Source organism: Peromyscus maniculatus, chromosome 21 (assembly GCF_049852395.1).
Source record: "Peromyscus maniculatus bairdii isolate BWxNUB_F1_BW_parent chromosome 21, HU_Pman_BW_mat_3.1, whole genome shotgun sequence".
NCBI lineage: Eukaryota > Metazoa > Chordata > Mammalia > Rodentia > Cricetidae > Peromyscus > Peromyscus maniculatus.
Window position 1 is genome coordinate 41141923 of NC_134872.1, and position 144179 is coordinate 41286101.

The window sequence follows — 144179 nt, forward strand, 5'->3', positions numbered from 1 at the left end:
TCACTGGTCAGCTGACTGTCCTAATGCACCTAGCAGCATAGGAATGCCAGATGAAGACCACCCTCCAGCTGACTGTCTAGGCTTTGATTTCAGTGATGAATGACGCTGCCTGGGTCTCCCCCCCCCCCCCAGCCATTCCCATCTCACGCAGGGTAGCAATAATAATATCTGGGCATGGCATCTCCTTCCTTCTGGACACCAGAGCTACCTATTCTGTCCTGAGACAGTTTGGGGGCCCTACTTCTCCTCGTTTACCTATTGTCTAGGTTAGGGGACAGCCTTATCTACCTCACCAGACCCCACCACTTAGTTGTATTTTCAGGGGCATCCCTCTCACACACACATTCTTAGTGGTGCCAAACCTGCCCTGTGCCTCTAATGGGAAGGGATTTTCTAGCTAAGGTAGGAGTGTCCATTCATTTGCTCCACACATTCGCCTCACCCCAGACTTGCCAGCAGCTCCTCTTCTTCTCCTAGCCACCCACTGTACTAACTCTATCAGTTCCTTTCCCTTGCCAGCCTCTCAGGTGTACCCAAAAGTCTGGGACACCCAGAACCCTTCTATCGCTAAGCACCATCAGCCTATTACTATCCAGTTATAGGACCCTATTAGGTATATTACCCAAGCTCAGTACCCTCTCTCACTCCAGAGCCTAAGAGGACTTAAGCCTGACCTTCTCGGGGAAAAAGCTGCTCCACCCAACCTCTTTGCCTTTTAATATCCCCATACTTGCAGTTAAAATGTCTAATGGAACCTATTGCCTAGTTCAAGACCTCCGGCTCATCAATTCTGCAGTGGTCCCTCTCCATCCAGTAGTGCCTAACCCTTATACTCTCCTGTCCACTGTCCCTTCAGGAACCTATCACTTCTCAGTTCTAGATCTCAAGGATGCCTTCTTTTCTATTCCTCTCAGCCCTCAGTCTCAAAATATCTTTGCTTTCACCTGGACTGACCCCGACACTCATCAGTCCACACAGTTGACCTGGAGACTGTTCTGCCACAAGGATTCAGAGACAGTCCACACCTATTTGGTCAAGCTCTGGCCTCTGACCTGCTTTCTCTGTCTCCCCCTGGCTCTAAACTAATATAGTATGTAGATGATATTTTACTCTGTAGCCCGTCCTTACAGGTTAGCCAAACTAATACCTCTGCTCTCCTAAATTTATCCAGCCGAGGTTACAGGGTATCCCCTTCTAAAGCTCAGCTGTCAACTCACCAGGTCACCTATTTGGGTCTAACCATTACTCCAACCCACAAGGCTAATATTGTAGATAGAAAGCACCTAATAAAGTCTCTTTCAGTCCCCTCTACTAAACAGGAGATTCTGTCTTTCCTAAGAATAGCTGGGGGCTGGAGAGATGGCTCAGCGGTTAAGAGCACTGGCCTGAGTTCAATTCCCAGCAACCACATGGTGGCTCCCAACCATCTGTAATGAGATCTGGCGCCCTCTTCTGGCCTGGAGGCAGATGACTGTATACAAAATAAATCTTTAAAATAAAAAAGAATAGCTGGCTTCCTACAGTCTTGGGTTCCGTCTTTCTCTCTCCTTGCTCACCCCTTATATGAGGCAGCTCAGGGTTCCCCACACGAGCCCCTCCTTTACCCTGTTACTAAACCTTTCCAGAAGCTCCAACAGGCTCTTCTCCAGGCCCCAGGGCTTCACCTCCCAGACCTAAGCTGTCCCTTCTCCCTCTATATAGCAAAGGAGGGAGAATTTGCCCTGGGAACCCTAGGGCATCAGCTATGACCCTACTTTGCACCTGTAGCATACCTGTCAAAGAAGCTAGACCTTACCTTATTCAGGAATCAAAGAAGCTAAACTTTGGATCACCTCTTACTGTCTTCTCTCACCATAACCTGTCCCATCTCTTAACTTATAAAGGCTTACAAACTTTACCTCCTTCCTGGGTTCATTCTCTCCAGGTGGCATTACTGAAAGATGCCACACTTAATTTCCAGACCTGTCCACCCCTTAATATTTCAAGCCTCCTCCCTCAACCTAATGCTGATTATTCTCCTTCTCATTCCTGCTCTGAAACCTTAGAGGAATTGTTACTCACCCTTCACACATATAGGAGGGCACATTGCCTCAGGCTACTTATACCTGGTACACAGATGGCAGCTCCTTTTCACATGTGGGAACCCATAAAGCAGGCTATGCAATAGTGTCCGATACTGAGGTAAATAGAAGCACAGACATTGCCTGCACACATCATTAATCAACAGGCTGAGTTGATAACTCTCACCTATGCCTTTTAATTGACACAAGGACAATCCCTAAATGTTTATACACACTCCAAATATGCTTTTCATGTCCTCCTGTCCCACGCTGCTATTTGGAGAGAGCATGGCCTCCTTACAGCAAAAGGGGGATCCATATCTAACTCAGGCCAAATAATGGCCATGCTAAAGGCTTCCCACTTCCCCAAGGCTATAGGAATTGTCCACCACCGGTCTCATCAGATCAATAGCTCCAACATTTCTAAGGGAAACAACTGGGCTGACTAGGCAGCCAGAACAGCAGCCCTCCAGGGCCATTTCCCATCCCACCCACAGGGAATCCATACAGTGCAGCTCACACCCTCACAGGGAACCCCTGACACTAGACAAATTCTGTTCTATCTACACCAGCTCTTTCATCCTAATAGTCTTGCTCTGTCTCAATTTGTAAAAGCCCACCTCTGAGGACTTACAGTTCTTAAGAACTATTACTGCCTCTTGTGAGATTTGCCAAAAAAAACAGATCCCAATACCAAGTACAGGAGTCAGCCTTTTCCCATCCACCAGACTAGAGGGACTGACTGGCAGCTCAATTTTACCCATATCCCAACCACCGTCAGGAAAATTAAATATCTCCTTGTGATGGTGGGCTTATTTTCAAATTGGGTGGAGGCATACCCTGTTCCTAATAAGTGGGCTCAGACAGTTGCAGATCTCCTTCTCTAAGAAATTATTCCTTGGTTTGGGATTCCTGCTTCTCTTCAGTCTGACAATGGTCCGGAGTTCACCTCTCAGGTTTCCCAAACACTAGCTAAGCCTCTTAACATTCCTTGGCATTTTTATATCCCATACCATCCTCAGTCCTCAGGAAAGGTGAAGCGTACCAACCGGTCTTTAAAAATCTATTCTTACTAAGATGTCACAGGAACTTCACCTCAACTGGGTAAGATTGTTGCCTCTAGTTCTTTTCAGGCTCAGGGTTCTTCCTAAAAAGCCTCCTTCAATTTCTCCGTTTGAACTAATGTATGGAAGGACGGTTCTAACACCAGGTCTTCTATCCAACCCTTCAACTATTCCAGACAGCCTATTAACCCCCCTGCTATGTCACCTAAGGTCTATCCTGTGGAACTTCACAGAACATTCTTTACCTCAACCATGTGATAGTCCTTGCCCACCCCCAATCCATATTGGGGACCAGGTTCTTCTTTCCTCTCCAGGCCAGCACCCTTCACCCCTCCCCCCTAAGTGGCAGGGACCCTTCAATATAATTCTTGTAACCCCCACAGCTGCTAAACTTGAGGGCTTCCCTCACTGGGTCCATCTGTCTTATCTGAAACCTTTTATCTCACCTCCATCCCAGAAAAATCTCCCTTCGTATACAGCAACACAGACAGGGCCCTGTTCTCTCAAGCTCCAGATGACATTACGATCCTTGGCCTTGTCACCGAATCCAGAGGAACGAGGTATCACCCCATAAGCTCTTCCTTTCCTAATTAGGGCCACCACAGAGCCAGAGGCAAAAGTACCATCAGACATATCCAGGCAGTAAGGAAAAAACAAACAAAAAACAGTAATAATCAAAAGGTATTTACACCCCCAGAGCCAAAAGTGTCTGGGCTCTGCAAAAACAGACACTAATGTAACAGTGTATCGCTGTTGAATTCTCTCAACAATTGACCACCTGTATCTCCTGATTGCTAAACTAATAAAAGAAACAGGTGCCTTGAATAAACTACCTCTAATAAAGCTTATCTCAGGTAAAAACTAAGCAGAGTAATAGACACTACAATGTTCACTAATTTTCTTATGGCTGCTTCTTAACATGTTCAATTTTTTTCCCCAAGCTCCAGAAACCAGTTTAAATCCATCTGGACAGGCTGGATCTACTTCAGATAAGTGCCAACTCCCCTGGTCTGGGAACACTCCAAAGAAAATAAAAATAATAATGATTCTTTTTTCCTAAGCCTTTTCTGTCTCACCAGTATCCTGTCAGCCAAAGAGTTCTGAACCAGAAAGGATGGACAACTCCAGGGCAGCGGACAACAGACAGCCCACCATCCTAGGACTTCAGACGCTCCCTTCCCTATCCCTCCCAAGGGCCAACCTAGAACTGGAGGTACAGATAGTTGTAAACCTCATCTTGGTGCTGGGAATTGAATCTGAGCCCTCTAGAAGAGCAGCCAGTGAGCCATCTCTTCAGCCCTGAGGCTTAGTTTTAAATGCCAACTTGTCACAACCTAGAATCATCTGAGGGCCTCAGTTGAGGACTCTTCTAGAGGGCTCAGATGTATCCAACCCAGTTCTAGGGGATTTGATGCCTCCCTTGCCTTTGTGCATGCACATGGTTCACAGACATACATGCAGACCAAACACACAAAAATCTCAAAAAAACAGTATAAAGCCATCACACTATAAAATTCATCTTTACTTCTTTATACAAACAGTAATGCTGGTTTTTCCCCGCCAGTCTTCATCAGAACTTATGTTTGTAGTATGTACCGAAGGAGAACATATGTGCTACAGGAGCCCTAACACCCATCTCTTCCCTCCTGCCACCATACACCCTATCCACCCTCTGCACAGGGATGCAAAAACAGACACAGATTTCTTCTTGAAGCCACTGTGGTAGTACACATCTCTAATCCTAGCCCTTGGGACCTGAGGCAGAAAGACTGAGTTTTAGGCCAGGTTAATGAAGTCTATGTCAAAAATGTGAATTAATTCTCAAGCAATCTAAATGTTCCAACAGATGAAAAACAATGTCAAACCAATTTCCATACCTTAAATAAAACCTTGCAATGATTTCAGTATTCCAGAGTCAACAGATTCTTTTTTCTTTTGGGCATTTTTATTTGCCTAGGAGACTCTGACTAAGATCCAAAGCTCAGAACAACATGGAAAGCCAAGGCCTGCAACAAGTCTTTAGAAACTCTTAAGTGAAGGGCATCAGCTTCTAAACCATTGCAGATTGTCAACCTGTCCACAGTACCCTCAATCTAATCTTTTATCTGCTTCTTAGCTTCTTGTAACTTGAAATTCCATTTGAAGGAAAATGTGAAAAACTCAAGTCATTTCAATACTTTGTTCTAATAAATGTAGCCATTTTAGCTTTTTTTTTTTTTTTTTTTTTTTTTTTTTTTTTTTTTTTTTTTTGGTTTAATTGGTTTGTTTTATTTTGTTTTGTTTTGAGACAGGGTCTCTATGTAACCCTGGCTGTCCTGGAACTCTATATAGACTAGGCTGCTCTGAAACTTACAGAGATCTGTCTACCTCTGCCTCCCAAGCACTGAGATTAAAGGCCTGCACCACTACACCTGGTGTAAATGTAGCTATTTTCAATTATTAGCTGAGTAATCAAAGCATTGAGTTGTTAGGGGTGCATCCAGTGAAGGCACTTGCTGCCAAGGCTGGCAACTAGAGTTCACAACCCAGATCTTAGACTCACACACATACAAAATAAATAATCTTTAGGGAAATGATTCAGACGGTAAATAATTTGCCATGCAAAGGATGAGGGGTTGAGTTTGGATTCGCCATCCCTACCCCTGTGCTGGAAACAGGGATGCAGTTGGGTACCTGGAGTTGGCTCATTGGTTAACCCATCTAGCCTAATTGGTAAGCCTAAATTCAGGCTCTAGGTACCCTGCCTCAAGATATAAGACAGAGAGTTATTAAAAAAGACACCCATCACCTTCTGGCCTACACACACACACACACACACACACACACACACACACAAAATGAATAAATGCACAAAAAATGGAGATTTCTAAACTATATATAAGAGAAGTTAGCTCATGTGGGGGAGGGCATGCAGCATTAATCCCCCCACCCCCAATGCACATCATCCACTCCTTACTTAGAAGAGACTCAACTAAGCATACTTGTAGGTTGGACATGTGTTGACATGACCAACTGCCCCCCCTCCCTCACTGGCACTGGTGGAGATGAACCCAGGGTTGTGAACAAGATAGGTAATGCACACCTCCCTCCTACTTGTGCTTCTGCCAAATTTGCCTTTCACACCGTTGCTTTTCATACTACAGAGAGCTTAAAGGCCAAAGCCCTGCTCCTGGCTGAGGAAGTCATCGAACATGACAGCTACTACTGGGCGCTCACACCCAGACAGGATACAATTCCTAGAGAGAGTTTTGAGGGTGGGAGATGTTTTAAAATACAGATATAAAGTGAAAATGATGTGAAATATTTTTTTTATTTCTAACAGTACTTCTGTGAATGAATTTTTCTTCAGTGGTGGTGTTTTAGTGAGTGACACAAAAGACAGAGAAGTGTCTTCCTGATACTCCAGCAGACTGGATGTTTTTTAAATTTTACTTTTTGGTGTGTGTGTGTGTGTGTGTGTGTGTGTGTGTGTGTGTGTTGGCACATGAGCATGGGTATCTATGGAGAACAGAGAGTTCCATCAAATCTCAAGCTGGAATTACAGGCAATTAATTACGAGCCATTAGATGTCGGTGCTTGGAATCAACCTTATGACCTCTGGAAAAACGGAAGGTGCTCTTAACCTTCTCTCATTTATAAAAATTCCTACAACTGCAGCAATTCTAGACATGTTCACAAAAACTTAAGAGCTAAGGATTAAGGGTACAATCAATGTCCATACCAGCCAGCTGACACATTGTCCTGTTAACCTCAGACTATTAGTTGAACAAAACATAACACCAGACAGAGTTTTTCAAAATATAATTTAAAATTATTTTGTACCAGTACAATATATTAATTTTACAAATGTAAAGTTTTTATCGGCTGTTAAAGCATTTGCAAAAACCACACATTCTACTTCAGCTTTATTGCACAATATCTATAAGAAAATATTAATTTTTAAATTAGAAAACATAAAAATGCTTTCAATATAGAAGAGATCATCTGATTTTAAAGACAATACTCTATAAGAATGTCTACCAAGGAAATACCAAACTTTCACAGGATATCAAGCTGGACAGATGCTTCAGCAAAATCTGGTTTTAAAACAGTCTGAGATACTTAATGCAATCTGTATCATCATTCTTCATTAAAAGTCTAACACTACTCAGAGTGTTCCTTGCAATTCAAAAAGTTGAGGCATCCTCAGAGTGGCCTTCAATGAACACTCTGAACATATAGATTACCTTCCATGTCAGAAACAGCACTCAGTAGCATTTGCCAGGGTGTTTTCCTTCAAGAACACTACCTCTGCAAGCTGTTTTTAATGACTATTAGTAACCCATTATAATTTATGCTGATAGAAAACATACATTAAATACATTTTTTAAAACCTCAGCCTTTACAAAAAAATCAGTTTATAAATTTGCATCATAAGAATTAGTGTCGAGACCATTGAGATGGCCTTCATTTAATGTGGTTGTATATTAGTTGGTTTTTCCCAGAGTTGGGGTGGTAGGTGTCCCACTTTTCTATGTAGTGTGATCAGGGAATAAATCCAAGCACTAAACTTGAGCCCCCAGACAGATTGGTTAATAAGATTGCTTAGTGGACAGACGTCAGTGGGATATAACTGTGGACCAATGACCAACGCAGATGTTAAAATACTGGCATAAACTTTGGTGAGAATTCAGTTCACCTCAGACAAACATATCTGGAAGTGCAAATGGGAAATATTCACACAGACATTGCTGATGGGGTTAAATGTACCAGAAAATACAAAGAACCCTTACCTATTTGGAGCAAGACTCTCCGGCATTCATAAGAATTTAGGCTATGTGTCTTAACATTGACAAAACCTCCAATGTTTTCAAGTTGACACCTTTGTGGCCTAGGAAAGGATCTTTTAGAACTTAGAACCTGCACAAGCAAAGGCAAATATGAGATGGGTACATACCTGCCAAGAATTATTAAATAGTGCTTGTGCACTCCCAAGTCTGTGATAGGTAGACAGAATGATCAAAGTCCCGGGTACTTATAGAAAGTCCCGTCCTTAGGAGTCAAAGCAGCTGCTGTTGCGGAAGCTGCATTTTTCAGAACTGCTCAAAGCACCTCATCTAGATGAGTGTTTTAAAAATATATATTTGTAAAAGGTCTACAATGAGACTTGAAACATCACAAGGTTCACCTTGACAAGCGTATCATGGACCCTTTTCTTAAAGTCCTTCAGAATAAAATAAACTCTCATGTTACATTAGAAAAAAATGGAGACATTCATGGTCAAAATTTTCTCTAGATTCCCCTAAATCTCGGTACTGTGTGCAATTTCCTCACATACAGGTTTTGAGGAAGCCCCTGATCATCTACCATGCAATAGTTAGCTACTGGACATGCCAGAGAAAATTTACATGATAGATATGTAAATAGAGTAAAATCTATTCCACAAAATAAAAAAAATTTTCTATGATTTTCATTTAAATACGTCTCTGAAAAGCTAAAAAGAGGTTTTGCTTGTTTTTCAAAAGTGCTAATTATTACAAGTCTCTTCAACCCATGATGTACAATTCTTAAAAATAAACAACAACAACAAAAGCCCAAACCTAAACCACCTGCTTTAGGCACACTGCTGATGAGTGTCGAAGGAAAAGAAATCACTTGTCAATCAACCCTGCTTCCTTAATTTTACTGAAGAAGAACTTCTCCAGGATGCTGGCACATTTGTAGTACTCGCTCTCAGGAGGATTGTACTCTTTGCAGTTGGTGAACACTCGCTGCAAGTCCGCCATGAATAATTTCTTAGACACATAGTACCTGTTTCTGAGGCGTTCACTCATGGTTTTCAGATCTGCACAGGAAACAACAACATTAGCAACTGTTGACTCCTCCTACAACAGCTGACAAGGGTGAGGTGGAAAGAAATCTATGCTGTTGATTTGCTTACATTTTTCTTATTCCAATGCTGTGCTTAAAAGAAATTCTTGGGATTAAGCCAAATAATTCTCAAGTCTGTTCTTCTGAAAAGGACTGGTATGTAAACTGCAGCCACACTAACATTAAAAGGACGCCTTTAATCCCAGCACTCGGGAGGCAGAGGCAGGCGGATCTCTGAGTTCGAGGCCAGCCTGGACTACCAAGTGAGTCCCAGGAAAGGTGCAAAGCTACACAGAGAAACCTTGTCTCAAAAAAAAAAAAAAAAAAAAAGACCACTAAGTAGTTGTCCTCCCATCTCTTTTTGGACCCATGGATACTGAGTGAGGCAGGCAGAACACTGGTACAGAATCTTTGATTGCTAAAAATTATCAGGCTGAGCTCATTTTACTAAACTCACAGTTATACTGGTGAGCTACAAAGAAAGAAACTAGCATCATTTCTCCAAATACATCAGTGACCTGCACATAAAATGCTAAAAGCAAAACAAATGAATTCTGTTCCAGGCTCCATTAAGAAAGTCAACCTTTAACTTTTGATTTTCAACTTTACCTATTTATTTGTTGTTATTCTAATTGTATAGATATTTTATTTCCATGTATGTCTGTGTGCCATGTGCATGCCTGGTACTCTTTGAGGTCAGAAAAGGGCACAGAATCCTCTAGAACTAGAATTACAGAGGGTTGTAAGTGGCCATATGGGTGCTGGGAATCATACCAAGATCCTCTGAAAGAGCAGTCAGCAGTCTTAAGTGCTGAACCATTGCTCTAGCCTAAAATAATCGACACACTCATACATACAAACACACTAAAGTTAATAGCACATGTTGTTCTTACAGAGGACCTGAGTTCAATTCCCAGTAGCTCTATGGGGCAGTTCTCACTAAGGAAGGAGGAGAAAAGAAGCTGGGCCTTTGAGGAAAGGCTGGACAGTTCTGCTTAACACCTACCACTTCAGATATGCTGCCAATACAGTGTTTATCATGCTTCAGAAAAAATAATCACGCAGGGGATAATCAAACCAAAAAATAAAGTACCCATGTGCCGTGGTACTCATACACCCAACACACACACTGACAAACTGATTTAATTTGGGGATTCTCAATTAATTGTTCCTGTTACCATAGTATAGATGAAGCACAAATTCAATAATTCTGTACTTCTGAAGCCTATTTTGTAGTTTTTTGATATGGAAAAAATTAGGTTAGAAATATACAGAAGCTGGTCAGATGGTTCACCAGATAAAGGTGCTTGCAGCACAAACCTGACGACTCCACAAAGTTGCCATCCCTCCTTCACTTGTGTGTTGTTACACTTCTGCTCACACACACATATCATGCACACACAGAAATAGAGTTAAGAAAAAAGTTGTAGTTTTCTTAAAGAAATATACATAGTGACATTCACAGTATAGGAAAAATCATTTACTAGAGTTTTTCCTTCTCAAAGTACAGCCATAAAGGAGCTCAATCTACCCTCTTATGTTACCTTGAAAGATTCTTTACAAAAAAACAAAAAACAAAAACAAAAAAAAAAAAAAACAACAAAAAACGTGCCCAAGCATGATAGCACACACCCTTAATCCTGGCATTGGGAAGCTGAGCCAGGTGGCTCTCTGTGTAAGTTTGAGGCCTGCCTGGTCTACATAGTGAGCTCCAGGTCAGCCAGAGCTACATCGAGAGATCCTGACTTAAGGAAGGAATGAAAGAAGCAAGACAAAAAATTTATGTATATGGTATGGTGGTTTGACTAAGAATGGCTTTTCAAAGGCTCGTATATTTGAGTGCTTAGTCACTGGTAGTGGTGCTATTTGAAAGGATCAGAAAGATTAGGAGGGATGGCTTGGTCAGAAGAAGTGTGTCACTAGGGGGTGGGCGTTCAGGTTCCAAAAGCCATTGCCAGGCCCAGTCTCCCCATCTGCCTAAGGATCAGGATGTAGCTCTCAGCTACTGCTCTAATGTCTGCCTGTGTGTCATCATGTTCTCCACTGTGATGATAATGGACTAACCCTCTGAAACTGTAAGCAAGCCCCCAATTAAACGCTTTCTTTCATAAGAGTTGCCCTGGTCATGGTATCTTTTCACAGTAATAGAACAGTGACTAAGACACATGGGTATTCTGTCTGCATGTATGTCTGCATACTACATGCATGCAATGCTTAAGGAAATCAGATCCCCTGAGACTGGAGTTACAAACAGTTGTGAACCACCATGTGGGTGCTGGGAATTGAACCCAATCCTCTGCAAGAGCAGCCAGTGCTATTAACTACTCAGCCATCTCTCCAACCCTCTATCTTGAACAATTCTTAAAAAAAAGAACCACCCAGCACTCGGGAGGCAGAGACAGGTGAATCTCTGTGAGTTCGAGGCCAGGCTGGTCTACAAAGTGAGTTCCAGGAAAGGCACAAAGCTACACAGACAAAACCCTGTCTCGAAAAACCAAAAAAGAAGGAAAAAAAAGAAGGGGGAAAACAAAGAACCACTTTTGGCAGACTTAACCCATAGAAAAAAGATAAAACCTAGTATCTTTTTATCTGTAACCCAGCAGGCAGCTACATTCAATTAGCCACTTTGCAACCCAGAACTGTGTACAGGGTTCCTACCTGCACTTCACAACTGGTGTATTGAAAATGCACAGAATGTCCCTGACTGTCGTCCACTTCCCCCTCTATTCTGACATCACTCTCGCAGTGATCCTACTCATCACACACTCATTACCACAGAGGGCAGTAAGTCCACCTTAGGCAGCGTTTGTTTTATATCTATACTGAGAAAATTGCAGTAGCATTACCCATGGGGAACCTTATAACTTCATAATATCCTGGAGCTTCTGTTCTCTTCACAGGTTCCATGAAAGGCCAAGCACTTTGATGGCTCTTGAATAAAAGAAATAAAATAAGGTATCTCATATGGAAATGCCATGTGGGAAATCATTTCAGAGAAGGGCATGAGATGAAGAAGCACACCCACCTTCACCTGCTGCAGGATGTTCTTAAGGGTGCTGTGCAGCTGCTCGGGGTCTTTGGGCTCTTTACTTGAAAGAATAGAGAGTAAAGAGGGAGGATTAGTGTTCGTGCTCCAGGCCTCATCACCACTCAGCTCAGCCTCACAGGTCCCAGCCTAGGAACTGAAGCCCACCAACTGCTATTTACCAATTACATCACTTGGCCCTTTTCCTAGAAAGTGCTGGAAGGGACAAAATCACTTCCATTAATATCCTCTAGCCCGGCTTGCTTACCTTTTCTCTTTTCCACTTGGTTTCCAGCCTGTCTCTCCTATATGTCAACAAAATTAAACACTAAATGAGAACTGCTTTGGGTCAAGAGAATAACATACTTACTACTTATTAAAAGCACCACACATGACAGCCATGTCTCAATAAATGTCTATTTGGGGAAACACACTGAAATTAATGGCATTTATTTTCTTTCTCACACAGCTTACAACATAAAATGCTTTCCCAGACTGCCAGCTATATTAATATATTTTGTTCTCTTAACTGATTTATTAATTTCTTTTGTAGTGCTGGGGATTGAAGCCAACACCTCACACCACTACTGAGGCAAGTGCTCTCTCCCTGAGCTATCTTCTCAGCTTGTTAGTGTCTGCTAAGGCAGGAAGTTCAACTCTTCAAAAGAAGGAAGAAAACAGGGAAAAGAAACCAGGACATTTTAAACTGCAAGTCAGAAATCTTCAAATATCACACAACAAAGTGCTGCTGTTATTTTAGCTCAGGACAGGGCTCTGTGCTTGTTCTGCTCGGCCAAGCCCTGCTTGCAATGTAGATGGTTTAGAGAGACCTGGTGTCTGAGCAATCTGGATCTGATTCTTCTGTTCTCCTTTAAAAAGTCACTTTACTCTGGGCAGTGGTGGCGCATGCCTTTAATCTCAGCACTCGGGAGGCAGAGGCAGGCAGATCTCTGTGAGTTCGAGGCCAGCCTGGGCTACAGAGTGAATTCCAAGACAGGCACAAAGCTACACAGAGAAACCCTGCCTCGAACACACACACCCCGCCCCCCCACCAAAAGTCACTTTACCTCTCTCTCAGTTTACCCACCTACAAAATGCAACTATAGAAACTAGGTGGTATTAGCCCTTATGACATTAGTTGATGTTTAAAAAAAAAATAGTCCAAATAGCTAAACATTTGATGAACAAGAAAAAAGTAATGAATTGGGAACAAATGAAAACATAAGAATACCTGGCAGCATTAGGCATTGAACAATGTGGCAACTATTTGACTATTAACAGTAACAACACAGGGAAGTGAGATCCAGGGTTCAGCACCAAGAGTACTGGGACAGGGCAGATGCAATGAAACATCATCTTGTCTCTTTCCTGGAGAATTTTAGTTGTGTGCCTGTGTGCTGGGGTGGAGTGTGTGTGTGTGTGTGTGTGTGTGTGTGTGTGTGTGTGTGTGTGTGTGTGTGTTGGTGGTGGAGGGGGGGTAATTATAAGAACTTAGGTTCACACCAAATAAGATTGCCCAATGATAATTAATAGCTTCCAATCTACAAATCCCAATCATTTTGTATGGTTTTACCCAGTACAGTTCATTTTTAGCATATTAAAAAGAATTCTTAAGAAAGCTACTGTAAAATAAAATTGGAGAGGAGGGAAGAAGAGAAGTTAGGCAACAGGTTCATGCAGGTGACAGTGGTGTCAAGGTGGGTTATCCACAGAAGGCCATTTGGAGAGCAGAGTGGGTTGCTTCTTGTTCTAAACTTCTGCATGCTAATTTACACAACCATTTGAAGACCAGTTCCTCCATTTGTAAATATGAAAGTCCAAACTTTCCATGCCGTTTAATACAGACTCCTGTTGCCAAGCATTGTGTATAGTGCTAGGCCTTAATAAATTATGTATATTAATAACTCTTTTAAAGGTACTCTGGGTTGAGTTAGGAAGAAAAAGACATTAGAAAGTCTTTATTACTGCCCTCCCCATCCCCACTCAGTGTCTCACTCTAGCCTCGGTTGGCCTCAAATTCTACATCTTCCTGCCTTAGTCTCTCAATGGTGGGATCACAGGCAAGCACCCCACACTAGCTTGCTGCCCACTTCCAAGACCAGAAGTGCCACACATGGAAAGGAAACAGGTGAAAGCTTTTCAAATGACTGCACTCTGGAAATCATTTCAAACATATCTTACAGGATCAACAGAAGATTTTTCTTTTTAAAAGTGTCTATACATACTGATTCCAGGAATGCTTTCTATAGGGATCTGCCGAACTCCATCTTTGAAACATGAAAGTCCAGGGTAGACTTTTCGAATCTGGGCTTGTTTTCTTTCTATCAGCTTTTTAATGATCTGAAAAGCATGAGAGAAAGTGTGTTTAATTCAAAGAAGCCACACCACGATTCAGGGCAAGTCAGATAAACTAAGGAGACGATGTTCTTGATGCTTTACACATGTTCATGAGATGAAAAGGAAGGGAAGGCTAAATACAGATTAGCACGTAAAAGGCAGAACCATTTTGGGGCCCATGACACAGCTTAGTGGGTAAAGGCACCTGCCATCAAGCCCAAAGACCTGACTTCAGTCACTGGGATTCCACATGGTGAAAGGAGAGAGTCAACCCTTCAGGCCTTCACACATGTCATAGAGTGTGTCTGTGTGCACCTCACATAAATATAATATAAAATTTCTAAATATAACTTTAAAAAATATATTCTTTCATACCACACTCAACTAGTGACATTTATACAAACCCTTGCCACTAAGGAAAGGACCAACAGTGAGAAGGAAAGAAAGGGGCTGGTTAGAGAGGTTATCAGGGGCCCTGTAGGTCCAGCCTCTTGTAGTCTCACATGTGAACTGAGATAGAAGAATCACCCTCATACCAACCTACACATATGCACACACAGGCGGCTTCATAGCTCCCTGCCTATCACCTTTTCTCTTGCTGAAGTAATGTCTTTCTTTCTCATAGAACAAATGCTCCTACCTGTTCTTGTGCCCATCATCTTATACACTGGAAGTGACTTGACCTTTGTTCAAGCCCCCAATTCATGCAGGTATTCGATGAAGCCATTTCACCTGTGGGCTAGTAGAGTGTTCTTTCTCCACCTTCAGCTGATTCTGATGGAGTATGCATTCAGGGACTAAAAAAAGTTCTCAATTTATGTAGCTTATTCACTGCTTTTATTATTCAAGGAGCTTTCAAAAAGTAGTGTCTGGCATTTTTGAATATTTCAGAGTTTGGATTTTCTCATTAAAGATGCTCAATCTTAAGTCAATGAAAATATTGGAGAAGAAACAGACTCGTGGGTCAAGAGCATTTTGGATAAGAGATACTTAGCCTGTCTCTACAAGAAAATAATTATTTTATTATGGTATGATTGCACTCTCTTTAAAAATCTTTTTAAATATAAATTTAAAACACTGAGAACAAGGCTCTGAAGGTAAAGACACAGATGGAACATTTCTATCAACACATCCCTCCCCAAAGGCTCAGAGAACATCATGGAAGAAAGGGGCAGAAAGAATGTTAAGAGGCAGCAGATGGAGGAATGCTGTGAAAGGATGGCCTCTGGACACCATTCAACTGGTGCATACATACATGAGTCGTTACCTGCACAAGAGTTAAAAATTACATCATGAAGGGGGTAAGAACTCCAAATGCCCCACCCTTAGATGAGAAGCTAAAGGCAACTGATGGCTTCTGAGGGATGGGTAGAGCCTTTCTTTGTGGGTGTGGTCATTGATAGGTTGTTGATATCTCAGTGGATGACCCTAGCTCATGTGCAAATGGGCAGCATTGAAAGGACTTGGTGATTTGGGGGGGCTGAGTTTTTTTAAGTTATAAAGTTGGGTGTCAGAAATGGAAGACATATTGGGGTAATGGTGGAGGGAGGGAGTAGATAGTGGATAAGACCAAGATACATTGTATATGGGTATGAAAAAAACTATGTTTACATTCTAAACACTCCCATTTAATGGTATGTGTGAGGAAAGACTAAAGACAAAGAGGGATGGGTAAAGGAGAAAAGAGGAAAGGAGGGAGCCAAGAGGGAACAGAAAAGAGGAGATAGACATTGTCTTTTAAAAGGGGAACCATTTTTTTTTTTTTTAGCAATCTGAAATAACTCTGTGCTTCTTGCTTTCCCCTAGTTTTTAAGAGCTAATACATCATTGCCTGTGGGAATCTGCAGACTTCCAAGGGACTCTGATATTAGAGGATGAACTCTTATGGCTGGAGGAGTATTACAGAACAAGCAGCTGACAGTATAGTGTCAACTGGCCAGCAACCACCAATGCACCAAAGAACTGCCAAGTCCAGACCTGCTTGTTAGGCTTTAGAGAACAGTGAGGGAAGACAACTCTTCAAAAAGGCAGGCCAGAGGCACCTGCTGCCTTTAGTAATCCTTCTACAGCCCTATTTTGAATTCCCTATTAGGCAGATATCTTTTTTGGGGGGAGGGGGGAGTTGAGACAGGGTTTCTCTGTGTAGCTTTGCACCTTTCCTGGAACTCACTCTGTAGCCCAGGCTGGCCTCGAACTCACAGAGATCCACCTGTCTCTGCCTCCCGAGTGCTGGGATTAAAGGCGTGTGCCATCACTGCCCCTGGGCAGATATCTTTGACTGTGCAACAAAGATGTTTTGATTTTCTAACTTAAAATGCCTTTTTGCTCACTTCTGTAGCACCACATGCCTGACCCAACTTTAAATAAAATACTCAGTGAGTGACTGCTGTCACTAAGCATAGTACAAGCTTTCTGGATGTTATTTGGGTCACATGGAGTAAGCAAAAGAGCTGGGAGTAAGGATTTAGTAGAAAGCTGACAGGTTTAAGGCAAATGTGTTTTTTCAGTAACTTGTCAGGGAAAAACAGCAGATTAAGTAACAGTAGTTACTTAATTTGGAACTGATGTCATTCACATATATAAATGGTCCTTGTGGACTTTCATCTATGCCATTCTGCCTTTTTTAAAGTGTTAAAATGAAGTGTCTTAACAATAAGATATTGATGGTGAAAACTGAAAGATCATAGAAGCAGAGCACCCAGCCACCAGAGACTTACCTCTATGAAATCTCAGGCCAAATAGGGCATCCTGTCTCTACAAATCTTCAGAATGAATGAATCTGTCTTCACCAGCCTTATATTCCTATCTCTACCTCCCTAGTGCTGGAATTAAAGTCAAGAACCTCCCAACTACTGGGATCAAAGGTATGAGATCCCAAGTTCTGGGATCAACAATGTGAGCTACCACCTGTTTTTCTTTTAGACCAGTTCAATCTTGTGTATCCCAGGGTGGCCTTGAACTTTATTTTCCTGCTTCCTCCTCCCAAATGCTGGGATTAAGGTGTGTGCCACCACTGCCTGGCCTCTGTAGTTAACTAGTGTCTCGCTCTGCCCTCTGATGTCCAGGCAAGCTTTATTTGTAAGAACACAAACAAAATATCACACAACATTAAATCACTGTATACCCGTATCTGGAGTCTTCTCTGTTACTACTATTTCTTTGTTAGCAGAAAGGAAGCCATACCAATACAAATAACAAATTAGCTATTATCTGGAAGGAAAGACTTCAGAGCTTGCAGTGTAAAGGGGGAAATTAACAGACACTAGAAGAAATGCCTCTGTATGGTAAATAATAACCAAGTGGGTGGGTCAGACTAATGCTGCAGAAGTTCAAAGGCAGCCTGGAACAGAACCTGAAAGAATGTCACTTGCCTGAGTGGAAGGAAATAGGGTAATGTGAGATAGAAAGCTAAAGCATCAACAATGGTCTTGGAGGATCCTTTAGGGGATGAAAGCAAAGAGATAAGACTGTGAGGCAGGGCGGTGACAGTGCACATCTTTAATCCCAGCACTTGGTAGGCAGAGCCCGGTGGATCTTTGTGAGTTCGAGGCCAGCCTGGTCTACATAGCAAGATCCAGGACAGGCACCAAAACAACACAGAGAAACCCTGTCTCGAAAAAAACAAGAGAGAGAGGGAGGGGGAGGGAGAGGAAGAGGGAGAGAGATAAGACTGCAAAGGGGCCAGAATGCAAAAGGCACCAATGAAGTTAAGATGTCATCATTCTGTATACATACTGTATTTCACACAATTTAATGTGTGTGTGTGCTATTTCACACACACACACACACACACACACACACACACACACACACACACTGATATGGAACACAGTGAAATGCAGCCTACCCTGAGGCTGGCCTGGACAGAACAGGAGTCAGTAGCTCACCTCCTTCTGCTTTTTAATGATGATAGAAAACTCTGTATATGGAATCTGAGGATTCAGCTCACATCCCATCAAAGTGGCTCCTTCATAATCCTTGATGTACCCAACATATTTGGTTTTAGGTATTTTTATTTCTTTGGAGAAACCCTACAAGGCAAATCAGTTCACTTATCAGGATGATGTATAGTAACACTGTCCAACTGCCTGCTAAGGGCTGGCTCTGGGCCAAGCCTGGTGCCAAGGATTAAGGTGAGCACTCTTTCCAACATCATTGCACTGCTCTGAGCAGCAGCCACACAGAGTAGACCATGACAAACAGAATCATCAAAAATCAAACAGTGCCAACAGGAAACAAATTTAAATTAACTAAAGTGTCTGGAGGTAGCAGTGTGTACACCACTAATCCCAGCAAGAGGATTGTAAATTCAAGAGTGGAATGACGTCCAAGTTCCTAGGACTGTAATTCTCTGCAGACATTGTCAGAAATGAACATTTTCCAGATATTGAATCAATTTGTCTTTAATTTTTAATTTTTTTAAACAATTTATTTATCTTTATTTTATGTGCAATGGTGTATGCATGTATATCTGTGTGAGGGTGTCAGATCTTAGAGTTACAGACAGTTGTTAGCTGCCATGTGGGTGCTGGGAATTGAACCCGGGTCCTCTGGTAGAGCAGTTGGTGCTCTGAACCACTGAGCCATCACTCCAGCCCTAATTTTTGATTTTTAAAAGAGATTCAGATTCAGTGAAAGATTCTGTCTCAAAGCAATAAGGCAAAAAGCAATAGAGGAAGACATCCAGTGTCTTGCTTTGGCTGCCATGTGTGCACAATTAGGTGTGTGCACCTGGACACACACATGCATGCACACATGCATGCAAATAGGCTGAGGCAGCAAAGCTTCACTGGGAACTGACCTGCTTCTTGAAGTAGCCAATGGCATACTCATCTGCATATGTGAGGAAGTTCAGGATGTCATGCTTTATGTGGTATTCTTTGAGATGGTTCATCAGGTGTGTTCCATAGCCCTGGTGAAAGTAGAGATAGTTAAGAAAAGAAATTCCTAAAAACATGACAGAAAATGAAAGCATATCGTAGTTTTAAATATTTTACCAACCAGGGTTTTTCTAGAAGGAGTTATTATATTAACAAACCTTTCTTCCATGTCTAAATTTTGAAAAGGAATCACAAAGTAAGACATTCAAAATCTGTTGTTCAAGACAAAAACCATCACTGGCAAATACTACTTCCTGGTTCTTTGAAAATAACACATTGAGACTCTAAGCTCAGTCCTACAATCCTTTGCTGAATGCTGATGGTAAGTTTAATCTTGAACTTTTTTGAGAAGCTGAGATGAAAGAACGTAGGTAGATGAATGGTATTGATCTCATTAGCATATCTGAGGTATGTAAATGAGCCATGCAAATCTTCATTGGAGTGTGTACTGATATAAGCATTTACCTGTTCCAGGTACCAACCACCCTTCTAGCAACTGCATCACAGACACCGGATGTACAGCTTGGTTTATCAGACCAAGAAAAATCTAAGAAACCCACAATCTGAGTAAGCAAAAAACAAAGTGGAAGCAAAAGCTGTGGACAACATCGAATAAATGAATGCTTTAATATATGAAAACAGTATCAGTATTCTGATGTGCACCTGTGATGCTAGTACTCAAGATGCTGAGGTGTGGTGCTGGCATTCAGGATGCTGAAGTGTGATGTTCGCACTCAGGATCCTTAAGGTGTGGTGTTAGCACTCAGGATGCTGAGTGTGATGGCCCACAGAGGCTTCCTAGTGAGACCTTACTCAGGGTCAGAGAATCTGGGCTTGCTTTACCCAGCAGGGCTGCATAATAGGATGCAAATAGGCCACAGGCATGTTTACCAGGTGTTTGGAAGGGTCTACACTTGGCTGTATGGTAATCTTTGATCTTGCATGGGGGAGGTCTTTTGCCTCTCCCCTTGGCATATTATAAAAAGCCCTTTTGAATAAAGCTCTGGGCAGCTAAGTATTGACCCAGCGCCCTCCCAAAGCTATCCTGTGTCTCTGTGTTCTTTACCATCTCTTTTTATCTTTCTATCTATTATTTCCTTATTCCTCTCTCCTCCACCCAAGAACCCTTTGACAGGTGGTAACAGGTTGGAGCTGGACTCTGGCAGACCCCCACAGCTGAGGTGTGATGCTAGTACTCAGGATGCTGAGGTGTGATGCTGGCACTCAGGATGCTGAGGTGTGATGCTGGCACTCAGGATGCTGAGGTATGATGCTGGCACTCAGGATGCTGAGGTGTGATGCTGGCACTCAGGATGCTGAGGTGTGATGCTAGCACTCAGGAAGCTGAAGTGATAGGGTCTATATTTGGCATATAGCTCTTTCTCAAAAAATAAAAAATTAAAAAATAGGCCAGGCAGTGGTGGCACATGCCTTTAATCCCAGCACTTGAGAGGCAGAGGCAGGCAGATCTCAGTGAGTTCAAGGACAGCCTTATCTACAAAGTCAGTTCTATGACATCCAGGACTGTTACACAGAGAAACCTTGTCTCAAAAAACAACAACAACAACAAAAAGGTGGGGGGGATAAAGAAAGAAAAAAAATCAAAAAATTAATAAAGATGTGTTTTTAAAATAAAAATAAATTAAAAGAATGAAAACTGAGTGGTTTAAATGGAAAAAAAGCAAGTACAAAACTCAGGAAAGACTGGTGAATTTAGGATTGTTTCAGAACCTCATAAAAAGACAGGAATCGGAGCATCCAGAGGTCACTGTCCTCACACAAACACTTCATCCACACCCACAGACACCACCTCCACAGATTCACAGCACCGCATACAGGATCTGACCCTCACTTTTGTTCATTTCCACCTCCCAAGCCTCAAACCAACCAGTATCCAAGCCAGAGTCTCTCTTTGTATGACTGGGGGACTCCTCAACAACCTAAGCACCTTCTCAGGACTTTCTCCAATATGCATCGCTACAGCATGGCTTCCAGGACCAACTATCAGGTACAGTCCTCTGTCCAATAAAGGTCAGCAGGAGCATCTCCTGTTTTGGGAAATTGTTCTTCCAATGGTGTCACCAAAGGACATTTTCCTTAAAGCACCACAATACCAAGACACTGTGACACAAGGAAGAGAAACAACACAGAATTATAGTATGGACCTGCACAATTCAGCACAACAGCTTACTAGTGCCAATTGGACTGTGCTAGGAGCATAAAATAAAATGTCAACCAGCAAAAAATATGAATATACATTTTATACTTACTTCCATGTTGAGATGGCAATATTTTGGACATATTGGGTTAAATACAAACTTTAAATATTTCATTTGTTTCTTTCTACTTTGTAATATGACTACTAGAAATTTTTATTTTATTTATTCATTTATTTATTTGGTGTTTTGAGACAGGCTGGCCTGGAGGCTACTACACCTGACTTAGAAAAAGAATTATATATGAAACTTGTGTTTCTATTGTGTGGCGTGGATTCAGAACAATGTATTTGTAATGGGTAAAAGGAGAAGAATTAGAAATGATTAAGTGAGGCATTAAAAAGGGTTTGTCATATGGCTGGGGCTAAAGAGATGGCTCAGTAGTGAAGAGCACTGATTGCTCTTACACAGTACCTGTGTTCAATTCCCCGCACACATATAGAAGCAAATAACTCAAAATTGCTTCAGGAAGACTGGGGCTTAAGAAAGGATGGGCATACACACACATTGAGATCTGTGTGATGCAATAGAGAAACTACAACACCCCCTCCCCCAAATTCAGGATACCCCAGAAGCTCAGCATGTTTATTATACAAAGTTGTACACGGAGGCTGGATTGTTGCATACAACTGAACAAGGAAACTAATCTCAGTGGGGCAGCCTCTGTAGAGAAGAGGTCCTCAGGCTGTAAATATTAAGGCAGTGATTCTCAACCTTCCTAATGCTGTGACCCTTTTATATAGTTCCTCACATTGTGGTGACCCCCAACCATAAAACTACTTTCATTGCTACTTCATAACTGTAATTTTGCTACTGTTATGAATTATAATGTAAATATCTATGTTTTCTGGTTGTCTTAGGCTACCTGTGACAGGGTTGTTCGAACTGCCCCCACAGAGAACTGCCAACCAAGAGGTTGGAACCCACAGGTTGAGAACCACTGTATTAAAGAAGAACACTATGGTGAACATTTTCTGCACATACTATCAAAAGCTGTGCAAGAACCAGAGGAAGGCTTTGTCATCCTTCTGAGCCTTGTTCTGGGAGGAGGGGTGAGGCTTTGCCCTTTTCCCATGGGTGGAGGCTAGGGTCTTTGACATGGTGGGCTTGTGGCTACAACACACATTCACTCAGGACTTCCTTCATTCCCTCTGTGTGTGTGTGTGTGTGTGTGTGTGTGTGTGTGTGTGTGTGTGTGTGTACACAATAAAGACTATTGAAAGACTCAGACCAGTGGAACTTTTTGGAAAGGACACTCTTCAGCCTGTTGAGCTGCCTGCTGGCTGTGCAGTGTGCTCCAGGTTTCCAGGTTTTGAGGGCTGTTACACATGCTTCAGTAGGCCTTGGTGATGCAGCTATCTATGAATAACTTCTGCCCCTGTAAGTAACCCTTCACCCATATTCCTGCAATAACTGAATATTTTTCCCCTTGGTATTCCAACTGAGTCTGTAATGTTTGGCCACCTTGCTTCAAGTTTTTAGAAAATTTCATGGTCTGTGCTGTGGCAGGGGAGGGAAATGCCCTTCTGGAAGCCATTAAAAAGTTTCCCACCAGCGTTAAAGCATCTTCAGTTTTCCACTGGTATTCCTAAGAGTGCCTATGTCCACCTTAATCAATTCTTCCAAACTAAGTGCTTGGTATAACCATTTAAAAAAAAAAAAAAAACAAATTACCTCAATTTACAAGCTACTGGTGTGTTTTCCAAGGCAAGGTTTCTCTCTGTATATAGCCAAACAAAGTTTTTTTTTTTTTTTTTTTAAATTGAAGTCCTAAGTTCTGTACTTTGGGAGACATCTGGACACTTTTCACATTGGGGAATGGGTTGGTGATAAAGACAACAATAGCAGTGTCTAAAGGCATCTTGTCAGAATTTTTGAAAAAGCACTAAAGGGAACTTTATATCTAATTTGAGTCTTTGCCTTCCCCAGACAACCTGTGAGAGGCCTCCATCTGCAATTTGATGCTGAGTGTTAGGAGTCAAAGCTAAAAAGTTCACTTGTGCCAGGAGGCAGAAATAGGTGGACCTCTGTGAGTTCCAGGCCAGCCTGGTCAACATAAAGGTTCAATGGCAACTATAGCTATATAGTGAGACTCTGTCTAAAAGAAAAAAAGAAACAAAACAAAACCACAAAGAGCTAGATTTCAGGCCTATATTCCCATAACCCCTAGCACTCTAGAAATTGAAGCAAGAATACTGAGTTCAAGGCCAGCCTGAACTACATAGAGAATTTCAAGAGAGTATGAGTTACAGAGTGAAAACCCACTTCAATAAAAAGAGAGGAAAATGTAGAGTGAGCAGGATCAGGGGCTCAAGACCATCCTCAGTTTTAATCAAATACGAGACCAGCATCAGCTCCATGTCTGACCAGCATCATCTGTCTTTAACTGGAGTAGGGGGTGTTGAACCGTAAAAGAAAGCCCATGTCCAAAACTAACTACATTTTAAACAGAAAATGACTTCTTCCAGTGACTTATTTTTGGTTTCTGCAAATGGCAGTGATGCTTTGAAGCTGAAAGTACCAACAGGTCCTTAGCCCTATACTACCCAGTACAGAAGCCTCTTGTGCCCAGTGAATACTTGAATGTGGCCATTTCAAACTAAGACAAGCTGTGAGGGTAAACTACACACCAATTTCAAACACTTAGCACATACAGAGACTATAGATGCTGTTGATAATTCCTCGTGGTAATGAATTTTAGGTTAAATTAAATACATTTGAAAAATTAACCTCTTGCTTTCCACTTGTTTTTTTGAAATGGATCTTCTAGAAAGTTTGTACTCTGCACATACATGGCTTATGTGAGCAGCTTTCACATGATTATGTTGGACAACTTGCCTCAGACCTTCCAACAATTTTTTTGTAGTTACCATTGACTCCTGAACTGCTTACAGCTCCATCATCACAAAGTTTCTTCATACTCTTTTGTAGTGGTTCTCAACCTGTGGGTCTTGACCCCTTTGGGGTCAAATATCAGATATCCTACATATCAGATATTTATATTACGATTCATAACAGTAACAAAATTATAGTTATGAAGTACAACTAAATAATTTTATAGTTGGGAGTCACCACAACATGAGGAACTGTATTACAGTGTTAGGAAGATTAAGAACCACTGTTGTGAGATATCTTTCTATACACTGTGAATATGCTTTATTACCATTGGTTAATAAAGAAGCTGCTTTGGCCTATAGCAAGGCAGTATATAGCCAGGTGTGAAATCCAAACAGAGATACAGGGAAAAGAGGGTGGAGCTGGGGAGATGCCAGCAAGCTGCCCAAGAAGCAAGATGCGAAAGTATAGGTAAGCCACTGGCCACGTGGTGATATATAGATTAATTGAAATGGGTTATTTTAAGATGTAAGAACTAGCTAGTAATAAGCCTGAGCCATAAACCAAACAGTTTATAATTAATATTCAGTCTCTGACTTTGTTTTATTTTATAAGCTGCTACAGGACCAAGGGGGACAGAGAAAAGGCTCCAGCTACATTCCCTTCTTTCTGTCTCTCTTGTTTTCAGACAGGGTCTCCCTGGCTGTTCTCAACTTAATAGGTTGACCAGGTTTGCCTCAAACTCAGAGATCTGTCTGCCCCTTTTTCCTGAGTGCTGGGATTAAACATGGGAGCCACCACATCCAACTCTTCCTGGAATTTCTTTAATACTTATCTGACTTTATAGACAAGGTGTGAGATAACTAAATTGTGTCTGTCTGTCTGACTGTCTGTGTCTGTTACATAAAATGAACAATAAACACAGATTTACTTTCAAACCTCTATCTGCCATCCACTACCCTCGGGATACATCCTAGGGTGTGTGGTGCTCCTGTACTCTGCTGGAAGGTTGAACAAAGCCTCTGTGTATCCCTACTGAGAGGACACAGACTGAGGCTCTGTGCCCACATAGACACTCAGCATTGAGAAAACTTGTAGGGAAAGCCTGAACTTCACCTTGAACCATCTCCCATTCACCACAGCTTCAGCAAGATATCTGGCCTCTGCTTTTCTGCTAAGATCCAGGATTTCTCTTACCTTGACTTGTTCATTTGAGGTTACTGCACAGAAAACAATTTCTGTGAATCCCTGGGATGGAAACATCCGGAAACAGATACCACCAATGACACGACCATCTTTAATTAAAGCAAGGGTTTTGTGTTTCCTAAAAGAATAAGGTTAAATCAGAGCTGTATCTTTCTTGGTTATAGAAAACACTTTTGGAGATGCTCCTTTTTGACTAAGAAGGCTTGGAAGCGGGGGTGCAGGGAAGTTCTTTCATCTAGATACCAGCTCAGTAGGCAGCCATTTTCCTGTACTCTTTAGGGCAAACCTACTTCAGAACTGCCACACCAAAACAAATGAAGAATTCCCTAAGAAAAGCCTGACCTGAAAGTGTGTGCTTGGAGGGGCTTTGGAACTGACGATGGAAGCTGAAGGAAGAGCTCAGAGCTCAGAGCTCAAAGTTGTGGGCAAGGGTGGCACACATTTCTGAAGAGTTCACACAGCAAGAGTAATATTACAGCAAAGAACACAACATTTACATGTAGGAACTGTCAAGCCCTGTAGTGTGGAATCTCACCAGACTGTCTCACTCTGACTTGCACACATACATATCACATTTCACATAGGCTGTTTGGTTAACTAGGTTAAAGTACAGCCAAGTGGAGAAGTTTAATTCCTTGATGTTGGATTTTTTTTTTTATTTCATTTTTATTTTTGTAATGTTGTGGATTGAACCTAGGGCTTTGTTCATGCCAGGTTCATGCCTCCTATCAGTGAGCTACATCCTCATCCTTGGGTTTTTTTTTTTTTTTTTTTTTTTCTTTAAAGCATTGGATTTTCTAGGTTAACCTATCCTAAATCCCAATAATTTTTCCCAGTGTTTATAGAGCACATTGCATAAATGGGTTGTGCTATGCTCTGAACTTTGCCTGAAGATCCAGCAAAGCTTTGGTGCAACCCTACCTGTGAGTATTTGGGCTATAGTGGAACCTAAGTAATACAACAAAGCCAAGAATGCATTGACTTGTGAAGCAACGGCTAAAAAGAGTGTGGTACAGAAGAGTCCTCATCAGCTTATTATTTATTTCATTCATTTATTTGTTTGTGTGTGCAAGTGTGTGTGTACATTAGTGCATGCCACTCTCCTATCTGTCTGTCTGTCTACTAACTGTGTGTGCGTGTGTGTGTGTGTGTGTGTGTGTGTGTGTGTGTGTGTGTGTGTGCACAAATGCATGCCACTCATATAGAAATCAGAGAATATTTTATGGGAGTTGGTTCTCTCCTTCTATCATGTGGGTCCCAGGACAGAACTTAGGTCACCAGGCTTGGCAGCAAGAGAATTTACCCACTGAGCCATCCCACCAATCCCAGCAATTTAAACCATAACGGTTCAATCTATTAATAAGAACCTTTAAGATTTACTGACAAAATAATCTTAGTGATTTTTGACATGAAAATTAAGTCAGTGTGATTATGTATCCATATCAGGAGAGGAGGCAGCTGGATTCCAAGGGCTAAGTGTCACTAAACAGTTCCCTCCTTGCATTAAAGGAGGAAGTAAGAATGAGTTGAACTTACGGATCAAAGACGAGCCGAGTGATGTACTCTTTGGGCATCCGGGGGAGCTGGTGAGAAAACACATTCTGTAGGCCCACCAGCCACATCAGGATCTTCTTGTTTGGTTTCTGGTTCAGGGAATTGCCCACCACATGGAATTCAATGACACCCCTGCGCTCTTCCAGCCTTGCCGCCTCATCTCTGGCTGAATGTGCTGACAGAAAATTGGTCTGGGATCCAAGAGACAAGAAAAGATTACAAAAGGTTCTCTTTTGAAAATAGTGGACTGGAGCACATGAAAGCTTTCCCTGTTCTAATAAGACTCTGGTATGGATTTCAGGGTCATAATCATATGTGCATCCTCACCCCACAAGTTAAGAAAACAAAACAGAAAAGTGGATTAAGTGGTAGATGACTCAGTGGTTAAAAGAGTTTACTGTAAAATCAGGGAGACTGGAGTTCGGATTCCAGAGTCCATGTAACAAGCCAGGTGCATCCTTTGTACACTTGTAACCCAAGCTCCAAATAAGGCAGAAACAGATGTGCCTCAAAACACCTGACAAAAAATTATAGAAAAACATACCCTGGATACCCTCTTTTGGCCTTTATGTGTACACAGGCATGGGAAACCACACACACACACACACACACACACACACACACACACACACACACACACACAAATGAATAATAACTAGACAAAGAATTATAAAAAGATAACATTGCATGGATTAGACAATATATATATATATATATATATATATATATATATATATATATATATATATAGAGAGAGAGAGAGAGAGAGAGAGAGAGAGAGAGAGAGGTGGCAGGAGGTCCCACCGAGTATTGTATCTGGCTTAAATTCTGGAGTGTTAGCACCTAGACTTTGAACTGCCTTTGGTGTTGTTACATTGCTGTGGGATGTTCTGTATGGCAAATGTGTTGCTCTGATTGGTCAATAAATAAAATACTGATTGGCCAGTGGCTAGGCAGGAAGTATAGGCGGGACTAACAGAGAGGAGAAAAGAAAGAACAGGAAGGCAGAAGGAGTCACTGCCAGCCGCCGCCTTGACAAACAGCATGTGAAGATGACAGTAAGCCAGTAGCCATGTGGCAAGGTATAGATTTATGGAAATGGATTAATTTAAGCTATAAGAACAGTTAGCAAGAACCCTGCCATGGCCATACAGTTTGTAAGCAATATAAGTCTCTGTGTTTACTTGGATGGGTCTGAGCAGCTGTGGGACTGGCGGGTGACAAAGATTTGTCCTGACTGTGGGCAAGGCATGAAAACTCTAGCTACATTACATTGTGTTACTGATACTTTGTTTCAGGAGTCTAAATTTTATCTGAGTTCTCCCTGAAGGTTCAACGTGTCTGCAAAAATTAGTTATGAGAGAACTTAAAAAAACCAAGAGGTCTTGTGACTGAGAATTGCTATGGCATTTGATTCCTTCAAAGGACTTCAGATAAGAGGTTTTGGTATTCAGAAATTGACTTGCTAATATGTAAATTGTATAACAATTAAAAAGGCCTTTTTGCAAAGCAATGGTCAGTCAGTTCACCAGAAGCTGACACCCCTGCTGTTTGGCTAAACCTAAAATTCATGCTGGAATGAACCTTCTCCTCTACAGAACCACACAAAACAGAACATTGACAGGCAGGGATCTCTAGAGTCACTGAACTTATGGAATGAATCTCTCTCTCTCTCTCTCTCTCTCTCTCTCTCTCTCTCTCTCTCCTTCCCTCTCTCTGCATATATATGGAATTTATTGGAATGATTTACACGCTACAGTCCAACTAATCAAACAAAAACTATCTGTGAACAGAAAGTCCAAGAATCCAGTAGTTGTTCAGTCCCACAAGGCTAGACGCCTCAGCTGGTCGTCTGTATATGCTAGAATCCCAAAGATGTCGGCTCCAGTGGACTGGAAGTGCTACTAAACTGAGGGCAAGCAGGCAAAGCAAAGGTCAAAACCCTCCTTCTTTCATGTTGTTATACAGGATTCCAGCAGATTAAAGGCGTGTGCTGTGGGATAATGCTTTTGTACATTGGTTTAATAAAATGCTAATTGGCCTGTAGCCAGGCAGGAAATATAGGCAGGGTAAGCATATGAGAAGATTCTGGGAAGAGGAAGGGCTGAGTCAGAAGTCACCAGCCAGTCACAGAGGAAGGAAGATCTGACAAGACAGAACTGAGAAAAGATGTCATGCCATGTGGCTAAACATAGATAAGAATTATGGGTTGATTTAAGTGTAAGAGCTAGTCAGTAATAAGCCTGAGCTAATGGCCAAGCAGTTATAAATAATATTAAGGCTCTGAGTGATTATTTTATAAGTGGCTGTGGGTCCATGAGGGCCAGGCAAGACCCAAGAAACATTTGTCCTACAAATGGTACCCAGATGTGGTGGCAAGAATTTCTATCTAAAACCTGAGAGAGCTTAAGAAGAGATTAAAAATGTAGCTAAAAGCACCTTCCTAGTTCATGTTGCTCATAGCAGGCTGGGGTACAGTGATGTGTCCCCTGGCCATAGTGGGTTTGTGGCATGTGGACTTAAGCTATGGCATGGTAGAGTTTTTGCCAAGGTACACAGAGGTGTCTCCAAACTGCACAGCATGGTGCGTGGTGGATATAGCTTTCGCTAGTACAAAAGAAAGAAAGAAAGAAAGAAAGAAAGAAAGAAAGGAAGGAAGGAAGGAAGGAAGGAAGGAAGGAAGGAAGGAAGGAAGGAAGGAAGGAAGGAAGGAAGAAAAGAAAAGAAAAAAAAGAAGAGAAAAAGAAAAAAAAGAGGGAAACAAAAGGTTTCTGAGCTACAAGCTGCTGGATGGCTCCCAGAGCTGGCAGTGAATTATCCCCACCATGTTGGAAAGCTGAAATGAGTGGAGTCAGCAGCCAAGGCTGCTGCTTCTGTCCTAGCCACTCTGCAGTTTAAAGCAATAGACTCACAATAAGTCAGATTCAGATGAAATAAAACTTTAAATGGTTTACAGTATGTGTAAAAATGTACATAGGCTTGGAAGAGAGAAGAAAATGAATATAGACAGTTATATAAAGAAGTAGTTTTAAAAAATAAAGTCTTTAAAGAGACAGTAAAAGTAAAAAAAAAAAAAAAAACAAGCCGGGCGGTGGTGGCGCACGCCTTTAATCCCAGCACTCGGGAGGCAGAGGCAGGTGGATCTTTGTGAGTTCGAGGCCAGCCTGGGCTACCAAGTGAGTTCCAGGAAAGGCGCAAAGCTACACAGAGAAACCCTGTCTCGAAAAACCAAAAAAAAAAAAAAAAAACAAAAAGAGACAGTAAAAGTAATATAAAAATAAGCCACATAAAGATAGAAATCACACACAGAATCTGAATTATACTCTCTTTGGGATTTTTAACTGCAGAAAGACATTTGATTGTAAAGGCTGATAAGTTAAACCAATATGTATATTTTAAAGGTATCTTGACTTCAAAATTTGTGTCTAAGGATATATTGCTTTGGAAAAGAGGTTCTGCTTTTGTTTCCACAAAAGATGAGAACCTGTGCATCCAGGCTAACATGATTTGATCAGCCAAGAGCCCCTGAATGATCTCTGATGACACCATGGTCCAATATCCACACAGCTTCAAGGCAATTGGCTCAGACAATACAGCCCCACAGACTACTCCAATCAGGACTTGACCATAATTCTTAATTTTTTCAACATCCCCATTAGATTGCCAGTGCCCTCACCCAGCAGGAAGTAGTATGAGAAGCTATGCCCAAATTCCCAAAATATTGTTTATAAATGTTTATTTTTATTTAAAGGGGTTTGATAATAAATGCAATCTCTTTCTAAAAAGAAAAGGGAATAATATAGATATGATAGGATAAAAGATTATTGAATCTAGTTTTAAAGAGCAACAACTTATTTAAAAATGTTTTAAAATGCTATGGATTTTAGCTTATTGGTATAAATTTAAAGTTAATTTTGTTATACTGTATATTTCTGCTCTTGTTTAAGTTATTATGTTTGTACAACTCATTTAAAATTATAATATATAATTAAGAAATACAGATTAATAATGAGTCATCCATAATAATCAACCTTATAGTTATGTTAGTTAAGTTTTCTAGGTATACATAGATATATTTCAGTTAGGTAGGTAATCTTCAAACACTTCAAAGACCTACAGAATATGGTATTTAAAATGTTTTTACAACTTAGACTTTCTGGATAATGGGACACGTCTGCCCCTGGCAGCACCAATTTATTTTAAAGAGGAAGATGGATACTCCATATGGAGTTTATCTTCTTCTTGGCAAAAATAGCCATTTGGGTAAGAAACTGTTCTTGCATGGACTACTTGACAAAATGTATAGACTGGACATGCAGGACCCACAGGAAGGTAACCAATGAACTTTGCAAGGCAAGATGGTCCTTCATGTTCCTGCTTCACAGAGGAGACTGTCAGATATTCTACAGGACACAGAGAGAAGCAACTGAGAAACTCTAGACTGAGAGACTGAAGATGAATGCCCCAACATTGCAGAGGAAATTTGGATGACTGTCCAGGCACGCAGCTGTCTCTGTCATTTCCAGAATTTTGGAAGTTGCTTACAATGCATTTCTTGTTTACTTAAGTAATATTATATCCTTCTGGGGTCTTTTGTAGTTGATGAAGTTGAAGACTAGATAGTTAAATTTTTTTTGGTTATGATAAAAGATAAATTATATATGAAACTTTAGACTTACAAATATAGGATAGAATATTTTCTTTAATTTTGCCAAATACAAATAGAGTAGCTATTATAACTGTAATTCTTGCTTGGTAACTGTTTTGTTATATATAATTTTACAATGTTAAAGTTAAAACCTTCCTTTTTGATTAGAAAAGGGGAAGTGCTGTGGGATATCTTTCTGTATGCTGTGAATATGTGTTGCTCTTATTGGTTGATAAATAAAACTACATTGGCCTATGGCAGGGCAGGATGGAGCCAGGTGGGAAAGGTTAAGAAAGAGGGGAAGAAGAGAAAGAAGAGGCAGAGAGACACATTCCCACTGTCCAGGGAGTAGCATGTAATGGGATGCAGGTAAAGTCATGGAACATGTGGTGATACATAGATTAATAGTTATGGGTTGATTTAAGATATAAGAGCTAGCAAGCAAGAGGCCTGCCACAGACTATACAGTTTGTAAATAATATAAGCCTCTGTATGTTTATTTGGGACCAATCAGCTGCAGGATGCAGGTGGGAAAGATTCATCCTGACCACAGGGCCCAGGTAGGACTGGAGAAATCTTCCAACTACAGGCATGTCTTCTTGCCTCAAGATCTGGGTCAAAAGCTTGTTTTTCTATCTAAACCTCCAGATCAAGAGGCGTGTCTTCCTAGCTCAAAGGCCTGGACTAGAAGTGGATTTACCCACTTCAAACCAAGCAGACAATCCTTACAGGTGTGCCCTCCATTTCGGGGTTGTAGTTCATTCCAGATATAGTTAAGCTCTCAACAAAGAGTAGCCATCACAATCCACAATCCTTGTCAATTTGACACATCATGTCTCCTTATGTCATGATTGAGTTCCAAATGAAAACAATAAACAGGTCATAATAATGCCTAAACATAATATAAGTATCCTTTGTATAATCATAATGCATTTATAAATTTAGAATAGGTGACAATGTTCCTTGGGGAACATCCTTTTAGTATTCTATTATTTGATGTGACAACATATGATAAAGAAATTGAAAGAAAATATAAATATCTGTACAAATGTATTCTTAATAAAATTAAACAGAAGCACTCATGCCAATTATAATCTTCATTTCTATAACTAGTCACGTGACTTTAGCTGGTATTTATAGATACCTTCCTCTACTACCCATTCTTTATTTCCTCCACCCTCTGCAAACATTTCAGCAGGACTTGGCTCTTTTCCTGGCAGTGACCCATACCTTCATTCCTGATGGATCCTTTGTCATCCTGCTTGAATTAGGCTGTTGTAATTTCCCATTGGCTTTAATAACAGAGCACCATAGCACCAAGAGATACCCTAAAGAATTTCCCACACACCAAACATAATCTTTCTTAACCTCCATAATGGAGAATCAATCCAATTTTCCCATGGTAATCTGGCTCTATCACCCTTCCTAGCACTGTTATTCCTTTCTTAGCTTGTTGGTTTAAGGGCATTAGAAGCTAAAAAAGACCAGGGGGAAGACTGAGTTTCCAGTTCAATGGAATGTTTGTTGTGGCTCCTGGCAGGAGCACTCCCCACTCTGGAACCAAAACTGGTAGGCCAGCAGAACTTAGGGTCATGGAAACAGGAAGCAAACAGTTCCCTAGTAGGTCACTAGGGGTGACAGTGAGTGGAACTATTCCTTTTTCCACACCTTGATTCCTAGACTTGAGGATTCTGGCTATGGGAGAAAGCAGATGCTGATTCAGAGCATATACTGCCTTCAGGAGAACCCTGTTCTAGCCCTCCAGGCTGTGGCCACCTAATTGGCACTGCAACTGTGTCTTCAAAGGCCATTCCATCTATCAGGCCAGCTGCTTCAGGATGATGGGGAACAAGGTAAGATCGATCATTGGGCCCACTGTCCCTTCACTATCTTTGGCTGTGAAGTGAGTTTCTTGGTCAGAAGCAATACTGTGTAAAAGGTCATGATGAGATGGGTGGATAGGCATTCTGTAAGTCAATGGATAGTAGTTTTGGCAGAAACATTATGTGCAGGAAAGGCAAATCCATTACCAGAATAAGTATCTAATCCAATAAAGACAAAGAGTTATTCTTTCCATGAAAGAAGTGGTCCAATGTAATCAACCTACCCCCAGGTTGCTGGCTGGTCACCAAAGGAATAGCACTATACCTGGGGCTTGGTTTTGTCTGGTCTCTGCTACTGGCAGATCTGGCACTCAGCAGTAGCTCTAACCAAGTCAGCCTTGGTAAATGGAAGTCCTTGTTGTTGAGCACACACATGCCCCCATCTCTGCCACCATGGCCACTTTGTTCATGGACCCACTGGGCAATGACAGAAATGGCTGGGTAAAAAGGCCAACTATCCACATACTGGGATGGTGAGGCCTACTTGGTCCCAGCATGGTTGGACTAGTGAGGATCAGACTGACATGGGTAGGGGAAACGGCCTGAGCACAGGTGGGGCCAAAGGCAGATCCCAAGTGGCTATGAGTACATAGGGAGAAAAACCACCTGGGAGGCTGTGTCAGTGGACAATTTGTTTATTTGGAGGGGGCAAGGGACACATACCCTAGGAAGAGTGGCTGGTTGGATTCATGTGCTGGTATGTTATTGGTTGGGGCAAAAACACTGAAGGTGCTTCATTTGCATACTTAAAAGCAACGGGGGGGGGGGGGGGGGGACACCTTATAAGGTCATAGGGAGCATAGCCTGGAATGTTTCAGCGGTCAGCAGCAACCAGTCCCTGTAGCCTTGGAAATGTAAGAGCTTGCTATGTGCATCGGAGCATGTCTACACTAGGGGAAGCCTAACTGCTGGGGTCTGCTGCCCTCTGAGCAAGGCAGAGGATCAGCCAAACTCCTACCACTCTCAGGATGAGAAAATCCAGGGCTTTTAGGCATGCCTTGAACCCCTTCTTAGCTTCAGACCCCTTCTTAGCTTCAGGCCAGTCCCACATCCACAGAATAGGTCTTCCTATCTACTTGATTATTGAATGCCTCCTCAACTGAAGTGACCTTTTGATGGGCATTTACACAGGACACAAGTATCTTCACATCCTTCACCTATTTGAAGAGATCTGTCCACATACTTCTTCCCCAGATGGCTTTCTCACCAGTTTTGCAATCATGCTCCTTCCAAGTCCCTGATTGTCCAGCCAAGCCATTGGCTACAGCCCATGAATCAGTGAACAATCACACATCTGGCCATTTCTCCTTTGAAACAAACTGTAATACCATGTGTACTACCCAAAGTTTTGCCCACTGTAAATATTTCCCTTCAACAGTGTCTTTCAGGGTTGTCCCAGAAAGGGATTGTAATGGTGTAGCTGTCCACTTCTGGGTGGTGCCGGCTACTTTTGTAGAACCATCAATAAACCAGGCCCTAGTCCTCTCTTTATTAGTCAACTGTCCATAAGGAACACCCATGAGGCTATAGATGCAAATTTGGCAGCAGACAGCCTTGCAACAGGAATAGAAATCATACGCATTTGGGCAACTTCTTCATGTAGCTTGCTTGTGCCTTCAGAACCTGCTCGTGCCCAATCTCATATATACCACTTCCATTTGATAATGAATTGCAGCTGTGCATGTCCTACTTTATGACTTGGTTATACTTGGTCGGATAACACAGCTCAGGTTGCATAGTACTTGGTGGCACACTGTCAAATGTTCAGTTTCCACCAAGGCCCAGTAGCAGACCAAGAGCTTTCTTTCAAAGGGAGAATAGTTCCCACTGTAGAAAATTAGGTTTTACACAGAATATCCGGTCAATTTTATCACTAAGTTCTTTGTTGTTTTTCACCATATTCTGAAGTTGGTTAATTTTTATCTCAGAGTTCATTCCTCTCCTTTATCAGTTTATACAGAGATGCTAAAAGCAACCAACCAGCAGCATCATTTTCATTATTTTCCCCCAAACTGTCAAAAGTTTCACATACAGGGTCATCAAATCTATTGCCATTCACAATTGGTGAATCAAGATAATCAAATGCATTTATCTCTTTAAGTTTGTAATACAGTTCACACCATGAGCTTTCAGTACTCTCTGAGCTCCCAGGAAAGGGAGTGGCTTCAGTAACCAAAGGTGCTAGAGAATTGAAAAGCCTATCCCAGATACTTAAAAGATTTGTATACTTCTTCCTCATACTTCTCATACCAAAATCTGTATTTGTCAGGGTTTTCTAGAGTCACAGAACTTATGGATGAATCACTCTCTCTCTCTCTCTTTCTCTCTCTCTCTCTCTCTCTCTCTCTCTCTCTCTCTCTCTCTCTCTCTCTGTGTGTGTGTGTGTGTGTGTGTGTGTGTGTGTGTGTGTGTGCATACATATATATGGGAATTTATTGGAATGACTTACAATCTAACAATAGCTAGCTGTGAACAGAAAGTCAAAGAATCTAGTAGTTGCTCAGTCCCACAAGGTTGGATGTCTCAGCTGGTCTTCTGTATATGCTGGAATACCAAAAAAGTAAGTAGGCTCCATGCCAGTGAGGAAATGGATGTGCTAACAAGGTGAAGGCAAACACGCAAAGAACAAAACTTACCTTTTTCCATGTCCTTATATAGGCTTCCAACAGAAGGTGTGGCCCAGATTAAAGGTGTGCCTATCCACCTCAATATTAGTTCAAAGGCATGTTTCCATGCCTAAAGATCCAGAGCAGAGGGGTGTCTTCCTACCTGAAAGGTCTGGACTAGAAGTAGATTTATGCACTTCAAACCATGTAGAAAATCTTTCACAGTTGTGATCTCCATCCTGGGTTGTAGTTCATTCCAGATATAGTCAAGTTGACAACCAAGAATAGCCATCACATGAACCAAGACCCATCTGATGGAAGGAGAGAAACAATTCCTTCCTATGGCCCCTAACCTCCACACACATACCACGGCACACGTATTCCTACAAGTGCACAGACACACAAACACATTAAATAGAGAACCAGTAAGATGATTTATCACTGTATTAGCCTGATAACTTCAATCTGATGCCCAGAATCCAAAACTGAAGGAAAGAACTGACTCATGAAAGTTGTCCTCTGACCTCCATGCCTGTGGAGTGACTCTTTCACATAACATAATAATAGAGTAGCAATAATAATGAAAAATTACAGCCCATTAAGATAACAAGTCCCAAATCTTGAAATACACTATAAAGCAGCAGTCATATTTATAGTCTTAGCACTTCTTTTTGGAAGACAGTTTTCTTTATTGATCCTGACTTAACTCATAGCATGCTGCACGGCCTAGTGCCAGGACCTCATGCTTTAATCCACTCCATGTTGGGCAAGGAAATTTTTGACGGTTCTGCTGGGAAGAAAAGTCCTAACTGTAGCACTAGCTTTGAGGGCTCCAGCTGGTTGTCCAGGTGACCAGCTATCACTGTGGTACAAGCTACCAAGATATTTAACAACCAGCTTGCAAAGACATCTGAAATGTCCAGCTTTCTTGGGCATGCCAGTACACTACTAACTGTAGCAACAGATTGTGAGATGGGTGACTGCCTCCCCACTTTACATCTGAACAGACCAAGCTCTGCTCACGTGAAAAGTTACAAAAACCTTAAAGCACATACACAAAGGGAACTCAGCTTTAGGTCCCCACAGCCTGGATACTCCAGAAGGAAAGAAGAATTTTAAGAGATGGTTCTGTTGCAACACTCAGTTCTCTGAATTATGCTTGACATTGATAAAGAACCTCAGAAACAGAGCAGTGTAAAACTTATTGATTTAATCTAGCAGAGCCACACTGAAAAGACAGAAGTTGTTTATAAACTACCTCTCAGGCCATGTCTTCATTTCCTGGAAATGTCTTGAACCTCCCTGTTCCTGGATGTCTTGCCGTAAGATGCCAGCAGTACTTTCAACAAAAATGTTTTACCTGGGTTGACCTAAACTATTACACAGATCCAAACAGATACATTATGCAGAACTAGCCAACAAGCCTCCACAACAAAGGCAGCACTGCAAGAGAAGAGGAAGGGCCTGGAGAGCTGTTTGGGGTTAAAGCAGACTAAAGAGACTGGGATATGGCTCAGAGGTAAGGTGCTTGCCAGGTATGCAGGAAACCCTGGATTTGATCCCCAGCACCACATGAACCTAGCGTGGTGGTTCAAGGTCTTTCATCCTGGCTATATAGTGACTCCAAGATTAGCCTACTGAATGACGCCTGTCCAAAAAAAAAAAAAAAAAAGACACTAAAGAGATGAAAGAATGAAAACTAAATTCCATGCTCAGGTTCTAACTGAGCCTCCAACAACAACAATAATAATAATAATAAATGTCATGAATGGCATAAATTGGTAAGATGGTCATTAGATATAGATTGCATATTAGGCCACAGGTCAGCAAACTTTTCTGTGAAAAGTTAAGTGATGAACATTTTGCAAGACATACATTCCAAGCCTCAATTGTCAAATTTTTCTGCTATGTGCAATGGTGTACAGATAACACAGTCCATGAGAACTGTTAGCAGCGTAGCCTGCTGGGACACACCTTTATTCCTAGCTAGTTGGTAGGCCAAGGGAGAAAAATTACTTCAGCCCATAAGCTGAATAGCAGATCCGACTGATACACTACTATCTGCCAATCCTAAACTAGAGAAGCTTGTAACAAAGCTAAATTTACTGAGTGCTAACTCATGTGATTATACAAGAGAATTGCTTTCGTCTAAGACAGAGGAGATGCATTAGGTGTGAGGTATTTATTATATCTGTTTGGAATGCTGAACTGATTCTAAAAGGTCCACGAGAGAAAAAAGGAGGTAAACAAAGAGAAATGGCATGTGATCACCACTGAATCTCTAGGTAAAGTCCATGGATTTTTATCATAGACTTTTGCATTACTGATGGAGGTTTGAAACTCTTCAAGATGGAAAGGTTTCCAACTACTTGAAACTGTAGTTTGTGGCCCTGTAATTGATATTCATCAAGGGGGGAACCATATCTTAGTTAGCCATTCCTGTCCTCCCCACAGTAACCTCTAGTTACAGGTAACTAGCAGTGCATTCTCAGCACCCCACCCTCATCTCTGACAGCTGGTGTGGTAGGGAGACCAGAAGGGCTTTCCCAACTGCCTGCTTGGTTCACCCTGCTAACCTCTGGTCCAAGCATCACTGCAGGATCTGTGATGGTAGACATAACCTCATTGATCAATTCCACAGGAATATCCCCCATCACTCGGGATCTCTTGGCTTCCTCTGGAGCATGAGAGTGGTTCATTTTCCTCTTTTCTCCTGTGATGTTCCAAACAAAAGACAAAAAAAACAGATGGTTTGAAATGGAAAATATTACTGATGAATCTAACTTATTTTGGGAAGGAGATTTGGGGGTGAGACAGGCTCTTGCTATGTATCCCTGGCTGGTGTAATACTCACTATATATAGCTCAGGTGGGCTTCAAATTTGTGGCAATCCTGCTTCTACCGCCTGAATGCTGGGGTAATTAGGTGTATGCCATTACACTGGTCTCTCATCTAATTTTCTAATAGCACTGATGGCTGTCTGTAGCTTTCCAGGTGGAAGGAAAAGGAGATCACCACCATTGCCAATTTCAGATCTATTTTAAAGATTGCCTATTTTCTAAGATGTTTCCAACTTGGCATATGAGTTATTAAAGCATGTTTTTTTCTTTCAATTTATTTTTATTTCATGTGCAGTAGTGTTTTGCCTGCATGTATATCTGTGTGAGGGTTGTAACTGGAGTTACAGACAGTTGTGAGCTGCCATGTGGATGTTAAGAATTGAAACTGGGTCCTCTGGAAGAGCAGCCAGTGCTCTTAACCACTAAGTCATCTCCTCAACCCCCATGTTTCTTTTTGTAAAGATATTTTTATATGTATGAGTATTTGCCTGCATGTATGCATGTGTGTGTGTGTGTGTGTGTGTGTATGTGTATGTGTGTGTGTGTGTGTGTGTGTGTGTGTGTGTGTGTGTGTGTGTGTGTTGCCCACAGAGCATAAGCATCAGATCCCCTGGAACTGGAGTTACAGGCAATTGTGAGCTGTCTGATATGGATACTAGGAACCAAACATGGGTCCTCTGCAAGAGCAGCTAGTGCTCTTAAATGCTGAGTCATTTCGCCAGCCCCAAGCACGTGGTTCTTCATCTGCAGATATAGAGCTTGGCTTCATTATTCTTGGAGGATTAGGAGCTCAAAGTCATCCTTGGCTACATAGTGAGTTCAAAACTGTAATATATTCCTGTGATCATAAATGTCAAAGATGGTTAAAGACTGTTTTAATGGGCCCAAATTAGAATTTTTGTTGCTATTGTTTTGGGTTTCTTTTTGTTTTAAAATTTGCATGTCTTCATAGAAAGAATCTCTGTTTTCCAATGGTGTTGTAGAATTATCCCTGAGAACCCAGCAGACCAGAGCTGGAAGACAAATTTTTAGAATACCTAGATTCTCTTTTCTGTTTTTGTCTGCTTGGTCAAAGAATTACTTGAGTTTTTTCTCAAACCTTCAGTGCTGGTTGATCTGATTATTTCTCCTTATAATCCCACTTATCACCATTTACACACCACACAATATATATATATATATATATATATATATATATATATATATATATATATCCATGCATGTACATTATATTTAGGTATAATATATTTATATTCATATATATTTTAAAAATACTAATAAATTGTTTTATTTTTAATAAATAAAACAGGGCTGGAGAGATGGCTAAGGTAAAAGAACTTGCCTTGCAAATGTATAGATCAAAATTCGGATCATCAGAACCACAACAGATAGGCAGACATGGTGACCCACTTGTAATTACAAGAAGGAGCCCAGTGTCTCTACAGCAAGCTGGCTAGCTAGACTAACCTTCACCTGTGGGTTCTGGGTGCAGCTGAGAGACTCTGCCTCAAGGAATAAAGTGGAGAGTGATTAAAGGAGAATCTTTTTGTTTTGTTTGTTTTTGAGACAGGGTTTCTCTGTGTAGCCCTGGCTATTCTGGAACTCCCTCTCTACAACAGGCTGACCTTAAACTCAGAGATTCACCTGCCTCTGCCTCCCAAATGCTGAGATTAAAAGAGTTCACTGCCACCACTACCACCTGGTGAAGAAGATTCTTAACATCAACCTTGAAGATCCACACATTTGTGTACAACACACACTCACATGTATACCATACACATATGCACAAGGAAAATAATAAAAAGTTAAACAAATAACTTTAAAATGGTGAATTTTCTTTTCTCATTACAAAATAGTCCACTTTAACATTCACATGTTGTAAATTTTTGGAAGGATTGGGTTATTTTACCTTAAAAATGATACTTCACAAGGTAAGGAAGGCCACTGGCTGAGAAAAATATGCCAAGGCATAGAGAACTTTCTCCAAAGTTCCTCCTGAGAATGTGGAACATAGAAGCTTTTTCTTTTTCATTCTCTTTTAAAGTATGTAAACATATCTCATGTGACCCTGTCTGGAGGTTGACTTACTATGTAACCTAAATTAATCCTGAAATCCTAATCCTCCTGCCTCAGCCTCCCAAATGCTAGGATTATAGCATTTACTACCATACCCAGCTTGTCATGACCTTTTCTCCTTTCTATTCTCGTGCTTGGTTTTCCTGGCTTTTTTTTTTTTTTTTTTTTTTGTCTTTTACTTATATCCTGCACTTAATTTTTATAACTGGTGTGTGTGTGTGTGTGTGTGTGTGTGTGTGTGTGTGTGTGTGTGTGGTTGAGGATAGAACCCAGGGCTTTGTATGTGCCAGGCAGGCACTCTACCATTGAGCTGCATCACCAGTCCAATAACTAAATGAAAAGTAAGAACAGCAACTTGAAGTCAGCCATAGTAGTGCACTCCCATAATCTCAACCCTGCAAAGGCAGGCAGATCTCTGTGAGTTTGAGGCTAGCCTGGTCTACATAGCAAGTTCTAGGACAGCAGGGATACACAAAACTACCTGTTCAAAAAAAAAAGAAGATGGAGGAGGAGGAGTACTTTTTAATGTTCAAATGCAATTTGCTCCTTAAATATGAAGCCCAGTGAGCACACTTCCACACCATACTCTCACTAACTTTAAAAAGCAGAGTACTATAAAGCACATAGTCTATAGAAAAGGCTCCATAATGCTATGTACAATACACTACATGTCTTTGGTTCCAATTGTACCAACTCTATGAAAGTTGGTTTTGGAGATGAGTGAGGATTATCTTTAGATATTTGACCAACAAGTCACCATATTCCATGATTTGCACATGAATTTTGAAGAAATTTCCAATAGCATTTCTTCATTTCTCCCCCATTGTGATTCCACGTTCATCCATCTGATTTGTTGTTGATGCCAGAATGAGGCAGATTCTCCACCTCAAGACACTATTTCCTTTGTTTTCAGAAAGAAAACAGATTTTCTTAGTGCACTGTAAGGGCTGTAGGTTAGGCAGCAACAAGGGGTACCGCCTATAGATAACACACTGTATCTCAGACTGGCCTGTGGTGATGCCACTGTCATAAAAACATATTTTATGCAGTACAATGACCCCAGAGAAGGAAGATATACACATGGAAGAAAGCTGTTTCCCCTTAAGTGCTTTAGCCAAGCCACACCAAGAACAAAGTTGTGGGTAAGTCCAAACAAAACTGAGTGAGACGACCTGAAAGCTAATGACTACCAAAGGACATACCACATGGGTGCTGTAATAACAAGTTTTTTGTTTGTTTGTTTGTTTGTTTGTTCTTAGTTTTTTTTAAACAGGGTCTCTCTGTGCAGCCCTGGCTGTCCTGGGACTCATTCTGTAGACCAGGTTGGCCTTAAACTCAGAGAGATCCACCTGCCTCTGCCTTCATCCTGAGTGCTGAGATTAAAGGTGTGCACCATCATCACCCATTGCAAGGTTTTTACAGTTATAGTTCTGTACTGTGGGTTTGTTTATTACACAGCAATATGCCCCCAAAGTCTAACGACATCTAGCCATTAGAGTCATGGGGAAACATAATTGTTAGTGAGTCTGAATCTAGCTCTGGGGCTCTTCTGATGACTGAGTTCCCAGTGTGAGCTGCAGCACTCTTACTCACTTGAGAGCTTACCTGGGTTTGCTTCAAGCCCAGAAGGGCCTCTGCAGCCAGGACTTGTTCTCCCTCCATTGATCTGCTCATGGGAAGAGGAGTTTGAACTGAATGATGCTGGTCCAGTAACAGCAGGACTGATCACTGTCCCAAGAGAAAGAAAAGAGGGTGTTAGGTGGCTCCTTTCTTAGACAACAAGAAGCCAAGTACATGTGAGACCATGAGGCCATCCTATGACTGCCCTGCATCATAAAAGCCATGCTAAAGTAAAACCACAGAGCTTCAAGATAGTAGAGAGTCATGGATTATAACTAACTGAACAGAATTATAATGTATCCAAGCCCACACTGATAAAATAGTGAGTAAACATGAAGGTAAAGCTCTTTTCATACACACAGATGCCAAGAAGTAAATAAGGATGGATGTTTGTTCCTTTAAAAAAAATCTAATCAATCATTCAATAAACAAAGCCCCATTTGGCAGCCACTGTGATAAAACTAGTTAAAATAAGATTGAGTGTGGAGGCTGAACTTTGTGAGTAGAATTGACAGTGGTGGGGTATTGACAGAGCCTAAAGCTGTTCCCTGAAGTGAAGAAAGCCAGGGGACTCCAAATTAATAAGTAATCCAGCTCCATACCAATAGTAGTGGACAAGCCTTATCTCCAGCCTCCAGAGGTGACTGAAATTCTCAGTATGCTGTTTTACTGAGAAAAGAGGCAAAAATTAGAGGTAGCCTATTCACTAGTTAAGATTTCATCCAGATACACTTACTGGCTTTAACAACAACACCATTCCCATGGAAGAAAATGTCCTTTCCTCTGAGAGGAGTTCATAAGTGGAAATATTTGTAATTGTGAATTGATTTCTGAGAAAATACATCATACAGTAGGTATGGTATGGTAGTTTGAATGAGAAAATATATAATACGTATGTATGGTATGGTAGTTTAAATGAGAAATGTTCCCCATGGGTTCTTTTATCTTTCATCCAAGGCTGGTGGTGCTGTTTGGGGAGGTTATTTACTACTTAGATGCAACTTTGCTGAAGAAAGTACTTCACTGAAGGCAGTCTTTGAAGGTTTCCAGCCTCACCCCTCTCCCTTCTTGCCTTCTCTGCTTACCATGAGAATGAAATGTGACTGGACAGCTTCCTGCTCCAGCCACCACCTTCCCAGCAATTATGGACTCTTACCCTCCGGAACTGTAAGCCAAAATACACTCTTCCCTCTATAAGTTGTTTCTGGCCATGGTGTTACATCATAGCAACAGAAAAAAGGATACAGCAGGGATACCAGGAGGCGTGTGTGTGTGTGTGTGTGTGTGTGTGTGTGTGTGTGTGTGTGTGTGTGTGTGTGTTGAGGCAGAGAGCACACACGCATGCAAAGTCAATGGGAGGGGAGCAAATCTTATTTATTCTAAGTGTGTCAAATCCTAAGGCTGGAATGCCTTGTTTTAAGCTTGTAACTGCTCTGTACATCTGAGTTTTATTTCCAAAAAAAAAAAAAATCTGTTGGTGGTTCCTACTATACATCATATGTTGCTTTGCTGGGTGTGCCACTCAGTTGTAGCTGAGGAAGTGAGAGATGGTAGGTAGTGAACACTCCCAGTAACAATGTAGCACAGATACCCAAAAAGGTCATTTACTGAGGCTTCTTGGGCAGTAGTGGTTCACTCTGCAGATGTTCCCAGCAGCCCAGTCAGGGGGTAGAATAAGCAAGCCAGGTGACAATAAGCCACCAACCCCTGATAATTCTAACTGTAAGCAACTGAATTACAATAAAAATGGGGTACAGCAGCAGTCCCAGCTACTCAACAGAAAGTTGCTTCAGCCCAACAGTTAGTCTGGGCAACATGGAAAGATTCTGCCCGCCTCTACACCACTAAAAGAAGGCTCAGAAGGTGCTAACTAGCAAAGCTGGCACACAGGCTTCTAGCATACAGGCTCCTGGGTCTCAAAGTATAAAGAAGCAATGTGAACTCTGGATCCAGATGACACGGGGAGTAGCTAGCAGAACTTCAGACTCATTATTATGACAGCCATTTATCACTGTGGCATGGGTGTGCAGACATGGTGGCAATGTAGGTGATTACACTCTATTTTCCCAGCAAAGAACACATTGTAATTACACCAGAACAGGAGATGACAGCTCACTTCTGGCTGGCTTCACATAATACCAGAGTGTATGATCTAGCTTAAGGGTACAACATTAAACACAGAGGCAACCTCTGCCTTGTCTGTCTGGTGCTGTGGCAGGTAACCTTATCAGAAGTTAAGCAGAAGGGGAAGAGTTTAATCAGGCAAAGGCCAAAAAGGTTTTCACACACAGAGAGATATTTTTCAGAGATCTTTCACCAAGGAACTAAACAGCAATGGTTACCCAACTGTACATGTGTGTCAAAACTCCTAGTATATTATGAAGATGGACTTGGAACTGGCAAAGAGAGTAACAAGAACAATCTGGTCCCATTAAAAAGTGCTTTACATACTGAAACCAGGATCACCTTCTTTCATCCACCATCCCACCATTTTTCATAAAATAGGTATCACAGTTGAAAAAGCCAGACTGAGGCTTGACTCCTGGGCATAGCTTGCAAATGACTGCTATTGTGGTTTCAATGTGAAATGTTCCCTTTAGTCTCATGAAGTTGAACAACTGGTCCCCAGCAGGGAGTGCTGTTTTGGGAGGTCATAGAATCAATATGAAGTGGACATTTGATGGAAGAAGTACACTCACTGAAGGAAGACTTGGAGATCTGACCCCTGTTTTCTCTCTCTTGACTTTCTGTGTGATGATGGAATGTGATCAGCCAGCTTCTTGCATCTGCCACCATGCCTTGCCCTACATGTTGCATGGCTTCTCAGTCATGATAGACTGTTCCCAAATAAACCCTTTTTCCCCTAGAATGCTTTTTGTCAAAGTATTTTATTACAGCAACAGAAAAGAAAATGAATACAATTGCTAATAGAAGCATCTTCGAAAAACCAGCATTTCATGACAGAGCTCAGCTTCCTGGAATTTGATCCTCTACTAATTGGACTATGCAAACAAAGATCCTGTCTTTAACTTTTTGGTTTGTGCCTCCACTGCTCAACAACATAGACACAGTTCCATAATGTGAGTTAGTACCTACTTGCTCATCATTACTAGTGATGCAGATACAAGACTTATTGGCTCTGGTTATCCATTTCCTTATGAGAAACTCTAATAAATGCAAAGTGAACTACTACAACTAACACTCCGGCTTGATCTTCCTGGTTGCTCTCTGATTTACATAAAAGGAAATGTACCTGTTTGGATTCCTAGTGGGCTAGTTCTGGAAGAGGTTGAGAGAAAATCCTGATCCCAGATAGGAGAATTTTGACTATACACTTCTTCTTCCAACATAGACAGAAACCTAGACACAAAAATAAAAACAAGAGTGAACTTCTAAAAATTATAAGTATTCCCCAAGGCTCAGAGACCATCTTAGAAGAGGGAACAAAAAGACTGTAAGAGCCAGATGCCAGGAAGGACTGAGGCAATGCATTGTCCTCTGGACATGAAAATACAACTGCACTCAGTAACTCACAGCATTCATGGATGGCTGCACAAGACCTGCACAAGATCAAGCCAGTCCATATTCCAGGTGGAGAGAGGGCAAGGCTCATAAGCCCGCACCCCAGCTGAGGAGTTATTGTCAGGTGATGGCTTATGGGGAAGGGAAGTCAACCATGCTCCAGTGTATGGTCCCACAATGCAAAGTATAGGGGCAGCACAAATTGGACTTGATGGGTCATTTAAAAATAAATAAAAACACAAAGGGTATTAGAGAGGTGGGGTGGATCTGGGAGGAGTTAGTGGGGATGGATATGATTAAAGTACATGAAATTCTCAAAGAATTAATAACAATATTTTTAATAAAAATAGGGGCAGAAAAAAAATGGCTGAGTGGTCAAAAGCATTGGCAATTCTTCCAGAAGACCCAGGTTTAATTCCCAGCATCCACATGGTGGCTCACAAACATCTGTAACTTCAGTTCCAGTGGATCTGATGCCCTCTTCTGGCCTCTGTGGACACCATGCATGTACTCAGTGCATAGATATACATTCAGGCAAACCACCCAAACAAATAAAATAAAAAACGTTTTAAATAAATAAAAAATAAACCTTAAATTTATTACCAGAAGATAAAAGCCTCAGTCACTCATAGCAACCACCCTAGGACAGGGTTTTTACTTCAGCTATAAAATATATTAGAGTTATGACTGAAATGATGATTTCAGATGGGCATTCCTGTATATTCAAATACAGAAAGTGTTTCTATGAATATCTCCTTTTAATTCTGCCTAGCTTGGTGGGACACTGGCTACAGAATACTAATAAACTCTAACCAGATGTGTGCTTGATGGGGCTCCCAGCGGATGCCAGCTCTCCATGTAGCTGCCATTGGCATCGCCACCACCAATGTTGTAATGTACTGATTAGGCACCTGCACTGTTTCTGCAGCTTCTGGAACTTCATACTGAATCACCTCAGCACCTCTGTGAACTACAAATCTCCTTACCACACATCTGTACACAACTCTTACTACTTGACAGTACTGTGAGGGGTTGACACATTTAGTTGAACCTCATAAAGCTACTATGAAAGAATCCACTGCACCCATGGAAACATGTAAGGTTCACCCATGACTACTAAATGGCAGAGTGTGAATTGAGACCAATTGTGAGTCACTGTACTCACTCCCCAACCTACTATAAATCAACTACATCTCAAGTTTTGGAGGCCAAAATCAATAGATACCCCAATGACACCACAGATTATGTTTTTCCCCACTTCTGATTCAGGGAGGAGAAACAGAAATAAAGAAGAGAGAGAAAAAAGATGGAGTGAGAAATTTATAAATAGAGGTGGAGAAAGAGGGAAAGGAGGAGGAAGGATTCTTGTAACAACAGAGACGGAAAAGGTGCAAGTTGAAACCAGTACAAGAGACCAGGCCTAATGGCACCAGTCTATAATCTCAGCTACTCAGGAGGCAGAGGCAGAAAGATCACCATTTCAAGACCAGTCTGGGTAATTCAGCAAGGGACTAAATGAGTAACAGCTGGGTCACACCTTTCATCCCAGGACTTGTGAGGCAGAGGCAGACAGATCTCTGTGAGTTCAAGGCAGCCTAGTCTACATAGCAAGTTCCAGACCAACAAGAAATCAGGGCTACATAATGAGACTCTGTTTCAAGAAATAAATAATATGGGAGAGAGGGGAAACTGGGAGGAGCAGAGGGAGGGGAAATTGTGATTGGGATGTAATATATGAGAGAAAAATAAATTCAAAAAAAAAAAAAGAAATTAGTCAAGGCAGGCAGTGAAAGGAAAGGCAACATATGAAGATAGGAAGGGGGTGTGAAATTCAGGAGAGAACCAAAGAGCCCTCACTGTGTGCTGGGGAACCAGGTCCTAGATCTCCATCTGACACATACAGTCAGACTCAAAGAGCACCTCAGACTCCCAACATGTGGGTTCCACAGTCTCGAATGTTGTCACATGCTACGAAAGGGGATTTAAAAGAAGTAGGTGGTAGTTTTACCCTACCATTAGTAACGGAAGAAGGAAAGAGAGCAGCCTTGATTTCTCAGCTCAGCACACAGGCATGCCAGAACTGTGAGCTGAGGGAACACACTATAATTAGCAAATATCTACAAAGAGCAAAATAATTTTGCTATGGGGGAAAAAAACTGTCACTATACAAATTAAAAATTCTCCATTAGCACTATAAGAGGTGTTTGGCTCAGGGTCCCTCTGCATCCCTTGACAGAGATAGATAGCTACAGTCTGAAGGTAGAATTCTCCTTAACTGACAAATTAGAAAAATTAAGTGTGAAGTGGCTTTAACATGTAGAAAAGGAGCTTTAAAAGACTGAAAAGTGGCCTCTGTGATACTGTATTATCAGAATCACAGGTCTTCTATCTGAGGTAGCATGCAACCTGTACTTTCTCCTGGAATCCTATATATTTCATAACTAGAATTTTGTTCCCTGTTGCTTATGCCTCCATCTCATATATGGGTTTTCTTAGAAAAAGTTCATACTACAAATGTTGGGTGTTGAATTCCAGCCCTTCAACATTATCTATAACATTCCCTAAATCAGCCTTTAGATTTGGATCAAACAGTCAAGGAGAGTTCCATAATCTCTATCAGAAAACAATCTCTATTGTTGTGTGTGTTCATGTGTGAGCACACTGTGTGCGTGTATGCGTGTGTGTGTGTGTGTGTGTGTGTGTGTGTGTGTGTACATGCATACAAGTATGTAAGCACATGTAATGCTGGGGATAAAACCCCTAATAGATAAAAACTCTATTACCGAGGGACATCCCCAGTCCTGAACCTTTTTGTTGTAATATTTTGTTTGCTACATTTATTTATCTATTTATTTATTCATTTATTTCGAGACAGGGTTTCTCTGTGTAGCTTTGGAGCCTGTCCTAGATCTCACTCTGCAGACCACATTGGCCTTGAACACACAGAGATCTACCTAGCTCTGCCTTCCAAGTGCTGGGATTAAAGGCACGCAGCACTGCCGCCCGGCTACTTTTATTTTTTAAATTAGCTTACAAAATAACAGGTTTCCACATAGGGTTTTGATACATATTTCAATTTAGTTGATCCCTAACCCCCAACCCAAGACCCATCTTATTCTTAAAAATTAGAAAGTATGTTTAGAGACAGATTTGGTGATACACACCTGTAATCCCAGTACTAGGAAGGCTTAGGCAGAAAAAAAAACTGAGAGTTCAAAGCTAGCCTAGACTACAGAGTGAGACCTTGTATCAAAACATGAACTGTTAACATCTTTCCTGAAATACAAACTGGGTAATTCAATAACAATATCTTAATAATAAAAATTCAGTTTTTCTGTGGCTGGAGATATGGCTCAGCAGTTAAGATAATATATTGCTCTTGTAAGAAGGACCCAAATTAAATTCCCAGAACCCACATCAAGTGTGTTCACAACCGCCTGCAACTCCAGCTCCAGCAAAACCAAGCACCTCTGGCCTTCTCAACCATCAGTGGTTACATACACAAACCACACACAGACACATACACATAATTAAAAATCAAATAGATCCAAATATTAGTTTTTCCAAAAGCATAATTCAATAATCTTTGATCAAAGAATACAAAACTGCTTCTCCTAGTATGTTCCAAATGGATAGTTTTTAGTGGGACAGGGAAGAACTGCTTTGTCACTCCTGTTAGTTTTTGAATCTTTACTCTTTTTCACTATGCACCAATTCAGGCATAATTTTAAAAAAAAAAATCTCCACCCACCCCCAAAAACTCAACCATCTATCTCATTCATGTATTGCTGTCCTTGGTCAACAAGTCAGCCCCTCTCCAGCAGCCAACCTCTTAGCTTAAACTCGTGGTTCTAGCCTGGGGATATAGCTCACTGGCCGACTACATACCTAATGTGTGAAGCCCTAGGTTTGGCCCCAAGCACTGGGATGGAGAAACAAAATCCTTATAATCCCAAAGTCCAGAATATAGCACTTAAACTTCCTTTTGCTGTAACATATTTTCTGAAAGATTATATATGCAGCAAAGCAAGATCTAAGAGTCACAGAGAGTGTGCATTCTACGAGCAACAGTTCAGAGGTACAAAGCTGAACAGAAGGAAGCTTCCACCCCAGCTCTGGCAGGCTGCTTTTGAAAGGGCCAGGAGCGAAGAGGTGGGAACTTCACCAGGGTTCAGAGAGGATTAGCCAGTGGGTTCCTCTGCACCTCCTGAATGGACAGAAACTGTACCTACATGCTCTCCCTCATCCATCTTTAACATCCTGGTAGCTGAAATACATAGAGCAAAATAAGGGCTGTGCCTGCACAAGACTGGCCCTCTCACAGTCAGTCACAGCTCTGAGTTAGACACATACCTCACTGATAAGCTATTGGTATTGACAGACTCTGAGGGTGAAGAGACATTGCCTTCAGTTGTGTATCCACTGGTGGACCCACAAAATACAACAGATAGTTTCAATCCCATGGCCACATAGACAGTCTTGGTAGAACACAGAGGGACAAAACTAAATAAGAATATGTGAATGTGGAAAAGAAGTTAGTATGGGAGAGGAGGTAGGCAATAAAAGAAAGTAGAGGTCAGAGCAATCAGAATGCATTATATACATATATGAAATTGTCAAAGAACAATTTAACAAGTGCTGTCGGATGTTGTGGTGGTTCAAAAGAAAAATGAACCCCAAAAGGAGTGACACTATTAGGAAGCGTGGCTTTGTTGGAGTAGGTGTCGCCTTGTTGGAAGAAGTGTGTCACTGTGAGGGGCAGGTTTTGAGGTCTCCTGTGCTCAAGCTACACTCAGTGTGGCACACAGCTGCTTCCTGTTGCCTCTCCTTTTCCAGCACTGTGTCTGCCTGCATACTGCCATGCTTCTCACCATGATGATAATGGACTAAACCTCTGAACTTTAAGCCAGTCCCCATTAGATGTTTTCCTTATAAGGAAAATGGTTGTGGTGTCTCTTCACAGCCATAGAAGCCCTAACTAAAACAGAAGTGGTGGTATACACCTTTAACTCCAGAACTCAGGAGGCTGAGACAGGCAGATATCTGTATGTTTGAGGCCAGCCTAATCTACATAGTGAGTTCAAAGACAGCCAGGGTCTCAAAAAATATAAACAAATAAAAATAAAATAAGTACAGGTTTGCTGTATGGAATGCAGAGATATTTCCTGGGAACTGAGGGTTCTTCTTCTTCTCAGGATGCTTTCTCTAATGTTCATGATTTTGGTACTTAAGTTGGCTTTGGCTTGTTCTCCATAACCTCAGACCCTGGGATAAAGCAAAGCCCCACAAGCACACCCCCTTACTTTGGGAAATGTGTGAGGATTAGCGTGCGTTTCTCAAGAGGCAGTTTGTCTTTTTCCTGTCTAGCTTGCTCCAGGAGCTGTCGTCTCATGATGGTGAAAACCGAGCGAAGCAATGTTCTCCCAAACACCTTTGTGGTTTCGTACCGAGGTAGGCTGTCACAGAACTGCGGCACATTGCAGTAGCACAACCACCTGTAAGAAGAGGAGACAAGTGCCATTAGGGGGCTACCAAGTCCCAGTCATCCATAACACCCAATCACAGAGACCTTCTAAACAATGAAGCTTAGCTAAAGGAACTAGGCCTTTGATGACAGCCAATAAGATCACTACCAGGTAAGTGAGCCTGGGATGAGACAAGCTGGCCCTTATATACCCTCTGTGGCTGCATGTGGGCCTCTTCCTATTCTGTCATCATACAGGGAACCTGAAGTCCAATACTGCTTTGTCACTTGACCATCTTACATGGAAATATCACATTGTTCAGTGCCCACTTTCTTGTCTATAAGACAGGGACAAGTCACAGTGAATTCACCAGATTTTCTATGGACTGAGATAGCATGTTTAAGGTACAGAGTGTAATTTGATTTTGATTTAGATTGAGATTATAGTCCAGGAACTATAGCCTATAAACCCTGCACTTTGGATGCTAAGGTAGATGGGTACTGAAGATTGAGCCCAACATTCCTGCATGCCAACAGCGAAGCTTCTGAGGGCCAGGGAGGAGAATCTGTACCTAACTCACTGAACACCAAGGGAAGTATGGCTGCCTGGGTCACTGAATCTTGGGAAGTCAAAATGCAGCACAATCAGATGTATTGTGTGGTATAATCCTGTCACTGTTTGTGTAAAGTCAGATTGACAGATCACATCAATTAGAAAACCTATTCATCTGAAGCATCCTATTTTTAAAGATAGTAAGGATCTAAAAAAGCACATAATATCACATCTAAGTGGCCTAAATGACCATATCTAATTACAGAGAGTTGGGAAATGACTGTTTTCTATAAATTATTTGGTAGGTATAAGATATTTTAATAGTATAAGTACTTAAAATATTTTAAAAATTAAAGAAGGAAGTATGTATATAAAGTGAGGTTTGAGATGTAGCTCTGAGGTAGAATGCTTTCTTAACATAAGTAAGGTCCTGGGTTTGATCCCCAGGACTGACAAGAAAAAAAAATAAACTATGTAAGTGAGAAAGAAAAAGGAAAGCAACAGAGAAACTCCCTTTTGTAAGATCACCTAAGGGGGAAGCCATTTGCTTACAACCAAAGTTCCATCTCTGAGACCCAGATGGGAGGAGGAAAGAACCAATTCCCACAAGTTGTCCTTTACACACACACACACACACACACACACACACACACACACACACACACACACACACACACACTTTACCTTCTTATGATAAATGAATGAGTGAAGGAGTGAATGAAAAAAAATGAATGAATTGCCTAGGCAACACTCTTTTCACTGAAGCTGTGGAGAGAAGATAAAGAGTTTTAAGACTATTCAAAACCCAGTCAGGTACAGGAAGTAATAAGCTTTGACCATCTGTCGCTTAGGTACACTCTGTAAGCTCAAAGTCAAAAGTGCTTTCAGCACTGTAGGGTCGGAGAGGGACCAGGTTTGCTTGATCTGACCGCAAGTCTGCAGTGAACTGCCGGTAGGGGACATCTGATATAGAAGACTTCTTCCAACACTGATGCTGAAGAATGAAAACAATCAGAAACAGCAGACGCAGGCTCTGCATCTCCCAGGAACAGCTACAAGCATGGATCATGGGAGTCCCAGAATGCAGTTGTAACTAAGGAAAACTTGTGGGAATGTCATTTTGCAAACCATCCTCTTCCAAGTCAGTGCTGCTTTCCAAAACTCAAAGCTCATCCTCTCCTCACTGAGGACACCACCGGTAAGGTGAAGTGAGGATGCAAACAAACAGCATACCACTGTGCACATCTGTGGTCTTGTTTTTTGGGTCTTTTTTTCCATCTAATTCTGTACCTAACTCCCATACTACCCAATGAGTGGTGGCAATGGAGCAGGAGTGTTTCGCTTTGACCACACACGCCTATAAGTTCCCTTATCTGGAAGGCTAAGGCCAAAAGATAGCAGGCTCAACACCAGGCTGAGCTACACCAGGAAGTGGGAAGGGAGTGAGGGATGGAAAGACAGAAGATGGGTGAAAGAGAAGGAAGAGGCCTTTTGCTTGCTCCCTGTCCCACCTCCATATTTTGAGACAGTCATACTCTGTAGCCTATCTTGGTCTTGAACTCACAGCAATCCTGCTACCTCAGACTCCTGAGTATTGGGTTACAGGCATGAGTCACTCATTAGGAAGAAGCAGGTTAGTGTTACTGCATCTGCTTTGATTCACAATCTTTTCTTTTTTTTAATTTTATTTTATTTGTATGGCTGTTTTTCCTGCAAGTATGTATATGCACCATTTGTGTGCGTGCTGCTTGAGGAGGCCAGCAGAGGGTGTAAGATCCCTTGGAACTGGAGTTTCAGGTGGTTATGAACCACTTAATATGAGTGCAAGGAGCCAAACACAGATCCTCTGCAAAGGCAGTGTGCTCTAACCACCGAGCAATCTCCCTAGATTCACAATCTTAAAACCCCTGTGTATGTTACTTCTGTTTCTTCTCTCAAATTTCTCTCTTAATATTTCATGTGCAAGTACTATTCTGTAATAATTTTGAATTTTACTAATTTATTGAAAGTGACCTTTTTAGCAAAAAAGGCATTATTTATTCTATTATTCTAAAATTCATCTCTTTTGAAGCCAATATTATTGGATGTTAACTGTGCTTATCAGTGAAAGGGAAAGTGTGGTGGTTTGAATAGGAATGGCTGCCATAGACTCATGTTTGAATGCTTGGCCCAGAGTGAGTGGCCCTATTAGGAGGTGTGGTCTTGTTGGAGGGAGTGTGTCATTGTGAGGACAGGCTTTGACGCATAATGTAGTTTAGTCTCTTTCCTGCTGCCTGTGGATCAAAATATAGAACTCTAGCTCCTTTTCCAGCACCATATTGGCCTACACACTGTCGTGTTTCCCACCATGATGATAATGGACTAAACCTCTAAACTGTAAGTCAGCCCCAATTAAATGTTTTCCTTTATAAGAGTTGCAGTGGTCTAAGAAAGAGTATCTGGGGATGAGAGGAGGCCAGCCCAATAGATAATTATAAAATATAAATACATGAGCTACCTGGTCACAAATCTTAGTAATCAGAAGTCGAACTCCATGCAACTCTGATTATCGTGACACTATTTAAAATTTGACATTAAAATACAAGAAAACAGGGCTGGAGTTGTAACACAGTTGGTACAGGGCTTGCCTTACATGCAGGCCCAGGATTCAATCCTCAGCACAGCATAAACCAGGCTTGATAGCACACTTCATAATCCTAGCACACTTTTAATCACAGTATCGGGAATTTTCCACATTGACCCTATAGATAGATGGCAGTACTTTTTTGGTTTGTTTTGGTTGTTTGTTGAGACATAGTTTCTCTGTGTAACAGTCCTGGCTGTCCTGGAACTCATTTTGTAGACCAGGTTAGCCTTGAATTCAGAGACCTGCCTCTGCCTCTGGAGTTCTAGGATTAAAGGTATGTACCACCAGGCCTGGTATAAATCACCATACTTTTGATAAAGAGTAAAACTTATTTAAAGTTTCTATCTATTATCTCCACCCCTCTGTGAATCAGAGCCTCATGCAGGCTGGCCTTGAACTTAAAAGTCTCCTGCTCCAGTCTCCTCAGTGGGGGTTAAAAGTATGTGTCATCAGGGGTTCACATCTGTATCTGAGTGGTACGGACTTAGGTCTAAAGTACATTACAGGCAGCTGACAAGCTAAGAAACTGGCATTTCTGCTACAAAGATGATAGTTTATAAATATAATAAAAGCTTTTATTGTTTGTTTGTTTTCGGGATAGAGTCTTTCTTTGTAGCCCTTGGCTGGCCTGGAACTAGCTATATTGAATAGCGTGGCTTCAAACTCAAAGATCCACCTACCTCTACCTCCCGAGTATTGGGATTAAAGGAGTATGCCACCACAACTGGCTAAATTATAATTTAAAACTTGAAGCACTTTTTCTTTTATTCATAACAGTAAAAAGTAATACTGTTAAATCTGCTTCATTTAGTTTGAATTTTGAGGTAGGGCCTCCTGTAGCTCATTCAGGCCTTGAGCTCCTGACCCTCCTGACTTTACAGCCTGAGGACTAAGACTACAGGTGTGTGTTACCTCGGGTTTTTTTTTTTTTTTTTTTTACTGAATAAAGCTTTACAAATTAGATCTGGAACAATGACCATCATCTCTCTGAGTCCAATATTCACCACAGAAAATCCTACTTTGCCTCATTTTGATGCCAATAGTGTGCTCCATAAATATGAGGTTTCTTTGTTTTAACTCCCCCAACTTTGCTGGGTTCTTCTCCCTGCTTTCCTTTCTTCATCAAAAGGGTGTGATAGAAGAAACAGGGAGTTGAGTGCATCTACCTTCATTTCCTGATATTATGAACTAAGGCTCTTGATCTAGAAATGAACAAGTTCTAGTGCATATGGAGACTCATCCATTGACTCTCTGGGCAGGCTCTGCCTTTGGCTGTAGGCTGTGGATGCTGAGCACCAAAAGGCTCTTGTGCTGTTTCTATCAGAAGCCATCACATCAAAGGTCTCATTCAAATACTCACTGTAGACGGGTTTTTTCTTTGGGCCGCCAGCTCACCAAAAAATGACATGGAGACTTATTAATTACGAAAGCTCGGCCTACAGTTAAGGTTTGTCCCACTAGTACTTTTACCTTAAATTAACCCGTTTATACTAATCTACATTCTACCTCATGGCATTTTACCTCTCTTCCATCTTACACCTTCTGTTTCCTATCTGTGTCCTCTGGCATCTCTCCCATGCCTAGATTCATCTTCTCTCCTTTTCCTGTGCCTGAAAGTCCTGCCTAACCCCTTCCTGACTAGATATTGGCCATTCAGCTCTTTATCAAACCAATCAGAAGTTGCCTTGGCAAAGACACATCTTCATAATGTACAAAAAGATTATTCAACAACATCCCCCCACCTCCTTTTGTCTAAATAAAAGGAAAGGTTTTAGCTGGGCAGTGATGGTACACACTTTTAATCCCAGCATTGGGAGGCAGAGGCAGGTGAATCTCTGTGAGTTTGAGGCCAGCTGTTCTAAAAAGTGATTTCCAGGACAGTCAGAACTGTTATACAGAGAAACCCTGTCTTGAAAATAAATAAATAAACAAAAATAAATAAATAAATAAAATAAAAAGAGGAAAGGTTTTAACTCTAATATAATAAAACTATCAACAATAAAAACAATTATCAGGTAAGAATTACATTCACAATGTCCAGTTCATCTGTATTTGGCAAATTCACAGTAAATATTCCATTATCTGTCCTATCTTGGTGAGTCCAAAGTTTGTACCTTGAAGAATTTACTTTTTATCCTAGTTTGTATTAGCAATCCCAAACTATTTTATCTTGTTTTTTTAAACCTCAAAACATTTCCTTAGAAAAACAATTTGAGCTTTTGTGTCTCTCAACCTTATACACTTTATACCTCTTTTGTGAGTTTCCTTTTTGAATTTGATAACAAAGAAAAATGAACAACTATCTCATCTTCAACTCCATCAGAGACCCAAGAAGGATATATTACTTTAGCAAACAGGAAGTGAAGAGCAAGCAATTTCCATAACTATAGAAATGACAGAAATAGCTGGCTGCCTGGACAGTCACCCAAGTTTCCTCTGCAGTGTTGGGACATCTATCTTCAGCCTACAGGCCTACCATATCTGACAGACTTTTCTGTGAAGCAAGAATTTTGAAGGACTGTCCCACCTTGTCTTGGCAAAGTTTGACAGTCGTATTCCTTTGTGTCCTGCTTGTCCGGTTTGTACAGTATGCTGTCAGCAGTCAAGGTAAAGGCAGTTTCTTACCCAAATGGCTAGCTTTATCACAATAAGAGAAAACTCCATATGGAGGTTCATTGATGCCCATCATACCTTTATAGATTGGTGCTTCCAGGAGCAGACATGTCTCACTGTCATGAAACGCCTTAGGTTGTTAAAACATTTTAAACGTCATATTCTGTAGGTCTCTGAAGTGAATGAAGACCATCTATCTATCTATAATACACCAGTTTAACTGTGAAAACAAATCTAACATGACTATAAGTTTGATTGTCATAGATGACTAACTGTTAACCTGTCTTTTTTTTACTATTCTTAATAGCTTTCAAGGACTAGAACTTAACATGGCATTTTTAAATGAGCTGCATAGGTACAATATCTACAATTTCTACAAGAGTAGAAACCTATATACAGCATAACAAATATTTTAAACAAGAGTAAAAACATATATATAGTATAACAAAAATAACCCTAAATTTGTATCAATATTCAAAAATCCATATCAATGTAAAATAAGTAAGACTAGTAGTTTTTGTCTTAGAAAGTAGATTCAATAATATACCCTTTTATCCTATCATTTCTATATCCCACCCCCTTTTATTTTCAGAATGAAATCCCTGAATCTAATTTGCTGTGTTTAGTATCTTCCCTGACCATGACCAATAACAACTTGTGACCAACTCCCCCCAAAGGATGACAAACATCCATCAAATGACCAAAAACCAACCACTGCACCTCTTGGGAATGTGGGCATTGTGTTCTTAAAATTACTTTGTTGTCTTGGGGCAACGGCACCTATAGGGGACCCTGAGAAAATTGAAATAAAGATATGAAACGCTTCATGAATTTGTGCATCATTCTTGCTCAGCGGCCATACTAATCGTCTCTGTATCATTCCAATTGAAGTATATGTGCTGCCAAAGACAATCTTGTTCAATTATCCATTACTCTTGTCTATTATCCAGCTACACAACTCCACATTGGCAGACTGTGTTTTAGAAAGCACTGTGTGTGGGGTGAAAACAAACCAAAAATCTTCCCTGCACCTGTTTTGTACTATGCAGCAGTGAAAACTTCCCACAGAATACAACTTCACAGAAGAAGAAACTGAGCATCAAAGAAGAAACTCATCTACAGCTCACAGAGGTAGAGAAAGAAGAAAGCCCTGAACCCACTCAAAACCCACTTTCTGTTTTTTTCTATTCTTTAAGTATCTATTAATATGTGCTACCCATTTCTTGAAAGTTCCCAAGTGCCACCCTATATTATTACTTTATTTCCTTTTATTTCTTATTGTTTGCTTGTTTGCTTGTTTGTTTGTTGGAGACAGGGTTTCTTTGTGTATGAAGCCCTGGCGGTTCTGGAAATCACTCTGTAGACTAGGCTGGCCTTGAACTCAGAGATCTGCCTGCCTTTGCCTCCTGGGTGCTTTGATTAAATGTATATGCCACCACACCTGGCTTTATTTTGTTTTCTAAAATATGGCCATGTCTCTCATGTTGTTTATACATTTGATTCTCTCTCTTTTCCTTCCCTTCTACCCCAAACCCCCCTCTTAAAGACAAGGCTTCTATGTAGCCTATAGTCCAGGTTGGCCTGGGACTCACAGTCTTCCTGCTTCCTGAGAGCACAGAATCACAGGTATGCACACATATACCTTTTCTTTTAATTATTTGCTTTTTATTCTTGGTCCTATTTTTTTAATTTATGAAACAATAATTTTCTCCCGTAAGCTACAAAGACAGGTTTGGTAGTGTACAGCTGCAATCTCAGAATTCATGACATTAAGCAGAGGGTTAAAAAGCAAGCAGCCTGGGGCCGGGCAGTGGTGGCACATGCCTTTAATCCCAGCACTCGGGAGGCAGAGGCAGGTGATCTCTGTGAGTTCGAGGCCAGCCTGGGCTACAGAACAAGTTCTAGGAAAGGTGCAAAGATACACAGAGAAACCCTGTCTCCAAAAAAAAAAAACCACAAAACTAAACAGCCTGGGATATAGAGTGAGTTCAAGGCTACCTGGGCTACATGCTCCCTCTCTCAAACACACAGTAAGAATATCATGAAAAGAGATAAAATGGATAATTCTGGCCACTGCTATTTAAATGAAGATAAATATAGGTCTTAATACTTTGTATACTGAATGTGCCAAATTGTTTGTTTTCTAATTTATCCTTCATACCTAGTTTTTTATGTGATTTTGTATCCTCATTAAAATTAACATGAAAAGGCTAATTTTTTTTTTAAAATGCAAGCTATGTATTAGTTCTTGTATTTTTTTCCTTTGAGCTAGGGTCTAATTATATAGCTCTGGTTGACCTGGAACTCACTAATGTAGACCAGGCTGGTCTTGTCAGAGATCTGCCTGCTTCTGCCTACCAAGGGATTAAAGGCGTGAGCCACTGACTCACGTAGCTATTTTAAATTAGACAGTAGCCACATAGGAGAAATAAAACACACAAGTTGAATTAACTGTATTTAGTTTAATATTATCAGAGCCAGTGGGATGGCTCAGTGAGTGCCAGTGTATGCCACCAGCCTTGAGGGCTGGGTTACATCCCCTGTATCACACGGTGGAAGGAGAGAACGAATTCCTACAATTCATTCTCTGAACACCACACAAGTGACATGGGAGAGAATAAATACACAAACACATAAATACATACATACATACATACATACATAATTCCTGATTTTAAAAAAGCAAACTAAGAACTTGAAAGTTAAACTACATAGGCATGTCCTACGAGTTGGTGGAGTCACCGTAAGAAGGCAAACCCTTTCCTGTGAGGCAAATAGTAATTTCATGTTTGGAGCCAGGGTGCAGTACCTCAACTCAATTACCTTGTGTAGTTCTCCTTGTATCCAGTGATGTCATCATTGGGAGACCTTAGTCTCCGCTGTGATGGAGCTTCCAGGTGCCAGTAGTTGATTCGATTCAGAAACATCTTGGCCAGCTCAACTGTTGTCTGCCTCTCTTTTGATGGCAAATGACTAAATTTGTACTGCACAAAATTATTCACACCCTGAAAAGAATTGAAGGCAGCATGTTCATGTAGCTATATGACCACACTAACTCTGAATCCAACCAGTTATCTCTGGAGTTATTTGCAAAAGAACAGGCAATCTCAGTCCACAAAAATGTCTTCCCTTTCCTTCAAAATAAACAGTACTACCCAGGGAAATCTCCCTTCTGGTCACAGTGGAGGAAAAAGTGACAAACAGAAAAACAGAATTATGATTCTGTTCCCACTTCAATCCTGTAACATCAAGGAGAAAAGCATAGACACAGAACGGAAAGGTCAAAACCCCTTTAATGAGAAAAGATCCAAAATGAGGTTCTTGGATAAATGTTTTGGTCTGTGAAATTTTTAATACTTTGCTACCTTATCTTTCATCACTCTTGTAGTTTTAGCAAGAATATCAGAGGAAGAAAAAACATTCAGAAATGTACACTTTTCCAAGAGAGTTGTAGATTAAATTTTCTAGAAAATACTCCCATCTCATCACATAAAAGAACAAGAACTCATTAGTTTAGAATCAACACGGAACTTACTCTGTCAGCCATGTGATGGTGGCACATACCTTTAATACCAGCACTCAGGAGGCAAAGGCAGACAGGTCTCTGAGTTTGAAGCCAGCCTGGTCTACATAGTGAGTTCTAGGACAGCCAGTGTTAGCATTTAGACATTACCTGGCCCGCCCCTTGGAGACCTGACAGGATGGACTTGCTAAGATTCAGGCAAATACCTAGACAGCCCAGGCACTAGGCTATGTGGATACTTAGTTTCTATACACATGTGCTAAATCCTCTTATTAAAAGCAAACCCCTCCCCCACTCCTCTCTCTCTTCCCACGTAACTGCGCCTACACCTGCTCTCTTCCCCCTTTCCTGTCTCCTCTTTCTTTCTTATTCCTCATCTCCTCTGCCCTTACCTCTAGAGGCACACTGACACATGTGAATTCTGTTGTGTAGCATGGCTTTCTTGGGCCCCTTGGCTCCAACTGCCAAGGCTGCCTTCTGCTGGTTTTTTTGCTTGTTTGATTGGTTGGTTTGTTTTTGGTTTTTTGTTGTTGTTTGTTTGTTTGGTTGGTTGGTTGGTTGGTTTTTTGAGACAGAATCTCTCTTTGTAGCTTTGGAGCCTTTCCTGGAACTCACTGTAGCCTGTAACTCACAGAGATCGCCTGCCTCTGCCTCCCGAGTCCTGGGATTAAAGGTGTGCGACACCGCCAGTCCCTTCCACTGTTTTTATAATAGCCAGGGCTACATAAACTGTTTACAAAACAGTCCCAAAAAATAAAATTTGTTCTCCCAAAGGGTTATTTACACAAAGTCATTTATTTATAAAGACTCTGGTATCACTGTGTGATGGTTACCTATGGCAACTTAATAGGACCTAGATTCCCCTGGGGAAGGAGACCCAAAGAGTAACTGTTTACGTTGGGTTGGCACCATTCGCTATAACGGAGGTCCTGATCTTCCTAAGAGTAGAGAAACCAAGCTGAACATAAACAAGCCCGCATGCATCCATTTCTCTCTGCTCAGACTGTAAATATGATCTGATTAGCTTGGAGGAGCTCCTGCCATGTGACTTCCCTTCTATGAAGGATAATAACCTGGATTGTAAGCTGAATAAAACCCCTTTCTCCTCTGAAACTGCTTTTTTTTTAAATCAATTTTTTTTTGTTTGTTTTTGTTTTTCAAGACAGGGTCTCTCTGTGTAGCTTTGTGCCTTTCCTGGAACTCACTCTGTAGCCCAGGCTGGCCTTGAACTCACAGAGATCTGCCTGGCTCTGCCTCCCGAGTGTTGGGATTAAAGGCATGAGCCACCATTGCCCGGCAAAAATCAAATATTTTATCACAGCAACAGAAACGAAGCTAGAATTAGAATTAACCACACACATCCCCAAGATACAATGTTTTCCACGTCATTAATGAATTCCCTCTCTTCTTAATAGGCTTTTTCAGACAGTGCCAAATAAAAAGACAAAGACTTAATTTTAAGACATCAAGTGTTGTGGGAATTCATTCCATTCAACCAATGGCCTCTGGGATATCTGGCCCAATGGACGTGGCCCTTTCTGGGTATGTGACTGGTTAAAACTGAGGAGGGGGCAGCTTGCTCTCTCCTGGGTGGTCGAGACCAAGTCAAGCGGAGTGAAGCAGCTTGCAGAACAGAACAGGACAGTGACAGCTGGACCAGCAGGACCAGTGGCAGCAGCGGCGGTGGCAGCAAGTGTCTTCCTTGTTCTGTATTAGTGAGTCTGTTTCCCCACTGCACCCCTTAATAAATTGATTATATATATATATATATATATATATATATATATATATATATACATACACACCTCTGTGGGATCTCGCTTCAATCAAGAGTAAGAAAAGGCACATTTTATGAATTCTTACCAACTACATGTTCTACGCATTTTTCCCTACACACAGAGTGCAATCTAGGTGCACAACACTCCTAAAAGACAAAGCCCAGATTATTTATTAAAGTGAGTGTGACTGTGGGACCCAGAGTGTCCTAGGTTCCTATAGTCTTGTGTTAACATCTTGATGCTGGGTTGGGATGGTTGCAAGACCTATATAGAAATGTAGAAGAGGGTTGGAGAGATGGCTGGGGGTTAAGAGCACAGGCTGCTCTTCCAGAGGTCCTGAGTTCAATTCCCAGAACCACATGGTGATTCACAACTATCTGTAATGAGACCTGGTGCCCTCTTCTGGCCTGTAGGCATACATGCAGACAGGATACTATATACATAATAAATAAATAAATCTTTTTTAAAAAAATTTAGAAATGTGGAAGGAAGCATGAAAGTTCCTCAAGCTGGAATATAGCTTAATGGTATATGCTGACTATTTATAAAGTTCCAGGTTTGAGCCCCAGCAAACAAAAGCTGGGAAGGGCCCTTCAGTCTTAAATTCATGTAAAAGAGATCCTCAAAATACTTTTACCTGTTCAATACTGGGCTTTTCAAATGGGGGCCTCTTCTCCAAAGAGCCTTCAACCACAGGTTTTCCTCTTTGTAAAATAGACTTTCTCAAGAGCTGCAAAGAAATCATTTTTAAAAACAAGCTTTAGTTTGAAAGGCTTTTTATGGTATGTTTGTGGCTATGTGAGTTATGGTTTTGGTTTATTTAACAGGGTCTCCTTATGTAGTCCAGGCTGACCTTAACTCATGGCCCTTCTTTCTCAGCCTCAGCTTCCCAAATGATAGAATTATGGGTATGCACCAACATAACTAGCACTTAAAACACACACACACACACACCCCACATCACATCTATTCCTTTCCTTCCAGTTCCCACCCCACATCTACCTAACTGTTAAGTGGAGTCACCAACTATATTCTACTTAGCCACATAAGAACTCCTAGATAACACAAACTCGTGTTCCTGCTAGCCACAAAGCTAGCCACCTTTCAATTCTGAGCAGCCTGGACTACCCTGCACTGATCCCCATACTCTACCCTTCCCTCCATTTCCCCTTTGCTCCCATTTTTGCTTGCTAGGGACCCAGAAACCCATTTAGACTCATTGAGGCCACCACAGGGAGCTGAAGCTCTCAGTCTTAAACATTAGCTAGCCCATGACACTAGTGAGTTCCAGGCTAGCCTCAGCTAAATAGAAAGACCCTGTTTCAAACGCAACAAAAAGATCAGCCTGGATTACATAGAAAGACCTAACAAAAGAAAAGAAAGGAAAGGAAAAGCAGAGAAAGAGGTATGGTTGGAAGAGAAGAAAGCACTGACCAGCTTGGATTCTGATTTTAGAAGCAAGTATATCTGGACTGTTGTTTGAAGATGGGGATGGGCAGTTGCGGAGACCACAGTGCTATGACCCGGGGCAATGCTTGCTGGCTTGCTTATACCAGCTGCAAGCCACATGGCCTACAGGATGGAAAGTGGCAGCTCCTTCACTTGGCAGAGCAGCAAAAGCTGCCAGGGAACTTGCTCCAAGACAAACAGTAGCTGGAGCTATACAGGCCTTGTTTTCCCTCAACTATCATCTTTCTCCAAAGAAGCAGGAACAGCTAGAATCTGCCAGGGTTCAATCAGATGACTCCAGCCTCACAGCCATGTCAGCAAGTTGCCACCTGAGGGGTTCAACCTGATGACATTCAACCCCCACCCACCCCAACCCATTTTAGAATATCCAAATAGTATCCTAAAACTTTTTAACAAATGGATTCTCCTTCTCCCTTCTGTCTTCTATTTACCTGCAATCCCTCAGTTAACACAATAAAATAAAAAGAGAAAGAAGGAAGGAAGGAAGGAAGGAGGGAGGGAGGGAGGGAGGGAGGGAGGGAGAGAGAGAGAGAGAGAGAGAGAGAGAGAGAGAGAGAGAGAGAGAGAGAGAGAAACAGAGAAAGAAAGGAGAATACAGAGCAAATGTTTAAAAAAGCAACAATTATGAGAATCTTGTAGAGAATCCACTGAGGTTCCCAGCAGCCACAACAAAGAGGGAATTCCATGGCTAACTTAGCTTTCTGTGTCACCCAAAGCAAGCAGAGGCTGGAACACAGCTCAATGGAGCACTTGTCTGGTACATACAACGCCCTTGTTTTAATCCCCAGTACCACAAGGAGTAAAAACTAAAATTAAAAATAAAATAAGTTAAGCACAGTTGTTCTTATTAAAAGAAGAAAATTTTGTGGGCTGGGAATGTAGTTAAGTGGTAGAGCAATTGGTATGTGCCTTGCAATCATGTGGTACACAGACATACATGCAAGCAAAACACTCATACACGTACATAAAAAGCACTACAGAGAAAGAGAGCCACCAGGGAAGGGAAGTTTCATAAAAATCTATGTAAATAACTAGGCACGGTGGCCTGTGCTTGTAACCTCAGCACCAGAATAACTGAGGCAAAAAGAGCCTGAGTTCAAAATCAGTCTGGAAATCACTGGGAGACACTATTTCAAAACTAACTTTAAAAAAAAAAAAAACTTTTTTTAAAAAAGTGAAACCTCAAAGAAAAAAAAAAGAAAATACAGACACTGGCACATGTCTCCTGGCCATGCCTTCTGTTTTGATATGTTTCCTAACATTTTTACAAGGATTGCACAATACAACGTCATCTGCAAAGAACTCAGAAACAACTTGTTTGCTTCTTGGTGTGTTTCTTTGTAAGATGCTAAGAACTGAACTCAAATGTTCTTAACCACTGAGCCATCTTCTCCAGCCCCAGGTTTCTTGTTTTAATTGTTCTTCTGCTGCCTCCTTTAGGAATCTGGTTTTGGCAATTTGTCCCCCCCATCAGCACCTGTGAACAGCTGTGTGCCTGAAGGAAAGACACAAAAAGAAGAAGTAGTTCCAGGGAGTGGTGTGGTACCCAGTGTGGGGCTCGAACCCACGACCTAAGAGTCTCATGTTCTTTAAAAGTTAGTGAACTTTGCTTGGCAAAATGGTCCTTCAGGTTCCTGCCTCGCAGAGGAAACTGCCAGACATTCTACAGGACACAGAGAGAAGTAACTGAAAGACTCTAGGCCTGTGGGCTGAAGACAGATGCCCTAACTTTACAAAGGATCTTTGGACAACTGTCCAGGCTGCCAGCTGTCTCTGCCTACTCTCGCAAGACTCCGAAAGTTGCTTGTGTACGTCTACCATGTCTCAGGTAATATTATATCCTTCTGAAGTCTTTGATGTAGTTGAAGACTAGATAGTTATAATTTTCTTTAGTTATGATAAAAGACAAGTTAGATATGAAACCATAGACTCACAAATATAGGATAGATAGGATATCTTCTTTAATTTTGCCAAATACAAATAAACTAGATGTTACAGCTGTGGTTCTTGCTTGATAACTGTTGTATGTAATTTTACTATGTTGAAGTTGAAACCTTCCTTTTTGAAAAAAGACAAAAAGGGGAAGTGCTGTGGATGATTAAATGACAAATAAAACACTGATTGGCCAGTAGCCAGGCAGGAAGTATAGGCAGAACTAGCAGAGAGGAGAATTGGGGAAACAAGAAGGAGAAGAAGGAGACGCTGCCAGCTGCCACCATGAGTACCAACATGTAAGATAAGTTTCAACTGGTAATCCACGAGCCATGTGGCAAAGTATAGATTAATAGAAATGGGTTAATTTAAGATATAAGAACAGCTACCTAAAAGCCTGCCATGGCCATACAGTTTATAAATAATATAAGTCTCTGTGTATTTACTTGGTTGAGTCAGAGTGGCTGTGGGACTGACAGGTGAGAGAGATTTCTTCTGACTATGGGCCAGGCAGGACCAAAAAGACTCTAGCTACAGTGGTAGCAATGTCAATGACAGTCAAGGGCTTCCCTCTAAAATAACAGAGGCCCGGCCGGCTTCCTTCCACTGACACCTCGCTCCAGGCTCCCCTTGAAGGCTTCACTGTTGTGCCTGTATGCCACAGCCCCTCTAGCGCACAACTCTCTGCCTGGAAATCTCCCCGAGCAGGAATGGCTCTTTTCCCCTCACAGGCTTTAACATTGCAAAAACATTACTGATTGTTCACTGGCCATCTCCTTGATGGACATGTAAGTCCAAAACGGAAGAACTTTTTCTTGTGACAGTTCTGTCCCTCAAGATACTCCAATGCCATCTCTAGTTCAGGCTGTGATAAACACTTATTTGGTGGATGTTAAGAAATCTATAAACATATGTGAATCAAGATGTTCAATTTTGCACACATGTAAAGGCGTTCGTAGCGCTCATATTAGAGACTCTTGAGGAGCAAAGCCTCAGAAGCAAAGCTGAGTGCCTTCCACCCATAAACTGCACATGGGACCAGGCTCATCTGAACTTTTGCTTTGGAAATGCAAAAGTCTCACCTCACACTGGCACAGTGGCCCATAACTAAAATTCCAGCACCTAGATTTTAGATCTTAAAAGGTAGAGGCAAGAAGGTCAGGAGTTTAAAGCAAGTCTCAGCTACACAGGGAGTTTGAGGCCAAAACAGAATATATAAGACAATGTTTCAAAAAACCAAAAAAGGGAGTGGGAGGCTGGAGAGATGGCTTAGTGGTTAAGAGCACTTGCTGTTCCTCTAAAGAACTTGAGTTCAGTTTCCAACATCTATGTTGTATGGTTCACAACTCCAGCTCCAAGGGATCCAACAGCCTCTCTGGCCTTTGCAGGTACCACACTCATGTGCCTATATCTCTACACACACACACACATATACATATAATTAAAAATAAAATAAATCTTTAAAACAATAATAAGGGGACAGCAAGATGGTTCATCAGGGAAAGGCACTTGCTACCAAAGCTGACAACCTGAGTTAATCCTTGAGGCCCCAATGGGGGAAAGAGAAAAATGACTTGCACAAGCTGTTCTCTGATTTCCACATGAAAGCCATGACATGTGTGAGTACATGTATATACATGCACACATACAAATAAGTAGTTGAATGTAAAAATAAATAAATAAAATGTTAAAAATCTCACCTTGAATAGGTAGAAATAAACTTGTTTGGTATCTGCATCTTCTTCTTTGTGGACACAGGTAAACAGGTACTCCACATCCAACACAATTCCCAGGAGTCTGTTCATTTCCTCCTCTGACACATTCTCCAAGTGGGAAACATGAGCAGCTTAAGGTGATACCAAGGAAGAGGTGTAAGACTCAAGAGACAGTCACAAACATTATCCATATTGAAAGAGAAGGTAATCAACTAGCATGGTGGCACTTGCCTATAATGCCAACACTTGGCAGTCTGAGACAGGTGGAACACAAATTCCAGGCAAGCAAGATCCCAAATGAAATCATAAAACAGTGGGGTCGTCAAGATGGCTCAGCAGGTAAAACCCACTTGCCACACAAGCCTGAGGACCCAAGTTCAATCCACAGAACCCACGCTGGACAGAAATGACAGACTCCTGACAGTTGTCCTCTGATCTCCTGACATATGCCATGTCATGTTCACACCTACACTCACACACATGCACACAATAATAAGTAACCAAGCATGGTGGCTTTCAGTGAGCTGGCTCAGTGGATAAAGGTATTTATTACCCAGATTGAGAACCTCAGTTCAATCTCCTCATCTCACACAGTAGAAGAGAACCAACTCCAAACAGTTGTCCTCTGTCTCCATAAGCACACTGTGGCACACACACACACATACACAAGTACACAAATACACACACAATAAGAAGTTAGAGAGGACAAAGCAATCCTTGTAATCTGCTCACCTGAATAAATCTAATGGACACATCTGAATTAACAAGCATCAACACTGCATCTTTGCATTATCAAATTGAAAAGGAATTGATTAGCTGGGCATGGTGGAGGACACCTGCCATCCCAGCACCTGGGAGACTGAGGCAGGAGTTTAAGAAGAGCCTGGATTACAGAATAATACTCTGACTCAGAGGATGCTAGATTAGAACAAAGTATAATGGTACATATGTATGAAAATGCCATAATGAATTCCATTACTCATATGCTAAGTTAAAATTAATTACAAAAAAGGAAAGCCTCAGCAGTGCTCCTGTGTCTGAGGTTTGCTCTTCTGTGGAAGAAATAGGCTGTTTCCCAGGCTAGCACCTTGTAACCACACCTCCTATCACTTCATACATCACCACACCGAGCTCCCCTGTATCAGGTTAAGCACTAGAGATTTGTATGCTGAAATTTATTGAGGTTTTTTTTTTTTTGGTGGGGGGGGGGGCTGGTTTCTGTTTTGTTTGTTTGAGACAGGGTCTCACTGTATATCCCTGACTAGCCTAGAATTTATATGTAGACCATTGGCCCTAAACTCAGAGAGACCTGCCTGCCTCTGCTTCCACCTCTGCCTGGTGTGTGTGTGTGTGTGTGTGTGTGTGTGTGTGTGTGTGTGTGTGTGTGTGTGTATGTATGTACACGTGAATGTGCATGTTATGTGTGTGTGTACGTGTGTGTACATGTGTATGTGCATGTGCACATGCGTGTACATGCATGTGTGTGTGCATGCGTGTTTGTGTGTATGTGTGTGCATGTGTGTGTATTGTGTGTTCACATGTGTGTGCATGTGTATGTGCGTGTGCATGTGTGTGCATGCTTGTGTGTATGTGTATGTGCGTGTATGTATGCGTGCCTCTGTGTGTGTGTGTGTGTGTATGGGGGAGGGAGGTAAGGAGAGAGAGAGAGAGATTCTGCCCAATTGTAGTACTGAGAATATTTAAAATCCACTCTCTTGCCGGGCGGTGGTGGCACACGCCTTTAATCCCAGCACTTGGGAGGCAGAGGCAGGCGGATCTCTGTGAGTTCAAGGCCAGCCTGGGCTACCAAGTGAGTTCCAGGAAAGGCGCAAAGCTACACAGAGAAACCCTGTCTCGAAAAACCAAAAAAAAAAAAAAAATCCACTCTCCTGGCAGTTCTCAAGCACACAATACATAAAGAACCATCTCTTCTTTCTTGTTTGTTTGTTTGCTTGCCTGCTTGTTTCAAGACAGGGTTTCTCTGTGTAGCCCTGTCTGTCCTGGAACTTGGTAGACCAGGCTTGCTTTGAACTAGGAAATCTGTCTGCCTCTGCCTGCAGAACACTGGGATTAAAGGGATGTACTACCACCACTCAGCTTCCTTTTCTTTAAAAAAAATTAGTTATTCTTTTGTGTGTATGTTTGTCTGCATGTATGTATGTGGACCATATGCCGGCCTATTACGTAAGGGGTCCAGAAGAGAAGGTCAGACACCTTGGCACTAGCATTAGTAAACATTCATGAGCTGGGAGTTGGACCTTGGGTCCTCTACTAGAGCAGAAAGTGCTCCTAACAATGTCCCCATCCCCAGGAACCATGTCTTAAAAAACATACCTTCTTAGAGCTGGTGTGATTTAATGCAGCACTTGCCTAGCATGCTTGAGGCCCTGAATTCAATCCCTAGCAGCCACACAAACAAGTTGGATCTTCCAGGATCCTAGTTCAATTCCCAGCACCCACATGGAGGTTCACAACCTAACTCTAGTTCCAGAGGATCCAATGCCCTCTTCTGGCCTCCACAAGCACCAGGCACACATAAGGCAAAACATCCATACACATAAAATAAGAATAAATAAATCTAAAATTTTTTTTCTCTTAGTGATGACTGGTTCTTTAGGACATAGTACAAGTTGCTTATCAGTGAACAGTTCTGCCTTGCAGTTAGAGGTGCTGGCGTGAGTGGGGGATGACTGAATGCCTGGAGTCCAGAGATAAGCTTAGCATGTCCAATTCTAGCAAACAGCCCCAAGAATGAGAAGTGTGGTTTAAATGTGAAGTCCCCACCCCACCCCATGTTTGAACACTTGCAAACCAAAACAAGCCCTTCCTCCCTTTAGCCACCTGGAAAGATGTCATAGCAAGGAGACAGTAACTAGACATGTGATCTTAGGGTCTTTAGGGATATGGTTGAGTAAGGCCATGTTTAGACTGCCCTGAAAACAGACAGGGCAGACTGGAATTTAAAGAAATGCATTGGCTCTGGAAGGTGACAAAGAATGATTGAATCCAGTGGTTGATGGGGAGGAAGGCAAGGACAGAAACAGACCAGCTGTCATTTCAGGATGACATGTCATGCTATCTTAGAGTCCAACTTGCCTTGCTGGTGGTACCCTTATGTTTTGGGGATAGGGAGGCTAGGGGTTCCCAATAGACTGACATTCAAAGACGCTAGCTGGTGATGGGAATTTGGTGAGAGCAAAAGCAAACTCGAGGCTTAGGCAGTGGAATGAAAGTACAAGGCCAGCCTGAGTGGCCAAAAAATAGTAATAATAAAATGTATTATTTCTGCAATTAACTGACACAAAAATTTTTAGCCTAGTTATCTCCAAAATGAGGCATGTCCCCTAAAGGTCTCCTGCACAATCTAAGACAAACGTGACCTGACAAATGCTCTCCTCACGTGGTCTAATTCTAAGCATACTGTCAAAAGTGATAGGACCACATACTGTAGTCAAATATAAAATAATATTTTCAAAATGTACTTTGTAATCTTTAATTTAGTTTTGTAATCTTTAATGTATTTTAAATCTAATTTTGTGTTATTTTTTGAGACAGGGTTTCCCTGCCTGTCCTGGAAGTAGTTCTATCGACTAGGCTGGCCTCAGACTTAGACATCCACTTGCCTCTGTCTCCTGAGCCCTGGGATAAAAGTCCTATGCCACCACACCAAACTATTTTTTTCTTTCAAGACAGTATCTCATGACGTAGACCAGGCTGGCCTAACTCAAGGAGATCTGCCTGACTGACTCTCAAGTGCTGGGATTAAAGGTGTGTGCCACCATATCCAGCTTTGATGCAACTATATATAGTCCTAGAAATAATAGAAATTTAATCAGTTCCTATTTCAGGGTGTTGTTTGGTTTATTTTCCTGAGACAGAGTCTTACTATGTGGCCCTGGCTCTCCTGGAACTTGCTATGTAGACCAGGCTGGGCTACTGGCCTCAGACTTGTGGCAATTCGCCTGCCTCTGCCTCCCAAGTACAGAAATTGCAAGCATGCGCCTTGATGCCTAGGTTTTTCCCCTGATTGGCAATGTCTCACTGTATACTTCACTGTCTTAGCTGGCTTCAACTTTACAATCCTGCCAAGTCCCAGCTCCTGCCAAGTCTGGCTGGGACATGCTGTTTTAAGCTTTGATAGGTGCTTCCTGACCCCTCAAGAAGTTTTCACCAGTACAGTGTAGCACTGGTGTGGGAGAATCTCCTGTCCCCTAACCATGGCCCTTATCTGGGCTTACTGTCATAGCAGATCGAGCTGTAGAACAGAAATGGCTGCTGGTGTTCTGTAGATGCCTTCGTCCACTACTTTCCACAAGATACTGTTCTCTCTAGTACTGCCATTTCCTCTTTTTTCTTCCAGCTTTTTGAGGATGCTGGTCTTTCCCTACTGCCTTAAAGGAAGGGAGGTACTAATGGTTCATCTGGCATATGCTATGCAGTGTCTTACAGGTTTTGTGAGGGCCTGTGTTTAGCTGAATAGATTTAGTTGTACAGAACTTTTAAATTTGGAGGCTGGAGAGTCGGCTTTGTGGTTAAGAACCTTGTCTGCTCTTCTAGTGGACCTGGGTTCAGTTCCTAGAACCAACATGGCAGCTCAAAACTGTTTGTTATTCCAATCCGGACTGGGTGGGATGCTATTCTGACATCTTCTTCTGGTCTCCATGGGCACTCCATGCATGCAGTGCATATACACACATTTGAGAAAAAAAATGTAATAAAATAAATGAATAATTTTTTAAAAAAGAAATTTAAAGCAAGGCATCACCATGCCTTTAATCAAAGTGAGTTCCAGGACAGCCAGGGCTGTTACATAAAGAAACCCTGTCTCAAGAAAGAAAAGAGAGAGAGAGAGAGGGAGAGAGAGAGAAAGGGGAGGGAGGGAGGGAGGGAGGGAGGGAGGGAGGGAGGGAGGGAGGGAGGAAGGGAGGGAGGAGCGAAGGAAGGAAAAGATGGAAAGAAATTTTAAATTATTGTTTAGAATATCAACTCTACTCTGTAGTCTGGCATTTGTTAGGTCTTCCTAAAAGAACCAAGAGACAATGGAAAGGAATCTCCCTAAACACTTGGTTCTTTCTGGAGAAAGGTCTCTCTGTGTAGCCTTGGTTAGTGTGGAACTTGCTGTATAAACCTGGCTAATCTCAAACTCACAAAGGTCCTCCTTCCCCTGCCTCCCTGGTGCTAGCCTGAGCCACCACCCTAGCTAAGTCACTTTGGTCATGGTGTTTTGTCACAGCAATAAAAAAGTAACACAATTACATCTACTTTATATCCATTTGCTGTAGTCCATCTTCAATATAAGTATGCATTTTATATCTAAAACTCTATCAGTAAGCCACATTTCAAGTACTGTTAGGCACACAGGGCCTAGTTTTAAACACTGTACCTACAGAGTCTAAGCTATGAAACTACATCTGTAGGTCAACGCCACTCAATACAGCTAGCTAGCCCTCTCTCGCCCTCTCACCCTCTCATGCCACCCCTCTTTAAACCATTATTGAATTTAATAACTATTTATCAGTGAAGGAATAAACCCAATTTTACCCAAGGAATTAAATATATTCTGAACTGCAAACAAAGGTCAGCCCTTAATCACAGTTCAGTAAAACAACAGGTATGTATCTACAATTATACATAGGGAAACATCCAGCAGACCTCTAGGAACACCTTTATTTTTTAGGATTATTAGGCTTGGGAGGATAAGAATTCCCTGGCAGAAAACAAAACAAAGGCATAGGGTGTGGACAACCAGATCTGAAGCTGGGGAGGGAGAGCATGAAGCAGCCTTCAGGAAAAAGTGTTGTGCAGGAGGATGGAAAGTCAAGCTGCCTGATCCAGCCTGCGACCCTGAGCTCCTACAACCTGCCTGCTGGCTGGATTCACTTCCAGTACAGCTGAAACTCAAAGGTGGCTGGGTGTAACTGTGTACATTTTAATCCCTGAACTTGGGAGGAGGCAGGAAAACCAGAAGTTCAAGAGCAGCCAGGGTTACATGAGACCCAACCTCAAACAAATAAAACAAGGCTTACGATGTTTTGTTTTTAAAAAATAAAAGGTACCCCCTTCCCCCACCTAGTGTCTGTCATTTCAGTAGTAGAAGCTGAAGCAAGAGAATTGTGAATACAAAAGATTTTAGAAGCTACCTCTACTTTCCTTAGAAAGCAGATGGATAACAAGATGAATATAATATACAATAACAAAGAATGTTTATTGGCACTGAAAACGTCAACACAAGCTGATGACATTAGTGGATGAAGAACAAGTAAAAGCACTCCTCATCAGAGTGTAGTGACACATGCTTATAATCTCAGAACTGGGGAGGTAGAGACCTCAGATTCCTGGGTATCCCAGGTCAGCCAGAGACCCCGTCTCAAAAAGAAAGCAAAGTAGTTCTGTGTTGGTGGTGCACAACTGCAATCCAAGTACCCTGGAGGCAGAGGCAAGCAGAGCTCTGTAAGTTCGAGGCCAGCATGGTCTACATACAGAGTTTTGGGCCAGCTGGAATGACATAGTGTGACTATCTCTAAAAGCAAAGCAAAACAAAACAAACAAAAGTAGACAATAGTGTTCCTGAGGAAGAACACTGAGGTTCATCTCTGACCTTCACAACCATGTACACACACACACAAAAAAAAAAAAAAAAACTAAAAACTCAAGGCTGGAGAGAAGGCTCAGCAGTTATGATCATGTGTTGCTCTCCCAGAGGACCCTGGTTCAGTTCCCAGCATCCCCATGGCAGCTCACAACTGACTGTAAATCTAGTTCCAGGAGATCTAATGTCTTTTTCTGGCCTCTGAGGACACCATGCACATTCATACCTGCAGGCAAAACATTCATACACATAAAATAAAAATAAATGTATTTAAAAACACTGACAGCTCATCACTAGTGGAGTCTGATCCTCAGCAGCTGACAATGTTCAGAACAATAAATTCCAAAACAACAGAAATTCCAGTTGTACTAGGTCACATGGTGTATCTCTTGCTTCCTGATCTTAAAAACTACCTTCTGTATAAATGTACAGCTGCCAATAATGAATGAATGTTTGTGTTTATTGTTGTCAGGACAGATTCTCATGATAGCCTGGAACTGACTATGTAGACCAGGTTGATCTCAAACTCACAAAGATCTACTTCTCTGTCTGAATGAGTTCTGGGATCAAGGTGTGTACCACCCCAACACTACCTTACTTCCTTTTAAAAGTATATATTCGGCCTTTCTCCAGGGACATCTCTCAGTGAATCTGGCTAGTGAGCTCCTGTAATCTCCTATGTCTGCCCACTGACAGTGGGGTTACAGTTTGGGCCTACCCAGCTTTTAAGTGGGACCTGCAGGTTTGAACTCAGGTCCTTTTGTTCTCATGGCAAATGCACTTATCCACTGAGCCATTTCCCTAGACTGCAGTATGCTTATTTCCTAACTCTCAGTTGAACATTTTTCTTATGTGAGCAGATTATTCTACATCCAAAGATACAGAAGAGTCTCCATAATGACTGTCCATAGATGCCTGGGATGACAGCAACATAAGCCAAAACCTCAGGGTCAAAAGAACAAATATGTGAGAGGTAAATTTTACGTAAGGCCTAGTCAGTAGAGGGAAGAAGCTGGCATGATTTGTATATAGTTCAAGAACATCATGAACTGACTCTGTGTTATTGTCTTTAAGAAGTGGTCATATGAAAACAGAACATAGCTCACAAGGTACTTAAGCATTCAAGCTTACACGATTCCTAACATAATTCCCTGGTTCACAATTTTCTTAGCAACAATACAGCACATGCTGATGTATGTCCATGGTGACTCTGTCTCGATAGATAGATAGATAGATAGATAGATAGATAGATAGATAGATAGATAGATAGATAGATAGATGATAGATAGATAGATAGATAGATAGATAGATAGATAGATAGATAGATTTTTAAAAAATGGTTTGGGAAATACCTCAGTGACAGAATGCTTGTCTGAGATATGTAAGGGCCTAGGTTTAACTCCCAGCACCACAGAGGGAGAGGGAGAGAGAGAAATAATATGTATGATTAAGATAGATTAAATGCCCAGAGAACTTGCTTAAAATACACTGAAGGTGGAAGTAAGGGAATTAAAAGATTGAGAAGGGGTGGTAGGAGTTAGATAAAACAAAATAAACAAATGTTAATGATCGCCCGGCGGTGGTGGCTCACGCCTTTAATCCCAGCACTCGGGAGGCAGAGGCAGGCGGATCTCTGTGAGTTCGAGGCCAGCCTGGGCTACCAAGTGAGTTCCAGGAAAGGCACAAAGCTACACAGAGAAACCCTGTCTCGAAAAAACAAAAAAAAAAAAAAAAAAAAAAAATGTTAATGATCATTACATGGGGAGGACAATGTAATATCACAAAACAGTTTTCTAGACCCCTGATAAATGAGTACGCTAGTATTCCAGCAAGAATCCCAAGAGTTCTTAAAAACATGCAAACATTTCCATTTAAGAAAGATGTGTAGGAACAGGGAGTAATGGTGGATGCCCAGCACAATGGCATTTGGAAAGCTAAGCCAGGAGGATTACATGAAGGTACCCTATCTCTGACAAAATGGAATAAATCAAAAAGTTTATTCTTTCCTTCACAACAGTGGTTCTCAACCTGTGGGTCATGATCTTTCACAGGGGTCACATATCAGATCCTGGATATCAGATTACATTGTGATTCATAACAGTAGCAAAATAACAGTTATGAAGTAGCACTGGAAGTAATTTTATGGTTGGGGTCACCACAAGATGAGGAACTGCATTAAAGGGTTGCAGCATTGGGAAGGTTGAGAACCACTGTTCTACAGTGTTCTATTTTCAAAACTAATTAAATGGGGATGCACTCAGGAAGGCCATGGAGTTCCTGATAGCTATCTCTGCCTTTGGGAAGGACTATTTTCCATGAGATTCTCTGAGAGTGGAACTCAGGGTTGGGCTAAGACAGGCAGGGTTCCACACAAGTAACAATTGTTTCCCTTTTCTTCATGACACTTTTTTTTATTACTGTATGTGGGCATGCATGTGCATGCATATGTGCCATAATGCAACACACATGTGGAGGACAATTTCTGGAAAGGTGGTTCTCTCCTTCTACCATATGAGATCCAATAATTGAACTCAGGTCATCAAAAGTACTTTAACCACCAAGTCATCTTGTCCAGCACCTAGTTCTTTAAATATAAATATGGCTAGAAAAACAGAACTTTTTCAACATTCCTACAGGCAGCACTAACTGAACTTACGAGAAAAAAGGAGAGGACATGGAAGTAGAAATGAGATGTATTTGAAGAGCTGGGAGGAGTCAGAGGGAGAGCTGAGATTAAATATGACCAAAATATGTGTACATGTATGAAATTGTTAGAGTAAATAAAATATACTTAATAAGTAAGTATTTTACAAAATACTTTTAATTTAATTTCAAGGTACATCTTAATATATGCATAGGTTAATTTCAGGTGTTAATTTTACAAGTATAAAGGACATGGAGCTATACAGATACACACACATACGTGCACGCACACATGTACACATTCTACTGGAGAATAGCTCAGTGACATAGTACTTAGCTAATTGACACAATGTCCTCAGCTACATTTCTAGCACAAAATAAAATAATTGCATACTTATTTTTCCATTCTTCACTATGTATTGAAAAATAAGGGTATCTGCTGCCAAAGCTTGTTCAGAAACATGAAAGGAAACAAAGTTAGGTAGGTTTTGTCACTCACACCAATTCTGGCATGCATGTGTGCTCACGTGCATAAAACCAGACAATTCCCAGCTAGGGAAGAAAAAAAAGGATCTTTTTTTTTTTTAATGGTAATTGATTTGGGATAACAGGATTTCCCACTCAATATAGGCACAGCTCAGCCCAGGAAAGATTTCTTGAACTCCACTATTAAGTGCATTATGTTTCCCAGGTGATTTAATTCAAAGGGCACCCAGTCTATTAATCCACAGATGGGTTATAAAATAAAGTTATATTATAAGCTAAGACATCTCTGGAACTTTTGGAATCTTTCCTTTGCACTGCTTTAAAATAATACCACAGCCTACAGCCTCAAACAAGACGTTTTTGTAATGAAAATATTTTTCTCTTAATCACATCTTAGGTTATTTTTGATACCAATTCACTCAACACAATGATGCACTTATTAATGTGTTGATTTCTTCTGTGAGATATAGGTTCTGCTTCTTTTTGAGGAGTGTTCCAGTACAGCCACTTCCAAGGAAGATCACATCATTGTCTACTCTTTTGCTTTGCAGGTATTGAAATATCAAAACTGAGATACCCTCTAGCACAGAACAAAACAAAATATCAGACTCAGCTTAACCGCGGGCTGTCCTCAGAGGTGGGGCTGCACCATTTGAACCAACAGCAAACTCTGAGAGAAATACAATGCCAAAAATGGCATGGGTAGAAGGGGTAAGAGAGGACTTGATGATGCCACTTTGCCCAGTGCCATACTGGACAGTAAACCAGACTTAGTTGGCATGGCAGACAAGTGTAATACATGGGGCCTTTCCAACCAAAATGCTGTTATCTAAGAACAACCAGTTTCCCACTGAACTTGATCAGAAACAGAATTTGCATATATCTGTGATCCTAGTACTTGAGAAGTAAAGCACAACATCATGGACCAAGTTGGCTATACAGTGAGACCTGAAAGGCAAGCTAGGTGTGTGTGTGTGTGTGTGTGTGTGTGTGTGTGTGTGTGTGTGTGTGTGTGTGTGTAAGAAAAGAAGGAAAACAAATTCATCTAGGGCTGAGGACGTAGTTGAGTGTCAAAGCATGTGCCTTATATGTGCAAAGTCCTGGTTTCATCCTCAGCACCAAAGAGGTGGACAAAATTTATCCTAAGACTAGTGTTACATAGACTGGAGTAAGACTCAGCCGTTAAGAGCACTGGCTCTCTCACAGAGGACCTAGGTTCAATTCCCAACACCCACATGGCAGCTCACAACCATCTGTAACTCCAGTCCCAAAGAATCTGATAGCCTCTTCTGTCCTCCACATGCTCCTGCACAAACATGGTACATAGATACACACAAAATAAATAACTGTTGCTGAATGTAGCAGAGCACGCCTTTAATACCAGCACTCAGGAAGCTGATCTGGGAACTTACCGAGGGCATGGCTACAGCTCCGGCAGGATTCCGTCAGACTGACAATTATTTGCTGGAGGTCTGCTCTTGGTGGAGTGGGAGAGGGATTGGGGTTCTTCCAGCCATTGCATTTACAAGACTCCTCTGCCTACAAAGGGAATAAAGAGAGAAACAGCTCTGTAATGGGCAGCCATGGACAGTTTCACAAGAGAGCCATGCACACCAGTTATCCGACAGGGACTCACACCTACGATATGTAAATTTCTATAGATGTAAGCAGGAAAAACAAAACCAGGGGAAAGCAAAGGGGGTGCTTTGGGGGAGAGGTTAATTTTTGCTTCTCCTGGTGGTACCTGCAGCTCAGGGGATTATTCAGGGGATGGGTCTGCAGTACTAGCTTCATAAAATAAGCCATATTCTCAGAAAGAGCTTACAATACTTGGTATGAATCTCAAGTTTCCCTGAAGACTCACACCTCCTTAGCTCTGTAGGAAAGAATGAAGCTGACTTATTTAGAGTCTGTGCCACTTGATCTGGGCTCTGAAACAGAATAAACATGAAGGATTCATCATTTATACTACCAGGCTTGCCATACCGTGTGTGGCTGGGAGCCTTCAACTAGTGTCCTGTTACTTTTGGAAACCCCCGTTCCTTCCCCAAAGTGTTTACTAGTAGTACTGGTTAGTTTCGAGTGTCCACCTGACACAAGCTAGAGTCGTCAAAGAGAAAAGAGCCTCAACTGAGGAAAACAAGATCCAGCTGTAAGGCATTTTCTCAATTAATGATCAATGGGGGAGGGCCCAGCCCATAATGAGTGGTGCCATCCCTGGGCTGCTGGTCCTGGATTCTATAAGAAGGTGGGCTGAGCAAGCCAGGGGCAGCAAGCCGGTAAGCAATACCTGTCCATGGCCTCTCCATCAGCTCCTGCCTCCAGGATCCTAACCTGCTTGAGGTCCCACCCTGACTTCCTTTAGTGATGAACTGCAATGCTGAAATGTAAGCTGAATAAACCCTTCCCTCTTCAACTTGCTTTTCAGTCATGGTGTCTCACCACTGCAAATAGAATCCCTAAGACACTAGTGCTCTCAAAATGTCTACTAGCCAAAGTAGTAGGCTCCAGCTTCAATGAAAGACTACCTCAAAAGATAAGGTAGACAGCTCCAGAGGATTTGACATCCTCATCTGGACTCTGCCAGAACCTGCACTCATGTGAACACACACACACACACACACACACACACACACACACACACACACCCACCACATATTTTTTTTAAATAACAATAAGATGGAAAAAGATTGAGGAAAGTCAATCAACCTTGAACCTTGGCCTCCACCCAGCACCCTAGCTGCACTTGTTTGTCTCTGAGGACAGGATACTTGAAGGCCAGAATCCCCTGTTCAGGACTAGTCAAAACTACCGGATCTAATAGCGCAGGTGGGGTAACTACAAGACAGTCTCCAACTCCATTATAACACCATTGAAACTGAAACATTCCCTAGTCCCATGACAATTGACAGTTGCCACAGCAATAACTAGAAAGGCCCACAAACAGAGATTAAAAGAGGCAGTTTTTATTTGTTTGGTTTGGTTTTTTGAGACAAGGTTTCTCTATGTAGCCCTGGCCATCCTGGAACTTGCTCTATTGACCAGGCTGGCCTCAAACTCAAATTCACCTGCTTCTGCCTTCCAGGTGCTGGGATTAAAGGTGTGTGCCACCACCACCTGGCTAGAGGCAGAGTTTAGATCCCCCTAGAAAACCTCTGCACATTCCCAGAAGACTACATGAACATTCCTCCCCTTCATAAGTCCCTTCTCTTACCATGTCTCTACGAGAACAGATAGGGTGACTCTTAAGTTGACCTTACACTTCTGTCCTTGGCTAAGAACAAGCTTCTTGCTTCTGCTCAATTGAGTATCATGGTTGCCACAATTCCAAGAGGGAGGAAAAAGCCAGATTGAGATGAAAGATTACAGTAATTTTGCTATATGACAGGAAACAAAGAGCCTTTTTTGGTGCAGCAAGCCACCAGGCAACACAAAATGAGCAAATTATATTTCAAAGCATCAGTGCTGTGCAGAGAGAAGTAAAGGTGAGCTGGCTGAAAGCAGACGAGAAGGAGCATTGTGAGGAGGACTGCAAGGACAAAGGGGGATCCATGGCTGCTAGGTGGGGCTGCAATGCAGCCAGGAAGGCAGAGAAGCAGACATGAGGGAAGGTGGTGAAGGGAAGAACCCTGTGTGGCTGCATGAGCAGCCAAACCCTCTACCTTGACTGCGATCAACCCTCTCTCTCAAACAGGAACTCCAGGGTTTGGAATGGTAGGTGCCCTTCACCCTTCCTGCTTTCTCCTGTGGCCACCCAGTCCATCATCCACACTTTCCCTCCTCTGATGACAGTCGCCGAGGCTTGGAAGGAACCTATGTCTTCTCTGTTACTAATGTCCACGAAGAATCACCTTATTTCCTTTTTCTTTAAATTTCCAGTTCAAAGAGATCATGCCCCCATTAATACAACAGAGAATTAGAGCCGGGTGGTGGTGGCGCATGCCTTTAATCCCAGCACTCGGGAGGCAGAACCAGGCAGATCTCTGTGAGTTTGAGGCCAGCCTGGGCTACAGAGTGAGTTCCAGGACAGGCACCAAAACTACACAGAGAAACCCTGGCTCGAAAAACAAAAACAAAAATACAACAGAGAATTAAAGCCTTCTTTAATAAAAGCAAGGGGCACCAATGAAAGGTGGCATGCATGAGATATCTTTAAAAATACAGAGTACTGGAGCTGGGTGTGGGAGCACACACCTCTAATCCTTTAATCACCACTCAGGACAGAGAAGTGGGCAGATCTCTGAGTTCATAGCCAGCCTGATCTATAGAATGAGTTCCAGGACATCCATCCAGAGCTACACAGAAAAATCTTTCTTTGAAAACGAAAAAAGAAACATGCAAATAAATAGAGAACACTGAATTCACTTTGAGTTATCACAAAGATGGCAGGTGTTCTGGCCAAAGGCTTTGTTATCAGAAGACCTAAAGTTTACTTTGGTTAGGGTTCAGCTGAGTAGGAACCAGTAGTCTGAACTCCAAGGCATCACACCACTGAAGAGTTTCATTCACCATGGTAACCACACCCATATTTTCTAAAAATTCTTTGCAGTGCAGAGAGTGATAGGATCCTGCCTGTGTTAGGCAGTGCTTTCCCACTGTAGAGAGAGACCCCAGACCCACAACTTTAACTGTCTAAAGCTTAACCCTTTCGCTTCTGAGATGCTAGTGACCATAGCCTACATCTCCTTTGGAAGGCTGCTCCATGAAGGGAGCAGACTGGGGGACACTCTGGATGGACTAGAACAAAACCATAACCAGTATCTGTCATTCTGCTCAAGTTGAAGAACAGGAAGCTACATCTTTGTCAAGCAGCAAACTTAATGATTCAAAGCTGGACATGGTGGCACATAGCTTTCTTTAATCCTAGCACTTAAGAGGCAGAGGTAGGTAGATCTCTGAGTTTGAGGCCAGCCTCATCTACATAGCCAGCTCCAAGGCTACACAGAGACATTGTCTCAAAACACACACAAATAGAATTAGCAAGAACGAACCCTTGTGGCGCAAACATGAGGACCTGAGTTCAAATCCCAGCACCTGTGTAAAAGGCCAGGTGTTGAGGTGGAAAAAAAGGATAGCTAGATCTTTTGAGTCACCAGCAGACTCCGGGTTCAGTGAAAGACTGTCTCAAGAGAATAAAGGCAGAAAGTGATAAAGCCTTCTGGCCTCCTTGTATCACTGTACACATACATACACAGAACACACACACCAAGATTTAGCCAACAACAACAAAGAAGAATTGAAGGACCTTGCTGACTTGTTACACGTGCCTGAATTACCAGCTTCTCAGGAGGCAGACAGAGCAAGAGGGCTGTAAATTGAAGCTCACCAGAGCTGCACTGTGGATTCGAGGCCAGCATGGATAACTTAGTGAGGCTCCCTGTCAAAACAAAAACATTTTAAAAGGGGAGATGTGGCTAGGTGAGTATATAGGAGACATTGAGTTCAATCCCCAGTACTAGGTGAGGATAGAGAATTCAAGAATACAAAACTTGTCTCCCTGTGGGGTTGCTTATAAAAGCCCACCTGACACATGATAAGCACCCATGTGTATAAAATTAAAAATAATAAATACAAATAAAAAAGTGTAAAAGGCTGGAGAGATAGCTCAGCAGTTAAGAGCACTGGTTTGCTCTTCCAGGGGACTTGGGTTCAATTCCCAGCACCCCCATGGTGGCTTACAATCTTCTGTAACTCCTTTCTCAGGAAATCAGACATTATCTTTTGACTTCAGCAATCGGTATGCAGGCAGGCAAAACACTCATATACATAAAAATAAATAAATTAAAATTAAAAATAAAACCAAAAAAATCTTTTCTTCCTCTTTGAAACTCAAGTGAACAAATAACTACCTTTTAATCTTGGGCAAGACCCTGCAGACTTTCAGGCCAGAGATCATAACTTCATTACTGCAATGGACTTAGGGCAATCAGCCAGGAAAGACAAGCTTACACCCTACCTGCCTCTACATGACATAAAATAATAGCCCTGCTCACCAGGGCTTATAAACCTTGAGTCACAAATCTCAAAGCATGAGGATTTATAATAATCAAGTCTTACATTTCTCCTATTTATCAAAATATTAACCACACTTATTTAAGCCACCGTAATAGAATGCTGACTCTAGTCTACCACACAATGAATTCTGGCACTTAAACATGTCTGGGATTCAGTATATATGGCTTTCCTAGGAAAAATTGGCTAATTTTACTTTCCTATCAAATCTCAGGACTCCAGTGGGTTTTACAAAGTCAGTTTTGGTTTCTTTTGTACTGAATGAGTGGTTTTTTTCTAAATAAATAGAAAACTCCAAAAGTGAAAGAAGACAAGAAGGAGAAGGCATAAAGCAGAACAATGACAGCCCAATGGTTTTGTGGCCCCATGGCACCCCACAGTACAAGGCAAGAAGGGCAAGCCACAGGGACAGCGTGTCTAGGCAAAGTGAAAGCCTTCTGGGGATGTGTCCCTGGGTTCAATCCCTAGAACAAAAAAGAAAAAAAGCATGCATGGTGGTGTTCACCTACAATCTGAGCACTTGAGATGACTGAGACTGGACGGTCATGAGTTCAAGGCCAACCTGGCTACACATTGAGATCCTGTCTCATGAAAACAAGCAAACAAACAAGGCTGGGTATGGTAGTGGCTGCCTTTAATCTCAGAACTATGGAGGCAGAAGCAGGTGGATCTCTGTGGGTTCAAAGACAGCCTGGTCTACAAATCGAGTTCCAGGACAGCCAGGGCTACATAAATAGTCTGTGTCTCAAAACAAAACAAAACTAAAAACTAAAAAAAGAAAAAAGTGAAGGAGCTAGGACTCAGTGGTATAGCACTAGGTAGCATGCTTGAGACACTGGGTTTAATTCCCTAGCAGTACACATGGCAATCCAAGTTGAGATACGTAACCACAAACCATATTAAAATATATGGGGCAAGCAAGATGGCCCAGTGGGTTGCTACCAAGCCTGATGACCTCAGTCTGATCCTCAGAACCCACAGAGTAGAAAAGAATGAACTTGCACAGGTTGTCACCCAGTACATGTGCACACACATATATACATACACATACATGCTAATTAAAAGACAAATATAATTTTTAATCTTATTAAATTGAGTATAATAGCTCATACATATAATCCCAGCACTTTCCTATAACCCTGGCACTCAGGAGACTGAGAAAGGATGATGGTGAGTCTAGACAAGGCCAGTCTAGATTACTGGGCAAGACTAAGTCCCTAAAAAAAACAAACAAAAAAATCATTGGGCCAGCAAGATGACTAATTGGCAAAGGCCCTTGCCACCAAGCCTGACAACCTGAAACAATCTATGGGACCCATAAGGTGGAGGGAGAGATTCTCAAAGGTTGTCATACACATGCACTCTCACACATACACAGATAAATAGCATATCATTCAAAATAATTTTTAATTATTTTATATTCACTACATATTATAATAACTTGTAGAGTACCAGTCAGAAAAAAAAATCATTTAACTTAATGAAATTTAAGTTCTAGTTTCTCCCTCTCTTCCTCTCTCTCTGTCTCTGTCTCTCTCTCTTACACACACACACTTAAATTTATATGTCTAAATATAGAGAGAGACATATGTATAGATAGATATCATATTATACATACATGTGTGCACACATATCTCCCCCTCCTTTCGCTGGGGATCAACTCAAGTGATTAACATATTCGACAAACCCTGTACAACTGGGCCACACCCCAGCCACACCACTTTTTAATGTGATACTGTGGGTCAAATAGTGCCCCACCCCTCCACCACACCACACCCCCAAAGCTCAAAGATTTGGACACAAAGACCCAAGCAGGGAAGAAGGCCAGATGAAGACGGAGGCAAGGGCAGAAGCAGTAAACCAGACAAACAAAAGTACATCAAGGATTGTCAAGAGATGCCATGAGAGGAGGAAGGAAGAGGAAAGGCTGGGGAAAGGCAATAAAGGGGGTATTTAGGAGGAGGAGGGGGAGAGTCTTTTAAGAAGACAAGGAGGTCTTTAGAACTAGGGAGGGGAGTGCCTCTGGAAGAATCAGACTTGCTAATGCTGCTCCTGCCTTTAGCTTCCCAGAGCCAATATAGAAACTGTAATTTTAAGCTACCAATTTTGTGATCGTGTGTTAGACAACTCTAAGAAACTGATACATCAAGTAGTTTGTAAGTTAAAGCATGGTGGTTCATGCTTATAACCTCAATATTTGGGAATCTGAGGAAGGAGGACTGTCATGACTTTGAGGCCAGTCTGGACTACACAGTGAGTTATAGGCCACCCTGAGCTTCTAAAATAACTGAATTGTGTACATGGCTCACATTATAACTGTGAGTGATTATTGCACTGGAGTTTGAAGGGAAACCATCCTCAGACCCCATATCTTTACTGTGGACATTATAGTTTAGGGTAGAAAGTTTCAATATCCCTAATGTGGTTAAGAACACCCCACAATGCGTGGGATTCCCTTGAGTTATGCTTATTTGTGAGGATTCCTTTTTTGGCTCAGGTGTAGAGAACACTTCTGGCACCTGTGCATGCCCAGGAAAATTAAATCTGAGGGTATAGTGTTGATACTGTGTGTGATGTATTGTCTACCCTGAGAAGGGGAAATAAGTCCTTTAAGAGTCAGTGAAAGCTTAGGTCAGTGACTCAGTTTTTACCTAGAATGTACAAAGCCCTGAGTTCCAACCCCAGCACCAGAAATAAAAATAAACAAACCAGTGAGCTCCATTGTCCTTGGCCGTCAAGAAAACATTTCTGACAGGTGCTTTGAGCTGCAGCAACCAAGCCCTCCACTTTGGCCTTCATCTCCCCTTCCAAATGTTATAGCCAAGCTACTGCTCTCAGAGATAAGTGGTCCCCTTGGAAACACCTCTTCCATGGCTCTTGGTAATTAGGAGTGACAGCTGCTGCCTAAGAGAACTCCTAGCAGGGTTATCCTAGTGGCCTTAACTGAATAACAGCTGAAGGACAACCTTTCAGGGAGCCTCTGCCAAGCCAATTATCACAGCAGCCAGAAACCTGGGCACCAAAGAGGAGCCAGCTGTCCAGGTGACGTCATCTCCCTAAGAGCAAGTCTATGCAGGCAGGACATAACCAAGAAAGAAGAAATGATCTCCAGAAGCCTGAGAAAAAAGGTGGTTTTATCTTCATAAGAGGATCCTGGGCATAGTGTCTGCAATGACTTTCTTACAGTGAGCTGAAGACATTGGAGCAACTCTAGGGAACTGATCTGGATAGACATGTTGTCTTGCCACAAAAGACAGACACACAGAGAGGCAGGAGACTGCAATTTGCTCGGTGTTAATGTGCAAGTATTTGTGATATCTGGAGGCCATATGGGGAAAAGAGGAGAAAGACAGTCATGCTATCCAACAGAACTCTGTCATGCTGAAAATGCTAGATTGACTCACGTTGGTAGAAAACTCGGAAAAAGCACACTGATGGGAAATAAGTGGTAAAATCCCTTCTCAGACCTCTGGCTCAGACCAAGTATAGGAAAACAGTGGAGAAAAACCATGAATCAAACATATACGTGTCACTGCACTGGGAAATACCTGCATTTCTATCTTTCCTCCTGCATTCACATTGCTCAGAGCCAAGCTGAGGCTGGGAACTCTGTCCACCATGCAGAAGCATAGATCCTGTTCATGGGGTTGGGAGTGGGGATCGAGGGGCAGTGGACATTGTATTTCCTACCTCTGATCTCTGAAATTTGACAAAGACATACTATTTAAAAGTCAAAGTAGGCCAGTGAGATAACTCAGGGCTTAGTGGGTGGAGGCACTTGCCATCAGGCCTCAAGATCTTAGATTGATCCTTGGAATCCATGTAACAGAAGGAGATAACTGATTCCACAAATTTGTTCTCAGCCCTCCATAAGCACACTGTGGTACACTCGAACCTACACATATACACACAATAAGTAAATAAACATTAAAAAATAAAAGTCAGGGGGGCTGGAGAGATGGCTCAGAGGTTAAGAGCACTGACTGCTCTTCCAGAGGTTCTGAGTTCAATTCCCAGCAACCACATGGTGGCTCACAACCATCTGTGATGTCTGGTGCCCTCTTCTGGTCATACATACTGTATACAAAAAAATAAATAAATCTCTAAAAAATAATAATAATAATAAAAGTCAGGAGTTGGAGAGACAGCTCAGAAGTTAAGAACACTCACTACTCATCCAAAGGACCCAGGTTCAATTTCCAGCACACACCAGGAAGCTCACAAATGTCTGTAACTCCAGTTCATGGGAATCCAAAACTCTCTTCTGGACTCATGGGCACTGCATATACATGGTGCACAGACATGCCAGCAAAACATCCATATACATAAAATTTAAAAAAAAAATTTTTTTAAATTAAAAGAAGGGGAAGCCGAAGATACACTTCAGTGACAGAGTAATTACTGCACATGTGAGGCCTAAGGAGCAACCCAGAGTTGCCAAAAAAAAAAGGGGGGGGGGAGATAGAGGAGGGGGAGGAGGAGGAAGAAGAAGAAAGAGCCAGGCATAGTGACTCATGCCAATACTCAGGAGGCTGAGGCAAGAGTGCCAACATAAGGGACTGGAGAGGTGGCTCAGTAGTTATAAGCATCTGCTGCTCCTGCAGAGGACTTGGGTTCAGTACTTCCCAGGAGGCAACTCACCAATTGTCTGTAACTCTAGTCCTATGGGATCTGATGCTCTCTTTCTGACCTTCTTGGGCACCTGCACATGTATAGCATATATTTGCTATATATACATATACAGACACATATACACATACAAAAAAAAGCATGAAAACATGCTCAGTATCATTAATGACTAGAAAATACAAACACAAACTACTGAGGTACCTCTCACCCCCATTAGCAAGCTACAGGGGAGAAACAAGAAACAAGAACAGTGCTGGAAATGATTCAGAAAACACTCCAGGTGGAAACTGTCAGGAGTGGCTGCTGTGGACAACAATAGAACAGTACCTCAGAAATTTAAAACCCCATTTCCAGAAATATGATCCACTTATGATCAGAATTACACTTATGAGCATATATTTTTAAAAATTTGAAGCAGTAATATGTTTGCCTAGATGCATGAGGCTTTTTGTTCAAGCCTCAGTAATCATGGAAAAAAAAAAAAAACTATTACAGGAAATCAAAACAGATGTTTGTTCACCCACATTCTAGCTGCTTTATTTATTTAGCACAATAGCCAAATGTCTTCAATGCATGAACAGGTAAATTCAACCTGGCATGTGTAAGCAATTTTATGTTCTGTGAAATATATATATACATACATATTTAGGAAATGTATATATGTGCCTCTATATGTGTGTATGTGCCTGTGTGCATGCCTGTATATGTGTGTGTGAATGCATATGTGTATGCATGCATGTCTGTGTGTGCATATACATGAGCGCCTGTGTGACTTGACCTTGAAGGAAAAAGAAAACCTGACACCTGCTACAATATGAAACAAGGACAGTTTGTTTGCTAAGTGAAATCACCCAGTCACAAAAGGCAAGCACTGTAAGACTTCACTTCTACGAAGAGCCAAATTTGTAGAGATATAAATACAGTAGTGAGTGAATATGATCAAAACACAGTATAGACATGTATGAAATATCAAAGAACAAATGAAAAACATTCATAAAAAGGAGAACAGGATGGCAAGATGGCTAAGCAGGTAAGTGACTGCTGTGGAAGCCGGACAGTGAGTCAATCCCAGGATCCCACATGATGGGAAAAAGTGGATACCACAAATTTTTCCTCTGCCCTCCACAAACCATGGGTCCATACTATACTCACCCCTCTCCCCAACCCTCCCTCCCTCTCTCCCTCCCTCTCTCTCTCTCTCTCTCTCTCTCTCTCTCTCACACACACACACACACACACACACACACACACACACACACCAATAATATGAAAAATTAAAAATAAGCAGGGCAGTAGTGGCACACCTTTAATCCCAGCACTTAGGAGGCAGTGGCAGGTGGATCTCTTGAGTTCAAGGCCAACCTCGTCTACAGAGTGACTTAGAAGATAGCCACATCTACACAGAAAAACTCTGTCTGGGAAAACCATACATTTTAATTAATTAATAAGTAGTTAGCTCGTTGTCAGGAGTTAGAAGAAAGAGTGCTTAATAATCCCCAGACTTTAATCTGCTCACTCTCAGTTTTGCAAGCTGAAAAGTTTTGTTTGTTGGATTGACAGTGACAGCAACCCAGAGAACCCAGAACAAACAGTCAGATCCCCTGGAACTGAAGTCATAGGTGGTTGTGAGCAGCCTGACATGAGTGCTGGGAACTGAACCTAGGTCATCTGCAAGAGCAGCCATCTTTCCAGCTCCCTATGTAAGTTTCTTAATGTTACTGAACTATAGACTTAAAATGGTCAAGATGGTCAAGTTCTCTGGGAGTATCATTCTGTATTCCAGGCTAGACTGGAATTCACAGCACTTGTCCTGGTTAGTTTTTGTTTTGTTTTTTTTTTTCTTTGTTTTTTGCTTATTTGTTTTTTTGTCAATTTGACACAAACTAGAGATATCTAGGAAGAAGAAACTCAATTGAAAAAAATTGGCCAGTAGGCAAACTTCTAGGGCAGTTTCTTTTTGTTGTTGTTTTGTTTCATCTTTTAGTTTTTTGAGACAGGATTTTTCTGTGTAATAGTTCTGACTGTCTTGAAACTCACTCGGTAGACCAGGCTGAGCAAGCCATGGGGAACAAACTAGTAAGCAACATTCTTCCATGGCCTCTGCATCAGTTCCTGCCCTGAATTCCCTGGAGAATGCATTATAAATTGTAAGATTAAATAAATCCTTTCTGCCTCAAGTTTCAATCTCTTGAGTGTTGAGATTACAGAAATAAGCTATTTTTCTTAGATTGCTAAGATTCTACATTTTAAAAAGTTCTCTGGTTTAGGAGAGAAGGTTTAGAGGTTATGAACTTGCTGATCTTGCAGCAGACCCTGGCCTGAGTTTACAGAGCTGGCAAAGAGCAAGGGGCCAAAACCCATACCAGAACTGAGCTCTGGCAATGGAAAGTATCTGTGGCACCTCCTCCTTAAAGCGCAGGGACACAGAACTGGGTGAGGTGGCACACAGCCTGTAGTACAGCACTCAGTAGGTGAAAGCAACAGGGTCAGGGGTTCAAGGTCATCCTGGCTACACAGGCAGATGGAAACGAACCTAAACTACATGAGACCCTGTCTCAATTTGCCCCCTCCAAAAGAAAGTGACTATCGATGAATGCAGCCACATGTGTGAATCTCAAAAACACTGCTGAATTAAAGAAGAGGTACTGCATACTCCTCTTTTTTCTGGTGACAGTTGGTGGTACTAAGGATGGAACCCAGGGTCATTCCACCTCTCAAGATACATCTCCAGCTTTCTTTTTACTGTTTTGTTTTGTTTAAAACCAGATCTAAATTGTGCCCCTATTCTGTGATCCCAGTAGGACTTGAATTTTTTATCCTATTAATGGAGCAGCTGGAATTACAAGGTCTACACCACCAAATGAAAAACTCACAGTAAGTTCAGAAGCAGCTTCTTGAGGTGGGGGTGGGGTTGACAGGGAAAGAGCAGTAGAAGGAGAGCTCCACAATAACAGAAATGTTCTTGCCTGGGCATGATGAGGCACATCTGTAATTCAGGCACTTGCAAAGCTGAGGCAGGAGGATTGCCACAACTTCAAGGCCAGCCTACCCTACATAGTGAGTTACAGACCAGTATGAGTAGCATCCTGACTCAGGCTTGGAATATAGCTGGCTTCAAATGTGTGAGACCCCAGTTTCAAACCCCAGCACACTCCTCACTTAAAACGAGTCTCTGCACAGTTCCTGGGGGTATGACAGAAGGGAATTCCCCAGGCACCATCATTACCTTCTCTGTCTTCCTTCTGTGTGGCACTTACCACATTCTGTTATTTTCTTTCTTACCATCTGTTTCTGCTACCAGAAAGCAAATTCTATGAGAATAAGGACCCATCTGTCACTACACCCCCACAGTATCTACATCAATGCCTGGCACCCAGAGTAACAATGCTGAGTGAATGGAAAAGCTGGAATCGCTATCTATAATCCACCACAATGGAGCCCAAATCTGGGAAAGGAAAGAAGCCTCCCTGGGCCACACAGATGCAAAGAGGCATGATAGAATTTTAACCCAGGTTCATGTTCTAACCACCCTGAGGTTTGGGTCTCTTCGCTTTGTTTCTTTGCTTGCTTTCAGTCAGTTCATATCACTCTCTTCTACACTTCCAACTCAAAATGGTTCTCTCTGTGGGGACTTTAAATATGATTTTTCACTTTAATTTTTCTCTTCCTCCATTATTGTCTCTCTAGCAAGAGGCTCCTGTTGTTTCGGCCTTTTACACACATAGCAATGCTGGGCCAAGGCACTGTTCAAATACAAGAAGAGTCAGGTAGTTGGTCCTGTAGGGATGTGCTTGACTCACTTGTTATTTCAAAATGTGCTGACCTTGGCTTCCTTGACATCCAGCCAACCCATTTCAACACTAGCTTGTTAGAGCACATGCAAATTAGTGTGGCCACCATCCATCACTGAGACTGTGGCTGACATTCCTTGGTCTGGGCCCTGTCCTGGAATCTTCTGCACAGCAGGAACAAAGGACCCAGATGGCTGCAGCAAGGCATGTAACAAACGAAGATTGGGACCCATGGTCTACGTGGAATTTAGCACCCTGAGGCAAACAAAGAGATGAGTCTATGCCTCTTTCAGAGATTAGGTGATGTTCATTCCAAGGGCATGGTTCACTTTTTTCCAAAATCAATATACTCATGATTTAAAAATAATAAAGCTGGACATGGTGGCACATGTCTGTAATACCAGAACTCACAGAGGTGGAGGTAAGGGGATCAGAACTCAAAGGCAATCTTGGCAACATAGTACATTTGGGCCCTGACTGGGTTCAAATGTGACCTTGCCTCAAAAAGTGAAGAAAGTCAGGGAGGAATAGCTGGCAGCTCAACAAAGGAACAGGAAACAAAGACAACCTATTGCCAACTTGACTTACAAAAGCAATGTACAAAAAAAGTTTTAACAGGAGCTATGCCACATAGCTTTATACACAACTGATGTTTCTATTTTATTAATATAATAGTTTTTAAACTTTCTGGAAAGACCTTTATTGTACTGTATAGGTTTGTTTTGGTTGGTTGGTTGGTTGGTTGGTTTTTGTGACAGGGTTTCTCTTTGTAGTTCTGGCTTCCCTGGATGTAGACCAAGCTAGCCTGGCTCTGAGTGCTGGGATTAAAGGTATGTCCCACCAATGGGTGGAAAATATCATTCTGAGTGAGGTAACCCAGACTCAGAAGGACAAACATGATATATACTCCCTCATACGTGGATACTAGATGTAAAGCAAAGGATAACTAGACTACAACCCACAGCTCCAGAGAAGCTAGTCATCAAGGAGGACCCAAAGAGGGGCACATGGATCTTCCTGGGAAGGGGAAATAGATGAGATCTCCATAAGTAAACTGGGGATGAGGGGTGGGCAATGGAGTAAGGGATGGGGGATGAGAACATAAGGGAACGGGATGGTCGAGCTGTAACAGGGATGGAGTGGGAGAGATACCATGATAGAGGGAGACATCATGGGGATAGGAAGAAACCAGGTGCTAGGGAAGTTCCCAGGAATCCCAAGGATGACCCCAGCTTAGACTACTAGCAATAGTGGAGAGGGTGCCTGAACTGGCTACCCCAGTAATCAGACTGGTGAATACCCTAACTGTCATCACAGAGCCTTTCTCCAGTAACTGATGGAAGCAGATGCAGAGATCCACAGCCAAACACCAGGCTGAGCTCCAAGAATCCAGTTGAAGAGAGGAGGAGACTGATTCTATGAGCAAGGGCAACAAGATCATGATGGGGAAACCTACAGAGACAACCAAACCAAACTAATGGGAACTCATGAAATTTAGATAAACAGCCTTGGAGCCTTCTCGGGACTGGACTAGGCCCTCTGCATTTTGAGACAGTTGTGTAGCTTGATCTGCTTGACCTGGTATTAAGATCAGAATCCATCACTGCACATGAACAGGCTTTTGGAGCCCACTACCTATGATGGGACACCTTATACAGCCTTAAGGCAGGGGGAGGGGCTTGGACCTGCCTCTACTAAATGTACCTCCCCATGGGAGGCCTTACCTTCTTGTAGGAGGGAATGGGGGTGAGTTGGGAGGGGGAGGCTGGAGGAATGGGAGGAGGGAAGAGGGGGATCTTTGATTGGTATATAAAATGAATAAAAAAAATTTCTTAATGAAAAAAAAGGTGTGTGCCCCGATGCTTTTCAGAACAGTTACAGTGTCTTTATGAAAATATAATTCTAATATACAGACAAGGACACAATACTTGCAGAAATTCACCTTTGTGTTACTGTTGGTTTTGGTTTTTTGACACAAACTCTTCCATTGTAGCCTAGGCTTACCTCAAATTTAAGATCCTTCTGCCTCAGCCTAGATGGGATTCTAGAACTGTGCTACCTCACCTGGTAGAAACTCACAGTATTTGTTCAGAGAAGAATTAAAATGTAGTTCTGACTTCTCTTTGCTTGGTCCTGTAGTAGAAATCCAGGCAATGAGAAATGCACTGTTTGTTACTAAATCTACCCTGAGGCCAAATGACAGAGCAGGAGTTTGAAGACAACAGAAGCCGCAGAGAAGACACTGTTCTCAATACCACCAACAACAAAAAGCTGGACAGGTGGTACTAGTCTGTAATCTCAGCAGTGAAGAACCATGGGCTAGCCTGGACTAGATAATGAAAGCCTATCTCAACAGAAAAAGAAAAGGCAGCCATGAATGAAGAGAACCACACTTGGCAATGCCTCTCCCCAGCTGCCAACCCCTCTACTTTGGACTCATAGCTACGAAGCCTCTTAGAGCCTCAGTTTCTCATTTCTTTTATTTCAAGATCGAGTCTCACACTGCAATCCAGAATAGCCCAGAACTCTCTATGAAGCCCAGATTAGCCTCAAACTTTAGGCAATCCCCTGCCTCAGTGCTGGGCTGTCAAGATTATAGGTGTAAGCCACTACATTTGGCTACTTGTCCCACCTTTAAAAGTGTTTTCTTGCCAGGTATGGTGGTGCACAACTTCAATTCCCGCACTCAGGAGGCAGAGGCAGGCAGATCTCTATGAGTTCAAAGCCAGCCTGGTCTATAGAGTGAGTTCCCAGACACAAGAATAAACAAACAAAAAATAAGTGTTGTTTTCTTTGCTATAATCTCACAAAGCCTCTGAATATAATTTTTTACTCAATAGCTATTTTTGAGTTCCTAGTATATATGAGACATAACCTTCCTGCTATATGAAAAAAATCAAAACCCCTGCTTCATGGGGCTTAGAACATGGACAAGAAAAGGCTTTTAAACTTTTTATTTCTAATGGTGTAGTTCAGGAGAGCAATTATCTACCCTTCAAGATGTCCTAGTTCCATCCTCAGCACATATATATTTTATAATATTATAATTTATATATTATTATATGTCACATATTATATATAACTGTCATATAGAATACATACACAATGATTTCCAACTATTGATAAATATACCCAAGAATTGAAAAGGATGATTAATATTATAGAAGGATGGATGGCATGCTGCTATTTTAGACAGGCAGGGGAGAGGATGAGATAATGAAATTTGAGGACATATCAGAAGGATGTTTAAGAACAAGATACAGAAATACACACAGCAAAGGACTGAGATATAGCTCAGTGGCAGAGCACTTGCCTCGCATACACAAGATCCTCCAGCATTCAATTCTCAGCACAAAAAAAAAACAGGAAAAGGGGAAGCGGCGGGGGGGGGGGGGGGGGGGGGGGTGTTTTACTGGTGTCCCTGTTCATGTGCAAAGACAAAGGTAACCCAGGTATAATCTGATGTCAGAGATGAAAACAACTCAAAACATTAGGGATTCAGGACCACATATATGGATGGCTCAGTGGACAAAGGTGCCTGTTGATGGGCCCGTATTTAATAAATGGGACCCATGTGGTACAGGGAAAGAACCGCTCTAGCAGGTTGTTCTCTGACCTCCATATGCAAGCTGTGGCGTGCATACACATGTATGCACACAAAATAAATTGAAAATATGTAATTAAAGAGTTAGATGCCAGTTAAATGAGAGTCTGTCTCAAAAAAAAAAAGTCTGCAGAATTAAATGAATTGCAGCAAAAGCAGTAAAATTCAGAATTATGCACACACTAAGTTATCCCAGCACTGAAAACCATGCTTGGTGAACAGTGTCAGCTACAAAGAGATGGCTAGTCATATGAGTCCTTTCAGAAAGCTCATTTTAACTGAATCTTAATTTTCAGTTATGGAAAAGCTGTAAGGAGCTGTAGAGAATCCCACTTCTTGGTACCATTCCTGAGAAGGTGGCATCTAAGAACTTGACATCAGCTGAAGAGAATGTAAGAATGAACGTTCTCTTTCCAGAATCTCCACCCCCGTAGGCCAACATCACAGAGGTACTGTTGCCCTTCCAGCTTTGTGTGCTGGCTTCTGTCATCCTGTCAGGAAGGCTGCCACCCTCCCCAAACCCTCCAGTCCACACAGCTTTTGAAACACAATGGGTAACAATTCTAGTCATTTTCCAGAACCAGGGGTGGGAGCAGTAGGATTTCACATGATAGTCACCATTTCAGCACTCACCACTGCCAACACCAAGGACAAAAACCATGACACCAAACAGAAGGAAGTCTGTAGCTGGCATTCCAACAACTGTGACATCACCTCTCTCATCCACCAGCCCAGTCAGCTGTCTCCCAGCATTCCATTCCTACCCATATCAGAGTGGCCAAGCACACCTTGACTTTGTGTCCACATTCCTGCCTCAAAAGGCCTTCTCAGTACATCTGAATGTCAAATTCCCATCTATTCTTTCAAAAACCAAATCAAATTCCAGTCTAGGAGCCTAGTGGGTGGAGATGACTCAGATCTGTCATCCCAGGACCCACTGGGCTGGGCCAGAAGGACTGTGAATCCCAAGTGAGCTTCACCTCAAAAGGCCAAACAACTAAATTAAAATTAAGTTTAAAAAAAAAAAAATGAAATCAGTTCTCTAAACCTTCCATATCCATTTAGTTTCATTTTGAAATTGGCTAGCAAATTTAACTTTGTTTTTTAACTTAAAAGCACATGTTGTTATAAACTACTGCTACATGTGTGATTGTATTGACAGCCCAGCAGTCAAAAACATGGTGTTCCTGAAGAGCACCCAGGTTTGGTTCTTAGCACCCACATGGAGGTTCACAATTCTAACTCCATATTCAGGGGACCTGATCCCCTCTTCAGGCTGCATATACCTGGTGCACATACATTTAGGCAAAAACTCATACTCATGAAATAAAACAAATCTTAAAAAATAAAATACTGTAATCCCGGCACTCAGGAGGCAGAGGCAGGTGGACCTCTGAGTTCAAGGCCAGCCTGGTCTACAGAGTGAGTTCCAGGACAGCCAGGACTGTTTCACAAAGATACCCTGTCTCGAAAAACCAATAAACAAACAAACAAAATACTGTTACACATGACAACAGGGCTGCAGTCACAAACGGTATATTCAGACCAAGTGATTGCTTCGTGTGTGACACAGAGAGGCAGGGTCTGTGTATCCTAGGCTGGTCTCGAACTAATAGATGACCTTGAACTCCTAATGCCCCCTCCTCCACCTGCTGAGTGCTAAGATTATGAAAGTAAGCCAACATGACCTTGAGGTGCTGGGGATGAAACCCAAGGGCTTCATGCACAAGATAGGCAAGCACTCTACCAACTGAGGTCCATCCCCAGCCCGGAGATGATTCCATTGTATACAGGGAAGTTTAGGAACAGACAAGGATGATCTTAGGTAACAGAGTCACAATCAGGGTGACTGGAGTGGGAAGAGGCAGAGTCTGCTGAGGGTCTGGAAAGATCTAGCTTTCTCTCCAGACAGATGCATGGTTGTACACTTACATTGATATTATAACTTCAGTGTGTGTGTGTGACTATAATCACTTTGGAGATGGAGGCAATAGGACACTTGGACTTCACAATGAGATCTTGTCATTAAAAAAGGAGGGATGGGGTGGGATAGCTTAGCAGTTAAGAGTGCTTCCTGTTGTTTCAATCGATCCAAGTTTGATTCTCAGCACCCAAGTCAGGCAGTTCACAGTTATCTGTAACTCCAATTCCAACGGATCCTTTACTAAAGCAGGGACCCTCTCTGCCTGGAGGAAGCCCTAGAAGAGGCAAACTGATGCCCAAGAAAAAAAACTCCACGTGAGCATGGACTTTCCAGAGCAGCCAAGCAGCCGGAGGCATCTCTGAACCCTCTGGGTGTCTGTTCTGCATCGGTCAAGTGACTTTTAAAGTGACTTTCCTTGCTGTCTTCTCACCCAGGGTAATCAAATGGAGACAGAGTTCCCTCTGCCTCAACTCCCTGAGTTCTGAGATTACAGGTGTAAGCCACTACACTTGGCTACCTGAACACCTTTAAAAATAAAATAAGGGACTGTGAGAGACTCTGTTTTTTCTATCCAAGGTAGTTAGCTGATAAGGGTGCCCAAATATCCTGAGCCTCCCTCTTCCTCCTTATTGCTGATTAGCTAATAGAGTCAAATTGTGAAGTCAAGACCCCAGTGGGATGAGATGCAGTCAGTACCTATTACAGGGATAAAAGACAAAGGCCATCTGGGCTCACTTGGCTCACTAGCACAGTTTGGATTCTGAAGCACCCTTTTTGCAAAAAGAAATTGCCTTGCAACATCACTTTCACTTTGTTCCTTTGTGAAACACCAAGATTATTCTTTTCCCACAAGGCTCACCAGATAAAAGTGAGTTCTTGTGAGTTCTACCCCAGGACCTACTTAAAGGTGGAAGGAAAGAACCAATTCCATATGTTGTCCCCTGAGTTCAGCATGTGTATACACACATACACATCATACATATACACTATAAAAATCATAATAATAATAATAATAATAACATAATTTAAAGAAAATAAGTGTAGTGGGGCATGTTGGAGTTAGGTCTAGACTAAGTAAGTAGCAAGAACCTGTCTTGAAAAACATAAAACAGGTTGGACTTGGTGGCACACGCCTTTCATCCCAGCACTAAGGAGGCAGTGGTAGGAGAATCTTTTAAGTTCAAGGCCAGCACTATCTATGTAGTAAATTCCAGGACAAACAGGGCTGTGTAGGGAGAGATCCTATCTCAAAAACAAAAACAAACAAACAAAAACATATATCGAAGGCTGCTTCTTTCTTAGGAGGTGGATAAATAAGAATTGCAGTGAGCAATGGTATCTTTCATCTAAGAAAGAGGTACCAACTGTTAAAGTCTGTCTCACACAAAGCACAGCATGGAGGGTCACAGGGTGGGTTGGCTCTGCTACTTAGTTGGTAAAGTGCTTACATAGCATGCATGAAGTTCTGGGTTTAATCAACAGCGCTACCTAAAATCAGGTGTGGTGGTTTAAACCTACAATCTCAGCATTCTGAAGTGGCTTCAGGAGAGTCAAGAGTTCAAAGCCATCCTCCGATACTAACTTTGAAGCCAAAAATAAAATAAAAGGGAAATGGTGGGATGTGCCTGTAATCCCAGAACTGAAAGAGGAAAGGTAGGCAAATCCCTAGGAGTTCCAGGACAATCAGGGCTACATAGTGAGACCCTATCTCAAAGAAACAAAAACCTTGGGCAGTGGTGGCACATGCCTTTAATTCCAGCACTTTTGAGGCAGAGGCAAGCTTATCTCTGTGAGGCCAGGCTGGTCTACAGAGTGAAACTTTAAACATCACAAATCATTGTTTGCAAGCACAGTTATCCTAAATCAAAACAGCCCTCGGGAGATCTTGTTCTGTTTTGCCCTGCAAACTTTCTCAGGTGTAACAAAACTACAAATTACAATCTGAAGTTTTTATAAACCTGAAATTTTTCTGAGAACACACAAAAACATTAAATTTAGATCTTTTTCTCTCTACCTTTTTGTTCTGAATCTGCCAACAGCACTGTCTGTGTGCTAAGCTCCTACACTTACGAGTCTTTACGGTGCCACCACATGCAAAATGTGTGCTATACGTTTTACAGCTGAGGACAACTCTTTCAATCTAGACTTGGTAGGAGGCAGAGGCAGGAGGATCACAGAACATTTGAGGCTGGCAAGGGCCAAGACCAGGGTAAGAGAGGAGAGGGGATCTTGCCTTGGTTTTTCATTTGTTTGTTTTTGAGATAGGTTTTCTAGCAGCCCAGCTGGCCTCAAACTCAGTATGTAATTGAAGCTGGCCTGGAACTCTATCTTTCTGCCTCTACCTCCTAAATTCAGAGATCAGAGACATAGGGCCACCATATCTGATGACAAATCTTTTAAATGGCATTTTAATCTACTTTTATCCCTGTTTCATATCTTACTGTAACAATGCCGCCAACAAGAATGTCCAAAAGTACACTTTTAATTTGGTTCCAGTTTGTACACTAGCAATGACTCAGACTCACTGTGCACATCCTCTTACCTGCAATGATTCTCAAGTTACAAGAAAATAAAACGTGTCTACAGAATAAGATGCTTGCTAGGTAGGCGTGAGTACTGTGGCATTCAAATCCTCCCCACCTAAGTAAAAGCCAGGCTGAGGGTGGTGGAGACAGAAGGCTCACTGAGACTTGCTGGCTGCCAGCTTAGCTCCAAGCTCAGTGAGAGTCTGTCTGAAGGGAATAAGGCAAAGCATGATAGAAACAGACACTGGATGGTCCTTCTTTGGCACTGGTGAACACATGTGCAGAAACACCACACACACACACATCACACACACACAAGCTAGAACAAACAGTGGGCTGTACAAATTGTAAGTAGCTGGGTTCTGGTGGTGCATACCTTTAATTCTAGGACTTGAGAAGCAGAAGCCAGTGGATCTCAGAGTTTGAGGCCAGCCTGCTCTACACAGCAAGTTCCAGGACAAGGCTCCACAGAGAAACCTTCTTTTGAAAAGAAAGAGAGAGAGAGAACAGGAAGCTATTCATACATAAATATGCCTACTATTCACAAAAGAGAGTTTTCAGATTCCAAGTATTGTTTAAATTAATACTAAAGGAACTAATTTTGCACACTGCTAAGGTGTTTATGAGACTGTTGAATGGTTTTCCTCCAAAGCAGAATTTCAGATCTTGCCTGCTGACATTCGAGACAGATAATTCTTTGTTGTGCTGTCCTCTCCTCTCCATCTGGTGAAGGTTCAGCCAGCCTTCCTCCCAGACACAATAATAGAGAATGTTTCTGCTTCAGGACACAGCCATATTGCCCCCCCCCCCCCAGAGAGGAGCTAGCAGCCCCCAAAGGAGGGACTGTTAATTTAAATAGAAAGTTGCAGCCAGTGTGGTAGAGGAGCCCTTAGTCCCAGTGCTACAGAAGTGGAAGGGGGTGCAGAGCCCCTGACTCCATGAGACCAGCCTAAAAAAGCCAAAAGACTGGCCAGCACACATACAGGTGCCACTGCTGTCCCTGCAGCAACAAGGTTTGCTCCAGCAATGACACACCAGCTTCAGCCACAGGACATGCTTCCTCCTATACCACAGTCAGAGCTACTTTATAATTAATTTTTAATTTCTATTCATGTATGCATGTGAGTGTGCAGATGCCTATGGGGACCAGAAGAACGTGGCATCAGATCCTCGGGAGCTATAGTTACAGGCCTGTTGTGAGCCATTCTGCATGGGTGCTGTCAGACAACAGGAGCTCCTAACCACTGAGCCACCATCTCCATCACCATCATGGTCTATGTGTGTGCATGAGGGGGGAGGACACACATGCCATGCACACATATGGAGTCAGTGCTCTTCTTACAACTTTACATGGGTCCCATGATTAAATCCCACATCTCCCCTCATTTGTAAAAGACACACTCCTGAAAGAAGGGTCAGTCAAGGGCAAGTAAGATGTCTCAGTGGGTAAAGATGTTTGCTGAGCAAGCCTAAAAGTATAAGGAGACTAGCTCCAAAAAGTTGTCCTCTGACTCGACATGAGTACACACACACACACACACACACACACACACACACACACACACACACACCAGTGATTTTTGAAAGGTGGCTTTTGTCTTACAGTAGGTTGTTATATTAGCCAGGAGGTACATCAGCAGGGAACATGTCAAGATGCATGCTTACCTATGATTGGTTGGACCTTATGGGAAATGTGGTGAATTGTGGGGTCTGCCTTTTTTAGCCCCCTGCAAAGCAGGACTTGTGGCCATTTCCTGGGAACCCCAGTATGGACCTGGCCAGTATTAAAGCTTGCTTCAAATTTGGCTTTAAATTGTAATAGTGGCCTTATTCTTTAACATTTTCTGGAGGACCCCAACAAGACCAGACCACCCACTCAAATTTCAAAGCCAAAACTTCACTCCTGAACTCCAGGGTTGAGGGGCCACTTCAGGGGGCACATGCCTTGAGATGTTCCAAAGGTTCAAGGCTGTCTTTGGTTCTCAGACTCTCAGGGTGAACTTCTGTGCTGAGAAGAGCAGCAAGCACCTATGGAAGCCCCTGATAAGTCGTAGTCTGTTCTGTTCTGTGGGATACCTATATGGGATGTAGAGGGGCTTTGACAGGACCCCAATATTCTCCCTTCCAGGGCAAATGCTGAGACGTCACTGGCCTGCCTGCTTTTGCTTAGATGGAAATTTTTTGTTTATTGTTTGTTTGGTTTTTTTTTTTTTTTGTTTTTCGAGACAGGGTTTCTCTGTGTAGCTTTGCACCTTTCCTGGAACTCGCTTTGGAGACCAGGCTGGCCTCGAACTCACAGAGATCCGCCTGTCTCTGCCTCCTGAGTGCTGGGATTAAAGGCATGCACCACCACCACCTGGCTGGCTGGAAGGTTTTGTCCATCTGTGTCATGCAGAAAGTTTTGTCTGCCTGTTTTATATACTTGGACAGGTCTGAGTTTTCTGGTGTGTCTTTAAGTTTTGTTGCAAAATGTGTAAATGAAAGTGGCTACCACATGTTTTGTTTCTGACTGCTCTTCTTTGAGTATATGAGTTTTCTGTGTTCTGTGTTGCTTGGGTATATTTTTGCTGTCTCTGCTGTTGCCAGTCACCAGCCACCACGACTGTCATGACTGCTTTCATGGCCAGGGCTCAGAATTTATCTCTGAGCTATGAGCTCTGTGGTCACTGGATTTGGGTTAGCAGGATTTCAGATGTCTTTTGGTTATGGATAGCATTAAAGTTGTTTTATGCTGTTCTATTTTATTGGAAATCTGGCCCTAGTTGTGGTTCTCCTTTCTCTATCTAGACCCAAGCATATTTAAAAGTTTCCTCTGTCATGTGTCAGTCGAGTCACCTGACACTGTGACAGGAGGAAGAAAACAAAGCAGAACAACCAAAAATTAGACTTGGTTTATGTGAGCATTTTGTATCTCAGGGTTTATAAGTTTGTTTTATTGGATATGGTAAAAATCTGTAAAATCTGTGGAAAAGTTTAACTTAAACTTGTAACAGGGAGCCAGGCACTGGTGGCGCATGCCTTTAATCCCAGCAATCTCAAGAGGCAGACGCAAGGAAGTCTCTTTGAGTTAGAGGCCAGCCTGATCTACAGAGCTAGTTCCAGGACAGCCAAGACTACACAGAGACCTTGTCTCAAACAAACAAACAAACAAACAAACAAACAAAAGAAAATTTGTAACACAGGGTTGACATTTAAAAATCTATGCATAGGTAATCTTACAGGAACCATGTGGCATGATCCTATTTTGGAATATAAACAAAACATGCCTTGATGCCATCTTTAGGCAGCATGTGGCTGACTGCCAACTTTGGTAGGGTTGGAGTGGGTGAATGTCATGTGACTTCACCACTATCTTTTGACAGCCATCTTTGCTAGGGTTAGAGAAGACGGATCTCATGTCTTGATTAAAAGTGACTATGTGAGCCGGGTGGTGGTGGCACATGCCTTTAATCCCAGCACTCGGGAGGCAGAGGCAGGCGGATCTTTGTGAGATCGAGGCCAGCCTGGTTTACAGAGCGAGATCCAGGAAAGGCGCAAGGCTACACAGAGAAACCCTGTCTCGAAAAACCAAAAAAAAAAAAAAAAAGTGACTATGTGACATGGGCCAACCAATGAGGCAACAACACGTCTCTATAAAATTTTGGATTACGATGGATTTTTATATGATAATTTCTGTCCTGAAAACAAGGTTGATAAAAGATAGGATTTAAAACAATGCCTGTTTAATAAGGTATTAAAATAAAGGTATTTGCTGGATGTAAAACTCTGTAACATTGGAGTCACCCAGGTGGTATTGGTTTTAAAGATAGGAAGGGGTCATGGAGAAAAGCTGAGGCTTGCAAGTGTGTAGCAGGGTTGGAGTTCCTAAAGACAGCCCAGACATAGCAGTTTTGGAGATGCCTGTTCCATGTGATAGTCACTAGAAATACCAGCTGCAATGAAATGGAACAGGCTGGGATCTAGAAATCAGGCTGTATATGCTACCAAGAGTGGAGCCAGAGGGGTGACCCAAGGATAGTGAATGAATCCCAGATATTGAACACTGAATTGTTTGTACTACTGGAGGGTGATTTTTGCCTTGTGCAGATTATGGTTGTGCCATGTGTCTTTCCTCTTGAAGTAAAAAGATACTTTATTTTTTGATATTGCAAGAACACACAGTTGAGAGATTATAAACTTTTTTAAGAGGAAATTTTGGCTACAGAAAATTTAGGTTAAAACAACTTGATTTTTTTTTTTGAGGGGGGGGGGGTTCGAGACAGGGTTTCTCTGTGTAGCTTTGCACCTTTCCTGGAACTCGCTTTGAAGACCAGGCTGTCCTCGAACTCACAGAGATCTGCCTGCCTCTGCCTCCTGAGTGCTGGGATTAAAGGCGTGCGCAACCACCACCCAGCCTTATATCTTGATTTTTTGTAAGGAACAGCTTTTAAAAGATTTAACTTTAAAAGACTATGGGACACTTTTAGTTTATAAAATGATTTATATTACTAATATATGAACTTAAAAAATAAATAAATAAAAGATTAACAATTAGGGCCACACCTATGAGCACCAAACACTAAACACCAGCAACTGGAATATTCCTAACTTATTATGCAGCACAAAAATGACCTAAGCAGTCTAGCAAAGAGCTTGGAGCAGTTCTCACCCTATGGGTCTCAACTCTTTGGGAGATGAAAGACCTTTTCACAAGAGTAGCCTAGGACTAACATGTTGGATGTTTGGACTGCAATTCATAACAGTAGCAAATCTGTAGTTGAACCATGGCAGTGAGAGTGAAATTGTAGTTGGGGGTCACCACAACATGCAGAACTTTTTGAAGGGTCTCAGTTTTACAAAGGTTGAGAACCACTGGCTTAGAGACAGTCTCTCATTACTTAAGGTGTTTTCAGGCTTAAGGATGTATGTCTAGCCTCCTTATCTTTGCTAACTTTGAGCTTTAGCTATATTGATAAACTGAGTCATACAAAAAACTGTCATATTCTGTGATTGTGTACTATAAAAAGATCATGAGCCGGGCGGTGGTTGCACACGCCTTTAATCCCAGCACTCGGGAGGCAGAGGCAGGAGGATCTCTTTGAGTTCGAGGCCAGCCTGGTCTTCAAAGCGAGTTCCAGGAAAGGCACAAAGCTACACAGAGAAACCCTGTCTCGAAAAACCAAAAAAAAAAGATCATGTAAGTTCCCAGTCTCTCCTGTGGACGGTATTTATAAGTTAAAGATTTATTTTGACACTAAAAGAGCTTCAATTCATAAATTGTTATATTTTTAAAGCTCAAGCTTAACAGAGATAAAGCCATAAAATCCTAATCTTTATAAAAGCTACTAACTTACTGAAAACTGTTAAAGATAATTAAAACATGGTCAGTCACCTTATAAATGATCAAACTCTTAAATGTGTTCATAACTATACCTAAAGTTATGCTAAGTAATAATGCAATTAATTACAGGAAAAATTTAGCCTCCTATATGTATTTTCAAGAATAAGACCAAAACAAGTAACTGAAAACAAGCAAGTTTATTTAGCTCAGATATATTTAATAGATAATAGTCCTTAAACTTGTCAAAGATGTGCTGAAAATGGCATGTAACATGTTTAATGGAAAAAGCTTATTATAGCAGAGACCTCAAGTTCTCCAAAGAAGAAGATGGGGCACAGCAATGACAACTCCACCTGACTGTGGTAATGCTAACCACTGGAGCAGAGTGCCCCATTGCCTCCCCCAGCACCAGGACCCTGCCCAAACTGTGTACAAGCAGGACACTGGAAAGTTAATTGCCCCACTTTGCCTAGGCAAACTAAAGTCAGTCCCCCAAGTTTCTCCTCCACAGAAAATGTCTCTCAGGTCTCCAGGACCTGGGCACAAAAGACTGATGCTACCCTGGTACCTCTGCCCCAAACAAAGCTCTAAAGACAACAGGAGCCTGGGAAGACCATTTAGGTAATGGATAAATCTCTGTCATTTTGAATGATACATAGGTTATTTGGATTATACTTCCTGCTACAATTTATCCTTCTCAGATCTCTGATGCCATTGATGATGAGGCCAACTATAGCTTTGTCAGCTTGGGAGTAGCAGGCAACCAAGTTCCTAGCCAAGGCTGCAGCCACCTTGTTAGTTCACGTCATATGTTTTAAAAAAAAAAAAAAAAAAAAATCAGATCTTGTTTTTTGTAGCTCTACTAGGTCTTTTGTTAAGAAAAGAAAATCAGGGGCTGGAGAGATGGCTCAGAGGTTAAGAGCAATGACAGCTCATCCAGAGGTCCTGACTTCAATTCCCATCACCCACATGGTGGATCACAACCATCCATAATGAGAAATGGTGCTACCTTCTGTAGATGTAATAAATAAATCATAAAAATAAATAAAATAAATCTTTAGAAAAGAAAAGAAAGTCAGACACAGAGAAACCCTGTTTAGAAAAAGGAAAAAATTTGAAAAGAAAGTCAGGTTTGCCTTGCTAATAGGCTTCATATTAAAGGATAAACAGGTCTCAGATATAACTTTTTACTAAAAGACCATACTCTGGGCCGGGCGGTGGTGGCGCACGCCTTTAATCCCAGCACTCGGGAGGCAGAGCCAGGTGGATCTCCGTGAGTTCGAGGCCAGCCTGGGCTACCAAGTGAGCTCCAGGAAAGGCGCAAAGCTACGCAGAGAAACCCTGTCTCGAAAAACCAAAAAAAAAAAAAAAAAAAAGACCATACTCTGTGGACTCTGTGGTTACTGTTCTCAGGAATAACTACTAATGCCTCTGGTAAATGATTAGATGGGGGGGAAAAGTCTTGAAGTGTATGCAAGAATTATTCTAAGGTATATAAAGTTCTGAGGTTATGAACACTTAAGTAAGTTCTGAGGGTCTAAGAAAATGTTTTAAGGTATGTAAATACAAGTTGTAAAGGTATAAGAAAGTGATTTAAGGTATGTGAAAAATGGAAAATGCTTCAGATTTCTTCCCCCCTCTATGTTGTTGTTATTCAGAGTTTTAACTGATGAATGCAATTCTGATACTCTGGCAGAGCACTGATTGCTATTATCAGTCACAGGCTCAAGATTTCAAATTTCCTTTTGTTGTTGTAGTAGTTTGAATAGACATGGCCCTCAAAGACTCTTGTGTTTGAATGCTTGGCCCATAAGGAGTCGTGGCCTCATTGGAGTAAGTGTGTCACTCTGAGGGTGGGCTTTCAGATCTCAAAGGCTCTCTCTCTCAGTGTGGCTCAGTCTTCCTCTGTTGCCTACAAATCAAAATGTAGAATTCTCAGCTCCTTCTCTAGCACCATGTCTGCCTGCATATCACCATGATTCTCACCATGGTGATAATGAACTAAACCTCTGAAACTGTAAACCAGCCTAATTTAAATGCTTTCCTTTATAAGAGTTGCCATGGTCATGGTGTCTCTTCACAGCAATAGAAACCCTAACCATGAGAGTTGTCTTCTTTTTCTTTTCACCATTATCTCAAAACAGTATTTGTTTATTATTATTATTATTATTATTATTATTATTATTATTATTATATTTTGTAATTAATTTGATTTTGCATATCAGCCATGGATACCCCTGTCCTCATTCCTCCCACCCCCCAGCCTTCCCCTCCAATCCATCCCCCATTCCCACCTCCTCCAAGGCAAGGTCTCCCCTGGGTTTTCAGGACTTGCTGAAAACTGATGTGGACCATCCAACCAATAGGATTTCTCCCTGTCTCTTCAGATCAGTCACCTAACCAGATGGTTCTGATGATTGCCCAAATCCTCTCCTGGCCTTAGACTAGCATTCCAGCCCTCCTGGGCATTGACAATGACACCCTAGTTTCATTAGGAAGTAGTTACAGAAGATAGTATCTCACCCCATGCCCCCCAACAGGCTGGGATGTTATATCAAAAGGAAACTCCCTGGCATAGGGGACAAATGGTTACCGCAGTGCCTATTGGCTACCAGGAAAGATATCTGTTATAACCAAATAAATCCAGATCTATCAACAGGAAGATAAATTAGCTGAAATATGTCTATAATATAATAGGGCACTTTGCCTGCTTTATGCAGAACAAGGAGATATTATCTGATTTTAACAAAAAAAAAAAATGTTGTTACTATACAAAACATTCGAGAATCATTTGAAACAATCTGGATGTACTCAAAAAAGCATTGCAAAAAAGTAGACCTGAGATGAAATAAATGACTTGTGCCTCGTCCATATCCTGGCTCCTTCTAGATAGTGACTCTATGATGTTAGCCATCATAGGGTTTTTGCCCCTTTTGTTTCTGCTATTTTCAGTTGGGTCCTGCATCACTGATGCCTTAACTAGATGATAATTCCTGTCTGGGTACCACTAAGATGACAGTTATTAGATCCCAATATAAACAGGTACCCATCACAGAGTCAAGGATTTGACTCAGGATATAACTCAAGGGTGGAATTTGAGAATCAAAGTTAAGTGCTAGAGGCTATTGTTTATGTTTTCACTTTCCTAAACAAGTTTGTTTGGCCCATTTGCACAGGATGTGCTTGATCACATGTGGGTGGGAGGAAATTGTCAGCATGTATACTTGCCCCTTATTGGATGTAGGCAGGAGATATATAAGCAGGAAATATATCAGGATGTATGCTTGCCCCTGATTGGACCTGATGGGAAATGTTGTGAATTTTGCAGTTTGATCTTTTCATCTCTTTTCATTCAGTCAGTCAGTAATCTCATCACAGAATCCAGTCAGTTTATTTAAACAGAGCAGGAAATTACACCGTGGGGCAAGCCTATAATTCTAGAACTTACCAAGCTAAGTCTGTGGGACCTTGAACTCCTAATCAGCCTGGATTTAAATAATTTAATAAGGCTGGGGCAAGGTGGCACATACCTTTAATCCCAGTAGGAGGCAGAGACAGGAGGATCTTTGTGAGTTCAAGGTTGACCTGGTCTACAAATGGAGTTCCAGGGTAGCCAGGGCTACATAAAGAGCCCCTATCTCAATTAATAAGTAAATCATATATAACAATCAAATCTGCCAGAAGAAGGAATTTGTGTAACTCCTAACAAAAATGTTGGTTAAGGTCAAAGGAAAGACAAGATATCTGAGATCAAATTTGAGAGGTGGTATTTGTTTTTTGTTAGTGTTTGGTGTGTGTGTTTGCATGTCAGATCAGTGCTGAACCATGAGAGGGCTTGTGATAAGCTACCTCCCCAGGACAGGGAATTAATTTTTAAGAGGGAAGAAGAGTTTTCAGATCCTAAAGGAACCATGCAAAGACCTGAGATAGAAAGAAAACTGTTCAGCAAGGCCCTGAGACATCAGCCAAGCCAGAAACAGATTATGGACTCAGAAAATGGGGAACTAAAGGATCAGACGTCAGCAAGGTCTAAACCATATATTCCTTATCATTCTGGCTGTGTCACACAAGTCAAGTGGTTCTGATGCAATTTTACCAGGCACAGTTCAAAGAACTCTAGGCTGGAGCCTGTAAAACAAGTTCGTTTGTTACACACAGACTTTTCACTCTTTTCTCTGGGCCAGATCTTGTCTAGGTCTCCAGGCCTGCTCTTCTTCCGGTAGCCCCCAGGAAACTATGTCTTCCCAGCCTCTACTGTTCCAGCTTCCTTGCTCTCCCACTGGCCCAGGAGCCATTGGCAAAGGTCGAGTCATCTGTCTTTTGTGGCTTGCTCATATTAAGTACAAAGACAAGCTGAAAAAAGCCACAGATTATACAGGAAGCCTTGTCAGACCTAACCAACTCAGTCTAAAGAAAACACAATCTGAGCACTCATGTGCACACACATGCACATAATTGAAAATGAAATAAATCTTTTTTAAAAGCTAAGATAACATCCCTCCCAGGTTAGTTCTCGATCCCCAAGTGCCTACTAGGCCACACCCACCCCTCCCCCAATCCAGTGGCCCCAGCAAAGGGCAGGCTCTAGCTGGCCCAACTCCAAGTTTTCAAAACTGCTTTCAGTTTCTGTTCACAGCAAGAAACCATACCCCACCCAACACCAGCCAGCAAAAGTTGTAAATCAGGATGGCACATCATCCTGGGAAGTCACCCACTGGAGCTGCGGCGCCTGGGTTCCCCAACTCCCAGCCCCTACACTCAAAGAAGGCTTCACAGGACTCCATTGAAACTGGCTTACTGCTTTTACCCAGAATCTCAACACACACATACTCCATCAACAACTCCAAAGATAAAACCTGGTGTCATAAGTCCAGCCTGGCCCCCAGTTAGAATTCCTCATAACATTTACTGAACAAATCAGCAATTAAGAACGCACACTTTCAGGCTGGTGAGAAGGCTCAGTGGGTAAAGCGCTCATCTCAAAGGCCTGACAACCTGAGTTCAAATCCCAGAACCCACGTGGAAGGAAAACTGACCTCCACATGAGTGCTCTGGCACATGTATACACACACACACACACACACACACACACACACACACACACACACAACTCCCATACTTTCAAAGCTTCTCAGAAGCAGGAAGGCTTGAATAACAAAGGTTTTCTTTTCATATGAGTTTGTCAAAAAATATGGCCAAGAAATACCAAAGTATACACTTGAAGTGTGTTTCACTACTCAAGAAAATGTTAAAATATTGGGAAGAAAACGTCAAGGCCAGTGGAGGAGCATGGTGGTAGGGCTGCAATCTTAGGCAGATCAGAGTTCAAGGCCATCCTGGGAGACCTGGGGAAAATCACAAGAAAAAAATGCATGCCTGCAACATCAGGAAAGTTTTCAGATACCACACAACAGCAGATGCCAGTGATGGGAACTCAGGCAACAGACTAAATCCTAAGCAGAACTAACATAGCTGACCGGGTTTCTGAATGAGCCCAAAGCAGCTGCAAAAGCCAAGCCTATTAAGTCCTTGAGCTTGCTCTGGGTTCTGTCTGCCACTCTCTCTCCCCATGCCTTCGTGATACGCGAGGGGTCCTGTCTTCCTTAGTCTGCAGCTATTGGAGTAGAACTCCGGCCCTTTCCCATTTCTTAGACATATACTCCTGATTCTCCTTTTTAGGATATACGACATGATGTTAGTATTTCATAGCTCCTCTACAGAATTCAAAAGTAGTAATATACTTGCTTTGTGGAAAGTATTCTCAATTGCCACTCGCATCTCCCGGGGCTTTGTTAGAAATGCAGATCCTCTAACACCACCCCCCCAGACCTGATTCAGCATCAGCATTCCCATCAGCTCATTCAGCAATTGCAGCGCACACTAATGTGCATAAAGCACCGCGCTAGAACCTCCACAGGAAGGCAGAGCGACTGCCCGACCTAAACAGGAGGTGGCCGCATTGAAAGGGCCTGCAGGAGACCATCTGAGGCCCTCAGGAGCTCCAGTAAACACTGCAACCAGCATTCCCGGAGAGGAATGTCATCTACTAGGCTTATCCATCCTCGCTGTGGGGGGTGGGGGTGAGAATGCGGATGCTGGGAACTTGACCCCTTTTGCAGCAGGCTGGAGCAGCAACATGGGAGGTGTGAGTAAGTGCGCCTCTTCCTGGACCAAGCCACAAGCCGCCTGAGCTGACAAGGCCAAGTCCCCGCCCCCTTCTGCTGTCACCCTGTCAAAACAAAGCCGCTGCCTACATCTCTTAGCCAGTCTCCCCTGCGGCCTGGGGAGCGAAACCCCCTACACGTGTATCTCCAGCTGGAGGCTGCGGGATGCCCGGAGCCCTCAACGACAGAGGATGGCAAGAAAACTGTCCTCAAACTGAGAAGTACTCGCCGCCTGGGCCGTCACCTTGCCAGACCTTGTTTACACCCTACGCGGCCAGGATCGCTCTTTCACTAAACAAGTAATAACACAATAATGACAAGGCTGTCGCCGCGCGGCCGAGGCCGCCAGGCGCCAAAGGACCTGGGCTTGGGGCTGTGCCCACCTCCCACCCCGAGCTCCGCCCCTTTGCTCCCGCAAAGCGCCAGGATTCCGAGACTCTTCGGCGCGCTCACTCCGGAACCCAGCTCCTCCTAGCGGGGCACAGTGGGGAGGGCGTGCGCAGGGAGACACACGCAGATTCCCCCACCCCAAAAAGATGATTCCCAGCCGCGACTGGTTCGCCACACCAAGCACACAGTTCAGCTACCCGTGAAAGGTCTTTCGCGAACTCCTACAGAGCAACAAAGCCCCAGGGTACCCCGGCGCTTGGAAGCTAAGATTCATCATTCCCAAAAGAGGGAAACTGGGCAGATCTGGATGACCCCAACCCCTGCGGGACGCTGTGCAAGCCGCAGCGGCGGAGCGCGCGCAGCGAGTGCAGCACTTCCGCGGTGCCCGCGGGAGGCCCGGAGCAGGGTGGGGGAGGGGAGAGGAGGGGTCCAGGCCCGCCCGTGACCCCGCGATTGCGCGCGTCCCAGCGGGTACCTTGCAGGCGGAGTACACGCCGAGTTTCTCCAGTTTCTTCGCCCGCGGAGCGGAGCGCAGCTGCGCCTTCTTCACGGCGATCCGGGCCGAGCCGCCGCCTCCGGGTCCCTCGGCTGTGCCCGCCGCGGCCACCGCGGTCGCTGGCCCGCAGGAAGCAGAGCTCCCGGCGGCGGTGGCCAGGGTCCGGGGGGAGCCGTGCGGGGGCGCGGGCGGCAGTGCGGGGGGGCCGGCCCCGCCAGCCTCAGCCATGCCGCCCCGAGTGTCACCCGCAGCCGCCAGGGTCCCCGCGGCGCCGGTGGCGGAGCCGAGACCCTCCCCCCCCAACACGGCCGCCGCCCTGAGCCCTCCCCGCCCCCGCCGCGCTCCGCCGCTGGCGTTCGCAGGCCCCCGAGCCGCCGGGGCGGCTAGGACGCTAGCGGGCCTGAGCGCCGGGGCCGCTCTCTGCTCCCCTGGGCCGCTGGCATGTTGCTGCGAGCGTGGCCACCCGCCCGGCGCGCCAGGGCCCGTGGGTGACCAGCGACCCGAGAGGCTGGGCCGCTGCAGCCCAGGCACCTGCCGCCCTGCGCTGCGGCGTTCCTGGGCCTGACACCCTCCCGCGCCGAGACCCAACTTCCTCCACCCTAGCGGGAGCCGGAGGAAAAAATGTTTTCCAGAAGTATCCGTCAGTGGCCAATCCTCCTCTTTGTTGCTAATTCACCCAAATCATGGCGAGAGAGGTTCCTTTTTTTGTTTTTGTTTTTGTTTTTTTAAGAGACTTTGGGTCAAACTTTTTCTTTTAAGAATTCTTCCCCTGGTAGTTTCTGAACCGAATCTGCCCAAAGAGAAAGAAGACTCAATGGGCTCTGTTAAAAACAAACACACACACACACACACACAAAACACTCGTTGGTTAGAGAACGTTACGGGTCGGCAAAACGAAAGCTAAGTGCGTGGGAAAAGTCTGAAATGAATCTGTATGCAGGGTTCACCCGGGTTGACAGGATTATAGTCTGCTGTTACTTTCTTGTCTGTTTTCAAAGGTGAAACACCGGCGCTCTTGTTAACCGAAAAGACAGTGTCCGGGAGTGATGCTGATTTTGACTTAAACTTCATAAGCAAAACTCTGCCCGTCACTGATGGCAGGTTGTCTACCCTCCTAAAAAGACTTTCAAAGCCCTGCATTGACTGTCAGCACCGCCAGCAAGTGCCCTAATTCTGCGGAGCAAGCATGGGCATAATCTGGGACATGGGTCGCAATGTGTTTGTGATTGGTTGTCTCGCAACTCCTGCCGGAAGGGATGTACTTTCCCTTGTAAATCCTCCTTTGCCCATCTTGTTGATTGCAGTTTGTTTGTCGCGATCCCCTTTGAAGAACCTAAGTCCTTTTAACGCGGGCTCACGTGTGACTGCGGTTACACTTACTAAGGGCGATGCTACGCCTCTGAGGAAAAGGAAGTCTCTTCTGAGCAGTGAAGCCTGCCGCTGTGAAATGGCAGCCTCTTAATAAATTGCATCCTTCCTAGGCTTGGCATTAGCCCAGTGTGGAGGCTCATGCCTATTATCTCAGTATCTGAGAGGCTGAAGCAGGAGGTTGGCCGTGAGTTCCAGGGTATACTGGGCTCCAGAGTGAGACTCTTGCCTCAAAAATATGAATCAACAAGGCCAAGTGGACTATGCCTTTGATCCCAGAACTACAGAAGCAAAGGCAGGCCAGTCTATGTGAGTTTGAGACATCATGATCTACATAAGGAGTTCCAGGTCAGCAAGGGCTCCACAGAGAGACCCTGTGTATAAACCAACAAACAAAATAACAAAAAACCTCAGGATTTACAGCACTTTCCTTTCTACAGTTGCTCTCCGGTGTTCTTCGAGTTTTTAATAACTTTACTGGGGAATCCAGGTTCTCTTACATGTTCTTAGTGTCCTTCCTCCAAGAACTTTTAAATGGATTCAGAAGGAAGCTTGATGTCCACTGTATGTAGTGAGCTGTAAATCCTGGCAGTTGCCGAGAGGAAGACTCAGAAGAGGAGGAGAGAAAAGGGCTCCTTTTTCGTTAGAATCCAGAAAAATAAACCTGTTCTGCAATTGGAGTGGGGGGTGTAATCAGCTGTATTGAAGGGTGGGTTAAGAGGGTGCATCCTTCAAAGAAAAGTGGAGAATGTCCACCCAGAGTGTCAGGGAGAATATGCTTTTGCTTTTGGCCAGTAACAGGAGATAGGAAGGGTGGGAAAGTAAAAGATAAACCTTCTGAGTTAAAGGTCAAAAATTCAGGCAAGCTTCACAATGCAGACTTTTAAGCATCTGCTCAGAGAGAGGGGCTTATGGGTAGGTATAAGAGCATCATCTCATTTAAAGAGGTGAGAAATTTTCCCGTCTCCTTAATATGTTGTGGGTATATCTGATTTCCTAAGAGGTGATCACCTGGTCAGATTTTTAATAGGCTTTCTGTATAGTGATAATAGGCTTCTCTGCTGATGCAGTAAACCAGATCAAGCCTAAATGAAAAAAGTGAGTTCTCCAGTTCTAGAGATGGAGGCAGGAGAAGTCACGTGCCTGAACTAAAAGCAGGGAGGTTATGTAGCCTGTAGGTGAGGGGTGATCACATGTCTGCTACAAGCTAGGTTTGTGCTCCAAGTTCAAAGACTGAACACTTTAGACCATGAATTGGGCTGCCGGCAACTTCAGGGGAGGAGCTGCTGTAGCCACCAAGAATGCGGAACTGGGCTTTTTGTTACCTTTTCTTTGTTGGAGATTCTCTGAGAGGGTGGGGTTTGGAGAAACAGAGATAGGGCTTCTCAGATCATGTAGGAGTAAGCTAGAGGTTCCAATGGAACAATTTTTTTTTTTTTTTTTTGAGGCAGTGTTTCCTCTACCATCTCCTGCTGGTCAAGTTATTGGACAAGTCCAGTTGGAAGAGAACAATAGTTTGTCTTTGTATCCTTTGTATTTTGTTTTGAGCAGCTTAAAATGCCTTATCTCCACCCAGATTCAGAGACACATCTAAGTTCTCTATTCTTTCTACAACAACAACAAAAAAAAAAACAAGCCGGGCGGTGGTGGCACACGCCTTTAATCCCAGCACTTGGGAGGCAGAGGCAGGCAGATCTCTGTGACTTCGAGGCCAGCCTGGTCTCCAAAGGGAGTTCCAGGAAAGGCGCAAAGCTACACAGAGAAACCCTGTCTCGAAAAAAACCAAAAAAAAAAAAAAAATCAGGCAGGGCTACATAGTGAGAGTCTCAAAAAACAAAAACAAACATGTAAAACAGCCAAGGTTGGTGCTGGAGAGATAGCTCAGCAGTTCAGAATACTTGCTGCTTTTGCAGAAAAGCCAGGTTCAATTCCCAGCATCACATGACAGCTCACAACCATCCCAACTCTACTTCCAGTGCATCCACTCCTTCTGACCTCCATGAGCACCAGTCATGCACGTGGTGTGCATTCATTTGTTACATGGGGGCAAAACACAAATACACATCAAAATCAATAAACCCAAAACAATTCCTTTTAAATAGCCAAGCTTTCAGAGAAGAAAACACCCCTTTCCAAAATGGCCTTCAACAAAGCCCTGCTACTTCCACCTTCCTCTGTTTCATATAGTATTTTAAATTTCGTTTAGTATTCTAAGGAGGGGCAATTGTGATTATTTCCCTTTCTACAAAATGGACGTGGTAGCTAGGGGTGACGATGTCTACTTGTAATCCCAGGACTCTGGAAGCATATGGTAGCCAGTTCAAAGCCAGACTGGACTACATAATGAGATGCTACCTTTAAATTAATTAATTAAATTAAAAGCTGTGTTGCCAGGTGTGGTGGTTTGAATAAAAATGGCCCCCACAGCCCCATAGGGAGTGGCACTATTAGGAGATGTGGCCTTGTTGGAGTAGGTGTAGCTTTGTTGGAGGAGGTGTGTCACTAGAGGGTGGGCTTTGAGGTCTCAGAAGCTCAAGCCTGGCCAGTGTGTCACTGTCACTACTGCCTGCAGATCTAGATGTAGAACTCTCAAGTTACTCTCCAATACCATGCCTGCATGCTGCCATGCTTCCCACCATAATGATAATGGACTAAACCTCTAAACTGTAAGTCAGTCTGAATTAAATGTTTTCCTTTATATTAAATGTTTCAGTGGTCATGGTGTCTCTTCACAGCAATAGAACCCTAAGACACCATGTAAATAGGAGATAGAGTATGAGGCTTATAGTGAAGGAGGAGATCTATCCTCAAGGATTGGCCTGCTAATGCCTATTCAGCTACCTAAAAGACTAAGTGACCGTAGTTCTCAGATCAAACAACTTCTTACATCACGACCTTAACAAAGGATGATAGGGTATTGTGTTCCACCCTATGTCCATTTATTACACTGATGGAATGGTCCACTTGAGATTTCTATGTGCCACTGGATGTAAATATTATCTCAAGTGGGGAGGAGGGTGAAGGGTCAGCTGTGGTGGAGCATGCTTTGTGGGGAAAGAAAGCAAAGGTGAGAGAGAGGTGGATCTCTTTGAGTTCAATACTAGCCTAGTCTACATAGTAAATTCCAGGCAAGTCAGCACTATGTAAGACTCTGTCTCAAAACAATAACAATTAGCTTTCTTAAGAATCAAAAAGTTTGCTGGGAAATAGTGATGCATACCTTAAATCCCAGCACTTGGGAGGCAGGAGCAGGCAGATCTCTAAGTTCGAGGCCAATCTGGTCTACAGAATGAGTTCCAGGACAGCCAGGGCTGTTACACAGAGAAACCCTGTCTCGAAAAAAAAAATAAAATAAAATAAAAAATCAAAAAGTTCAAATTTGAGGCCAGCCTATTCTTACATAAACAGTTCCAGGACAGCTCAAGCAACATAGCAAGACCCTGTTTCAAAACCAAAATAAATTAATTAAATACATTTTTAAAAGAAGGAAGATTTCCTGGACATGGTGATACTCATGTGCAGCCCAGATGATACAAGGACATCAGGTCCCTGCTTGAAAAACAGAAGCAGAAAGGAAAAGATCATGACATGGAAGCTGACAAGTAGGTCAGACACATAGTGGACAAACAGCCACATAACAGGAAGGGATACTTTAGAGAGTCAAGGAAGCCTAATATGCTGTGAGGAAAGCCCAAAGGATTGATGAAAGCATGCTTAGAAAAGAGATACAGGCCGGGCGGTGGTGGCACACGCCTTTAATTCCAGCACTGGGAGGCAGAGGCAGGCGGATCTCTGTGAGTTCGAGGCCAGCCTAGGCTACCAAGTGAATTCCAAAGCTACACAGAGAAACCCTGTCTCAAAAGAGAGAGAGAGAGAGAGAGAGAGAGAGAGAGAGAGAGAGAGAGAGAGAGAGAGAGAGAGATACAGAGGCTGGAGGTGTTGTTGGCTTATGTGTTTAATTCCAGCACTAGGAGACAGAGGCAGGCAGATCTCCCCACTCAAGACCAGCCTGATCATCACAGGGAATACCAGGACAAGCCAGTCTAGAAACCATGTCTCAAACAAAAAAGAAAAAAAAGAAAGAGAGAAAGAAAGAAACTTAGAGGAAAAGTTATACTTTACTGAATAATTCAGAAAACCTGGCAGACTTACAAGCTGTATAACTGCAAGCCACAGCCCAGTACATAAGCCACTGCATCTGGGGTGGAGATTTTGGGAAGGGAAAGTACAGTATCTCATTAAAGGACTCATTATTCCATCTATCTCTTTAGCATGGCTTAAGATGTGCCCACCTTCCTAGGGTGGTCTCTAAGCTAGGTAATGAACCAGCGCAACTGAAATGTTAGGTCTACCCCAAACCTGAGATTTTATTCTGTTGATCAGATGTTTTTTTTTCTCTCACACTAGGACTTTGGAGACATTTTTTACTCTAACACTAGGACTTTGGAGACTGAGTCAAGCAGGTTGGAAGTTTGAGGCTAGCCCAAACTACATAGCAAGATATTATCTATGAAAAAACAAATCATGCTGGGCAGTGGTGGCACACGTCTTTAATCCCAGCATTTGGGAAGTAAAGGCAGGCAAATCTCTGAGTTTGAGGCCAGCTTGGTCAGGATGGCCAGGGCTACACAGAGAAACACTGTCTTTAAAAGCCAGAAATAAGGGGCTGGAGAGATGGCTCGGCGGTTAAGAGCACCGACTGCTCTTCTAGAGGTCCTGAGTTCAATTCCCAGCACCCACATGGTGGGTCACAACCATCTATAATGAGATCTGGCAGCCTCTTCTGTGCACATAATAAATAAATAAATCTTAAAAAAAAAAAAAAGCCAGAAATAAAAACAAATCCATACCCTGCATGGGTGGACAATGCTTCCTTATGAAGACTTAAGTTATTAAATGAAAACCTCAGTGCCTGGCATAGGATATCTCCCTGTAAATTATTGGTCAGGGAGGCTCCAGAGGCCCCCCAAACAGCACAAACTACTGTCATAGCTCTTGGTTACCCACCATAACTAGAAGGCAAGACCCTATTGCTGAAGATACAATGTATTCTGATTGCAGAACATTTGAAAAATTGGGCTAGAACTAATCTGAGAAACTAATTCCATGCTGACTAATTTTCATAGTGCCATACAGGTGCTATATAGGCTGCTGGGGGAGAAAAGAAATCAGTGGTATCTAGTGGTGAAGCCTGAATGCTATAATACCATCTTGGCAGGTCCTTGCCTAGTGTACACTGGTGCAAGAGTAGCAGGAAGGCTGTAAGAGTAGTTAACTGTAGGAGTCTGTCAGAGTCCAGCTCCAACCTGCTCCCATCTTTTGAAGGGTTATTGGGTGGAGGAGAGAGGAATGAGGAAATAATAGAGAGGTAGAAAGAGATAATAAAGAAGACAGAGACACAGGGTAGCTTTGGGAGGACCCTGGGTCAAAGGGTGAGATTTTAGCTCTGAGCTCTGACCTCTCGGCTTTCTCTTTTACATTGTTTCTGTGTTTCTTATTTAATAAGACGGTTGGTTACATCTACATCTGGCGCCCAATGTGACAAGAATCCATTAAAAACTGCTTGGCTTGGCGGCAGGCCCGCTTTCCCGCAAGGGCGGCAGGCGGCGGTCGGCTTCCTAGTCCGAGCAGCGGCTTTTTAGTCCCGGCCTAGGTCTGTGAACAGCTTACTTAAAGCCGGTGCTACAAACAACTCAGACCTGCCCTGCCGAACAGGGCCCTGCCTGTAAAGCCAACGCACGTGGTCGGAGGTTAAGGAAGCCAGACCAAAGCCTTGACTCAGCACAAGAGGGAACACGTGGCTGGATTTAAGCTTTAGCTGGCTACACTTTCTTGTGCATTCTCTCTCTCTCTCTCTCTTTCCTCTTTCTCTCTCTCTCTCTCTCTCCTCTCTCTCTCTCTCTCTCTCTCTCTCTCTCTCTCTCTCTCTCTCTCTCTCTCTAGATTTACACCTGGGACACTAGGTGGCTGTTTTGAAAATCCCCTCAGATTTCTACTGTTCTATGCAGATTTGCTAAGTCATAACATATCAGATATTTTAAAGGAAACTATCTAAAAGAGAATTTTTTTTCCACATTAAAAAAAATGGGTTTTATGTGTACATTGGAAGAAAATTGTTTTTTGTTTGAAATTTTAGGCAGTCTGACAATGGAACAACTATATAATATTAGTATTAGTGGAATTATGCAGCTTATCACTATGCTAATCCTCATTTTAATATTTAAAAAGATAGTCAATTTAAGTGCCAGGATAACAGCTTTAGAAAACCTTGTTAAACCTGTAAAAATTCAGACAGAAGAAATTAACAGTGAAGTTGTTTCAAGTTTAGATCATAACGTTACAGAAAGAAAGCCTGTCTTCACACAGTTACCCTTAATTTATCCTGTAACCGTACAGCAGATGCCTGATCAAATGGCTACACAAAATATTTGGGCTCCAATTGAAATGTTGGATTTAAAAAGGTTTAAGAGGCAATAGTATCTTATGGCATGCATTCCCCATATGTAAAGCAAATGTTAAACTCTTGGTCAACATATAATAGGATTGTACCACAAGACTGGTGGGACCTTGCACAAGGTGTTCTGGAACCCAGCCAGAGACTTCAATTTCTGACCTGGTTTAAGGAGGAGGCTAAAAACATAGAAAAACAATGGAGGGATAAAGGAATACAAGTTTGCCAGGATCAGCTTATTGGAGAAGGCCAATATGCTTCAGTACAAACACAATGTTTATATGATGTCCAAACCCTAATTTTATGTCAAACGGCAGCCTTGAATGCATGGGACAGAGTTGAGGAACCAGGAAAAAAATCTGAGTCATTTACAAAGGTGATGCAAGGCCCAAAAGAGTCTTTTACAGATTTTTTACAAAGACTGGCTTCAGCAGTAAAGAGAATGGTCACGGATTCAGAAGCTGGTAAGGCAATAATTGAATCTTTGGCCTTTGAGAATGCGAATGCAGCATGCAAAAGAATAATCAGGCCATTAAGGGCAAGATCTGCACCTATGGAAGATTGGATTAGAGAAACAATTAATGTTGAGGCTGATGAGGATGATGATACGTGAGTAGGAGAAGTAATTTCAAAAGGTGTGAGGAGTGTTAGATGTTTTGGGTGTGGAAAGCAAGGACATTTGAAAAGGGACTGTAGACAGGTCATTCCAAGAAACAATATTTCTTCAAGGAACAATGGCAACAGAATGCCCCTTCCTTCTGGAGTATGCAGAAGGTGTGGTAAGGGAAAAACTGGACCAATGAATGTAGATCAACAAAGGACAGACAGGGTAATCCTTTGCCTCAGTCTTCGGGAAACTCCCAGAGGGGCCTCGCGCAGGCCCCCAGTGTAAATCCAGTTCAAACCTTTCCTGCAGCCATAGAGGAAATCCCTGCTCTGAGCGATTAAATAACCAAATGCCTATTGGAATAAATCATGCTGGTCAGGATGATGAAACAGAGAGAATAGAAAATTCAGGAGAAAACATAAAGAAAATTTTTTGGCAAACTTCTATTAATGAACAAAGACCAAAATGAACCATAAAAATAAATGGTGTTTTGTTGTCTGGTCTGGTAGACACAGGTGCGGACATTACCATAATTGCACTAGAATTTTGGCATCCAACTTGGCCTCTTCAGGAGGTAAACGTTCAACTGTTAGGAATTGGGACATTATCTCAGGTGAAACAGAGTGCAAGATGGCTCGAATGTATAGGTCCAGAAGGACAGAGAGGAAAATTAAAACCATATGTGGCTAACATAACTATGAACCTGTGGGGTCGAGACTTGTTGCAACAATGGAATACTCAGATTAACATCCCTCCAATCTCAGAAACAAATCATAAACTAGCACATGTTACTGAGAGAAATATTAGAAGATATTGTTCTAATGAGTGGTCACCAGCCATCCATATTATACAAGAACAGGGCACAATAACTGATGATCTTCCAAAGACACCAACAGCTCTACCTTTAAAATGGTTAACAGACAAGCCTGTATGGGTCCAGCAATGGCCTTTAACAACAGAGAAACTCCAGGCTTTAGAAGAGCTGGTAGAATAACAGTTAAATGCTCAGCATATTGAAGAATCAACCACCCTTGGAATTCTCCTGTATTTGTTATTAAAAAGAAATCTGGTAAATGGAGAATGGTAACAGACCTTAGAGCAATTAACAAAGTAATTCAGCCAATGGGCTCTCTACAATCTGGGATGCCTTTGCCTACTCTATAACCAAAAGGATGGCCTCTCATAGTTATTGATTTAAAAGACTGTTTCTTTTCAATAACCTTACAAGAAAAAGACAGAGAAAGATTTACAGTACCTACTTATAATAATTCTCAACCGGTTAAAAGATTTCAATGGAGGGTCCTCCCACAGGGAATGTTGAATAGCCCAACTCTGTGCCAATATTTTGTACAACAGCCATTGGAAGTGATACGTAAAAAAAATTTCCTAAATCTATAATTTATCATTATATGGACGATATTTTACTAGCTGACTCAAATGCAGATAATTTAGAAATAATGTTTGAAGAAGTAAAGAAAATTTTGCCTTGCTGGGGATTACAAATTGCTCCTGAAAAAATACAAAGAGGAGATTCTATTAATTATTTAGGATATAAAATAGAGCTATAAAAAATTACACCCCAAAAGGTGCAAATTAGGAGAGATAGACTACAGACTCTTAATGACTTTCAAAGATTATTTGGAGATATTTCTCATCTACGAACTATTGTTGGGGTAAAAAAATGATGAACTGACTAATTTGTTCAAAACCTTAGAAGGTGACAAGGACTTAAATAGTCCAAGAGAATTATCACCTGAAGCTGAGAAAGAGTTGGCCTTGGTAGAAAAAAAAGTGCATGAAGGACACGTGGATCGTATTGATCCAAAGCTGGATTGCATTTTGGTTATTTTACCTTCCAGGCGTTCTCCTACTGGAATATTAATGCAGAGGGAAGATATTATATTGGAATGGATATTTTTACCAAATAAACCAAATAAAAAATTAAAATTTATGTGGAAAAAATCTCTGACTTGATTTACAAAGGAAAATTGAGACTTTGTCAATTAGCAGGCATAGACCCAGCAGAAATTGTCGTACCATTAACTAAGGAGGACATTGAAAAATTATGGACAGAAAGTGAACCTTAGCAAAGAGTTTGCAGTAATTTTTTTGGGAGAAATTAACAGCAAATATCCCAAAAGCGATAGAATTGATCTTATAAAGAGAGCTGATTGGATCTTGCCTCGAATTGTACGGCAAAAACCCATATCTGGAGTTCGTACATTTTATACAGATGCCAACAAAGAAGGAAAGGCAGGTTACAAATCAGAAAATTTAAGTAAAGTGGTTCAAGGTCCGTATAATTCAGTTCAAAAATCAGAATTGTATGCTATTCTGTTGGTATTAATGGATTTTTCAGAACCTCTCAACATAGTAACTGACTCTCAGTATGCTGAAAGAGTGGTGTTACATATTGAGACTGCAGAATTTATCCCTGATGCTTCAGAATTAACTTCACTATTTATTCAATTACAAGATACAATCAGGAAAAGGAATCATCCTTTATATATAACTCACATTCGATCCCATACTGGTCTGCCAGGCCCTCTAGCACAAGGCAATGATGAGATCGATAAATTATTGATAGGAAATGTGCTGGAGGCCTCAGAATTTCATAAAAAACATCACGTCAATAGTAAAGGTTTAAAAAAGGATTTTTCCATAACCTGGCAACAAGCCAAAGAAATAGTAAAGAAATGTCCTACTTGTTCCTTCTACAATCAAACGCCATTACCAGCAGGATGTAACCCAAAGGGTACTCAGAGAAATGAAATCTGGCAGATGGACGTGTTTCACTTTGCAGAATTTGGAAAATATGTACACCACACCATCGATACCTATTCAGGATTTCAATGGCAACTGCTTTGAGTTCTGAAAAAGCTGATTCTGTAATCACTCATTTGCTAGAAGTTATGGCCATCATGGGTATACCTGCACAAATCAAAACTGACAATGCTCCATCATATGTCTCTGTTAAAATGAAACAGTTTTTTGCTTATTACAATATAAAGCATATTACAGGCATACCACATAATTGTACAGGTCAAGCAGTTATAGAAAGATCAAACAGAACTCTAAAGGATATGCTAAATAAACAGAAATGGGTAACAAAAACCCCCAGAAATAGACTGCATAATGCTCTTCTAACTTTGAATTTTCTGAATGCCAATGAGAAAGGAACAACAGCTGCAGAGAGACACTGGATAATAGAAAAAAACTACAGAATTAAATCAGCCTATATACTTTAAGGATGTGCTGACCTCAGAATGGAAACCAGGGTATGTATTACATTGGGGACGAGGTTTTGCTTTTGTTTCTACAGGAGAAGATAAGCTGTGGGTACCATCAAAATTGATAAAGGTTTGATTTGAACAAGAGAGACCTCTTAATTAGAGGAGATGATAGTTCATCAACCAGCATGAACATCCAATTTAAACTAACTTGTATTAATAGCACATGCCTTTTCATTTAATCAGATAATAATTTGCCAAAAAGGAACATCCCCAAAATTAGTCTTGGGGAAAGGTTTTTGTTTTTGTCTTTTAGGAGAATGAAGGTTAAGGAATCTGAAGAACACTGGACAAATGAGACAACTGAAGAAAAGGGACAAATCATCTATCCCAAGAAACAGAATGAAACGGTGTATGGGTATATATTATCTAAAAAATTTTATGTCTTCCTAAATGTTTGTTTCTGCTTTTCTCTAAAGATTTAACACTATTGGTCTTCTAATAGTCCCAGTTCAATTAAAATTTAAAACTGACTTTGGAGTTGGAGAATGGCTCTCTCCTTCTTTAAACTCAAGCATGTTGTTAAAAGGAAAATGCAAACTCCCTGTATCATGCCAGAATAAAAGAGCCATCTTCTGCTATGGTACAGGACAAAAGCAAAATTAATTAAGGGACTATTCTATTACTAATCTCAACTCTTTTGATTCTATTCTGATTCTTTAAACTTTTCTTAAAGTATAAATTTTATATCAAAATTTACAAGATTAATATATATATACATTTTAAACTTTGTTAAGATATGAATGGTCATATAGAGTACTAACTAATTCTAGAAAAAGGCTAGCTGCATATATATGTCTTTGTGTTCGAGTCTCTTATCAGTTTTCTGCAGGAAATCACGGCCAGGCCTAACATCAACTGAAGTCTCCAGAAAGAAGATGGGGCCCCACAACAACAACAATTCCACGTGGGCAATAATAATATCATTAAGCTGACAAACATCATCCACAGATCAGCTTTGAACTACAAGGTGCTCAGAGCAATTTTGAGATGACTAGCTGAGATGATCCAGTCTCAAAGATTACTTGAATAAGGACTTGAGATAAACCTTGAACTTTGGCATTATACACAGACTGGATAATGAAGCATATAGTTACCTTTCCTAGAATTTGACAATTAACCTAAAATTTTTCTTCCAGGATAAAGAAAACTTCACCCATACCCAGCAGGAAGCAATTTTAAGAATACAACGCCCACATTCCCAAAGAGGTGGTGTGGGGCAGGTGGTTTTTTGGTCTTTTTAATGGGTTTTGGGTCTGGGATAATTTTCAGTATTTAGGGGGGTTGGTTACAAGTTGTTGTCAAGGGTTAGGAAAAAGGCTAAGCAAAGGAGATTAGATTTAAGGTTCTTGTTTTAAAAAAAAAGGAAGGAAAAGAAAAGAAAGAAAGAAAAGAAAAAGACAATTACGAGTTTTAAATACTTTTCATTGGATTGGATTGTTTTATATTGTATACAAATTTGAAACTGATATTGTTAGAAAATGCTATATGTATATTTCTAATTGTATTCATACCATTCATTTAACAATGTAATGCAAATTTCTGATCCTTGAATGTTATTACTACCAACTATTAGGATATAAAGAAATGAAAGTTAGTAGTTAGACATTACAATAGAACTTGTAGTCATATTAGATATGTTTTAAAAATTGAGCAGAGACGTTTCAGACAGGTCATCTTCAAACCCTTCAGAGATCTACAGAATATGGCATTTAAAATGTTTTGATAACTTAGAAAATTTTTCTTTTTTGAGACATGTCGGCTCCTGGCAGTACCAATCTACTTCAGAGAAAATATGGGCATTGAAGAAACTGCATATGGAGTCAACTTTCATTGTGGCAAAAGTTAGCCACTGGACAACAAAGTATCCTCGAATCAACAGGACAAAATGGACAGACAGAACACGAAACAAAGGACTACTGATTTTGCCAAAACAAGTGTGGTTATGGCTTTATCAAAAGGCATCTTCTGAGGCCAGGACAATATGACCCCATCCCTGAAGTGGCCTTCGAAATCCAGAACAGGTACAGTGCCCTTTTCCTCGAAGGCAGCTTAACAGGCAGAGGGCCAATGGCTTCTGTTGTGCAATGGAACAGCAGCTGAAAGGTCATGCCTCTCAAAAGTAGACTGGCATTTAATAGAGGGATGTGGAGAAGAAGGGGATGCTGAGATGAAGCCATATATACACAGCCAAGAATGGACAGCTGAACTCAAAAACTGTCAACAATTTCCAGAATTTAAAATCCTGAATCATGACAGGACACTAGTGGAATTCAGGCATTTCTGGTACGTGGACTGCTCTCATCCAGTGTGAGGTTGAACTGTTGACCTTGTGTACATCCTACTTCACAAATGAGTCTGTCAGATACACTAAGACTATAGGCTGAAGATGATGCCCCAACACTGCGGAGAAACCTCAGGTGACTGCCCAGGCAGCTGACTGTTTCTGTCAACTCATAAATTTTTTGGAAGTTGCTTGCATGCACTTCCTGTTTTTATTTTTGTTAGCTAATATTATTCCCTTCTTGGGTCTCTGAGGGAGTTGAAGATTAGTTAGTTATGGTTGAAGATTAGTTAGTTATAGTTGAAAATTAATTAGGATCGAAAGTGCATTAGATACATCTTGGATTTACCAAAATAGGATAGATAATGGAATTATTTTTCTCTGATTTGTCAAATACCTGTTTAGGTATTTATTACTTGTATATATTGTATATAGTTATTGTACTTTTGTATATAGTTTTTCTTTTATTAGTTATAATCTTTTGCTTTTTTTTCTTTTTATTAAAATAGAAGAGGGGGAATGTGGTGGTAATCTAATTGTACTGAAATGTGATTTTGATTGTATGTTAATAAATAAAGTTGCCGGGGGGTCAGAGCTATTAGAGCCATAGCAAGAGTGTGGCGGTGGTGGCACACACCTTTAATCCCATAGATGTCTGTGTGTTCAGGGATACAGCCAGCATTGGAGACATATGCCTTTAAGACCTAGGGGGCTGTACATTCAGACAGTGACGAGGCAGTCACGTGTTTGGATTTACAACCAATGAGAAGGCAGAACAAAATACTAAAAAAAAAAACCAAACAGACAGGATATAGCTTTTTTTTTGGGAAGCTGGGACAGCAGGAGGAAGGGTGAGATTTTAGCTCTGACTGCTGACCTCTTGGCTTTCTCTTTTACATTGTTTCTGTGTTTCTTATTTAATAAGACTGTTGGTTACATCAACACATCCCTCTCCAGTAGGCCCACTCATGTCCACCTCTTTCCCTTCTCTAATAAAAACTCTTATAGTAGGTTCTGTTGTACCTTGCTTTCTCATGCCCAGTAAATAACATCATTAAATAAATAACACTTTTCCTGTGAATTCAGCAGAATAGTTTTTAGAAGAGGTTCCTGGGTCTCTTCTACAGGCCCTTTAAGGGCCCATCTGCCAACAGTCAAGCCACCTTCCCCTTTAAACACCATACAGACCTTCATCCAGGGGGGCACATTGGAAGTTGCTTCAGCCCAAAGCAAGATGTATCCAATCTGATCTGGGTGGCCAGACTTACCAAGAGTAACATTAACCATGCTCAGGCTATCTGACAATCAAAAGTATCCTGGAAGGGCCAGTCAACCTAAATGTAGACCATTCAGTTTCACAGAATGTTTGGAGATGACTCTTGGTGATAGGACAATCATAATCCTCCTTAACTATAGCAGGGTAAAGTTTATCAAAATTCTTTAGAACACAGGTTAGAGGGCTGTTAGGCTTGCTAGTCTTATTACCCACACTGTCCATCAGTTCAGTCACCCCAAGTCCAAGATAAATCAATTAACACAGAAAGTACAAAAGACAGAATGGAGATAGTAAAAATGAAGCCAAAGACAAGATGTACAAAGACAAGACAAATGGTACATAAAACCAGACCAAGAACCTCAGGTGGGTGGTGTGATGTCTTGCTTTTTGCCCTGGATGGGAGAACATTTGGGTTCCATTGAACCCCCTCCACATCCCAGATAGGGATCCCACAAAAACAGAACCAGACACACTAGGAGGCCTCCATAGATGCTTGCAGCTTTTGTAGGCATGGAAGTTCTTTATGCTGATAGTCTGAGAACCAAAGGCAGTCTCAAAGCCTTGGAATGTTTTAAGGCATGTGCCTCGTCAAGTAGCCCCTCAGTTCCAGAGTTCTGACTTTAGAATTTTAGGTGGGTGGTCTGAATCTCACTGGGGAACCCAGAAAATGGTAATCCCACTGGGGGAGAATAAGACCACTGCCACAATTTTGGGTCAATTTTGAAGCAAGCTTGATGCTTCCTAAATTGGATTAAAGAGAATATCCCAGCATCTATTTCTTGGGCCCCCCTTTGTGTGTGTGTGTGTGTGTGTGTTTCTTCCCAGCACTGCAATATTTTATTCTTTTTAAATGCCGAATGCCATTTATTGAAGGAGGTAGGAGGTCTTAAATACAGGCTTACACCACAATGGAAGAACCCTGGAGGGCAGAAGTTTGCTACCAATGTTTTACAATCTTGCATCTAAGCTGATAATGTATTCGGCCCCTTTTAAGGAGTAAAATCACAAGTAGTTGCAAAGCAAGTTTACAGAAGAAAGACAATGGGGCAATAAGGAAATACAGGAAAAACAAAACAACAAGAACAACAAAACCCACCAGGTGGTTGACATGTGATTAGGGAGGGTTGGGGTTTTCTCAGAAACAAGTCAAAGTCTTAGGTTGGGGAAGGTCAGGCTCCAGGAAATAGACTTAAAAACAGCAACACAGCTCTTATAGTAAATGTAAACTTATTTTTAACAATACAGCATAATGGCTCCTGCCTTCAAAATAGAGTCAGGCAAGTTCCTCATGGGAACTGAACCAGGTCGTCTGCAAGAGCAGCATATGGTCTTTACTCCTGAACCATCTGTCCAGACTCCAATAATAATTATTATAAATACATTATATACAGAATATATGTGTCATATATTGCATACACATACATCACATACATTATTATATACACATTATATATACATTATTGGAGGCAATAGTGTTTGGGCTGAAGAAGACTGCAGTTGAAATAAATGTGTATCTATGGTCTTTGCTAAAAAGCACTGGCTAGTAACTTGGGCCCATAAGGTCACAAAAAGCAAGATGAAAGTGTCATGTCTACCTTCATTTTATGCCTATCTTTCATTTTAGCAGAAGGCACCAAATTGTTCTCTTTAACCTTTCCTCTTGAGTCACCTTGAATCCCTCCTGCAGGAGGGCAGTTATCTACAAAGTCAAGGTCTTACTCTGAAGCAGAAGTGAGTTCTCCTGAGAACCATCTTTTCTCTTCAAACAATAAGGACTTCTAAGCACCTTGCATAACCTGAGCTGGTGAGAGGGGTCAAGAACCATGGCTTCTAGATTGCTGAACAAGGTCACTGGAGACCTTTTTATCTGTTCTTTTTTTTTCAGTGTTGAAAAAAATCTCTTTAGGGGGCCAGTGAAGTGGCTCAACAGGTATGGGTACCCTGCCACCAAACCTGATGACCCAAGTAAAATCCCTGGGACTCACTTAGTAAAAAGAAAGAATATAGGATAGGCATACAAGTTGTCCTCTGACCTCCACACATGTGAGGTGAAATGCCTGTATGCACATCCCATAAAGACATGTCAGAAGGAAGGAAGGAAGGGAGGGAGGGAGGGAGGGAGGGAGGGAGGGAGGGAGGAAAAGAAAAGGAGAGGTTAATTCTTAATTTTTTTTTAAATTTTTTTCTCTGTGTAGCTTTGCGCCTTTCCTGGAACTCACTTTGTAGACCAGGCTAGCCTTGAACTCACAGAGATCCGCCTGCCTCTGCCTCCCCGAGGGATTAAAGGCATGTACCACCACCGCCCCAGCTAATTCTTAGTTTTTAATCTCCTGAAGTTGGGGGCTGTAGTCTACTTAGTAGAGTGCTTGTCCAGCATGCACAAAGCCCTAGGTTCTATCTTCAGCACTGCATAAACTGGATGTAGTAGCACAAGCCTGTAATTCCAACACTGCAGAGGTAGAGGCAAGAGGATCTGAAATTCAAGCTCTTCTGCTACTTGAGGAGTTTGAGGCCAGCCTGGATGAATGAAACCCTATCACAAAACAAACAAACCCCCCCAAAACAAAACAAACAGGGTAAAACTCTCTGCTTCTCAATATTCTTGATCTTTTTGATTAATATATGTATCTCAGGGTAGCTTGTCAGGACTGCTGGAGCCTGAATGTTTGCTATGCATAGTCTACTTACAATATCTTCATGTGGAATGTCTTACTGCTATGTCAGAAAAAACAACATAGATAGGTGAACAGAGACAATAAAGGAAGCAGAACACTGTAACTATGGAGTCATGATTACTTCAGCTTTCCTGTATGTTTCAAATATTCTTAATGGAGGGGGTGAGGCTAAGGTTTGATATTAACTCACCTCCCCCTCCAGACCCATTCCCCCTCTTATTTGGGAAGACAAGCTGCTTCTCCAAGCTCTGAGGAGAATCTTACCAGCTTTATTTGTCTCCTCCTTGAAAACCATCACTGTTTGAATGTCAAATGACTTCTGACATTGATTGAGCATTCTTTTTTATCATTTCCCTACTCAGAGCACCCACATGACATAGTGCCTTAGGCCAGAGATTCAACATTTCAAGGTCTCTGCGAAACACATGATAGACACCAGGCAGAGAAATCTCAAGGGCAAAAGATCTTAGGCCTGCTCCTCTTCATAATGGGCTGTCATAACCTTTTAATGGATCTTCTTCTGCATATAGCATGTGCAGGGAGTGCCAGATAAAGCCAATGTTTCAGTTTACAAAGCTTCTGTCATTTATTTGCTATATTGAGAAACTAGCAAGGGTTTGCAGAGTGGCTAGGGCAGGTTCATAACCCTAGGTCAGGCTCTGAAAATAACTTTTTTTTTTTTCGAGACAGGGTTTCTCTGTGTAGCTTTGCGCCTTTCCTGGAGCTCACTTGGTAGCCCAGGCTGGCCTCGAACTCACAGAGATCCGCCTGGCTCTGCCTCCTGAGTGCTGGGATTAAAGGCGTGCGCCACCATTGCCCGGCCTGAAAATAACTTTTTGTTTTGTTTTCAAGACAGAGTTTCTCTGTGTATCCCTGGCTGTCCTGGAACACACTCTGACAAGGCTGGCCTGGAACTCAGGGATCAACTTGCCTCTGCCTCCAGAGTCCTGGGATTGAAGGCATGTGCCACCATTGCCCAGTGAGTGATTTAGGTCTTAACTGGCTAGCTTCCTGCTTTCCTTCATATTAATTCTTTTAAAACTAGTCAGTCAGAAAAGAATATGAAGTCAGACCCCAGTCAATGGGGAAAAGACTGTGTTAGAATACAAATAAAACCAAGTGAGTCCCAGGAAAAGGCACAAAGCTATACAGAGAAACCCTGTCTCGGAAAAAAAAAAATAGAATACAAATAAAGTTCATTACCTGTCTGTGTGCTTATTAGCCCCATTTCGGTAGTGGCACATCCTTTTTGTAAAAATAATTTCCTTGTGGGGCTACTTCTGAATTGTTTGTGTGTTCCTTTGTGCAATAACAAGACCATTCTTTGTTTGCTTCTAACACCCAGTCTGTTGATAATGTGGCCTGTTGGTCTTTGTGGGCAGATGTCTCTGTGCAGGTGAGGTTGAATTTGACTGCTAGAGTGTAGGGCCCTGGCCTTCCCAATTTGGGTAGCTGTTGCCTGCTTGCCGACCTTGACCAGATGTCCTCCCTATGCTAATTCCCTGCCAGGTTCCACCCTCCTGAATGCTTAAGGGAAGTTCCTTGTTTATGCATCCTGCATATTGGACATTAATAGCTTAGATGCAAGATTGTAAACATCAGCAGTGAACTTCTACCCTCTGGGGTTCTCCCATTGTGCTGTAAGCCTATATTTAAGGTTTCCTCCCTCTTTCAATAAACAGCATTTGGCATTCTGCTGAGATGAGTGACCCACTGTCTTTTGTCTCTGTTTTTCCATCCACAGCCCCTCGCTTGGACATGGTGAATGGGTGGTGGTAGCACGGGTGTTATCACTACAAATGGAGGTTTCACCGAGATCCAAGAAAGAAGGGATGTTGTTGATGGACACCTGAAACATAAGGCTGGCCAGCAATTTAAAGAAAAAAGAAAAGAAAAGATAAGGGTGAATTGAAATGGGTGCAGCTAGCTCACAGTCAGTTAATTGGACTGTTGAAGCAGGAGGGCACTGAAGTTAAGAAAGGGCAAGACAGCTAAAGATTATAAATAAAAAGGAAATCTTCCCAATAGAAAAGAGGGAAGGGCAGGAAATTTCCCGTTAGAAAAGGGAGAAAAAAATTAATCAAGAAAAAAGGATTTTCTCGATAAAAGGGGGAAAAATTTTGAAACTAGGCCTAAAGATTTTGAGGCCCTGTAGAGCAAGGATGAAGGAAAGAGAAAAGCCTCTTCCTAGTGGTAATGGAGGAAGAGAAGGCTCTTTCCAATTTTAGAATTTTCAATTTAGAATAAGTTAAAACTCTGAGCTCTTTCTGCCTGTCAGCACAGAGCAGCAGCATCTGAATTACAAAGAGTCGTAGAAGTTTTGTTGTCTGTTTGCTTAATTTTGGTTTAAATATTCATTTTTTCCCCTCAGAGTGGGAATAATTCAATATTTAGGATCCCTTTGTGGGAAATGTTTTTCTTTTTTTTCCCCTTATGGTGGGAATAACTCATTGTTAGGTAATCCCTTCATGGGAGTTAGAGAAAGCTTAAACGGGAGTGCATGAGCAGGGCACACGCTCAGCATGGCTGTGAAGGCGTGTGCGAGATAGCCTGGAGCAGCGGGCGGGAAGGTACGCGCAGGCGGGAGGCGTAACCATGAGGCCAATGAGAGGAACAGACTCGCCGGCGGCCAAGCGAGGAGAGGCCGGGAGAGGGACAGGCACTAAAAGTTTAAACGGGCCCAACTTCTGGTGAAAAATGGTTTTGGTCAGGGCACGGATTGCTAAGTCAATGCTGTTTGAATTTCCAGGGATATTAATCATTCATTGTATAAAGGATGTTTTGTTCTTTTGATGTCTTAATAAATGTTTAGATGACTGTTTGATTCTCATGGTAGATAAACTAAGGAACAGAATTCATAATTTTGAACTATATATTAGGTATGCTCTTGTCTGTTGATCATTACTGAAAATTTGGCTCTGCTCTTTAAGTTGCTTTCTAGAATTCTAAAGAAATATAACACCTGAAATGCATTGGGTTGTTAGCTTATTAAATGTTGCTAAGATAAACCCATAAAAAATAATCTCTTACTGATAAAGAGGTTACAAAATTATTTTTCCAGTAAATAAAATACACGTAAATTGTTTGGTCCACATTGTTGATAATTGGCTATTTGTGCTAATGTGTTAATTGAAATCTATAAAAAAGGATCATCTTTTAAAGATTTTATAAAAATACTCAATAGTATTACCTAAAGTTACCTCTTCAAATCCTGTAGAGATTGTATTTAATGATTTTATAATTGGTATATGTAAAAAGGACCATGGAAACAGAAGCTGGTGATAGAATTGCTCAATTATTATTGCTTTCATATTTTAAATGCAAAATGGCACCTATATGTAGAACTGGAGGCCTTGGAAGTACAAGGAAAAAAGGTGTTTTGACAAACAGTTATCAATGATAAACAGCCTAAATTAAAAATAAAATTATTTAGGGTTGAGATTAAAAGATTAGTGGATTCTGGTGTTGAATATATCTATAATTTCATAAGAATCCTGAGATTCCAACTGGCCTCTACAAGAAGTCAGGAAAATGGAGGCTGTTACAAGATCTTAGAGCTGTAAATAAAGCCATGCTTCTCATGGGAGCAACACAGCCTGGCTTGCCTGCCCCTGTGGCAATTCCTAACATTGACATTTAATTGTGATTGACTTATATGGATGATATGTTATTGGCTGCTAAAGATAAAAAACTTGTTTTTAATGCCTTTTCTAAATTACAAGAGGTTCTTAGCCTGGCTAATTTACAAATAGCCCCAGAAAAGGTACAGGTATCCTTTCCCTATCATTATTAGGTCATGAATTGTTATGCACAGGTATACATCCACAAAAGATTATTCTGCATACGGATCAGCTACGCACACTTAATGCTTTCCAAACCTTTCTGGGAGATATTCAATGGCTTCAGTCTACTTTAAAAATTCCAATAGGTCAACTTCGTCCTTTGTATCATGTCTTAAAGGGCAACCGTGACCCTTATCTCCCTGTGAATTAACAGCTGAAGGGCATACAGCCCTACAATGTGTGCAAGAGGCCCTGGAGCAGGCTCATGTGCAGTATATAGATCTTTCTTCTCCCTTATTGTATTTGATATTTTGTTTTTCTCATTCCCCTACTGGAGTGTTTTAGCAAACAGGTCCTACTCTATGGGTACATTCCCCAGCTTCTCCAGCAAAAACTATTACTCCTTATCCTCAGGCTGTTGCTCAGATTATATTTAAGGGAATCAAGATCAGTGTTCAAACTTTTGGTAAGGAGCCAGATATTGTGGTGACCCCATACTCCCAGTCTCAAATAGCATGGTTGTAAGCTAATATAATGATTGGATCATATTGACATGCTCCATGCAGGGTCAGTTTGATACTCACTACCGCTCCAATGATGTGTGTCAATTTTTTAAATTGCATCCTGTTATATTTCCCAAGATAGTACAGATGACTCCTATCCCTCAGGCCCGTGTGGTATTTACTGATGGCACGTCACATGGTTTTGCTGTGGTAGTTTCTGGTAACATAGCAAAGAGAATGAAAGTCCAGGGCACTTCTGCCCAGATGGCAGAGGTACAGGCTCTGTTGCTTGCTTTACAGATGTTTTCTGATGAGAGTGTAAACATTTATACTGATAGCTAATATGTGGCACATGCAGTTATGCCTTTGGAGACAGCAGCCTACATACCATCCATTTCTCCCATTCATGAACATTTATTGCAAGTGCAAGGACTCATATGGTCCCACTCACATAACTTTTATGTGGGCCATATTAGAGCTCATACTCAATTACCTGCACCTCTAAGCAAAGGTAATCAGAAGGCTGATGCCATTACTCATATGGCTGTCACATTAATTTGTTCTGCCTTTGAAAAGGCTACTCAGTTGCATCAATGTTATCATCTTAATGCTAGATCTCTTTGTCATCATACAGGCTTAACCCAGGAACAAGCCATCCAGATAGTTAAATCATGTCCTACTTGTGTTGAATTTTTACCTGTTCCTCATTTGGGAGTTAATCCCTGAGGACTTTTATCTAATCATGTGTGGCAGATGGATGTCACACATGTGCCTTCCTTTAAAAAATTACAATATGTGCATGTATCTATTGATATATATTCTTCTCTAATGTAGCCATTATTAAGACCATTAGTTCTGCTCTTTGTGTGCAGTCTGTTTTTTCTTTATGGTTCTTAGTTGTTCTTTTGCAGAGCTGCCAGCTTAAGTTGTGCTGGGATAAAAAAATATGGGCCTTGGTGGTTCCTGTTCCTGCAGTTGTATCCATGCCAATAGATGCTCACATGCTCCAGAAGAGAACTTGACATCACTGCTGCCTTGTTGCTATTATAGTGGGGGTGGCCACTGCTGCTACTATTTCTGGGATTGCCATTTCTTAATTGGTTACTACAGCTAGCATAATGGAGACCCTGGAAGCAAAATTAGCTACTGCAGTTAATTACTCTTTCATTCTATTGGGCATGATAAATTTAACTCAGTAGTTATATACATTTTGATTGGCTTTGAAATTTATAAAACTCAAGTTCCATTTGCTTTTGGGATACCATTTTATTAGGACTCCAATTTGCATAAAGCTTGAAGGAAGGGAATGGCTCAATTGCCTTTAGCCTCCTGGTTATGGGTGGGTTAGGACTTGTGTTGGTCTTTTCAGTGTCAAACGCACAGATTTCAAGCCCAGTGCCACTCTGAGATCTTTGGCAGCAGTTAACTCTACAGCTTACATGATTGAGCCTGTATGATAATGAGTATTCAGAGACGGGTAATGCCTGGGGGGCAGTCACCGACCTAAGGCAGAGCGCCTGTGTGGCCTGGGCAGGTGTCTCCATGACGGGTAAGGTGACCTGCTGATGTCCCATACAACCTAAGTCAGAAGCTCAGTTTTTAGTAAAAAGGGGGGACCTGTAGGGCCCTGGCCTTCCCAATTTGTGTAGCTGTTGCCTGCTTGCCGACCTTGACCAGATGTCCTCCCTATGCTAATTCCCTGCCAGGTTCCACCCTCCTGAATGCTTAAGAGAAGTTCCTTGTTTGTGTATCCTGCATATTGGGCATTAATAGCTTAGATGCAAGATTGTAAGCATCAGTAGCAAACTTCTGCCCTCTGGGGTTCCCCCATTGTGCTGTAAGCCTATATTTAAGGTTTCCTCCCTCTTTCAATAAACGGCATTTGGCATTCTGCTGAGGCAAGTGACCTGCTGTCTTTTGTCTCTGTTTTTCGATCCACAGCCCCTCGCTTGGACATGGTGAATGGGTGGTGGTAGCACAGGGGTTATCCCTACAGTAGTCAGCAGTTGATGCCGGGATGGTGTCTGCTATGGAAATCTGCTGAGACAAATATAGATTAGGAACAGAAGTTAAAGTTTAGGAACATAAAGGAAAATCTCCTGTTTGGAATGTTCAGGCCCATAATCCTAGTAATTTGGGGATGAGAGGAGTCCCAAGACCAGGAGAGAGATCCCACCTTCAGGAATAGGTATGTGGGGAAATTTAGGCTGTACTTATCTGGAGTCCCTTTGTTCTGTGAGAGGTAGATCCAGGTCTTGTGACTTCTTTGACCCCCTGAAGCTTACCTGAATTTTTAGTTTACAAAAAGAGATAAGAATTTTAGATATCTACTGTTTGTAATCTGAACTGAAATCCACATTGTAGAAAAAGCAGCTGACAGGGGTCTGTAAAAGATCTGAGCAGACTTACACCTTTGAATCCTAGCAAAAGCTATAGATTTGGATTAAAAAGCATGAACTGTGGTGATATTTTTTTGTGCTCTAACAAATGAAGTTTACCTGGAGATCAGAGTGTGGAGCTGGCCACCAGTTAATCCTAGAGGCCAGGCAGTGGTGGCACACACCTTTAATCCCAGCACTTGGGAGGAGGAAGCAGGAAGATCAGGAGTTCAAGGCCATCTTGGGCTACATCAGATTAATCCAGTCTAAAAGAGACACAGAGCCAGGCAGTGGAGGCTCACACCTTTAATCCCAGTACTTGGGAGGCACATGCCTTTAATCCCAGGACTAGGGAGGTAAAGCCAGGAAGTGATATGGCTGGGTGGAGAGAGGACTATAAGGCAGAAAGGGATGGGAGCTCCCCCTTTCAGTTTGAGGATTCGGTAGATGTAAGAAGTCTCTCTAGTGGCTGGCTCCTTTACTTCTCTGATCTTTCAGCATTTATCACTAAATCTGACTCTAGGTTTTCATTATAAAGACCAATTAGAATTTGTGCTACAAAGAACATTGTTTTTCTGTCCAGAAGCCAGATATATATGTTGAACAGGGATGTTTTTAGCCTGGACAGAAGCATCTTTAAGTCTATACTTAGAAGACAACTGTCAGCTCATGCACTGGTCCCACTGCCTGGGGGCCTCCTAAATACTTCAAGCTAATCAACTGTCTCACTTATCCAGAGGGCCTTGATCCAGTTCCATAGGGGCTCCTCAGCTATTGGTTCATAGTTCATGTGTTTCCACTAGTTTGGCTATTTGTCCCTGTGCTTTTTCCAGTCATGGTCTCAATATCTCTTGCTCATATAATCCCTCCTCTATGAGCTGGCTTTTTGGAACCTAGGGCCTATGCTGAGACATTTTGCTCAGCCTGGGTGTAGGGAGGAGAGGACTGGACCTGCCTCAACTGAACCTACCAGGCTGAACTGAAAACCCAGGGGAGACCTTGCCTTGGAGGAGGTGGGAATGGGGGATGGATTGGAGGGGAAGGCTGGGGAGTGGGAGGAATGAGGACAGGGGTATCCATGGCTGATATGTAAAATCAAATTAATTACAAAATATAATAATAATAATAATAATAATAATAATAATAATAATAATAATAAACAAATACTGTTTTGAGATAATGGTGAAAAGAAAAAGAAGACAACTCTCATGGTTAGGGTTTCTATTGCTGTGAAGAGACACCATGATCATGGCAACTCTTTTTTTTTTTTTTCTTTTTCTTTTTTTTTTTTTTTTTTTTTTTTGGTTTTTTGAGACAGGGTTTCTCTGTGTAGCTTTGCGCCTTTCCTGGGACTCACTTGGTAGTCCAGGCTGGCCTCGAACTCACAGAGATCCGCCCGCCTCTGCCTCCCGAGTGCTGGGATTAAAGGCGTGCACCACCACCGCCCGGCCAATGGCAACTCTTATAAAGGAAAACATTTAAATTGGGCTGGTTTACAGTTTCAGAGGTTTAGTTCATTATCACCATGGTGAGAATCATGGTGATATGGAGGCAGACATGGTGCTAGAGAAGGAGCTGAGAATTCTACATCTTGATCTGTAGGCAGCAGAGGAAGACTGAGCCACACTGAGAGAGAGAGCCTTTGAGATCTGAAAGCCCACCCTCAGAGTGACACACTTACTCCAATGAGGCCACACCTCCTTATGAGCCAAGCATTCAAACACAAGAGTCTTTGAGGGCCATGTCTATTCAAACTACCACAACAACAAAAGGAAATTTGAAATCTTGAGCCTGTGACTGATAATAGCAATCAGTGCTCTGCCAGAGTATCAGAATTGCATTCATCAGTTAAAACTCTGAACTTTTGAAATCTTAGTATAATAACAACAGCATAGAGGGGGGAAGAAATCTGAAGCATTTTCCATTTTTCACATACCTTAAATCACTTTCTTATACCTTTACAACTTGTATTTACATACCTTAAAACATTTTCTTAGACCCTCAGAACTTACTTAAGTGTTCATAACCTCAGAACTTTATATACCTTAGAATAGTTCTTGCATACACTTCAAGACTTTCCCCCCCCCCCATCTAATCATTTACCGGAGGCATTAATAGTTATTCCTGAGAACAGTAACCACAGAGTATGGTCTTTTAGTAAAAATTTATATCTGAAACCTGTTTATCCTTTAATATGAAGCAAGGCAAACCTGTCTTTCTTTTCTTTCTTTCTTTCATTTTTGTTTTTGTTTTTTGAGACAGGGTTTCTCTGTGAAACAGTTCTGGCTGTCCTGGAACTCACTCTGTAGACCAGGCTGGCCTCAAACTCACAGAAATTCACCTGCCTCTGCCTCCTGAGTGCTGGAATTAAAGGCCTGTGCCACCATTGCCCAGCTGTCTTTCTTTTCTTAATAAAATACCTAGTAGAGCTACAAAAAGCAAGACTTGATTTTTTTTTTTTTTTTTTTTTTTTTTTTTTTTTTTTTTTTTTTGGTTTTTCGAGACAGGGTTTCTCTGTGTAGCTTTGCGCCTTTCCTGGAACTCACTTGGTAGCCCAGGCTGGTCTCGAACTCACAGAGATCCGCCTGGCTCTGCCTCCTGAGTGCTGGGATTAAAGGCGTGTGCCACCACCGCCCGGCTTGATTTTTTTTTTTTTTTTTTAACATATGAAGTGAACTAACAAGGTGGCTGCAGCCTCGGCTAAGAACCTGGTTGCCTGCTACTCCCAGGCTGACAAAGCTATAGTTGGCCTAGCCATCAATGCCCTCAGAGATCTGAGAAGGTAAATTGCAGCAGGAAGTATAATCCAAACGGTCTATGTATCATTTAAAACAACAGAGATTTACCCATTACCTAGATGGGCATCCCAGGCTCCTGTGGTCTCCATGGTATTGTAGGATATTTGAGAAAACTGTGTAAAGATGCATTGCTGTCTTACCTTGCCTGCCTAAGGCACCTGATTATTTATTAAAGATATGAATGGCCAAGAGCTAGGCAGGAAAGGTTAGGCAGGATTTCAGGGCAGAGAGAGGAGTCTGGATAAATCTAGGCATTTGAGAGAGATGCTAGTGAGACACAGAGGGAGTGAGACTATGTGGCCCAAGATAGATTAATAGAAACAGGTTAATTTAAGGTATAAGAGTTAGTTGGGAACAAGCCATAAGGTAAAGGCCAAGCTTTGAAAATTAATAACAAGTCTCTGTGTCATTATTTGGGGGCTGGTAGTCCCAAAAGAAAGAAAGTCTGACTACACCATGGCTTTGTTTGGGACAGAGGTACCAGGGAAGCATCAGTCTTTGGTGGCCTGGTCCAGGAGACCTGAGAGGACCTTGGGTGACTGACCTTGCTTTGTCTAGACAAAGTGGGACAATTGATTCTCCATAGTTTTTTCATAATTTCGGCTGGGTACTGGTGGTGGGGAAGGCATTGGTGTACTCTTGCCCACTGGTTAGTATTACCACAATTCAGTTGGAGTCATCATTGTCATCCCCCATAATCTTTGAAGACCTTGGGATCACTGCTAGGGGTTGGGGTATCTGTCATAGTAAGCTCTTTCCATTAGACATTTTAAGTGACTGTGATGTTACACACCTTAAATCCCAGAACTCAGAAGGCAGGGGCAGGCGGATCTCTGTGAGTTCAAGGCCAGCCTATCCTGAGTTCCAGAATAGCCATGGAAATACAGAAAAATCCTGTCCCAAAACCCAAACCAAACCAAACCAAACCAAAGCAAAAAACATGTTAAATGCCATATTCAGCAGATCTCTGACAAGTTTGAATACCATTGCTCTTAAGAATATCTAAGATACCCCACTTTGAAGATACCTTAAAATTTATGAGCCTGAATGTAGCCATTATAAGACCATTAGTTATGCTCTTTGTGAGCTGCCTGTTTTTTCTTTATGGTTCTTAGTTGTTCTTTTTTTTTTTTTTTCCGAGACAGGGTTTCTCTGCGTAGCTTTGCACCTTTCCTGGAGCTTACTTGGTAGCCCAGGCTGGCCTGGAACTCACAGAGATCTGCCTGGCTCTGCCTTCCGAGTACTGGGATCAAAGACGTTTGCCACCACTGCCCGGCCTTAGTTGTTCTTTTGCAGAGCTACCAGCTTAAGTCGTGCTGGGATCAAGAAAATTGGGCTTTGGTGGTTCATGTTCCTGAAGTTGTATCCATGCTAGTGGATGTTCATACACTCCAAAGAGAATTTGACATTGCTGCTGCCATTGTTGCTGTTATTGCAGTGACAGCCACTGCTGCTAATGTTTCTGGGATTACCATTTCATAATTGCTTACTACAGCTAGCACAGTGGAGACCCTGGAAGCAAAAGTAGCTACCAGTTAATCTTTCATTCTAATGGGCATGATAAATTCAATTTAATAGTTATATACATTTCAATTGGCTTTGAAAATTATAAATTTATAAACTCAAGTTCCAGTTGCTTTTGGGATACCATCTTAGAAGGATTCCAATTTGTAATAAGGCTCGCTAAGGAAGGGAATGGCTCAGTTGCCTTTAGCCTACTGGCTATGGGTGGGTTAGGACTTCTGTTGGTCTTTTCTGTGTTAAACACACAGATTGCAAGCCCAGTGCCACTTTGAGATCTTTGGCAACAGTTAACTCCGTAGATCTCACATGATTGAGCCTGTAAGATAATGAGTATTCAGAGATGGGTGATGCCTGGGGGGCACTCACCAACCTAAGACAGAAGGCCTGTGCGGCCTGGGCAGGTGTCTCCATGATGGGTAAGGTGACCTGCTGACATCCCATGCAACCTAAGTCAGAAGCTCCTTTTTTAGTAAAAGGTGGACCTGTAGGGACCTGGTCCCCGTTTTGGGTAACTATTGCCTTGCCTGCTGACTGTGACCTTGATAGCCTCCCTATGCTAATTCCCTGCCAGGTTCCACCCTCCTGAATGCTTAAGGGAAGTTCCTTGTCTGTGTATCCTGCATAATGGGCGTTAACAGCTTAGATGCAAGATTGTAAAACATCGGTAGCCAACTTCTGCCTTCTGGGGTTCTCCCATTGTGCTGTAAGCCTGTATTTAAGACTTTTTCCCTCCTTCAATAAACAACACTCGGCATTAAAAAAAAAAAAAAGAAAGAAAGAAAGAAAAAACAAAAACAAAAAACAAAACAAAAAATGATCCAGCCACTTGTGACAGCAGAGTAGTTAGCCGGGGGATCAAGAGAACAGAGACAGGTACCAATTTTGATTTATGTCTTTGTGTCTTTCTCTTTTTGTAGTTTTCCCCAACCATGGTGAGACTTTTCTCTAATTACACCTAATAAATTAGCATAGAAACAACAGTTTTTTCTCAAAGCCATACATAGTCCCCTGATTCCAATGACAAGTAAGTCTAAGGCCCTCTGATTTTGTAGGACCATTTCTGTAAAGGAATCTAACTGTTGTTTTAATTTAGAAATGGAAACTCATTACCTCTAGGTTCTGATCAACCTGTCTACTTAGTTTCTTAAAATGTTTTATTTCCCATGTTAAAGGCTGATGTGCCTGTGACTGTTGTGAGCTAGCTGTGCCTGTTCCACCTAGCTCTCTTTCTTTTTTCTTTTTCTTTGTAGTCCAGGGTCCATATTGAAATGTATTTTTCCTTCTTTCCAATTATATAGGTGTGGTAGTTTGAATGAAAATGGCTCCCACAGGCTGATAGGGAGTGGTGCTATTTGAAAGGATTAGGATGTGTGGCCTTGTTGGAGGAAGTGTGTCACTGGGGGTGGGCTTTGAAGTTTCAAATGCTCAAGCCAGGCCCAGTATCGCTCTCTCTTCCTGCTGTCTGCAGATCTGGATGTAGAACTCTCAGCTCCTTTTCCAACACATGCCTGCCTGCACACTGCTATGCTCTCTACTATGGTGATAATGGACTCAGCCTCTGAACTTGTAAGCCAGCCCAAATTAAATGTTTTCCTTTATAAGAAAAAAAAAAAAAGAAGAAGAATTGCCGGGAGTTGGGGATTTAGCTCAGTGGTAGAGCATTTGCCTAGCAAGCGCAAGGCCCTGGGTTCGATCCTCAGCTCCAAAAAAAAAAAAAAAAAAAGAATTGCTGGCAGAGTCAGGCAGATCTCTGTGAGTTTGAGGCCAGCTTGGGCTACAGAGTGAGTTCCAGGAAAGACACAAAGTTATACAGAGAAATCCTGTCTCGAAAAACAAAACAAACAAAAAAAAACTAAGATAAACAATCTTTGCTTGTTTTTGGTTACTTGTTTTAGGCTTAACCTAGAAAACACATACAGGAGATTAAAAAAAAAAAGTTTATTTCTGTAATTAATTACATTAGTACTTAGCATGACTACAAGTATAGCGATGAACACATGAAAGAGTTTGATCATTTACAAGGTGATTGACAACTTACACATCTTAATTATCTTAACAGTTTACAATAAGTTAGTAGTTTTTATAAGACTAGGACTTTACATTTTATTCCTTTTACGTTTAGCCTTAAAAATAACAATCTTTGAATTGAAGCTCTTTTAGTATCAAAATGAAACTTTAATTATAGATACAGTCCATAGGGAGACTGGGAAGTTTTCTGATCTTTTTATAGTACACCATTTCAAAATATAATAGTTTCTTATGACTCAGTTTATCAAAATGACTAAAGCTTAAATTTAGCAAAGATAAGGAGGCTAGACACATTCTTAAATCTAAATAGACTTTAGATGAATAAATGCATTCTCTAAGCCAGTGGCTCTCAACCTTCTCAATGCTATGACCTTTCAACACAGCTTCCCATGTTGTGGTGACCCCCAACCACAAAATCACTCTCACTGCCAAACCTACAACTGCAATTCCACCACTGTTATGAATCAAAATGCAAACATTTGACACAGAGATATTCCTTGGCTACCCCTATGAAAGGGTCTTTCAAACCCCAAAGGGTCAAGATCCATAGCTTGAGAACCTCCACTCCAAATTTTGACAGATTGCTTAGGTCATTGACTTGCTACACCAGAAGATAGGATCATTTCAGTTTCTGGTGCTTAGTGCTTGGTGCTCAAATCTATGGACCTGCTGGAGCCAGCCAACAAGTTGAATAGAGTAGCTGAGTAGGGCATGAAGCTAAGGAGAAAGCAGAGAAAGAAGAATAG

The 144179-nt window shown here is 42.0% G+C and overlaps 1 protein-coding gene and 2 non-coding genes across 11 annotated transcripts; 1 reads left to right on the forward strand and 2 right to left on the reverse strand.

The window, feature by feature from the left end:
* Positions 1–6910: 6910 nt before the first annotated feature.
* Kat2b (lysine acetyltransferase 2B) lies at positions 6911–113074 on the reverse strand. 9 transcript variants are annotated; one of them, XM_076557521.1, is made up of 18 exons: positions 112449–113074; positions 79027–79153; positions 67882–68027; positions 63417–63509; positions 60302–60483; positions 51526–51717; positions 45954–46060; positions 42686–42808; positions 38741–38877; positions 27010–27218; positions 25465–25591; positions 19138–19248; positions 18224–18367; positions 14225–14339; positions 12268–12304; positions 12000–12063; positions 11821–11905; positions 6911–8948 (listed from the first exon to the last, which is right to left on the reverse strand). In XM_076557521.1, the coding sequence occupies exons 1-18, from the start codon at positions 112695–112697 to the stop codon at positions 8755–8757; spliced, it is 2442 nt and encodes an 813-aa protein (XP_076413636.1). In that variant the 5' UTR covers positions 112698–113074; the 3' UTR covers positions 6911–8754. The 9 variants fall into 9 exon arrangements, 8 of the variants coding, with proteins under 8 accessions (XP_076413636.1, XP_076413638.1, XP_076413642.1 ...); XM_076557523.1 differs by having other exon boundaries at positions 11832–11905; positions 112449–112819; XM_076557527.1 differs by lacking the exon at positions 112449–113074 and adding an exon at positions 96284–96485 and having other exon boundaries at positions 11832–11905.
* LOC121824919 (U6 spliceosomal RNA) lies at positions 58287–58390 on the reverse strand. Its single transcript, XR_006066917.2, has one exon. It is a non-coding gene; the product is annotated as a U6 spliceosomal RNA (small nuclear RNA).
* Positions 113075–143039: 29965 nt separating the features above from the next.
* On the forward strand, positions 143040–143112 carry Trnaa-agc (transfer RNA alanine (anticodon AGC)). The gene has a single exon. It is a non-coding gene; the product is annotated as a tRNA-Ala (tRNA).
* The last annotated feature ends 1067 nt before the right edge of the window (positions 143113–144179 follow it).

What these genes read in the sequence shown, in the direction of transcription:
- Kat2b (XM_076557521.1), bottom strand. Translation starts at nt 112,697, where the DNA reads ATGGCTGAGGCTGGCGGGGCCGGCCCCCCCGCACTGCCGCCCGCGCCC. An exon ending in CCCACTAGGAATCCAAACAG is followed by an intron (nt 42,809 to 45,953) that starts GTACATTTCCTT and finishes CTCTTGGGACAG; the next exon opens with TGATCAGTCCTGCTGTTACT. An exon ending in AGTTATAAGGTTCCCCATGG is followed by an intron (nt 8,949 to 11,820) that starts GTAATGCTACTG and finishes TTTCCTGTGCAG; the next exon opens with ATCTGAAAACCATGAGTGAA.